General features: G+C 38.4%; 1 pseudogene; it reads right to left on the bottom strand.

The window, feature by feature from the left end:
* Positions 1–42092: 42092 nt before the first annotated feature.
* Positions 42093–76894, bottom strand: LOC149182380 (uncharacterized; annotated as a pseudogene).
* Between the last annotated feature and the right edge of the window lie 67285 nt (positions 76895–144179).

Raw genomic sequence — 144179 nt, forward strand, 5'->3', positions numbered from 1 at the left:
AACAAAAAATGGCAAAGGGTATGGAGGAATACTCTTTTTAGTGAAAGAAAAAGAAGGTTGTCACATTCCGTTAGTGAAAGAAGATACAAATAAACAATATTTATGGTTCAAGATAACAGAGAATGAGAACCACAGAATAATTGCAACATGTTATTTCACACCTCAAGTCTCAAAAAATTACAAAAATAAGGGGCTAGATAGCAAAGACCCATATGCAGCTTTAAAGAAAGATATTTTCATATATTCTCAGTAGGTAGAAGTTCTTTTAGTGGGATATTTCAATGCTAGAACAAAACAAGCTAGTATTTTTTGTTGCAAAGAGGATGAAAATCCTATCTGGCTCATTGAAGAGGAAAATCCCCAATGGTTGAGATGTTCAAAAGATGATAGTTAGAAATCATTTTGGAGAGGTTTTTCTCACGTTGTGCAGTTCTTTCAACTTAATTATCTGCAATGGTCTAGATAGATGGGAAAGGTTTGGGAAGTTCATTTGCAACACATACAATGGGGCAAGTGTTGTTGACTACGTTATTTGTTCATAAAACTTAATAAAAGGGATAGCTGAAGTTAAGATTGGGGACCATATGTGGGACTTAAAATCAGACCATAACCCAATTTATATCAAGCTATCTTGGTTAGAAGAAAGGCAACATAGGAGGAAAACGTAATGTTCTCGACAATCGATATCAAGGGGAAAAATTCTTATAACACAAGAAAATTGCGCTATCTTGAAAAAAATCTTGGAGAGATCAATTCAGAAGGGGAAGAGTGGTTCCCAAAGCCTCAATAGTCATGAGTTAAGAAATATAATTCAGAGTGCACTTGAGAAGTGAAAAAAGAGAAAAAAAATAGGAAATCTGAATCAATTTGTTTTCCTGTAAATGATTGGTTTGATGAGGAATGCAAAATGGCAAGGAAAACCTTGAAAAAGGCACGCGAGGAGAAGATGAATGTAAAGTTATATAAGCATATTTTAAAAAGGAAAAAAGATGAGTTCATGCAAACAAGGTGAGAAGTGTTAATTTATCTAGGCAAGAATAACCCAAAGCTTTTTTGGCGGGAACTTTAACCAAGGAAGAAGCAAATTGAAAATAATATTACAGCCAATCAATGGTTTGACTATGCAAGGCGACTTTATGAGAAAGAATCAGATGATGAGACTCCACCTAAGATCAAAACAACTACAAATATTTTCACATTCCACGAAGTGGAGACAGGGATTAAGAAATTGAAAATAGGAAAGGAAAAGGAATTAGTTGAAATTCAAGCAGAATATCTAAAGTGGGGAATGAACATTCTTGCACCGCACATCATGGAAATATTCAACAACGTCATTCAGCAAGGATTCCCAAGAGATTGGACAACTAGTCTAGCAATACCCCTTTTTAAAAGTAGAGACATTAACAATCCTTCCAACTATAGAACCATTATGATCAATCCTTTGTTTTCAAATCTCTTCAGCGACATGGTAGAAAATAGAATCACTAAGTGGGTGGAAGTAAAAGAAAAGAGGGCAAAAGGTGTAGAAATTCCCACTGTAGATCAACAGATTATGCAATATACTAAAACACAATACAAGATCTACTTCTACAACACTTTGCGGAAGCTTAATCGAATTGAGCAAGATCAAGAGAACACATATAATTGAGAATGAGAAATCAATCGCACATAACACAGAAGAAATAACCCGGGGAAAGCTCACAGACTGAATAGACATAGTATATGTGCTCCTTAAGCCCTCCAAGCCTCCTATTTCCTTGCACGGTTTTTCTTGGGGTCCAGTGAAGCCACATGTGTGAATTGGCCTCATCACACTCACTAAACCTGAAGAAGTAATTGTGCAATCCTCAAGGAAAGAATTCCTTCTGCATGCAAGGAATATTCACAATGGAATATTCTAGCAACTGATAGTACACTGCCCCTCCATCTGATCTCAACTGGGTCTTTGTCTGAACTGACATGCATGAGTTACTTATGAGAGAATACTCAGTTATCTGAAGTGCAGTAGTTACATGCATGTAAGCGTTAACTAACTAAACTTACATTAATTCAACAAACTGTTTGAATTAATCTAACTCGACTTGACTCAGTTAACTGAGCCAACTAATTACAACTCATCCTTATCTCTTTAACTGATGGATAAATTCTTCAATTAATGGAGAAACTGTTGCATGTCCCCACATAGAGTTCATGTTTGATTTTCCTTAACTAATTAACTCAAGATGAATTAATTAATTATTTTACAAACAACTGCTAAGATCAAATTTGAATTTTACTTCACTATTTTAGTTTAGGGATTGACTAAAATAGGAAGGTATCCCGAAATGCTATTTACAGAATGCTATTTTTAGCTCTTCCATTTTTCCATCCAATGTTGCTAAGATCGACACTGACTGAACTGCTATTTATAACAGTGTTATTTTTAGCAATTCTATTTTCAGCATTTTTTGTTGTTATTTTCAACACTCCTTCTCAACAAGAAAGGGATTATCAGTAACCCCAATCCTGTCTCTGTGGAACTCGAACTTGCATTTTGACAATGCCTTAGTCAAAATATCTGCATCATGTTCCTCGGTTGAAACATATAGCAACAACATGATCCTCTTGACCACACAGTCTTGAAGATGGTGATACCGGATATCAATGTGCTTGGACTTGTCATGAAAAACTGGATTCTTAGAGAGTTTGATACAACTCTAGTTATCGCAGTAGATCACTGTAGGATCCATCCTCTAACCAAACAATCCCACTAGAATCTTCCGCGTCCAAATGGCTTCACATGCAGCTTGACTAGCAGCCATGTATTCAACCTCTACTGAGCTAAGTGCAACTAATCTCTGTTTCCTACTGTACCAGGAAACTGCAGTTGAACCAAGGTTGAATATTCCTCCAGAAGTGCTCTTCCAGTCTGATGGACTCCCTGCCCAATCCGCATCTGTGAAGCCCTGAAGCTTCACTCCCTTTGTCCATCTGTACCACAATCCGAACTAAGATGTGCCTCTGAGGTATCTCAGCACATGCTTCACTACCTTCCAAAACAGCTTGGTAGGCTGAACCATAGCTTGACTCAGCTGGTTCACCGCAAAGCATAAGTCGAGTTGTGTGTTCACCAGATACATAAGTGAACCCACCAGCTGCCGATAAATAGTAGCAGCTACTACCTCACCTGAAGTAGCATCCTCCTTCCTCCAGTTCCCAGCTAGAGGAGTCTGCATGGGCTTGCACTTCTCCATGTGAAAGCGCCTGAGTATCTCATTGGCATACTTGCCTTGAGACACAAATACTTCCCCATCTTTCTGCCACACCTCCATGCCTAGAAAGTAGTGCATAAGGCCCATGTCCTTCATCTCGAACTCTCTTGCAAGGTCCTCCTTGCAAGACTGTATCAGCTGATCATCACCTGTCAAAATCAGATCATCGACATAAAGAATAATAATCAATGGTTTACCTTCTACCATGATGTGGTAAAGGTTCGCATCTGCTTCACTCTTGGTGAAGCCCAAACCGGTGAAATAGCTATCGATCCTAGTGTACCAAGCACGGGGTGCTTGCTTCAGCCCATATAGAGCCCTCTTGAGTCTGCACACATGCGACTCACGATCGAAGGTTTCGAAACCTTCTGGCTGCTCAATGTACACCTCCTCCTCAATCTTCCCATTGAGGAATGCTGTCTTCACATCCATCTGGTGGATCTTCCACCCCATCTAAGCTGATAGTGCTAATATCGATCTAATCAATGAGTACCTTGCTATGGGAGAAAAAGTCTCATCGTAGTCAATCCCCTTGACTTGTGAGAAAGCCTGGGCAACAAACCTTGCCTTATGTTTCTCAACACTGCAATCAGCTGCCTGCTTTACCTTGTAAAGCCATCTGGAACTAACTATTGACTTGCCCTGAGGCCTTGGGACAACATCCCACACACTATTCCAAATGATAGAGTCGTACTCCTCTACCATTGCATCAACCCAGACTGGTTGCTGCACTGCCTCCTCGAATGAAGAAGGTTTGGTATCTACACACTCCCCAACCAGGGCCATGTACCTAGTGTACCGCTCGGGTGACCTCCTTTGTCTGCGCTGAGAAGATGGTTGTCCCACATTCTCCTGCGCATCCAGCATCAACTTGTCAGCTTCCCTTGAGCGTTTTCGCCCATCTCTGGAAGTCTCAGCATGAGTGGATGTATCCACTCCCGGATCCTCTGCATGCGGCTGCTCCGCATCAATCTGAGGCTCCTCCTCCTTAGGAACTGAAGGTTCCTCATCTGCATGCAACTCGAGCTCCCTCTCAAGTGATAAGCGCATGGCTTTCTGCTCGTCGAACTTCAGATCCCTGCGTACCACTGTCCTCTAAGTGGAAGGCAGGTACACCTGATAGTTGTGGGGTGTATCCGTGTACCCCACAAGTATTCCCAACTTAGCTGTTGGGTCTAGCTTCTTCCTGGCATCTTTGGTCACATGACAGTAAATTGATGATCCAAAGATTCAGAAGTGACTTACATCAGGTCGCTTCCTGGAATAGGCCTCCATAGGTGTCTTCATTCCTAGTATACGGTGCGGGCTTCTGTTCTGCAAGTATATTGTTGTATTTCATGCCTCAGCCCACAAATGCAGTGGTAGGCTTTGGTCATGCAACATCGCTCGAGCTGCTCCCACAATCGATCTGTTCTTCCTTTTGGCCACCCCATTCTGCTGTGGGTTATGGGGTGTTGTCAATTCCCGTTTAATACCTTCTACAGAGCAGAAGTATTTAAACTGTTGGGAGACATACTCCCGACCATTTTCGCTACGCAAGGCTTTTATTTTCTTTCCAGATTCTTTCTCTGCCAAGGCTTAATCTCACAAAACCTCAAGAAGGTCTGATCCTTCTTTCGCATAAAGTAGATCTAGCATCTACGAGAAAAATCATCAATAAAAATAACATAGTACCTTTGTTTAGCGGTGGAGGCTGTAGAGAAAGGTCCACAAACATCTGAGTGAACTCGCTCCAGGATTGCTCCAGCTCTACTGTCTCAATCCGGAAAGGAAGATTTCGCATACTTACCCAAGGTACAACCTTTTCATGTAGTTGTCTGCTCAAGTTTTCCCTTGGGTAATCCGGTAGAAATCTGTTGCATGATCTTCAGGGCTCCATGGTGCAAGTGGCCCAGTCTTCTATGCCATAGCTTTCCAATATCTTGGCTCTGCACCATCTCATCTTTGGAATTCAAAGCAACACAGTCGTCTACCTCCAGCTTGTAGAGATTCTTGACTCGAATCCCTATTCGCTTTGTCTATCCAGTACCGATATGCCTCAGGAATACCTTTCCTTGACTAAAGACTACATCATAGCCTTTATCTTCTAGCATAGCGACAGACACAAGATTCTTCTTTAGACCTGGTACATACTTTACATCAATCAGGGTGAGGGGAGCTCCATGCTCCCTTTGAAACACAACCGTACCTTCACCTGAAACACGGTACTTTCCATCATCGCCCATCTCGATACGCATCTGGAGATCCTTCTCCTCCAAGGTACTGAAAAGATTTTTGTCACCTAACATGTGGAATGAAGCTCCACTGTCTAGGTACCACACACATCCCACCATGGATGAAACCATGCATGCAATAAGTGAGAAATCCATCTCAAACTATGAGGCCAGTGCCTCACCATCAGATCCCTTTGAGGAACCCTTCTTGGATTTCTTCTGTGGACAATTCGTAGCATAATGGCCCACTTCATGACAATGAAAGCATCGCACTTTCGATTTGTCAATCTTCTTCCCACCATGGGAAGAACCGGATTTGGAATGGGACACCTTCCCTTTCCCTTTCCTCGCCTTACTCACTAAGGCTAGATTTTCCTCATCATCTTGCTTCGATGAGGATCCATCTCTGGTGCTTCTTCTTATTTCCTCCTGCATCAGATTCGACCAAAGTCGTTCCCAATCTGGCAGTTTTTCTCTTCCATTAACTGAGTCTTGGTAGCTATGCCAGCTCTTAGGAAGACCGAGGAGTGCAAGACTCACCATGTCATCATCAGCGGTCATGATCCCTACACTTCCAAGTTCATCCCTGCAGGTGGTGAGCTTGTTTAGATATGTAGAGATCGTGTCGCCCTTTTCACACTTGATCTTACGAAGCTTGTGTTTCAGTGCCAGCTTCCTCTGATCGTTGTTGTTCTCATATAGAACTTTTAATGTTTTCCACATCAAAAACAGTGTCTCCTTCCCATGGAGGCTCGAGACAATGTGGTCTCGAACTCCCTCCAGGAGGATTCTCCTTGCTCTAGCCACACATTTCTTCCATTCCGCCAGTTGAGTAGCATCAGTCGACTTGGGGACTTCTTGATCAATGAAGTCCTTTAGACCGTTATCCTCTAATACTGCCTCCATGCGATCCTTCCAGGCTATATAATTCGAGCTGCCATCTAGGGCATACCTGAGTCTTAAACCACTGAACGCCATAGGTGAAATTGAGATGTGATAAGAACTCAATTTTTATATTCAGGAACCACAAACTTCGAACTTCGAACTTCTTGTATACAGTTCTTTGCCTTGATCACCTTTGCTCTGATACCATGTAGAAATTCCCACTGTAGATCAACAAATTATGCAATATACTAAAACACAATACAAGATCTACTTCTACAACACTTTGCGGAAGCTTAATCGAATTGAGCAAGATCAAGAGAACACATATAACTAAGAATGAGAAATCAATCACACATAGAACAAAAGAAATAACCTGGGGAAAACCTCAGCCTAAAACCTCAATCTCTGTATTATCATACAAGTGGAAATCTTGCTCAAGTTACAAAAAGAATTAGCTCTCAAGCTATCCTACTCCCTCTGCAATCAAACAATACAACTCACAGACTGAATAGACATAGTATATGTCCTCCTCAAGCCCTCCAAGCCTCCTATTTCCTTGCGCAGTTAACACAAGAAAATTGCGCTATCTTGAAAAAAATCTTGGAGAGATCAATTCAGAAGGGGAAGAGTGGTTCCCAAAGCCTCAATAGTCATGAGTTAAGAAATATAATTCAGAGTGCACTTGAGAAGTGAAAAAAGAGAAAAAAATAGGAAATCTGAATCAATTTGTTTTCCTGTAAATGATTGGTTTGATGAGGAATGCAAAATGGCAAGGAAAACCTTGAAAAAGGCATGCGAGGAGAAGATGAATGTAAAGTTATATAAGCATATTTTAAAAAGGAAAAAAGATGAGTTCATGCAAACAAGGTGAGAAGTGTTAATTTATCTAGGCAAGAATAACCCAAAGTTTTTTTGGCGGGAACTTTAACCAAGGAAGAAGCAAATTGAAAATAATATTACAGCCAATCAATGGTTTGACTATGCAAGGCGACTTTATGAGAAAGAATCAGATGATGAGACTCCACCTAAGATCAAAACAACTACAAATATTTTCACATTCCACGAAGTGGAGACAGGGATTAAGAAGTTGAAAATAGGAAAGGAAAAGGAATTAGTTGAAATTCAAGCAGAATATCTAAAGTGGGGAATGAACATTCTTGCACCGCACATCATGGAAATATTCAACAACGTCATTCAGCAAGGATTCCCAAGAGATTGGACAACTAGTCTAGCAATACCCCTTTTTAAAAGTAGAGACATTAACAATCCTTCCAACTATAGAACCATTATGATCAATCCTTTGTTTTCAAATCTCTTTAGCAACATGGTAGAAAATAGAATCACTAAGTGGGTGGAAGTAAAAGAAAAGAGGGCAAAAGGTGTAGAAATTCCCACTGTAGATCAACAGATTATGCAATATACTAAAAAACAATACAAGATCTACTTCTACAACACTTTGCGGAAGCTTAATCGAATTGAGCAAGATCAAGAGAACACATATAACTGAGAATGAGAAATCAATCGCACATAACACAGAAGAAATAACCCGGGGAAAGCTCACAGACTGAATAGACATAGTATATGTGCTCCTTAAGCCCTACAAGCCTCCTATTTCCTTGCACGGTTTTTCTTGGGGTCCAGTGAAGCCACATGTGTGAATTGGCCTCATCACACTCACTAAACCTGAAGAAGTAATTGCGCAATCCTCAAGGAAAGAATTCCTTCTGCATGCAAGGAATATTCACAATGGAATATTCTAGCAACTGATAGTACACTGCCCCTCCATCTAATCTCAACTGGGTCTCTGTCTGAACTGACATGCATGAGTTATTTATGAGAGAATACTCAGTTATCTGAAGTGCAGTAGTTACATGCATGCAAGCATTAACTAACTGAACTTACATTAATTCAACAAACTGTTTGAATTAATCTAACTGGACTTGACTCAGTTAACTGAGCCAACTAATTACAACTCATCCTTATCTCTTTAACTGATGGATAAATTCCTCAATTAATGGAGAAACTGTTGCATGTCCCCACATAGACTTCATGTTTAATTTTCCTTAACTAATTAACTCAAGATGAATTAATTAATTATTTTACAAACAACTGCTAAGATCAAATTCGAATTTTACTTCACTATTTTAGTTTAGGGACTGACTAAAATAGGAAGGTATCTCGAAATGCTATTTATAGAATGCTATTTTTAGCACTTCCATTTTTCCATCCATTGTTGCTAAGATCAACACTGGCTGAACTGCTATTTATAGCAGTGCTATTTTTAGCAATTCTATTTTTAGCATTTCTTGTTGCTATTTTCAACAAAAGGGCAAGCTGGTTTTAGGCTGAAACATTCTACAGTAGATCGTGGTATCACGTTGAGACACATTATTGAAAAGGTTTTTTTTTTTGGGGGGGGGGGGGGAGGAAGAAGAAGTGTTTTGTTGCTTTGTTGACTTCAAAAAGGCATTTGACACGGTCCCTAGAGATAAGTTGTGGAGTAGAATGGAAGAACTTGAAATTCCTTTGCATTATAGAGTCATTGTCCATAGGCTTTATGAAGAGGTGAAAGTAAAAATTAGAACTTCAACAGTCATTTCAGAAAGATTTAGAAGTGATATCAGAGTCAAGCAAGGTTTCCCTTTATCCCCTACTCTTTTTGGTTTATATATTGATAAATTGGAAGAGTGGCTAAATCTGCAAGGTGGGGATGGTGTTCGGTTGGGGAAGTTTGTGATAAAGCTTCTTTTATATGTTTATGACCTTGTATTGATTGCTAAATCGATCAAGGGATTGCAAATGCACCTATATGCCCTTGAGCATTTTTGTAAAGCAGTGGGGATGCAATTCAATACCAGCAAGACCAAAATAATGATTTTCTCAAATAGAAAGAAGTAGAGCCATCATACGTTCTTCTTTGAAGGCAACATTCTTGAAGAAGTAAATGAATACAAATACCTCGAGATTGATTTCAACAACAAGCTTAATTGGGAGGGCTGAAGAAAGAAGAGAAGTTTAGGAGGGTGGAAAGCATTATATGCTCTTCAAAACAGATGTAGAGAGGTAGAGTTATGGGATTGGAAAACGATTAAAGTGCTTTTTGGGCTCCTAGTTTGTCCAGTGATATTATATGGGTGTGAACTGTGGGCTAGCACCATCATTGTCTCAAAATGGAAACAAAGTGAGAAAATCCAAAAACGCTTGATCATGAGGAAGTTTAAAATAAAAAGTTTAGTTCCTTATGAGATAATGTTGAGTGAAATAGGAGAAAATCACATTGAAGCAATTGCTATGGTGTGTCTCATAAGGTACCTACAAAGAATTGAGAAAATGGGAGAAGCTAGATGGCCTAAAGTTATCTTCAATGAAGGAATGAGTGAAAGAAAGAAATCATGGATGAGACAAAACAACAACTGGATGCAAAAATTTAATATTTACCTCAATGCATTGTTAGGATATTCCGACACATAGGATATAGTTAAGTTCAACTTGGTCTAGTATAGAGTTAGGTAAAGTGTCTTTCTTTACCGTTGTACATTTTGTAACTTACAATCCGACGGTCACGATATGTAGTGATCCGACGGTTCACTCTCACCTCGGTATTACCGACACTTGATCCGTGGCTTGACACCCGATTGGTCCATGAGTTCTATTTAAAGTGCATGGAGGGTCATTGTTCGGGTAATCCGTGCATGAGAGAAGCTTATGTAAATTTTCATTCTTTGATTAATAAATTGCCTGTAGTACCCACGTTGGGACAGGCCGTGGACTGTTTCCCTCTTTGAGGGTTTTAACCACGTCAAAAATACTGGTGTATTGATCTGTGATCTGGTTGTGAGCGGTGTCCTTTTGGTATTCTTTCTGAGGAACTTACCCTGTAAATTCCTACATGGTATCGGAGCTATTTGAGGGTCGCGTCCGTTGGTGATCCAAATCTGAAGCCGGTAGAACTGCATGCGGCTGTCGTTTCCTAGATCTGTTGTTTCTGACTGCTTTCGGGCCGAGAGGACTGCTCTGTTGCGTTCGGAGCATCTGTTCCAGTGAGGAACCCATTTCGTTTCACGCGAAAAGGTTTCCGGTAGCCCTAGTTGCGTCATTTTTCAGATCGGGAGGTATACAGTGTTTTTGCAGTTTACTGTTATTTTCTCTCTGCTTATTTCGGTTTCGGTTTATTTAGCCTTTTTTTTAACTGGATCTATACCTTTCATTTCTGCGTATGCTCTTTGCCCTGCGACTCTGTGCGATCTGGGCAAATCAGAAACAGAAAGGAAGGATTTTTCTCATGCGTATGCTCTTTTCCCTGCACCTTAGTGTGATCTCGGAAAATCAGAAACATTGAGAAAAATATTTAGTTTTTCGGCTAAAGCTAACTTTGAGATTTTTTTTTAAAAAATATCTAGTTTTTTGGCTAAATCTAACTTCGAGCCGCAAGGTTCATTTTTCTTTGCATATTCGTGTTGGGTTTTGTGTTTTGTGTTTTGTAGGGAAAATGAGCTTTCTCAAGGCAAGCACGCAAACCAAGCCCCCCCCCCCTCTCTCTCTCTCTCTCTCTATCTCTCTCAAATTTTTTGTATAGATCAATTGGTTCAAAGCTATTTTAAGAGAGTAGAGGTCTTGGGTTCAAGTCTCCATTTTGTGGGGGCGGATTTTTTTTCATTCCCGCACATTCGCGCACTTTGTCGGCAACTTCAACAAATTTTTTTCAAAAAGCCATAACTTCTTCATCCGGAAGCCTTTTTCAGAGCCGTTTTTTTTTAAACCGCCTATTTTTTCAAGATCTATCCATTGGAACACTTACTTTCAGCATCTCCAGCTTCAGTTTTTAAAAAAAAAATGGAAAGTCCATGCCAAGTCATTCTTGACAGCACTAACTACTTCCAATGGGTAGCCTACATGGAAGATTTACTTAGAAGTAAAGGTCTCTTCAGAATAGCCACAGACCAAGAGAAGAAACCAAAAGATGAAGACAAAGCTGCAAAATGGGAAAATAGACAGGATCAAGCACGTGGTTTGATAGGGATGTCTATTTCTCCTGATCTTAGATTCCATATTGCAGAACTTGAGACTCCTCATGAAGCATTGGAAAAACTCGCTAAAGTTTTTGGGATTAAAAATGAAATTAGAGCCCATCAACTTGAAAATGAGTTGCTTACTTTGGATCCTAATAATTTTTCTTGCATTGAAGATTTCTTGTCCAAATTCAAGACCCTTAGATATCTCTTGGAAGGTGTTAAAGTTAAGAAAGAAGATGGTAACCTTATTTATTCCATCCTCACTAAGTTGGGACCAGCCTACTCTGTATTTGTTTCCACTTTCCATTCTACAAGGGAAGCTTTCATTTGTCAAGGAAAAGACTACAAGGCCCCTTCCTTTGACTCCTTTTGTGATTCCTTAATAAGAGAACAAGAAAAACTCTTACACCTTGGTCTTCTTAATCTTGGAAACTCTTCCATGAAAGCGTTAGCCGCCCAGCAGCAACCAAATTCAAAGAATCCTAAGAAGTCATATCCTAAAAAGAATGGTCCTCAGCCTCAAAATGAAAGATCATTTCAGCAAAATGATAAGACCAATAAAAACAAATGGAAGAAGACTGATAGACATTGTAACTTTTGTAATCGAGATGGCCACTTAGAATCTAAATGCTTTAAGAAGATGGAAGCCTTGGAAGCCGCAATGAAGAAACATAACATCCATGTGGAGCATACTTCCACTTCAACTTCCGGAATGGCACTTTTTGCATGTCGTTGTTAATCATCTCAGTCTGGTTATGCATTAAATGTATCTTCTTCTTCTCCTTCTCATGAGTGGCTCATTGATTCTGGAGCCTCTTATCACATGGCCAAAAACCAAGCCATGTTTTCTTCTTTAAATGATTGTAACACCAAAAATATATATGTTGGTGATGATAGATCTCTCAATGTTGTAGGGACTGGAACTGTTCATCTAGACAATGGTCAGTTTAATGATGTATTATGTGTTCCAACCTTATCCTGCAACCTTCTATCTGTATATCAGATAACTCATTCAGGTGAAGGTAAAATTGTTGAATTTTCACCTCATGATGTTGTAATCAAGGATCTAAGAGATCCTAAACAGATTCTAGCTACTGGTATTGCTGATGATTCCACAAGGTTGTATAAGTTTCACAACTTTGGGTCATCAAATCTTCCCTCAGTATTTGTTGCTCATAATGATGAAGTGAGCAAACTTTGGCTTGAGCGATTTGGTCACTTAAACTATCGCTCCCTTCAGCATCTATGTAAAGAAAATATGGTGACAGGTCTTCCTATGGTATCTTGCAGAGACGATGTTTGTTCCGGATGTGTACTCGAAAAACATCATCGGGACAGTTTTGACAAACGTGCCTCTTGGCACGCCTCAGCCCCTTTACAGCTTGTGCACAGTGATTTATGTGGTCCACTTCCTGTTGCTTCATTCTCTGGCTGCAAGTATTTCTTAACTTTCATTGATGATTTCTCCAGACGCACTTGGGTATACTTCTTAAAACTCAAGAGCGAAGTATTTAACACATTTTTGGCCTTCAAAGCCTTTGTTGAAAAACAATCTGGACATCAAATTCTTAAGCTAAGAACTGATAATGGTGGAGAATATGTTAAAAACACATTCATCAAATTTTGCACCGAAAATGGAATTCAAATGCAACATACTGTTCCATACACTCCACAACAAAATGGTGTAGCTGAAAGGAAAAATCGCACCTTAAAGGAAATGGCTAATTGTATGCTGCAATCTAAAGGACTCAGTCTTAGTTTTTGGGCCGAAGCAATTAATTGTGCAAATTATATAATCAATCGCACTCCTACTAAGGTTCTACATAATATCACTCCAGAAGAAGCTTGGAGTTCCATTAAACCAGATGTAAGTCACTCTCGTGTTTTTGGAAGTGAAGCATGGGCCCATATTCCAGATGAAAAGCATAAAGCTTTAGAACCTAAGAGTGAGAAATGTACTTTTGTTGGATATTCTGAAGATGTAAAAGGTTATAGACTTATTCCATTTAAGTCCAAAAATGTTATCATTAGAAGAGATGTAAAATTTGATGAAAATAAATCGGCCTACGAGCCTAGTCCGGCGGATGTGCCACCTCTTCCTATCTCTTCTACTTTTGAAAACATTTCTTCTTCAGATGATGAAAGTGAGGATGATAATCCTCCCCCACCTTCTCAGGATCCTCAACTTCCAAGATGGGTCCGTGCTACTCGGGATGCAGCAGGTGATCTTGCCGGTGATCCTACAGATCAGCGACGTACACGTTCTCAGTTTGAAAGAGCCTCTTCTTTACTGGCTCAAGCTCCAGTAAATCATGATCCTGACACTTTTGCAGAAGCTTCAGGCCATCCACATTGGGAAGCAGCTATGAATGAAGAATATCATTCATTGATGACAAATGATACATGGGATCTTGTTCCTCTACCAAAGGGACGCAAACTTGTTAGATGTAAATGGGTTTACAGAACCAAGTATGGACCAGATGGGAAAGTTGATAAACATAAAGCTCGTCTTGTTGCTAAGGGTTTTTCACAGGTTGAAGGCATTGACTACACTGAAACCTTCTCCCCTGTTGCCAAAATGAACTCTATCCGCCTTGTTCTTTCCCTTGCTGCCTCTTTAAAATGGGAAGTCCATCAGATGGATGTTAAATCTGCCTTCTTGCATGGGGACTTGCAGGAAGAAATCTATATGGAACAACCCATTGGCTTCATACAAACAGACTCCAGCCTTGTCTGTCGACTTAAGAAATCCCTTTATGGTCTCAAGCAAGCTCCTCGGGCTTGGTATGCCAAAATGGATAGCTTTCTTTTAGAATCTGGCTTTTCTAGGTGTCATTCTGACAATACTGTCTACACCAAGAAAGTGGGCAACTCTCTTATCATCCTTGTTCTTTATGTTGATGATCTTATCCTTACTGGTAGTGATCCCAACCTTATAAACCATGTGAAGTCTAGCCTTAAAAGGAAATTTGAAATGACAGACTTAGGACACTTACACTATTTTCTCGGTCTTCAAGTCTTGCAATCCAAGGAGGGTATTTCCCTTTCCCAGTCCAAGTATGCTTGTGATATTCTTCGTCATTTTCACATGGAAGACTGTAAGCCAGCCCCTTCTCCCTTTCAGTCTGGAGTCAAACTTTCAGTTTCTTGTACTTCTCCTGAAGTTGATGCTACCTTATACCGTCAACTTGTAGGAAAACTCTTGTATTTAACCCACACTCGTCCTGATCTTTCCTTTGTTGTTGGCCTTGTTGCTCGTTTTATGCAAAACCCCCGTGAAAGTCATTGGAAAGCAGCCAAACGAATACTTCGTTATGTTCGAGGTACAATACAATTTGGGATTCATTACAGTGCCAAAGCAGCTCCTCTATAAGTTGGTTTCACTGATTCTGATTGGGCTGGTGACCCTGATGATCGGAAGTCTACTGCCGGTTATGTCTTCACTCTTGGTTCAGGACCTATTACATGGGCTTGTAAGAAACAGGCTGCCATTTCTCTTTCATCAGCAGAAGCAGAGTATCGTGGTGCCGTGGAAGCTAGTAAGGAAGCCTTGTGGCTTCGTCAAATCCTATCAGAGTTTGGCTTTGAGCAGCAGCATCCAACCACACTTTGGTGTGATAATCAAAGTGCCATTCAGCTATGCAAAGATCCATTCCAGCATCAGCGCAGCAAACACATTGAACTACACATGCACTTCATCAGAAAGCTCATTCATGACCATGTTCTTGAAGTGCAATATTGTTCAACAGATGATCAGGTTGCGGACATCTTCACAAAGGCTCTCACAGAGGCGAAGTTCACTAAACTTCGATATATGCTTGGAGTTCAGGAAGTTGTCACTAAGGGGGGATAGGCTCTAGTGCCCCCTTCCTTCTCCTATTGTGTCATATTTGTAAATCCTTCAATCCTATCCCAAGTTGTTCTTAAGGGGGGATGTTAGGATATTCCGACACATAGGATATAGTTAAGTTCAACTTGGTCTAGTATAGAGTTAGGTATAGAGTTAGGTAAAGTGTCTTTCTTTACCGTTGTACATTTTGTAACTTACAATCCGACGGTCACGATATGTAGTGATCCGACAGTTCACTCTCACCTCGGTATTACCGACACTTGATCCGTGGCTTAACACCCGATTGGTCCATGAGTTCTATTTAAATCGCATGGAGGGTCATTGTTCGGGTAATCCGTGCATGAGAGAAGCTTATGTAAATTTTCATTCTTTGATTAATAAATTGCCTGTAGTACCCACATTGGGACAGGCCGTGGATTGTTTCCCTCTTTGAGGGTTTTAACCACGTCAAAAATACTGGTGTATTGATCTGTGATCTGGTTGTGAGCGGTGTCCTTTTGGTATTCTTTCTGAGGAACTTACCCTATAAATTCCTACATGCATGTCCTACAAATAGAAAGGAGTTAAAGAGTTTTGTTATGGAGAAGTTTTGTAAGCGTATATGGGGAAAGAGTTGGGTAGAAAAAAGAAGTACTATGTTCAGGAATTCAACCCCACTTGTGATCTCCAACAAAAAGAGTACATTGGAGCTAACATTCCATGGAGAGAATAGATTCTTATTGCTCAATTAAGAACTAATTCGCATCAACTAGGGTGAAAAACGGGTCGGTGGAAAAGACCTAAAGAATATTGGGAAGAACGGGTGTGTATTTTTTGCACTTATGGGGTAGTGGAATCGAAACATTTCATTTTGGAATGTAATGCTTTCAGAGACATCAGAGACAATTACAGTAGTATGTTAACACCGATTCCTTGGCATTGTCTTTTCAGTGAGGGGACTGTTAGAAGGTTGGGTCAGCTCATCATTAATTTGAGTAATAAAAGGATTGAATTACAAAAGGCGAAAAGTAGGGAAGCTGGTGGTCCCATAGACTATTTCTAGACTCATGGACGTTAAGATTTCATTTTCATTTTATGCTAAGCACAAGCATAAGAAGAGGACTAAATTCATAGCAGAAGAGGTAGACTACTAAGTGGGGTCGTGCATCACTGAAAATAAGTAGCCTTCCAATGGGAATTAAATTATCGGGGGTTGTATATGCCCACTGTTGGATTTTGGCATGCAATTATCCAACGGTGGGCATATACAACCTTGCTCATTTAATGCCCATTGGAAGTTGTATATTTGTTGTCATCGTGCATAGTAGATGAACTCGAGCATGCCATTTGGTTGGTGGGAGGCTTGAGGAGATGTTGAAAGGAAACATTTTTGTTAGTCACATGAACATTAGTGTACTGGCACACCAAACCAACACATGGTTCCAGCAGATGAACCATCATTGAATGAATGGAAGATTTTAATGACGTCCACGAGGCTAAACAACCTAAAAAAACCAAGAAAATAACAACCTTAACTCGTCTTCATATTTCCTCACCCCTTTAGTTGATGACGTAGAGCAGACCCTTGCCCACACTAAATCTGGACCGTGCGGCGGTGGTCAAGTGTGGACCCCCTCCCCTCCTCATTGATGTCATAGGGGAGGCCTGCCTGCACTCCATATTAGTCGTGGATTCGTTGGTTTGATTAGGGTAGTTGGAACAAGAGCCCCATGTAGGAGAGAAGCAATTGGTCACCAAAGTGTGGTTCAACCTAGGTTCAGGTGTTTCAAGGGTTGAACAAAGGATAGGGGGAGGGTTTCCATCCCTAGGATAGTTACCCATGGAACATTACATAATGATATTTAACTTTTCCAATAATTCACACAAAAATTATCGTCCCACACCTTTGTCTAATGTGTTGTGAATCCATTGAACACCCTTTATGAAACCTCCATAGTGTGATGTTAAAAATTTCTGCTAAATGCCATAAATATTCCCATATCTCGCCTCCCTTAAACCACACCCAACGCCTTTTTCAAAAGATTTTAAAGTTTACACACGAAGCTGCATTGGGATAGTTTGTGCTATGTGCATGACACTTACTAATTTCGAACATAGAATTTTTGAATCTAGGTTCTAATTTTGGGTACCACAATATATCAACATGTGCAATGTATGTTTAACTTTCCTTATATTGGTTGATCTCATGTTTTAAATCTGATTGACATCTAACCATTAGTAACATTGATCTTTGCTCAATCTAATTTTGCGTACCGAATATAATCTTAGTTTGTTTGAGCCTTTCCCATAGATATTTGACAGATCCTCAGGGCTTAGGGCAACACACATATTGTTATTATGTCATGGTAAGACACTTAAACACTTAAGAAATCTATCATTTTGCATGGTTTTTATGTAATAATAGTGACACTTAAAAAACTAATAATATTTATTTATGATGTTGTATATATGGTTTCTTTGGAAAATAATATATTTTAAGAAGCCCAGTTCACTCAAAATATTTTTTGGCTGAATTTAACATGAAGTTTAAGCTCCTTTGGGTTATGACTTTATTATAATTGGTAGTTGTGTAATTCTCCACTAGAATTAGTCATTTTTCATAAAAATATTATCGAAAATGGAAAAAACCAAGCAATACTTTTTATAGAAAAGGTTTGAAGAATGGAGGTAAAGGAAAATTATTAACATGGAGGAAAATCAAAGGAAGAGGAATAATTACTATCGTAGCATGGTTTAGAAAGAGATGGAACCTTGTTGCCATTAGTATGAGCCAAAAACTCTTGCAATGCTCTTTAATTTTCACAATTGTCCTCTCTTTATTTTTGATGCGGACATGAGAGCTGGTTTTATTTTTCTCTGCTGAGAGGTAGGTAAATACAACAGAGGTTCAACGCAGGTCACAGGTCGCGAAGGGACTAGACAACATAAGAGAAATGCCTTTTGAGGTAGCGAAAGGCGAAGAAACAGGGGGTGATGAGGTAGAAGGAGTAGTCGCAACGAAGATAGACTCGGAGTGAATCCCTACGGGACTCCTTGGAGAGGTTGGGGAATGGGTGGAAGCTTTGGAAGCTTGAGGCAGAGCGTAAGCGTGGGTAAGAACTAGACAAAACCTCAGTGACAGAGAAGGAATACCATTCAAATACTGAGGATTGTCGTGAAGAAGTTACCTTGTAGAGTAGTCGGTGTTTTGACTCCAGGAGAGAGTTGACATTGAGATAAAGATCAGGCATGAAGAAACAATGGGCATTGACGATGGGCAATGGAATACCAGAAGAATCTGCAGGTAGCATGGTGACAAATCAGGATCCAAAGGCAGGAATTACGTTGATGGACCTCATTACTTTGGATCTCGTGCCGACGGGCCGAAGCACAGGCGGGGCGGAAGTTGCTTTGCCTTCTTCCACTTTGGGAAAATCCAGACAGGCAGATCAAAAAACATGGAAAGTTGGTGGCTTCATTCCACAAATCCAAAGCGATAATGATCTAGCTGCCAAGGTTTTAATTCCTATCAAAAATAATATCTGTCTAGCCAAGCATAAGAAAAATCCTTTATCTTATTCCCAACTTGCAAGGAGTATTCATAAACTTGCTACAACAACTCATTAAAAAAGCTCCCAGAATCAGCTAGTACATCAAGTAAATGTTAAAAATGCTAAAAATGATAAGGAAATCTTAGGTTTTGTGGAAACAAATCATTTGGGTCAAATCAAAATTGCTTCAACAAACAAAACAAGAAAGTGGATTTGGGTAAATGTAAAGCAATATCAAGGCATTTTAAGGCGTAGGCTTGCTCGCCTTAAATGGGAACAAATGAGAAGAAAATGTATCCAGAGAAAGATAATAAATAAGAGCAACAAGAATAAATAAGAATAAATCATTTATAGTCCCACATCTACACCTCTTACTTGGTCATCAGATCTATATGTCCAAGAACTGATGAAGGCCAGGACAAGGTTGGAGATTTTGGAAGCCAAAGAACAGGAAAGGGACCGCAAAATTTCAGAGATCACAGTTGCAAACCGATGTCTAATGGAAGGTAATAGAATTTTAAAAGAACATGTAACAATGTTACAAGAGGCTCTAGAGACAGGAAAACAAGAATGGCAAAGCATGAAGACAGAGTGGAAAAACATGAAGACAGAATGGAAAAGCATGAAAGAATTAATAACAACAAACAGGGATGTGATAATTTCTAAACAAACTCAAGTAGATACACAAGTATCTCAGCAAACAGACATTTCCAAAGAGAAGGAAAAAAGGAACATTGGGAAAGATAGTCCAAAATAAATCAAAGCTAGAGCTGAAGACGTTAATGGTTACATAAGGATAGAGGAAGAAGAATATGCAAGTGCTCGTAGAGCACAGGAAATAGAACAAAAAGAAAGACAGGACAGGGAAACAAACTTTATTATCAGGGGAATAAGAGATTATGGGAAGAATGAAAGTACTCTCAATTTGACAAGAGACTTTCTGAAAGAGAAACTACATTGGAAAGGGAAAATTTTCCAAGCAAGGAGGGTTGGGAGGATATGTGAAGAGAGGCCTCAACCCATAAAAGTCACCATGGCAAGCATACAAGACAAACACCAAATTTTGGGAAAAAAGAAACTCTTGAAAGGCTCACACTTCTTCCTCGATGAAGATTTAACCAAAAAAAAAACAAGAGGAGAGAAGGGGTGAAGTGGAGAAAATTAGAGCAGCAAGAAATGAAGGGAATAGGGCATGGTTGTACAATGGTAAAGTTGTTATTGCAGTGTTTGGGCCTCCAGGAAAAATAGGGCAACAAGCTGGTAGTAAAGAAAAATCAGAGAATTCAATATTAGGGATGAAAACAACAAGAGAAACATGGATGAAAAGGGGTGAAGACTCAAATTTGAGTCTTATGTGCCAAACTGTGTAGCAGTCAAATCCTACCTAGGTCTACCTAAGTTTAGTTTGTCTGAATTGTAGAGGAGACCCTTGGAGGAGGGGACCCGGGTTAGGGCCTATTGCAGAAGGTAGAGACATAATTTGTCTCACAGAAACTCATGAGCACGATGGTTGCAAAACTCCTGTGTTTGACAGTTATTTGAAGTTGGCAGTTTGGAACAAGGTAGCAGAAAATGGCAAAGGGTATGGGGGAATACTAGTTTTAGTGAAAGAAAAAGGTCGTCACATTCAGTTAATTAAAGAAGATGCAAATAAACTATATTTATGGTTGAAAATATCAGATAATGGAAATCACATAAGAATTGCAACATGATATTTTGCCCCTCAAGTCTCAAAAACTTACAAAAATAAGGGGCTTGACAGCAAGGATTAGTATGTAGCTTTAAAACAAGTTCTTTTAGTGGGAGATTTCAATGCTAGAACATCAAATAATCAAGCTAGAACTCTTTGTTGCAAAGAGGATAACAATCTTATTTGGCTCATTGAAGAGGAGAATCCCCAATGGGTGAGGTGTTCAGAAGATGACAAAGTTAGCAATCATTTTGGAGAGCATTTGCTTACATTGTGTGGGGCTTTCAAATTAATTATTTGCAATGGTCTAGATAGATGGAAAAGGTCTGGGAACTTCACTTGCAACATATACAATGGGGCAAGTGTCATTAACTATGTGATGTGTTCACAAAGCTTGATAGAAAAGATAGATGAAGTTAATATTGGAGAGCATATTTGGGACTTAAAATCGGACCATAACCCAATTTATGTAAGGTTATCATGGTTAGAAGAAAGACATCATAGGAGGAAAACCCAATGCTCTCGACAATCACTATCAAGGGGCAAAATTCTTCTAACACAAGAAAATTGTACTATCTTCAAGACAATGTTAGAGAGATTAATTTAGAAGGAGAAAATTGGTTTCAAAAACTTCAACAGTCATGAGTTAGCAAATATAATTCAAATTTCACTTGAGAAGTGCAAAAGAGAAAAAAAATAGGAAATCAAAATCAAATTGTTTTCCTGTAAATGCTTGGTTTGATGAGGAATGAAAAAAGGCAAGGAGAACCTTGAAAAGGGCAAGAAAAGAGAAGATGAAAGTAAAGTTATATAAGCAGATAATAAAAAGGAAAGAAGATGAGTTCATGCAAACAAGGAGAGAAGAGTTAATATATTTGAGCAAGAATAATCCAAAGCTTTTCTAGCAGGAACTGCAACCAAAGAAGGAGATAATTGAAAATAACATTACAACCAATCAATGGTTTGAATATGTAAGGCAACTCTATGAGAAATAATTTGAGGCAGAGCCCCCCCAGGATCAACACAACTTCAAATCCCTTCATGTTACAGGAGGTGGAAAATGGAATTAAGAAGCTAAAAATAGGAAAGGCAAAGGACTTAGTTGAACTTTAAGCAAAATATCTAAAATGGGAAATGAACGCTATTGCACCACACATCATGGAAATATTCAACAACATCATTCAACAAGGATTCCCAAGAGACTGGACAACTAGCCTAGCAATACCCCTTTTTAAAAGTGGAGACATTAATAATCCATCCAACTATAGAATAATTATGATCAATCCTTTGTTTGCAAAGCTTTTCGGCAATATGGTAGAAAACAAAATTAGTAAGTGGGCAGAAGTAAAAGAAAAAAGGGCAAGAGGACAAGCGGGTTTTAGGCCAAAGAATTCTACAGTGGATCATGGTATCACATTGAGACACATTGTTGAAAAGGTTTAGGAGGACAAAGAAGAAGTATTTTTCTGCTTTGTTGACTTCAAAAAAGCATTTGACACAGTCCCTAGAGATAAGTTGTGGTGTAGAATGGAAGAACTTGAAATTTATGTGGATTATAGAGCCATTGTCCATAGACTTTATGAAGAGGTGAAAGTCAAGATTAGAACATCAATAGGTATTTCAGAAAGCTTTAGAAGTGACATTGGAGTCAAGCAAGGTTTCCCTTTATCCCCTACCCTTTTTGGTTTATATATTGATAGATTGGAAGAGTGGCTAAATCTGCAAGGTGGAGATGGCATTCGGTTGGGGGAGTTTGTGATAAAGCTTTTTTTATATGTTGATGATATTGTATTGATTTCTAAATCGGCCCATGGATTGCAAATGCACTTATATGCCCTTGAGCATTTTTTTAGAATGGTGGGGATGCAAGTCAATACTAGCAAGACCAAAATAATGATTTTCTCTAATAAAAGAAAGCAAAACCATCATACTTTCTTCTTTGATGACAGCATTCTTGAGGAAGTAAATGAGTACAAGTACCCCGGGATTGATTTAAAAAACAAACTCAATTGGGAGAACTGTAGAAAGAAGAGAATTTTGGTGGGGTGGAAAGCATTATATGCTCTTCAAAACAGATGTATATAGGTAGAGTTATGGGATTGGAAGATGATTAAAGTGCTTTTTTGACTCCTAGTTTGTCTAGTGATGTTATATGGGTGTGAATTGTGGGCTAGCATAACCCCCGTCTCAAAATGGAAACAAATTGAGAAAATCCAAAAACACTTAATCATGAGAAAGTTCAAAATAAAAAGTTCAGTGCCTTATAAGATAATGTTGAGTGAAATAGGAGCAACTCCCATTGAAGCAATTGCTATGGTGCGTCTCATAAGATATCTAAAAAGAATTGATCAAATTAGAGTAGGTAGGTGGTGTAATGTTATCTTCAATGAAGGTATTATTGAAAGAAAGAAAACATGGATGAAACAAAACTACACATGGATGCAAAAATGGAATATCTACCTCAATGCATGTACCATAAATAGCAAGGATCTAAAGCATTTTGTTATGGAAAAGTTTCGTAAAAAGGTATAGGGAAAAGAGTTGGGTAGAAAGAAGAAGTACTACATTGAGGAATTCAACCCTACGTGTGATCTACAACAAAAAGAGCTCATTGGAGCTAGCATTTCGTGGAGGGCAAAGGTTCTTATTGCTCAATTAAGGACCAACTCACTTCAACTTTAGTTTGAAACAGGATGGTGGAAAAGGCCTAAAGAAGCTTGGGAAGAACGGGTGTGTACATTTTGCACGTCTGGGGCAGTGGAATTCGAAACACATTTCATTTTGGAATGTGATGCATTCAAAGACATCGGAGAATGTTATGAGAACATGTTAGCATCAGTTTCTTGGTATTTTCCTATTGGCGAGGGGATTGTTGGAAGGTTGGGCCAGCCCATCATCAATTTGAATCAGAAAAGGATTGAATTGCAAAAAGTGAAAAATAGGGAACTAATGGTCTCATAGACTATTTTTAGTCTCATGGACCTTAAAATATCATTTCATTCTAGTTAGGAATTTTTTTATTCATATTTTTATGTTGTTTAATATCATTGCCTTTGATCTATACTCAGTTTTTTTTCAATTTGTACCAACATTTACAAATTGATCGTTTTTGTGCAGTTTGTTGTTGGTTATAACAATTTCTAATTGAAGTCAAACCTTTCTATGTTGTTTAGATCCACCACAGCTTTTGGTTTTATGTCCAGAAACATTTTAGATTAGTACACCACTCTCAACTTTCATTCCATGTTAAAAGTTAAATTTATCATACTCGCAGTTAGTACGCAACAAAACTATAAAGTGGAGCTCACAATCTATGTGCATGCTACACGCCACTGTCAATTCATAGTTCTAGCTTCCCAAAGGCATTGAACTTTACGTAAACATGTTTTAGTTATTCAACCCTTTGTTTTGGAAGCAGAGATGACATATCCCAGATTATACATGATTTCCACCACATAATACAGTAACATACCCTAGCTAGCACTAATTCGCTTTGTTTTCATATAAGAGAGAGAAACATTCCATGACACTCGAACTAGGGAACAAAATCAAATGGTGGTGAATTGTTCCAACAATTTTGGATTTAACCCTATCATCTTGAATCTCCAAAGAAACTGAGCTTAGTCATTTTTCATAAAAATATTATCGAAAATGGAAAAAATCAAGCAATACTTTTTTATAGAAAAGGTTTGAAGAACGGAGGTGAAGGAAAATGATTGACATGGAGGAAAATCAAAGGAAGAGGAATAACTACTATCGTAGCATGGTCCAGAAAGAGATGGAACCCTTGTGGCCATTAATATGACCCAAAAACTCTTACAATGCTCTTTAATTTTCACAATTGTCCTCTCTTGATTTTTGAAGTATTGTATATTCTAGTTAGGAATTTTTTATTCATGTTGTTATGTTTTTTAATATCATTACCTTTGATCTATGCTCAGTTTTTTTTCAATATGTACCAACATTTACAAATTGATCATTTTTGTGTAGTTTGTTGCTGGTTATAACAATTTTTAATTGAAGTCAAACGTTGCTACGTTGTTTAGATCCACCATAGCTTTTGGTTTTATGTCCATAAACATTTTGGATCAATACACCACTCTCAACTTTCATTCCATGTTAAAAGTTAAACCTATCATACTCACATTTAGTATGCAACAAAACTATAAAGTGGAGCTCGCAATCTTTGTGCATGCTACACACCACTGTCAATTCATAGTTCTAGCTTCCCAAAGGCATTGAACTTTATATAAACATGTTTTAGTTATTCAACCCTTTGTTTTGTAAGCGGAGATGACATATCCCATAATATATATTATTTCCACCACATAATACAGTAACATACCCTAGCTAGCACTAATTCGCTCTATTTTCAAAGAAGAGAGAGAAACATTCCATGACACTCGAACTAGGGAACAAAATCAAACAGTGGTGAATTATTCCAACAATTTTGGATTTAACCCTAACATCTTGAATCTCCAAAGAAACCAAGCTACAAAAGGAAAAAAGGAAGCAGGGGAAAAGTGTACAAAATAATTGGTGAAAGCATGTGAAAATTGGTGCAATATTACAACAGAGGGAACTTCAAGTACGGACCCCCCCTAGTTGTTGATGTAGGGGTAGAGCCCCCCTCCACGCTAATGTCATAGGGGGAGCCCCATCGCACTACATAGCAGCCATTTATTTTCTGGCTTAATCAGGTTCGTTGATTGAGGAACAGAGACCTGCGTCACCTCCAAGGTCCTTCGGGAGGTTGCTAGAAAGTAAGAAACAAGCACCTCTGAGAGGGGGCTAAGCCCGTGGACCAGTAATCCAGTAAATGTAGGACACATTGTTGTAGTGGGAGCTTGGGGACCTTTGTTCCTGTGAGGAGTAAAACAAAAGGAAGGGCAACATAAGGACCATTTCATCTCCAAAAAAGGGTTGCGACCACTAGAGCGCTCAAAGTTGCCTGGTCTAGTTACAAATGGTGAATTTGGGGAAGCGCGGCTATGATTGCCTGTCGATAAATTGAGGGTTTGGTTCAAGAGGTGCAATGGCACATTCTGTTTACTCTGCGTTGAGTATTTATCAAGGAATGTAGTATACCGAGGGGGGATATTATGGGGTATAGAGGGAGGTACCCAAGGGAATAATGTAATAATGTGATGGGCCATAGTTAATAAATAAAGTGGTTAACCCGCATAATGTAAGGGACCACAAGTAGTTAGGAATAATGTGATAAGCCCATTGTATTAGATGTATGGTATTGAGAGACCCATGGTATTGTATGTATGAAGCCTATATAGAGGCTAGAGACTCCTCATTATGGGATGTCAAGGATTATTGTATTGACAAGCATATGGCTTGTGGAGTGTTCTCCTTCCTTAAGGAGTAGTTGTATGGTGTTGCCCTACCTCAAGTGTTTTATCAATAAAGAAGAATTTTCATGTTATATTATTGGATTGATCTTGTTATTTCTTGGTATATTTTCCATTTTAATATATTTTCAGGTCAGATCTACTACAAGGAAGTTCGAGAGAATCTAGGTGGGTTGCGTCAAGCCATTGGATTTAAAACTAAATTTAAAGTGTTATTTCCATTAAAAAATGTATCAGAATTTAAAGCTTGGAAAACTTGGTTTGGACAAGACGTGTTCATGGATCGATAACTACCAAAGAGGTAGGTACTATGCTATTATGTAATTATCCAACTTGTTTGTTAAGAAGCAAGATGTGAAAGATTAATGTGCATTTACACTATTTTTATTATGTTGCAATGTATATGTAAAAAAAATAAAAAATCATGTAAACACAACCCCCCAATAACCCCAGAACCCAATCAAAGTTAGAAGGAGGTGGTCACTTTGGCGACCCAACTCCCAAAGTACAATTATGGGGATGAGGTCTAGAAATTTCGACTTTTTAAAACTTTCTCAAAACTTCAAATGGAAAACATTGTTGCATTCATCTCATCGAGATGATTCCAACGATATAAATTTCATCTCAATCAAACATGTTGACCACTCAAGTGTCAACTACCCCATGAGCAGAGCACATGTCAGAGCAGTTAGAAATTTTTCAGAAAGTCATCATCACCATGCAACTCCTAATCATTATGTTGTAATCCAAATTTTGCAGCCCTATGGGCCATTATGTAAAAATGATTCTAGTATGTTTATGAAGCCATGTAAAACATCTAGGTAGCCTAAGATTTTTGCTAGAGAGTTTCACTCTAGGGAGTTTTTTTTCCTCAGCTAATTATTTGTGTTTTTTAACACTTAATAATTAGTAGAGTTTTTCTCCCAAGCATACCCCAAAGCTAGAGTGGGGCTTGATGGTGAAGTTTTAGGTGAGTCCTAGTGTATAGAGTCTATGTAAATTATCATACTAGATCATGTTTAAAGTCTCACAGAATTTGGTTGTGTCTAGAGGTCATTTTTTAATTGTCAAAATTCCCCTTCTGAATGGGATTTCTATGTAATATTTCATGTAAATATGTAAAAAGTGTTGTATATAGAAGTTATAGGGGGTATGAATATTTAAAATTACACCTCAACTCCTAAAATTTCTATCTAGATGCACTTTGATGGATAAAATTATGTTTAAACCCCTCTAGAGTCTTTATTTTTATTTTCTGACAAAAAAGGCAATATAATTAGCCAAAAATTGGTCAAAAAATTAAAATGAGAGAAAATATAATTCTCTCCAAATAATTATAAATTTGATGAGGACTTTCCCAAAAAGGAATCAAATCAAGAAATGAGAAAAGTCTCATTTCCAAGGCAGGAAAATCCCACACGAAATTTATTAGGCCAGAAGAAAAATATTTTTTTCAAGGAAATTGAATCTTTGGTTCAAGTGGTTATTATTGAATGATAAAATTTCGAGGAAAATATTTTTGATTGTATTCCAGTGGCCCAAAACCACTCCAGAGTCAAAGAATGGTCCATCCAACTCATCTGTCTAGACAAACATATTTTTCCTCTGGACCTTTCCAACAACATCAAGGGTTTGATTTTTTCTGAGAAGGATCAGGTCAACTAGTTGTTTTTCCACTTGGAGGGTTCTAGCTCTCTCATTCTTCTATATATGGAAGTTCTAAGCTCCTCATTTATATCATGAAAAATCTTGAGATCTTGGCTAAGTGAAGTTATGCTACTTTTGTAATAATTTTCTAAGCAATAAAATAAAGTTTTTGGGGCAAAGCTATGGTGTTAAACTTCAGTTCGATGGTAATATATTTATGATCTATTGTTCTTCATGTTCTGCTAATGCTATATTTTGTTATTTCCATTATCTATTGAAGATTCATTGGTGTATAGTTATCTTATGTCGTTGTTTAGATTTTCGAGAAACACTTTAGATAGAGTAGATCTATCAGTGTTCGGTTAAACCCTTAGACTCCTCTTTCACTGTGCTATCTAACTCTCTGTGGATCTAACATATATTTTTCAAATGTATATAAATTAATCATGTTGATCAAATCTTGAATACTTGGGGACATTCTCGATTGAATTAACCAACTATTCAGGGCAAAGAAGTTGAAGAACCCATTATGGGATCATTTGAAGACTTATAATTTGAAGCAAGAAGCGGTTTTTCTTGCCATTTGCTCTAAATCAAAATTTGTCTATCTTTGAATCTCTCTCAATTTTAAGAGCTATTATTGAATATTTTGTTGTTTGAAGAGCTAATTAGCTAATCAAAGGGCGGAGGTGTCCTCATACCTTTTAGATTAGCCTTATAATTTTAATTTTGTAAATATTTTCTAATTTTTTTCCAACCCTTGTATATATATAAATCTTGTATATATTCGTGGGGTTTTTGTTGGATTTCTCTATAGGCTGAAGAGGGGACTTGGATTTTGGCTTGGATCTATTTGTGAATATTTTTGTAGGTTGATCCCATAAAATTTCAAAGAAAAATCACAATTATTTGAAGCCATTTTCTCTCGTGGTTTGGACGACTAGGGTTTTAAGTGGAATGAAATTTTTTGAGGCCTTCTACAAAGATTAAACCTTATCCTTGAGGTCGGAAGGGTTTAAAGGCCTTTTTTGCATTCAAATAGAATTTTATTAAAGGATTTCCACTCATATTTGTTTACAAAAATTCTCTTGAAGGCTTCGACTTGATGTTTGTTGTTTTTCATTCAATTTTTTTTTGTAAGGTCTCTAGCCTTGGAAGGCTCATCTCATCATCTATCAAGGGATTGATCAAATCTTTGTGGCTCAAAAAAGAATTATTGCAAAAATTTCTAAGGGGTCGTAGGCATTTTCCATCAATTTTTCTAGGTCGCAAACCTTCTTGGGATTTCTCTTTGCCTTCATTTTAAATATATTAACCCTTGTGTTTTCAGAGATAAACAAAGAATTTTGAAGGGGTTTTCATCATATTTTTTGGCCAAAAAAAATAAAATTGGAGGCTTGCTCTCATTTGCAATTTTTTTGGAGAAGCCTCATACATTTTGAATCTTTTTCCTCAACCTGAGAGCTCCAAAAGAAGGCCTCTCTTTACGTGGCATGAGAAATAATTTGGCGAGGAGGCTAGTGAAATTTTGGCGAAAATTCAAGCCTTGATCTTGAAGGAATAAATCATAAAATAAATAAATAAATAAATAAATTTCGAGTTAAATTCCGAGTTAGCCGTGAGCCTTTGGAGGCTTTCTCTCACCTAATCCGAGAGCATTTGGAAGACTGCAATCTACCATTGTTGAAGTCTATGAGCTAGTGGAAGGTTAGATCAATTAGTTTGAAGAAATTGTAATCAAAACCATAAGTGGATTGGTCTTGTATCGTAAGGAGAATTTGTTGTGAGATCCTATTCATTGTTGTAAATCTCCTTGATTTGAGGAGCCCTTTATCTCTGTCTAAAGGGCCTCTTCCTTTGTAATATAATAATAAAGATCTTGTTTCTTGATGGAACTTTGGATCTCAATCCCATGGCATCCCGCCTCCTTATTTAAAAGTGAGGGTTTCTCGTTTTTTCTTCTTTTAGTATTTAGATCTAACTTTCTAGTTTATCTCTCTTTCATTTCTAGTCTCATTGTATCTTAGATCTAATCTCTTAAGTTTCATTCACTAATTGGCTATTTGATCCATTGCATTTGAAATGGTTTGTGTCTTTGTTTAACTTGAAATTATAGTTTTAAAACAATATTTTTGTTCTTTGATTAGAAATTTCATTTGCCATCATCTACTTGTGCTTTCATCAAATAACTCTCACTTGTTTCCATTGTCTAATATAAGTGAAGAAAATCTTAAGAATCACTTTTTATTAAAGGCATTTTGAGATATTGCTCTAACATCCAAATTTGATTACATCTTTCTCTTTTCATTGAGTAATTTTAAATTTGCTTCATAAAATCATTGTTATAAGCTAATAATCTTGTGCTTTAAGTGATTATCATAAACCTGGATTATAACTGATTTGGCATTTTCATTTTTGAATTTGCATCCTAGATCTAGATTTTCATCCTTAAAATTTACCTCCAAGCATAAGCTTGTTTGATATAAAGTTTAGGACAACCTTCTTCACTATTCAATTTGAGGACCTTGACCCTTAAACAACGGTTAAAATGAGTGGCTTTGCAATTTTCTTGTGTCCGAATCCCTTGTAGGAATAAAGGCACTTGGGTTGCTAGAAGCCCTGGGTAGGTATCGTTAATGATGCTTTAGCCTCCTTCCCCAGCACTTGTCCCAACAACCTTGTTCTAAGACAAATTTTGATAAGTGAAGAGGAGAAATTCACCTTAGTTTAGGCATATAATTAAAATTAACCAACATCTTGCATCTCATGTTGATAGATATTGCATTCACTCATCTAACAATGTTATTTTGCATTTCAATTGATTATTGTAATTGGAATTGTGAGCTTATTTTATACTTGCAAGTGTTATATTGTTACATTTGTCAATTTCAAGCTTATTGTCTTTTGAATATCATCTTTACTTGATGTACAAGTTTTATTTTTCTTGCAAGCTTATCTCCTATTGCTCATATCTCTAATTGCTTTTAATCGCTTGATCCCTTGTACTATCCTTGTCTTGCAGCATTTCCTATCTTGTGACTTGAAGTCCCCTTTCCTTATTGTGTAAGTGATATATCTACATTTGAGAATTGTTATTAAGGCATTGGTCTCTCATTTTTTCATCTCACTAAGTGTCATATTAATCTAATTGAATCTATCTTTAACACTCACATTTATCATTAATAATCACACTTTCCAATTAATCTTAATTCAAGTTATCAATGAAGTAATTGTCTTGCCTTAAATCTCCTAGTCGTGTTGTTTCAACAAGGTTTCCTTTAGTTTCATCCTTTAGGGACTACCCCCCTTAGCTTACCTAGGAGAGAGCTTAAATAGAGTGAGTAGGGAATAGGTGACAACCCCTACTATGAGCGTTGCGCCTTAAAGATTATACCTTGTGGGGTTGGAAACTTTTCCCACACTTAGGTGTACATCTTAAGCGACAACACAAACTACGATCAATAGTTAAGGCCCTTATTGACCATTTTTAACCTTTCCATGTCACCTGACCTCCATGTGGCAACCACCAAGTGGCCCACATGGCAGATAACGTGTCTGCACCCCACCGTGGCGGACCCATGTGGCACTTGACGCACGACCACCATGGACAGGTCCACGTGGCAAGCACAAAACCCAAGGAGGATTGGGGTCAACCCTCCTTCCACCGGTGACGTGTTTTATTCTCAAAGTCAAGTATGATCCCCGTCCTTTGACCTAAGTCAGGGTCAGGTTGGTTCCTCCGGCCTAAAATGTATTAGGTCGGGGTCGGCCTGACCGTCGACCTCTCGATCTCAATTGACCTCCCGACCCCGACCGACCTCCGACCCGTGGTCGCGAAGTGCTAGGTAAGCCTATCATAGGTCGAGGCAAGACCCACCGGAGGTCTAGCCCTTTTGGCCGACCTCTCAACCTCCAACTTGGATAACCTGCTAACAAAAAAAAAAAAATTGAATTTTCCACTGTTTCCAGCTCTTTAACAAAGTTATATTTTTTCTAACTTTTCAAGCTTTCTAAGCACTGCTTCCATCACCTGATGGCCAACAAAATCATAAGAAAATTATGAACAAACTTAAGAAACAATCAATCATAAGCATGATAGTGAATCAATAGCATTTTCATCCAAAAGAAATACAAAGAGTTGTAACAACTCATTAATAGAACAAAAATACCTATTCTCTTGGCTCAACAACCCTATTAGATGAGAAAAGAAGTGAACCAAGCTAATCATCTCATGCATATCTAATCAATGAAATAATGTGACTACAAGGTATGGAAATAAGACCTCTTTCCGTTTAATTATGAATGAACCAATTATCATGCCACAAGTCTACTTAAACTTATACAACAATTCAGGCGTACAATCAATACAAGATTACCAATCACTCCACGATATCATTTAATACCACTGAACAATTACTTCAACTAGTGCAACCCAACACCATCATAGTGAAATAATCCCTGCATCCAAGATGTTAGTATTGGACCATGCATCTCATGAATTCATGCATTCATTCTCATATGGATTGTAATCAACAATTTATGCACTAAAAACATGCGAGTGCTGGTGAGAGTCCGTTATTTTCCATAAGAAAATATTTCCATGTTGGTTATTGCAAGAACATAATCATTAAAACCACATATTTTTCCAAAACCTTTAAAGTAGCGACAACAACACATTGGTCAATCATGTAGATAATGAAATCATAAACCATGACATCAATAACACGATTTCAGATCATATATATATATATATATATATATATATATATATATATATATATATATATATATATATATATATATATATATATATATATATATATATATATATTCCTTGTTTCATGAGAACATGAGAATTGTTTATCTTAAAAACTAATGGGCAACTGAGTCTGGGACAATGACTCTTCACATAACCATAGACAATTGCAGCCAAGTACCCACTTGCAGTTGTCAGCCCTGAGTCGAATTCCAAAGATTGAGGAATTTTCCGCTTTAGGTATTAAACACAACCGTTAGTTGAGCCAAAGACTCTAGAGATTCCTCCACCTCTAGCCAGCAATTGAGTTGCAATCCACCAAGGTGCACAAAGAGTCTATAGACTTGTTGTCTCCACCCTTTAGAACAGAACATTGTGGTTCCACCCAATTCAGGTATTCCAAAGCCCATAATAAAATCAACACATAGCAAGGAAACATCCAGAAATATTCTAGGAATAATTCCTCCACCCTAGCCCTCAGGGATTTTCTGAGAAACACCATCTCCACCCTCCTGGCCAACAAGAACTCGAGAGGCAATTAATTCCTCGCCTGGTGATTTATTATTGCTCCCTTGCCAACCAAAACATTATTCCTTTGATGTTTAGTCTTCTCTTGGCATTCGATTTTCCCCTTCTCCATAGTTGCCTACGCTCTTCTTCTTTTCCCAGATCTCCCTCTCTTTTCTTCTCTTGTTGTTCCAATTTCTCCCAACAGTTTGACTTCCTCCTCTCTGTTGTGTTGTCCCCCTAACTATTTGAATTCCTTCCTTAGTTGCCTTCTTTCCAGCAGTGCAATTTGCTCTTTCTCTTGCCTCCTTCTAACAGTAACTCCCGCCAACAAGATCTTGTCAACCAATGAAAAATGTGCCACCTGTCCAGTTGTCCCCAGGTTGTTTAAATGCATTTTTATTCACTGCAGTGAGTGGCCAACACATCTTACCAGTTGGAAGCTACCCACTATTCTTTTTAAATTTCATGTACATTAATATTATCCCCATCAAGTAGCTAACCTGGCCTTCGGAATTTGTGTTCCATTACTCAGCCCATTATTATTTCTCAAAATGTTTACATTGCATACAGAAGTGTAAATTAATTGGGAGTCATCTAACGAGGCGGAGGAATTGCCCGGACGGCCAAAAGTGGCCGGAATCTGGGCAAAAAAATTTCAAAAAATCTTGTAGACGCAGTGTTTGAATCGTGTTTTTAATGGTGGAAATGGATTCAGCACCATCAAAAACATTTAGGACACCTAAAATTTTGAAGTTTAACAACTATAACTTGGATTTACAAAAATCCTTGCCGAATTTTCTCTAAATATAACCAGAATTTCCATAACTTTCTGGGCAATTCCTCCGCCTCGTTAGACTATGCCAATTAATTGGGGTTATCACATTTTATAATTGAGTTTATTAATTATGGTGATATGTGTGGTTGCGTTTTTATTCTTTAAAATATAGAAAGGTATGAATAGTCTAAATTTAATAGTTTAAGAATAATTTTTTTCATATACACAATCTAATAGATAAAATCAAAAATTTCCAAATTATTTTCCAGTGTCAAAACTTATACAGTCTCTTTTAAACCTTCACCCTATCCTAGTGTTATAAATTATAAATATTACATAAATTAAATGGCCAATAAATTATCAATGTTTATCAACTATTTAATTTATATAATTATATTAATAAAATATATATTTTCATTAATTTACAAAATTAAAATTAAAATAATTTTAAATAATTCTTATCATTATTTAAATATTATATAATAAACTTTATATATCATTTTATCTTTTTACACATAAATTTAAAACTATTGAGATTGGCATGAACCCAAACTCAATTTAGTTAAAAAAAAAAAAACACGATCATAATAAAACAATACAACACAAAAGAATATGGGTGGTTGGGGCTTGTTGCACATGCCTTCTTTCGGCAGAGCTCTTCTGTGCAAATCCCTTCTCCGAGGCATTTATGGGAAATGTCAATGGAGCACATTCATTAACCAGCGATACCTCAAAGGAAAAAGCTTGATTTTTTGGTTTCGAAGGCGCTCTCTGGGTATCAGAAGAGGCTCCCCCATCTGGCAAAGTTTCAGAAAGATTCAGTCTCTTTTCTTTATGAATTTGAGATGGAATTTTGGCTCGGGATCTAGCATTTTCATCGGCATTGATTCGACGGTGCTCAATCTGGAATCGTCGATCCCCTCTGTCCTGATATCTTTTTTTCTCTCCAGGGGCTATTTCACATGGGATAAATTAATAAAATCATGGTTATCTCAGTCCCCCATTTGGAAGGATGCAGCGGAATTATCTATGCCCCTCTCTCTTCGTCCTCTATGGACATCTGCTATAAACTGTTTCACTTCAAAAGGCCTCACTCAATCGGGACCAAAGGATGCTCTTATCTGGTCTCTTCAGAACTCATCTCAGCCCATCGCCGTCAGAGACATCTATGCTGCAATCCTATCTGGCCACGCGCCCTCCTCCCCTATCTTTCCTCTTAAACTATGGAAGGCTACATGCCCGCTCAAAATGATCCTCTTCACATGGCTTATCTTCTCCAACAGGAACCTCACCTGGGACGTTCTACAAAGAAAAGGGTGGCAGGGCCCGGGCAGATGTCAGATGTGCCTTTCGGAAGCTGAATCCAACACGCACATGTTCTTCAACTGTGCCTCTTCATCAACCATCTGGTATGAATTATCTTTGATTTATGGCTTTCCTCATCAGGCCTTTTTTTCTGTACAGGATGCTTTCAACTGGTGGAGCGCGAAGAATCCTTCCTGGCGCACACTATTTATCCTCACCTGTTGGTTCCTATGGAAGTGGCGCAATACATGCATTTTTCAGAACATCAGGAGGCCCCTCGATTCCGTCCTCATCTCAATCACGGGCCATATGCCCACCTCAGATTAATCCATGGTCTGATCTGTTTTCTATACTTCGTCTTCTTGGTCCTCTTTCACACAATGCGGGTGTTTCTATAGGTTTTTGGCATGTTGTTCTGTCTAAGTGATTCAAGAGTTTCCAATAACAGTTTTTGATCCGTCCCCTGGATACGTAATATGTCCGCTTCCCCTTATGAAGCGCTCTGTTAAAGTTGATGATGGTCTACAGGCGTTTTAGTTTCACTCAGTCCGGCGATGGGTGGTTTGTCATTTTTGTTGTTTTTATCATGATTGGATGCAGGGGTTTATATGCTGCCGCAACAGCCAATCCTGCTGGTTTTGTTTTAGCTGTTTATCTCTGATTTTGATATGTAAACAGATCATTATATTTCCTGAATATAATATATTTTGATTTTTCGTCGAAAAAAAAAAAAAAAAAAAAAAAAAAAACAAAACAACACAAAAATATATAACCAAAAGAATATTAGAAAACAACCAAAAAAAATATTACAAAAGAATATTAGGAAACAAGTGAGATTATTATGAAGATTTTTGAAAACCAAATAACTCTTTGATATTAGGTAAGGGAGCTTGTTATGAATTATAATAAATAGATTTAGTGTATTTTTATAGTAGTATATTTAATAAAGGTAATAGTTATAATGTAATATAGTTTATATTTATATTTTTATTATTAATTAAATAAAAGTTGTGTGGATTGTAGAGAAAATTTTGCACATTGAAATTTTTTTTACAAAATTTTTCACATAGTGAAATAAGTAGAACACATAATTGAAATATTTAATGTTCATGAATGTTAATGATTTTCCGTGTTTTTTTTTGTTGACAACTACAAACTATTTACATTTTTCTTTATTGCAGAACTCTGCACAATGAGTTGAATATGAGTTAAATGTAGTTTTTAAGAACTAATTTTTCATAATGAGAGGGTTTAGTGTTGATGATTCCCGATTTTTTTAGACAATTAAAAACTTGTTTACATTTTTATTTATTTATTTTGACTTGTGCAACTCTGCACACCGAGTTAAACGCACTCTTTAAAAACCATTTTTCCATATCTATGTACAACCCTTATGTGCGTTTAATATTAATGATTCTCAATAAAAAAAAATTGTTGATGATTAAATAATATTTACATTTTTATTTATTTACTTTCACTTCTGCTAAAATGCGGAACTCCTCACAATGAAAAGTTCATTGTACAAAACTTCACACGCCTGAATTAAAATAGATTAATGACCACCTCAAAATTCTGTAAAACAAATAGGTTTGAAATTTTTGAAGGCCTCTTATATAATCATTCTTAATAAGAATATACGAAAAGGTAATGTTCAATTTTCATTTTATATTTCGGGTTTGTGAACAGAAGTCTTGTGGGGGAAGCTCAACCTTTAGTGGTATAGCGACTAATGCACAATGAAATACCACAAGAAAGAAGTTGTTGCTGAATTTTACGGAGTGTATTTTCACTATTTTTGCCTGGGAGGGATCTAAAGGCCGAAGGGTCAGCCAAGTAACCTCTTGACTCTAACCAAATTAACAATCTTACTCCATCAAATAGTCGTTGTCGGGCCAACAACAAAAACAAAATCGGGAGTATCTTTTCTAGGTCATAGGGAACATTGTTTGTTGGGACTATAGTCTATAGTGGAAAAAAAAATTTAGGATTGGTAAAAAAGACAAGTGAAAGTTGCTTTTATCAACTAAAGTAGGGAAGTGAGTTTGGGTTAATGTCAAACTGTGTCAGCGTATTTCAAGGCATTTCAAAGGGAAGACTAGCTTGCTTAAAATAAGAGCAAAAACGGTCTCAAAAGTAAAGTATTCGAGCTCTTCGTAATAAGCAATATTCAAACAAGTCCCTTTTGCAAGTACGGGTCAACAACAAGCCCAGAGGAAAAGTCATCCATGATTTTGTCTTCTATAACCCCACATCCACACCTCTCACCTGGTCATCTGATCTTTATGTGAATGAATTGTTAAGTGCAAAGAAGAGGTTGGAGGTTTTAGAAGCTAAAGTGCACGAAAGAGTCATAAAATTCATGTAATAATAGTTGAAAATCAGGGTTTAGCATAAAGCAATAAAGTTTTGAGGAGCAAGTGACATTGCTAGAGGAAGCCCTCTTGATAGGGAAGACAAAATGGAAATGCATGAAGACGAATGTGCAAAACATGAAGAAATTTGTAGTGAAAAGTACAAAGGTGGCAAATTCAAAACCATCCCAGGATAAAAGGAAAGCAGTTGCCCAAATAGACAACCATGAAGAGAAAGTCATGGAAAAAGAGAGAAGTTTCCACAAAAGTTTCCAAAACTAAACATGAAGAAATTTGTATGAAAAGTACAAAGGTGGCGAAACCATTCCAGGATAAAAGGAAAGCAGTTGCCCAAATAGACAACCATGAAGAGAAAGTCATGGAAAAAAAGAAAGAAGTTTCGACAAAAGTTTCCAAAACTGAGGCTCAAGCTATTAGCAATTTTGCTTCTAGGAAAAGAAAAATATTCAGATTAACAACATGCAATATAGAAAAAGAAGAATTACTAAAAAAAATAAAAGACAGTGGGAAAAATGAACGATTTTTTTGACCTTGCAAGGGACTGCTTAATTAGCTCAATTTTCCTTTATTAATTTAACACGTCAACTTGCGTTTGTCCCCTGGGATTGGGATCTACACATTTTAAATTCTTTAGAATTGACTAAAAAGGCAACACCCGAAGGCCACATTAACTCGTTGGGAAGGTTGCTTCGATGGCTGATAAACATGTGAAGAGAGCAACGTTAAGAATCCACCAAATGAACTCGGTGGGACGCAGGCGAACAAGAAGAATCCTTTGTTGGAGCAGGTTCGATTCCCACCGTGCCCATTAGCAATTGCCAGGCTGATACAATTAATTACATTGAAATTGTGCTCTAATAACAAAAGCTAATAATATATTCCCTGAGAAAAAATAAGAATGTCAATTCTCCACAAAAGCTAATAATATATCCCCTAAGAAACAATAAGAATGTCAATTCTCCGCAATGTGCAGAGTGCGGAGGTTTCATTGTGTTGAGGTGGCTCCGCACTGCTCCACACTCCACACAATGAAACTAAAGATACCATACAAAGTCTTCTAACTGTTTTACTGTTGCAAATCCGCTGGCGATTTCAGATGTTTTCTAGCCATTTCAAGTGAGTTGGGGCCATTTTGTCCTCCGAGCACTCTTCTACCATTGCAAGCCATGTTAGAGATCTAAATCTTGAGCAATACAATCTCCAGTCTGAAGATTTGTTTGCAGGTCAAATTCGGGATTGGGTTGTTGTGTCAAATTTTTGTAATTGCAGGAGTATAGCATCCTAGGGAGGGCTATCACACTCCAAAGGACAAAACCAGCGACGAGGTCCATAGTCAGGTTTTAGTGGGTAGACTCAATCAATCTCCTGCTTCCTAGGACAATAACAACATCAACATAGATGCTATTCCTCTTTTTATATGCTTCTCAGAATGTCAATTCTCCACAGTGCGGAGGTTTCATTGTGCAGAGCGAGAAGGTGGCTCTCCACAGAATGAAACCTCCGCACAATGAAACCAAAGATACCATACAAAGTCTTCTAATAGTTTTCTGGTTGTGAATCTACCGGCGATTTCACGTATTTTCTAGCCATTTCACGCGAATTGGGGCCCATTCTGTCCTCTAGGCACTCTTCTAACATTGTAGGCCATGTTAGAGATATGAAGCTCAGATTTAGTATCCCCATTTTCTCTTTGAACTAGAGATTCCTCTCTTCCGACAGAAGAAGCTTCTCCATTTTCTTGAACTACTCCTCTTGCGGTCTATGTTATGCATGGATTGTAATTATATCGACCACCATTTTCCCAATAAGCCAGTAACACAATTTTCTCTAGCCCAAAAGACCGCGAAAACTTTAAAATTATGAGGGTTACTCTAAAATAATAGGGCTCAGAACTCAGGTTTGATTCCATTTGTTTTTCATCATTTCGTGTGGAAGAGGGGCCGCCGATCTAATTCCACTGTTGTTGTACAACAAGGCTAAGAGTTTCCAACCTATAAGAGGATTTTGTTTGCGGTACTTAAAGAATATGGGTGTTGAAATTTCAGATGATTTCAATAATGGAAAACGCTAAAGAAGACTCAATTGTTGTTGTACAGCAAGGCTAAGAATTTCCAACCTATAAGAGGATTTTGTTTTGGGGTACTTAAAGAATATGGGTGTTGAAATTTTAGATGATTTCGATAATGGCAAACGCTAAAGAAGACGATTCTAGAGCGAGAGAGCATAGAGCGATTACACTCAACACAAATTTTACTTGATATTTTTATTGATCACAACATGTAAGAATATATAAGACACATATTATTGACTTCGACACAACCAGATCATCATTACAACTCACACATTGGAAACACGAACTTCTAGACTGACTCTTCGTAACTCCTAATGACAACTACACATGACATGTGAGCATTACTTCCAACACCCTCCCTTAATGCTTACATGGATAACATGAAAAACACATATTACAACAATAAATAAATCTTTGTCTCACTGGTCTTCATCAGCGCCCACATCCACTCTGGAATCTCGCAATCACTACTCTTTCGCCTCCACATCTTCAAGTTGTTACTTAACCTCCATTTAAAACGCAACCGCTTCTAACTATCGTTGATGAACTTTGCAGGATCGACAATATTGACAACTCAGTTTGTCAGGGCTTCCGCAATAAGAGGCATCAATTAATGAACCATCCTATGGACCAACCACCATTTGTCGGATATTTCACTTTCGGTTATCCGTCAGTTGATTGGATGGAGGTCTGGATACTGAATGTGCTCAAGAGTCGATCAAACAGCTTGACCTAATACAAGAATTTATGTTTTAGACATTGGGGCTTCCAATTTAAGAACCACCAACCCTTTTTATAACCAAAATTACTAACACACAAGAATTTGCGTTGCAGACACCGAGGCTTCCAGTTTAAGAACCATCAACCTTCTTTTTATAACGAAAATTAAAAAAAAAATAGTAAACTTCTTCAACTCACACCACAAACACACACAATACACTGCATATAAGATAAAATAGTAGATCGCTGCAAAAAAATCAATGTAGCAACCCATCTCATGTGCCTCATCTAACATTGACAACATCAGGGTCAAACCCATTCTTGAATGGTGGATCAGGGTTCAAACTAGGATACCCTTTTACAGTTGCAATTTGTTATCGATGGGCATAAAATTTGGGGTTGAACGAATTGATCATTTAACAGACATGTGACCTATAATCCCTACTTAATCTTATCATGAAAATTTTACTAAGGTTTAAATCACCTTAAAATATTGACTTATAATTATCAAGAAATATCGGTACATACCTACATTGGTGAAACTGTAAATTTAGTATTGATATAAATTTTGTTATTTTTCCCAATTTACCTCTCCAAATTTTTAATATTTTGAGAAGACAAAGTGCTCTCCAATTAATTACCAAATTATATATATTCATACCTCATCCTTTAAATGTCCTCTCATATTTACTTGGGAGAAGACATGGTCCTCTCCAATTAATTACCAATTTATATATTCATCTCTCATTCCCAAAATATTTACTTGGGAGAAGACATGGTCCTCTCTACCCAATTTTATATTCATATCACATCTCCAAAATGTCCTCTCATATTTACTTGGGAGAAGACATGGTCCTCTCCAATTAATTACCAATTTATATATTCATCTCTCATCCCCAAAATATTTACTTGGGAGAAGACATGGTCCTCTCCAATTAATTACCTAATTTTATATTCATATCACATCCCCAAATGTCCTCTCATGTTTACTTGGGAGAAGAGAAGTCAAATGTAAGGATGAGGGAGTAGTTATGACATTAATGAGAGGTGGTTGAGGTGGAGAGGAGAAGGGGGAGCATAAAAGGGGAAGGATGAGGGAAGGAGGGGGGATCCTTGGCTTGATTTTGGTATTGGTTTGGTTGTGGTTTTGGAGGATTTGTTTTGAGAGTAAGGTGGGGAAGAGAGAAGGGAGAGAAGGAGAGTATTGTTTATCTTGGACACACTACATCTGGTTGGACTTGGGCTCGGAGGGCTAGGGAACCTGTGGAGGTTTCCTGGGCTAGGAAATACTTCCTAGTTGGCTAGGAGGTAAATCCAGTCGGTAGTCAAGAGGAGCATCCCAGCAGGATCAGGAGCTCAGGGGCATCTCAACCAGGTTATCAAAACATGAATTCCTCTACTTATAGATTACTCATGTAAGTGATTGAAATGAAATGCTCACTATTTAATTATAGGAAATAAATTTTAATGGTAAGTTATCATTGACTAAATGTTTAGTTAGAAATAAATTAATTCACGTTTTATTGAATTTTGAAATTGAGAATTTTAGTTCTGTAGAGGACCCTTGGGTGGAGCCTTACATGGGGTATTAGAGCCAAGTTCAAAATCTAGACCCAAGACCCACTAGACACACATCTCTGCTAAATTTTTTTTTTTTAAGTATGTGAAATTGATTTCTCCACCTTACTCTCAGCTCTGCTTCCCCTATGTATTAGAAGGTGATTCATACTCCACCTATCTAATTGACTTGTCATAATCATCATAATAGAACAACAACACACGTGCTCTCACCAAGATTGAATATGGCCAGAAACAAAAGAATGCATGCTCATAAATTTTGGGGCTCAGTTTTAGGCACCATCTTCAACAAATGGCTTATGTACCCATTAGGATGCAATTTTCTTTCTAACGTTTCACCCATGAGTTTGCCTACTCTACATAAACCATATATTAGGGAGTCATAAGTTGATGCATTGGTGCACAATTTTTATCTTTATATTTTTTTTTGGGCATTATGTTGAAGAGATCACAAGCAAGTTCCATTTTACCTTCCTTGCAAAGGCCTTGGAGTAGCATGTTATAAATAAGAATGTCAGCGGCAAAGCATTGCTCCATCATATCTTCGATCTCACTTGCTCTAATTCCTCAGCTTCCACTTCCCGCCATTACAATCTTCCGTGGTAAAAGCTTCTTATATTCCTTGTGCGCTACACGCTCCTCATATACTTCTAATGCCGAAGCAGAGAAGCGTATTAAAACACTCTGTAAGACTAACAGACTTTCAGATGTCGTGGAAACCTTCAAGCATATGCTTGCAGCTAAATTTATTCTCAAACTCGTCACCTGCACTTTTCTATTAAGTAGCTTAGTCCAAGCGAATCGACATGAATTAGCATTGTCTCTTTACAAAATTATGATTGAATTAGAAATTGTCCCTGATCTTGTAACTTTAAGCACTGTCCTCAATTGTCACTGTAAAGCAGGCAGAATGGACTATGCATTCAAAGTGTTTGACGAAATGGAAGCATGTGGGTATGTTCGAAATGTTATAGTTTTCAATACCCTTATCAATTCTTCAGCTTCAGATGTAGGAACTACTTTAATTTGCACTCCTTTTCGTCCATACATTATCAATCGTATATGGAGAGGTACCTTGAATACATTGATTCTAACTAGACCACCCCAGAATATAGACAGTCCATTTAAACCATTGTCCACTGTATAGGATGTCCCTTTGTATGTATAAAATACTCCTTGATTTTCCCTAACAGCCGGCTCTGTGGTGCAAGCAAGGGAAAATGTTCAGTATGTACAACAGCTGCCTATCGATGATGAAGATGCACTCCAAGCGTGTCATACAACTTCCCTTCTCCATGAAATGCGTCAATCTAAATGGGACCAAGTGTGGTGTCGGGCACAACAGATTGGATAGGTTTGTATCTTCTTGTTGTTCTTGCTGTCGCTGCAACAAAATCCTTAAGTGCCATTGTTTTTAGTAAAGCATTGATGAATGCTGACTTCCCCACATTAACGGACCCCAGAACATAAACATTGTGCCCCTTTCTTTGTTGTTGAATTTCTGATACAACTCCAACAAACCCTGACAATGATTTTGAACTTGTCAAGTGAATAATAAGAACGCAGTTTAATGATCAAAGCTTTATCATGACGAATATGAGACAACTTTTCACGAAGTTTCTCAGCAGAAATGAATTGTTTTCCCCCAGAATAGCCCCCATGTCCACCAACAGCAGTGAGCATGTGTCCATGGGATAGCAGCTGACATCTTCCACATAGTACAGACCTCAACTAGTGATGTTTCTTTTTCAATTCGTCGGTCTCTGGGATTACATAACCAGGGCCATCAACCTCCATAGTTGCAAAGGTGCCCCACATCCATAACAGACAGGCTCCATAGACATCTCTGGTACCTTATTCTTCTTTTCTTTCTCTTCTCCTTTATATTGGAATGAGCAGAATCGTGCTTATCCAGAGCCTTTTCTAGAAATATCTGGCCCCTGCTCTTATCATAGGGCCCAAATCCAAGTCCACCTGCGTCCTCTTTTCTTCAAAACCTTATGTAATGACGGTCCCTTTACACCAATGTTTTCTAGGAATTTTACTGTGGGTCTCGACTTCTCTTCCCTCAAGCCAAGAAGCTGAGCATTGTAAATAGTTCTACCCAGGTCTTCTTTTCCCAACCCAAGCTTTAGCAGAAGCTGCACTTTTGATCCAAACTTCATTCTGTTTTTCAACAGTGTGGATTTCTTCGATAGATCTTGCCCATTAAGCTGGGATCCACTCCCAAACTTTTAAGTTGGGATACTGCTGGCCTGAAATCATGTTTCTTCCGAACCTTTGTTGGTTGTCTCCATGTAGGCATTCAAACACCTTGGATGGTGAGAATTCATGCTCCTTGAGCGCGGGAAACTGCAAAATGTGTGAGTTCTGTTAGGAAAAGAAACAGGCTCCGAGTGAACTTGTGTAAGGAAAGTGAATTGTTGTATGGAATGACAGTGAATGATAGGAGGAAGGAGTCCTTACACGATAGGGTATGCATCTAAATACATCACTGCACATTGTGAAGCTTTCTCATCGCTGCATCACCGTCAACAGGGTAAGAATCCTTGAGCTAAGGATCGATCCACGGTCTCAATCCTGCCCCTTTTCTAGTCTTTTTCTTGCTAACGTGGGTCCCTGAGGGGTATGTAGCTGAAAATTTTAATGCTTAGAAGGAAGTCCCTTAAACCTGCAATATATTTTGCTGTTTTATTCAGATATGTAACTAGTTTCCTTAAAACCAGCAAACTCAAAGTAAGTATTGCGACATAGATGTTCAAGTCAGCTCAGAATACAATAAATCCACTATAGTCTTCCTCGACTTCTGCAAGAATCAACAGAGAGCAACAAGATTTTGTGCTTGAAATTTACCAAAATTTAGCTTTATAATATATATATATATATATATTGCAAACAAACTTTATGTACTTGCAGATTTGATTTCCAACTTATGTTATATTCGTAATTGAGTAGTTAAAAATAAAATAAGAGATTCCCAATGGATACAAACACTGTGAATCACGTGTTAATTCTCATGATATTCACTATATCACCTCTACTCGTTGGGGGTCAATCCCCTCCATGTCACTCGGTAGAAGTCTTGGTTGTTCAGAAAAAAATGGAATAATTTTTAAGATAGTGAGCGATATTGCAAATATAATTTTAAAAGTGATTATATATTAAATTTATTATGATTTTCCTAGCATAATGGAATAGTGATTGTTAGTACAAGTTATTCTATAAATTTGAGGCATTAAGTTGTTTTAGGAATACTACTTAATGATGGTCATTTACTACTTATTATGGTGCACTCAAACATCCACTCTAATGAGATATACAATTTTATCCTCAAGTCTTCAATTTTCACGTATTTTTTCTTTTCTTTTCTGAGACTTTTAGGATCGGACCTCATTATTTAGGAGTTAGTTGTCCCACTTACTATTTTTTTGGGGGGAATGTAGAGGTTTTGGGTAAAATAAAAAATAAAAAATAAAAAAAAGAACACCCAACTCCATTGCATTGCACCAAACATAATTCTCTTTTCTTTTAGTAGATTTTAATACATTAAAGTTGTCAAAATATGAACAACAATAGATTGGTATGTTAGAATCACTTACAATATACAATATTATTATCTTAAAAGCATGTAGCACTAGCCATTCTATATAAATCAATTGGATAGTATACATCTAACAATTAATGCCAATATTGAGTTGATTGAGACAGCTAGGCATCCACTTAAAAACTAATCTAACATTGTTGATGGAATTTCAAAAGGACACCTAGTATAAATAATGTGATTAAAAATGGTAAGATAATGATTATGTGAATGCTCAAAATATACATAAGATGGATTTAGGATGATTGTTTAGGAATATCCAAAGATATTTGGGGGTGACTAGCAGTGCGTGGTAACACTTGCTTAGATAGCAATAGGAGAGGATTTAGTAGACCCATGGTTATCTTCTCAATATTAGAAATAGTCATTTACAAGCATGACGAAAGGAAAACTTGCACGTATCATTATGCAAAACATGTGTGAGCCGAGTAAGAATTGACCAGGCCCTAAGATGTGCTAATAAGTCTTACGTATCATACAGATATTTGAACAAATGGTGAGGACGCGAAGAAATCAAGGTCAAGGCGGGTCATCACAAGGACATCTTACAAATAACCCATTGCCTTCACCGAAGTTGACTCTCATCTTGAAATCCCTAGAGGCAATTAATGAGACTTTAAAAGGGCGCCAAACAAATGAAGTGGAATTGGAGCACCCTCCCTCGGGGTTAGGCAATCTCGAGGGATCAAGAGACTCTGATAGAGGACCTCCAATCCTCTAGGGAGCTCCAGAAGATTAAGTTCCCGGAGTTTGCAGGAGGTCATGCCAGCAAACGTGTAGAAGCCTGGTTAGAAGGAATGAGAAGGTGCTTCGCACTAAGGGATTACAATTCCAATTCAAAAGCTAAAATAGCAATATTCCAACTCAGAGATAGTGCTCTGAATTGGTGGGGTAACTTGGAGTGTCAACTACACCTCACTCTAGACATAGTTACTTGGTAATTATTTGAGGAGAGATTCAGGGGAAAGTACCTACCAGCATATTATGAAGAACAACATGTAGGAGCCTTCCATGCCCTGGTACAGGGAAATCGTATGGTGGAAGAATATGAAATTAGATTCATGGAATTGGTCAAGTATGTCTCCTACATGGATACTAACCAATGCCAAGCAGATTGTTTTATTTATGGATTGAACCCTAAGATTAGGGCAATGGTTCGGATGTGGAAACCATCCTCAGTTGCAGAGGTTGTGGAACAAGCTCGTTATATTGAAGAACACTTAGACTTAAAGGGTGAAAACAAAACCATTTTTCCACGCAAACCAAGGTTTATGGGGAAGGCCCCTCGTACCTTCCAAAGGAGAGGAAGTTTGAGACCACCACCATATGGAAAAAGGGTGGTACCCAGAGTACCGACAGTAGGGATTTCAATGGTTGCTATGCAGCTTCACCCGCAACTTCAAGGGTGTGTTCAAATCAAGGCCATACGCGAGGAGAAACAAGTAGGGGCAGGGGTCCCAAGGGAAGGAACTCTTTACAGAGAACTCCCCAACATTCGGTTCAAGGTCTACCGCGCATCACTTGTTGGGGATGCGGGGGACCTCATTACCAGCGTGACTACCCTGAGTTACAAGCTGGTAACAACCGGAGAGAAGGAAAAGCACCAATGGGGGGCAAGTAGCCACCATCGAATCTATGCCGCAGTTGATAACCAACAAGTTGAACATCAATCTGCCGTGGTAGAAACCTTAGGTATGATAAAAAAAGTAAAAGTTAAAATTTTGTTTGATTCTGGTGCTACAAATAGTTTCATTTCACCAGTTGCATTAGAAAAATGTGGGTTGGCAGCCTATGAGCACGATGACTTTAAGCAAGTTGAGATGGCTTCTGGGATAAAACAAGCAGTAGGACCTAGTGTTGACCAATGTCAAGTAAACCTCGGGGTGTGTATGACTAAGTTGAAGGCATACATCACAGCATTGGGGACGTATGATGTAATTATTGGAATGGACTGGCTAGAAGCTCATCGAGCTTTGGTAGACTGTTTCAAGAAGAAGGTGATTTGTTTAGATGATGAAGGTAGGCCAATTGAGATTTTTGGAATCAAGAGAGGAGTGTCGCTACGATTCATATCCATGATGAAGGTAAAATGTTGTCTCTGACAAGGTTGCAAGCTATATGTAGTCGAGGTTGTAAGTGACCAGAAAGGACCCTCCCTAGATCAACATCCAATTTTGTTAGAATTCAAGGATGTTTTTCCTAAGGAATTGTCTGGATTACCTCCTGTAAGGGAGATTGATTTCACAATCGACCTAAAACCTGGTGCAGAACCAATATCTAAGACACCCTATAGGATGACAACTCCAGAACTTTGTGAGTTGCAGATGCAATTAAAAGAGCTCTTAGACTTGGGATTTATCAGACCTAGTATTTCACCTTGGGGTGCACCAGTGATTTTTGTCAAGAAGAAGGATGGTTCCTTACAGCTATGCATAGATTATAGGGACTTGAATAGAGCCACAATAAAGAATAGGTACCCGATACCTCGAATAGATGACCTATTTGATCAAATGAAGGGAGCAACGATTTTCTCAAAGATCGATCTACGATCTGGATACCACCAATTGAGGATTAAGGAAGGGGACATCTCAAAAACTGCATTTCGAACTCGGTTTGGGCACTATGAGTTCGTAGTTGTTCCATTTGGTTTGACCAATGCACCAACAGTATTCATGAGCCTCATGAATGGTGTGTTCAGGAAGTATTTGGACCAATTTGTGCAAGTCTTTCTGGATGACATTCTTGTGTATTCCAAGAATGAAAAGGAGCATGAAAATCACCTAAGGGTTGTATTGACTTGCTTAAGGGAAAATCAATTGTATGGAAAATTGTCAAAATGTTCCTTCTTTCAAAAGAAAGTTCATTACCTTGGGCACATCATTTCAGGAGAAGGAATTTCAGTTGACCCGGAAAAGGTGAAGGCCATAATGGATTGGCCAGTACCGAAAAAGGTTTATGAGATACGTAGTTTTATGGGGCTAGCAGGGTATTATCGCAGGTTTGTGGAAGGGTTTTCAAGGATTGCAAAACCCATCACCACATTACAATGAAAGGGGGTCAGGTATGAATGGGCATATGAATGTGACACTGCATTCATAGAACTAAAGAGGTTACTAACTAGTGCACCGATCCTTCGAGTACTGGACATGGGAAAAGACTTCATTGTCTGCACCGATGCTTCGAAGCAAGGATTGGGTGCAGTATTGATGCAAGAAGGTGGAGTAATAGCTTACACATCTAGAAAATTGAAGAAACATGAAGATTTGTATGCTACCCATGACTTAGAATTAGCAGCAATGATGTTAGCCTTGAAACTGTGGAGACACTACCTCGTTGGGAGACGATTTGAGTTAAGAACAGATCATCAAAGCCTAAAGCATCTCTTCACTCAAAAGGATTTGAATACTAGACAAAGGCGATGGAGCAAATTCATGAGTGAGTATGATTTTGATATCTCATACATCAAGGGAAAGGAGAATGTGGTGGTAGATGCACTAAGCAGGAGACCACGAACTTTCTCCCTAGTAGCCTTAAAGGTAAATTTGAGGGAACGTGTGCTAGAGAAACTCTTTGAAGATAGTTGGTATCTAAAGGTTATCGCAGCACTCCAGAGTGGGAAGCAGATAGAACCAAAGTTTGAGGGATATGTCCTTGAACCAAATGGACTATTGAGATTTCAAGGGAGAATGTACATATCTAAGGAAGGGGGTATAAGAGGGACCATCCTCGAAGAGTCACATAGAGCACTCTATTGAGCACATCCTGGAGTAAATAAGATGTACGTGGACACAAAGAAACTCTTCTTCTGGACAAGCATGAAGCACGACATAGTCCAGTTTGTCGCCAGATGTCTTGAATGTCAATGAGTGAAGCCTGATCATCACCATCCAACAGGACTCCTACAACCTCATGACATCCCTATATCTAAATGGGAGGTAATTTCCATGGATTTTGTTGTGGGTTTGCCACTCACTTCACAGAGGCACAATGTTATATTGGTTATAGTTGATAAATTGACCAAAAGTGTCCATTTCATTCCAGTAAGAGACACATACGATGTTACTGATGTGGCACAAGTGTTTATAAGTGAATTTATTCGACTACACGGGTTACCCACAAAGATAATTTCTGATAGAGACTCTCGATTTACATCTAGGTTTTGGACAAGTTTGCAGTCATCACTAGGGACTCAGTTGAACCTGAGCACTGCATATCATCCAAAAACAGATGGGCAGACTTAAAGAGTAAATTAGGTTCTGGAAGACATGCTTAGGATGTCCGTCGTGGATAATCAGACTCAGTGGGAAAGCTACTTACCATTGGTAGAGTTTGCCTATAATAACAGTTACCACAGTTCAATCGGGATGCCTCCTTATCAAGCTCTATATGGAATGCCATGTAGGATGTCGTTGAGTTGGGAAAAGTTGGAGGACCGAGTAATAGTTGGCCCAGAATTAGTTCAAGAAATGGAGGAACAGGTAAAGCAGATTCGATAAAGGTTAAAGGAAGCACAAGATAGACAAAAGAGTTATGCTGATTCACATAGGATTGACCGCAGTTATGAAGTAGGGGACCAAGTTTTTATTCGTATCTGACCCAACAAAAGCACCATTCGGTTTGGGAAGGGACGAAATTGTCACCTCGGTTCGTAGGACCTTTTAGGATCAAGGAGAAGATTGGACCAGTTGCCTATCGTCTTGTACTGCCACCCCATTTGCATAAAACTCATGATGTTTTTCATGTATCTATTTTACGACATTATGTTTCTGATGAATCTCACAAACTGGATTGGAGGGAATTGCAGGTCTCAGACATGGGAACCATAGTGGTCGAACCATTACGCATATTGGATCGTAGGGTTTGACAGCTCAGACGTCGCACGGTGGACCAAGTTAAGGTCCAGTGGGACAAGTATAGCCCAGGATCTGCTACCTGGGAGGATGCAAAGACTATATGTCGTGACTACCCCTCACTTTTTGAGCATTTGTGATGTCCATTTTTTACTTAGACAGCTACCTATGCTAAAGTTCTATTTTGCGGTTCCATGTTATTTATTTATGAACATTATGTAATATTGATGCATTTGGTTGGACACGTGAAACTACTTATATAAATCATTTGATGGATTTGGTACTGATGATGGAAACGGTTGATGTATGGCCTAATGTATGACTCACTTAGTGATGAATTATCTAGTGCATGACTTATCAGAATTATTTTGTTTCATATAAGTGGATATGATTTAATTAATGAATGACTTAGTGAATTTATGATTTATTTCCAGTATGAACTGCAAGATTGACATGTGGATACTAGACTTAATAACATGATGATTAAAGATCACTTATATATCTTGTTGTTATATAAATGCATGAATGAGACCTAACCCACAGGTTGGAAAGAACTATATGATAGTCGAGATCTACTCTTCCATTAAGGGAAGGTCGAGACATCTCATGGGGAAAGGTATAATGTACATTGTTCTATTACATTTTGTATCTACTGGATATGCACTCTTATGACATGGGTAAAATGTGAATTACAGGTGACAAGACTAACTAACTGGATTATTCGATGACAAGTATCCAACCAGCGATGTAGTGTGTTACATATTAGGGTGTTGACCCTAGTTGTGTGGAGGGGTGGAGGTATTTCCCACCATGTAACCTCCAAACCTGGAATCGTGGGAGGGAAGTGGTGGACACGATCCCCTAGACGTGTGATGACGATTGCCAGTTGCCTGTTGGAGAAGTTAGGTCGATATAGTCGACGCTTCCGCCATATTGGTTTTATCAGTGGTTAGATTGGTATAGCCGATGCCACCGTATATAGCAGCAGAGGATGGATAGGGTGGGAACGGAAGTAGGTCGGAAAGGATAGGAGGATATAGATCAATTGGAGACTCTTGATGGAACACAATGTCATTGTCTGACTTATCAAATTTTACTACTATAACTCTCTCTATTTTGATATGCCTTATTTCCAAACTGCTTTGAACTCCTTGTACCTTTTACACTCTAACTTTGGGATGAAGTTTTCTGAAGTAGTGTATGTAATGCCTACTTAATATTATCATGAAAATTTTACTAGGGTTTAAATCACCTTAAAATATTGACTTATAATTATCAAGAAATATTGGTACACACGTACATTGGTGAAACTGTAAATTTAGTACCAATATAAATTTTGTTATTATTTCCAATTTACCTCCCCAAATTTTTAAAATTTGGAGAAGACATAGTCGTATCCAATTAATTACCAAATTATATATATATTCATACCTCATCCCCAAAATGTCCTCTCATATTTACTTGGGAGAAGACATGATCCTCTCCAATTAATTACCAATTTATATATTCATCTCTCATTCCCAAAATATTTACTTGGGAGAAGACATGGTCCTCTCCAATTAATTACCCAATTTTATATTCATATCACATCCCCAAAATGTCCTCTCATATTTAATTGGGAGAATACATGATCCTCTCTAGTTAATTACCAATTTATATATTCATCTCTCATCCCCAAAAGTATTACTTGGGAGAAGACATGGTCCTCTCCAATTAATTACCCAATTTTATATTCATATCACATCCCCAAATGTCCTCTCATGTTTACTTGGGAGAAGAGAAATCAAATGTAAGGATGAGGGAGTAGTTATGACATTAATGAGAGGTGGTTGAGGTGGAGAGGAGAAGGGGGAGCATAAAGGGGAAGGATGAGGGAAGGAGCGGGGATACTTGGCTTGATTTTGGTATTGGTTTGGTTGTGGTTTTGGAGGATTTGTTTTGAGAGTAAGGTGGGGAAGAGAGAAAGGAGAGAAGGAGAGTATTGTTTATCTTGGACACACTACATCTGGTTGGACTTGGGCTCGAAGGGCTAGGGAACCTGTGGAGGTTTCCTAGGCTAGGAAATACTTCCTAGTTGGCTGGGAGGTAAATCCAGTTAGTAGTCAAGAGGAGCATCCCAGCAGGATCAGGAGCTCAGGGGCATCTCAACCAGGCTATCAGAATAGGTATTCCTCTACTTATAGATTACTCATGTAAGTGATTGAAATGAAATGCTCACTATTTAATTGTAGGAAATAAATTTTAATGGTAAGTTATCATTGACTAAATGTTTAGTTAGAAATAAATTAATTCACATTTTATTGCATTTTGAAATTGAGAATTTTAGTTCTGTATAGGACCCTAGGGTGGAGCCTTACATGACCAGCAAATATTCCTCTCAGTTAACCGTAGTGGATTGTTAATTCACATTAATGACACAATTACACACAAACTCTAACACACCACACAGATGCTCTCAATGCGCAGGTCACTTAACACTCAGCTCCACCATGCAGCATTCAACTCCTTTGACACAACACCAAACATATTTGGAATTGTTTGCAGCTACGTAGAGAATTGCGTCTCCCTGGAAAGTGGGAAGAAGCCGAAAGAGACACGATATTTTTATTGATGTTCAGATATGATTTTCTCCCATGCTACGATAATAATTATTCACACACATATCTGAATTCTTGCATTTCACATCTCTTTCTCATCCGCATCGGCATAGGAGAAATTGTGTTGTCTAAGAAGAGATCCCTCTTGATATGACAACGAAGACGCGGTGTAGATGGATGGACGAATTTGGTTGATGGATCTGACGATGTTGGTCCTAGTCCTCCCTGTCTGTAGCTAGTAATAAGAGAAGCCATTGACCTATCAAATAATGCAAATCCTTTGCCGCAGAATGCAAATTATTGGGGCTCTGCAGGGTGGAAAATATTGCTTTTAGAAGGCACCCTTTTTGCGTAATAAAGAGAAACTCCAAACAATTCTAGAGGGTTCTTCACCGACAGAGAAGCGACTAAATCACAGTGGTCGGTTGATCCTTTGATACTTCACTCCTAACAACCCAGCTACAACTCTTTTCAATTGCAAAAATAAGGGTTCTGATCAAACAAGGGTTTGAACACTACACGCACATAAAAATCACTCACAGAGTAAACAATATCCTACTCTAATCTGTTAGGAAACCAGCTCACAAAAAGATAAAAATATAGATCAACGCCTTAGAATTCAGCCTCTTCGAGGGGGCAACCTCCTTTACATTACACAAATGAACAATTCTTGGATGATACAAATGACAAAACCTCCTTTCTATATATATGAGTCTAAGGGGTCACAATATAACCAAGCCGACCTAACAATAATAATATAAACACACAAAATCAACAATAGTGGGATTCTATGGGGCACAATAATAACAATATGGGGACAATAGGGGCACAACAACAACAATAAGGGATACAATGACAATAGTAATGGGGGAATCACTAGTATTATAGGGACCTAACATTCCCTTCTCCTTCAAAAAAGTGTTGTCCTCAACGCTTGAGTAGTTATGGGTGCTTCTGTATAAAATTCTCATCCTCCCATGTGGAATCTTCAATGGGTAAGTTCTTCCACTTAATGAGATACTTTGAAATTGATTGATTTCATAGTTGTCGAGTTCTTGTTTCTTTGACTGCTTCAGGTTCCAATATGATTTTTCCTTCCTCATCAAGTTATGGAAATATTGTTTGAACTGGAATCTTATCACCTATAACCTTCTTTAAGCATGAAACATGGAGAACTGGGTGCACTCGGGAAGTTGCAGGAAGTTCCAATTTGTATGCCATAGTACCTATCTTTTGCAACACCTTGTACGGACCATAATACTTTGGTGATAATTTATTATCCTTCTTAGCTTGCTTGAGTGACATTTGTTTATATAGTTGTAGCCGTAGGAATATCCAATCACCTACATCAAAACTTCTTTCGCTGCGATGTTGATCTGCCTGTTGTTTCATTCTATTCTGCGCCAAGGTAAAGTTATCCTTTAAGAGTTGGAGAACTTGTTATTGATGCTCGATGTGATCTTCCACTGCTTTAACCTTAGAATTTTCTCTTAAATATGATGTGATGGATGGTGGATGATATCCATAAAGTGCCATAAATGGGGTCATTTTAGTTGCAGTATGGAAGGAAGTGTTATACCACCATTCAGCCAGAGGCAACCATTTTGACCCATTGTGTCTGTTTATCAGATACAAAGCAACGAAGATATCCTTCCAAACATTTGTTTACTGTCTCAGTTTTCCCATCAGATTGAGGATGATAAGATGAGCTATGAGCCAATCCTTGTACCATAACGAATCATTTTTCTAGCTAAATGTATAAGATGTAATGGGATTTTGTTGTATCTTTTGAATGAGTGCCCACACTTCCTCGTCATTCTTCCATTCATCCCTTGCTTCATTTATCCAATATGGTTGGATAATAGAAATGGCGCAAAGAAATGCTTCCACATCCTCATCTTTTCTTGAGAGTGCATCTGCCACAACATTAAGCTCTGATAACAATGTTAGGAAACCAGCTCACAAAAAGATAAAAAGATAGATCAACGCCTTAGAATTCAGCCTCTTCGAGGGGGCAACCTCCTTTACATTACACAAATGAATTCTTGGATGATACAAATGACAAAACCTCCTTTCTATATATAAGAGTCTAAGGGGTCACAATATAACGCGGCCGACCTAACGATAGAAATATAAAGGCACAAAAATAACAATAGTGGGATTCTATGGGGCACAATAATAACAATATGGGGACAATAGGGGCACAACAATAACAATAAGGGATACAATAACAATAGTAATGGGGGAGTCACTAGTATTATAGGGACCTAACATAATCTATTTACAAAGCAATAAAATTTAAGGCTCTCTCACATCTTCTTGACCCTCCTGTGAAGGAGTCAAGCCAAAATAGGCTCTGATACCATGTTAGCAAAATAGAAGAGAGAGCATATATTGATTACACACAACACAAATCTCACTTGATAATTTTATTGATCACCACATGTACAAATATATAAGACATGTATCACTGACTTCGACACAACTAGATCATCATTACAACTCACACATTGGAAACAAGAACTTCTAGAATGACTCCTCATAACTCCTAATGACAACTACACATGGCATGGAAGCATTACTTCCAACAGTTTTGCATCATTTCGTGTGGAAGAGGGGTTGTCTATCTAATTCAATTGTTTTTGTACAACAAGGATAAGAATTTCCAACCTATAAGAGGATTTTGTTTAGGGTTACTTAAAGAATATGGGTGTTGAAATTTTGGGATCTAATCATATGAAAGTTCAGATGATTTCAATAATGGAAAACACTAAAGAAGACAATCCTATTGAGCAGGCATCTCGTAATCTCAGTCTTGATATTTTCTCTGTTCAAATCTCTGATGGAGTACCTTTGGATTTCAATTGGTTGGCCACCTTAAATGATTTTATGTGATTTGCAGATAACATGAAGGGGAGCTTGAATGACTTCTTCAAAATATAATGGGCTCTGACAACAATGCCAAACATGTTGCAATTAATGCTTCTCAAGAGAGCCATAGATTGTCGACACCTATTATTGCCTCTGAGAAGATACACAATCCTGTTGAGACTGATCGCGCCCTTTGTTCTCTGCATGGTGGTCTCAGTTGACTGCTTGGCCGACACCGACACATTCACGGGCAAGGGATTATTTTAGGCGTTGTCTGCCGAGATCACAAATTCATCTGAACCACACATTTTTGGTTGGAATCAGATAAAAAAAAATCAAAAAATAGAATGATGGAATGTTTAAATAGTTTTCTTATGTTGAAAATAGATTCAACACCATAAAAAACCTAGGGCGCCCAAAATGCTGAAGTTTGACAGTGGTAACCCAAATTTCAAAAATTTATACTAGATTTTGTTAATAATCTTACCAAAATTTCTATTATTTTCCAGGCTAATTTGTGGGTTTATGTTAACACCAATACTCATGTATCGTTGCTCCAAATAGGTGTCCCGCAATAGTGTGGTCGACATGTCAGGTGCAAGAGTGGCAATAATTCCCCTCGTGGAACGGCTGGATACATTTTTGCTCGGAGTATCAACTATATTACCGATGATCTATTATCGGAGTTGAAGTTTTAACTTCGATTATGGATAACGCTCACATTCAGGGTTAGAATTTGACGGGAAAAATGTATGTCACAGGGCATTTGGCTGTGTTTGATGTTGAACAAATTTCACATAAATATCTTCCCTGATGTGTTCTGAAATTTACAAAATGTATTTTTGATGGGTTATTATTTTCTGAAAACGTTCTTAATATTGTATATCAAGTTGTGTTTCATTTGGACTGGGGCTTGTCATGGTGTCACATACATCCATTTATTTACCAAGTATGGAGTAAGACTGCGAGTAGGAAGACATCAATGATGCTTGTCCTTGGGCCTGTCTCGTCTACTAAAGCCATTGAATATTTATTTACAGGGTATGGGGTTTCATGTATTGTACGATATGTTAGTTGGTCAATAACTCAAGAGCGATGGTAAGGCATCAACTCGAGATCTTCACAAGTGGTTTGAGATCGAAGCAAGTGGTATCCTTACTTGTTTGAACATGTTCTTAGGCTTTCTCATCTAAGGTTGTGCCATTTCTCTTCAACTTGCTTGGCTAGCTGATCAGAGGGAATGAATCACGGAAGTAGTTGTATCTATATAAATTGGTTGTGGGAGGTTTGTGTGACCATAAGTGAGGTGGTGGGGATTATCATGCAGAAATAGCTCATGTTTGGTTGCTTGGCATGTGCTCGATTGTGGTACTGAGATCAAATATCCCCACGCCTCAACACAAAGGTACCATTCAAGATTACAAGGAGAGCAAGGTTTCTTGTTAAAAAAAATTGTTATTAGTTTTTATTTATTTACAATTATAAAATTATTACATTGGTTTTTTTTGGTTTGAGGATATAATTTTTTTATTGTTTAAAGAATATTTCATAATATGACCAATTAAATCGTCTTCATGAACCAAATCACTATATCTATTATTAAATAACAAATAAATATTATAATTTATAAATTGAATGGTAAATATGTAGACTTAATTTGTGAAAAAAATGAACTTTTTCAATTTATTTATACAAATATGAAATTTATTTCTTATCAAATAACAAATAGAATCATAATTTAGGAAATGGATATGAAGGAAGAGTGGATATGTGAATTTTCTTGTGAAAAGAATATTTATATAGAGAAAAATAACTACATACACTACCAAAAAAAAATGAAGTGAGTACCTAAGTTTTCTCCGTCAAATTCACCATGTGAGTTATTTTCCATCGGCCATTTTGTATTAAAGAATAGAGTGGTGAATTTAGTTGTATAAAATATTGTTTTATGTTGAGTAGAAAAGAATGATAGTGGATGATTTTAAACTAGTATATGTTATTAAACAGAGTAAAGACAATCTATACACTATATAATGGTTTGTTGTAGATCAAATGTTGTTAATGTTTTTGGAAGAGAACGAAAAATATTGTCTTCACCAAAAGACATGATAACAAGATACATATTAGCTAAGCATGTAATAAGAGACAACACATCATTGTATTATCGTTATTACTTATGCATGTGAGGAGGTAGCTCAAAGAAAGAAAAAACAAACATATTTTTTTGTTTTTTTGGTAATTAGGTTGAACCTAGGTTGGGGTTACTTAGTAGTGACATCCATCATCAATCGGTCCTCACCCTCCCCATGAGGTTCGCACCAAAAACCTAGTAAAAATTAAACCTCAACTAAAATGTATGATGGAAATTGATTTGACACATTAAATTGGAGAATTTATGATCTTCAACTAATGTATCAATGGAAATACTATCAGTGAAATTGACTGATTTATTTCCAAATCATGCTTGAATGTGTCGACCTCTCTAATACTCTAAAAAAAATGCATAGGGCAACTTACAGTGAATCCACACCGAGAGTATCGGATTATGTATGGGACGTGTAATTAAAGAATCGCGTGTATACCAAACTTCCTGTGCCTTGTAAAATCAAGGCCTCCTCCATCGATTTGTGGTACGCTAAAATCATTGCACTCCATGTGAGCTTACTTGTTTGGTTGCGCAACCTTGGAGGCAGTCTCCTCTGTCTCAACATAGCCTTAATACCTTCCTGGTTGGATGGAGGCCATTAAACCATTCAAAAATGTACTTAGTTTGCTTTGCGTTAACGTTAGTCGGTTTTAATCAATTTTACATTTTTTATTTTGAAAATTTTACTATGCAATAAAATTCCAAAACAAAATTTTGTGAAAATTATGCAGAGTGTTAACCCCAATGGGTTTTAATCAATTTTACATTTTCTATTTTGAAAATCTTACTATGCAACAAAATTTCAAATCAAAATTTAAATGAGGAAACCCTGCCACTCCAATGTCTCAATAGAGTTCCACAAAATTCCATAATGTTGGCCCACTTCGCAACCTTTACAAAATGGCTAGTGGAAAATAATTCACAGGCTGATGAATTTGCTAGAGAAAACTTAGGTACTCACTTCATTTTTATTTTTTTGGGTAGTGTATGTAGTTATTTTTCACCAACCTCTGAGTTATTTTCCAAGGGTCACTATCATTATACAAGAAATCATTATATAATATAATGATTGCTTTTACTTTGTTTTATGACATATTTTAGTGTAAAATTATACACTATAATTTTGTTATACTCTGCCTCAAAGCGATTTTTAATTTAAAATCAATTAGTCATTTTTCTTATTTGTTTTAAGTTTTAAGTTTAAAGAAGTGTGGGAGGAAAGAGTATGTATTTTTTGTTCTTCCGGAAAAGTGGAAACAGAAAAGCATTTCATTTTAGAATGTAAGGCCTTCAATACAACAGGAAAATTATGCAGATATAGAAAAACATTTAATTTTAGAATGTGAGGCCTTCACAGACAACAGGAAAGTTATGGAGATATTCTTGTAGCTAGCTCTTGGGATAATCTATTGAGTTAAGGGTTTGTGGAGAAGTTGTGAGCGTTTATTGTGAGACTTCACAGGAAATATAGAAAAACATTTAATTTTAGAATGTGAGGCCTTCAAAAACAACAGGAAATTTATGGAGATATTCTTGTAGCTAGCTCTTGGGATAATCTATTGAGTTAAGGGTTTGTGGAGAAGTTGTGAGCGTTTATTGTGAGACTTCACAGGAAAAGGGCTGAATACAAGAAACAAATGGAGAAGCAATCTCTCCCATAGGCTATTTTTAGCCTCGTGGATGGTAAAATAATTTCATTTCATTTCATATATCAAGATTGCCAAAGTAGGCCCCATTGAATGGTCTTTGCTACTAAGAACTCTATATAATTTTTTGAACAAGACTTACAATCATGTACTTTTAATCTTTAACAATTAATTTTAATCTTAATTTGATTTTGAATTTCGTTATTTCTAAATTTTGATATTAAATATATATGTTAGAAGATAACATATATTATCATTATTAATTATAAAAGAATAATAAGATTTAGGATTCAATAAATCATTTGTGTCTTATGGGCATTTCTGTTTTTATTGATTTTTTATGCTAAATATGTGAAAAATTTAATATAATTATATTATTGAAAAATATTTTTTTATTCAAAATTTTATTGGTAAAAAGTTTATATCAAAACATTATTTTTAAAAGGCAAAATTTTAAACATAATGTTTCTTGACAAGAAATATAAAAATCTAAAAAATAAAAATAAAAATATTTAATGAATAAAAAAAATCCAAATTCTAACACTACTCACAATAAATAATGGCTTTCATTCTCTCCCAAAAACGTTCCACCACCTTTCTAGATATGAAAAATAAAATAAAAAATGTGTGGCAGTGTGAGTGCGATTTCGTTTATATAGGAAGATGGATTTGTATTACACTGAAATTGAGTAACGCTGCTTATTAGTCCCTGCCTGGGACTAATAGCGATCGATCGATCGTTGACCTACCATTACTTGATACTTTGACCGGTTTTTTTCGGTGTTTTCGCATTTTAACCTAAGTTTGATGCTCCCAATTTTATTCAACAAAATTTTACCCAAAGTTTTTGGTTCGGCAAACAATTAAGGTCTTATTGCAGCCTTCACGTTGCTCGATGCAAAAATATTGAGGCAATCTTATGTTATCCAAAGTACGCTGTGGTAGGCTGTGGATGCAAAGTTTGCAATATCATCTTATCCTAAGTTCTTTCTGGGGCCTGTTCCACGTTAATCCAACACCTAATTTAGACATTTGTTCATAGAGATATTTGCATGTTGACCACCTGTCGGAGCCCGTGTTTACCACCCAAGCTTACACAGCATATGGAACCCTGTCAAAGCTTATATCACAAGCAGAAAACCCTGCGAGGAGCCTTTCACCTCTGTGTACTCGTCTCTGGTGAGTTCTTTTGATCTACACCGAAGCACCTGCACCACAAAAGACAAGGCAAGCGAGGTAAGCAACACGAGAACCAGTACAAATATGAAAAAAATTGCAACTTGTGCCATAGACCACCACGAATATTTCAGGTTTGCCAAAGGGTTCTATAGTTCATGTTTCCAGTCTTTCGACATCACAAGGGTTTCTTTTATGTTTTATGTAGTATGACCGCATCATGCCCATTTGTTAATATTGAGGCTTACAATGAGAACACCAGCCGACAGGCCCAAATTGGTAATTCTGTTTTCTGTAACAAGGGTTAATATTGCGTATGTTTGTTTGGGAATTAATCCCTCTTTCTGGTCACAGAGTGATAATTTAATGACTTTTTCTTTGTAATGGCTCTTGATGTAGGTAAAGTTTATCCAAGGTTCGATACGTACCAAGCGGTCTCTGGCTATCCGATTTTGCAAGCTAAGGATTTTGGGGCTGCCTACTGTTTTACAATTTCATGTTGTTCCTAATTTTCCTATCTTCCTACTGCGAATTCCACGACAATAATTTGACTTCGCTTGATTTCAATAACCTTTAAAGGTATAATCTGACCTTACGGTTGTCTCTTATAACCTGTGATTCACTTTATGACTATTATGTTTTCGATTGACCACTAACTCTGAGCTATGCACTGATGTTCAGCATTGGTTAGTGTTCTTTGGGAAGGAATAACTTCTACAAAATCTGTCATTGAGGGTTTCTTTTCTATCTCATGACTTTTATTCCTCGAATGCTAGGTTCTCAAGAGACTATTTTTCTTTTTCTTTTTGAGGGTTTTGTAACCATGACCAAAACCTAGTTCATGGGTTGTCGAATTGTTAGGGTTTCATACTATTAAAAGTTTGTTTCTTTCTGTTTTTTCGCATTGTTCTGTCGAAAATAATTTTAAATAAATTGTTGTTATATAACTTTTAACTTCGATCCTGTGGCCATTAAGGCCAAGGGTTCCATTTAACAGTATATGTGATTTTGTTCATACTGTGTAACATGACTTGGTATATTGTATATTAGTTGTGAGCATACATTGAATTCTTGTTTTTTTTTGTGAAGAAAAAGAGTTATTTCTGCTACAGATTCTCATGACATTCTACAGTTTTTACCGCGACTGATATTTTAATTTGATTGAATAGAGTATTGTTTAACCCTCAACTATATTATATGTTTGCGTGCTGCAATATTGAATTGAGAATTTTGTTCTTTCCCCATTAGCAGGTGTATTAATTATTAGGAAAATTTATCTGATATAATGACAAAAATCTACAATCTTTTAAAAAAAAATCATAAATTTTGTTTCGAAAATCCTAATATTCGAAAATCCGCAATCTCTGAACAATTTTCAGATATTAAATAATAAAAATCCACACTCTTAGAGCAATTTTCATTGCCGCAATGTTCGGAAAAAAGGAGAAAAGAAAATTATTATACCTGGTCTTTCTCGAGATGTTTCTTGAGGGGCAGAAGCTGTCCGCCTGTTCTTTATGGGGGAAGACCAGTCCGAGGTGAAAATATTCTCAAACTTTAGCATCGTACTTCTCTTCACTCGCCGAACTGTCTCAACAGCGTTTCATCACTGTGATCATCTTCCGACAGACCGGCCTCGCCCACTTCCTCCACTATTTTTTTTAATCGGACAAACTCTGCAAAATCAGAACCCTAATCGAGGATAAAGATGCAGCCTCCACGGGGTGATCACCTCTTTTTTTGGGGGGGAATAGAGCAGTAGCAATATTTTCACGTTGTAACTCTGCTGATTTTCAGAACGGCCGAATCAGGGGTTATCTCATACCGTAGGTGCTCTTTCTGCCTCCTTTATCTTTGGCTGAAATAACACAGAGCTCAGTGCATGCACAAAATTGGGTCAACGTGGCTTTTCCCTACACGTGGGATTAAACTAATCTCACGTCCATCAGCCGAATGATTTTGCAGCCAACACCAGAGAGAAATCAAAACCCAGCAACAATGGAGTCTCAACCGTGGGTGCCTATCGAACCCAACAAGTGCCGGAGTTTCAAAACAAAATAGAAAACGAAGATTCTTGGCACTCCCTCCCAAATGGACTCATATTCCACTTATCAATTTTCTTGGCTTCCCTGAGTTTGCAAGTGTAATCCATGTGTAATCCATGCAGACTGGTGGGTTCTGTTCGCTTTTGTGGGCGTGCACGTGTAATGTCGTGGTTATCATATTGGCACATTCCAGGGCATGATTTGGCTTTATGGTATTTTAATAAATGGCTTTGAGTTCTACAACGCACGCCTGTGGCGTCGTCGGGCAAAGGAACATATAATGCACTAAATTGAATGGCATTATTGTTTTCTCCGCTAAATATTTCTTACGGCCACACAACATAATTTAATATAAATTTTGATCCAAGGAAAAAGCGGTCCCACAAAAAGCTTTAAATTAATTTAAATGTGTGGAGTTAGTAAACCCATATTTAGCGAACTTTATATCCTCTTAGTGTAACAATTTAAATTTAATCTTGAACAACTAAATTTAACCTTGGTAAAAATTTGTGAATCGTGACATAAATGTTTTCTCTGCGAAATAACAACATAATTTACTAAATTAAACTTGGTAAAAAATTGTGAATCGTGACATAAATGTTTTCTCTGCTAAATAACAACATAATTTACTAAAAATTTTAATCTGGATTTCAGCAAGGAAAAATGTTGCCCCACAAAAAGATTTAGATTAATTTAAATGTGTGGAGTTAGTGACAGTTGGAAATTGAGCTTATTTAAAGCCCTTCCCAAAAGCAAACAAGCATTGCAGCGATTTCATCTCAGCTTCTTTAACATTGTGGTTTTGGTTTGGCTTGGCTTGTTTGACGTTCTTCATTAGTAATGTAACGCAAAGAGGAGTTGAGGAATCAACTCACTAACGCTCCTCTCAAAACGAATTTGAAATTAAAACTCACTGTGATACAGCGTCCACATGAATTGATGTCAGCTAGCTTCTTTGCCAAAAGCACGAGAAATAGTACACAAATCAAAAAAGAACATTCCCTTACGGCAGGGACTACCGGCTGCATGCAGCACTTGTTACATAAGCATCAATGTCAGTAAATCTGCATATTACACCTAGCTTATTAGGGTGCATGTGTATATACCCACATCGAATCATGCCAAACTCAACATCGGTCGGAAGTAGCACGTATTATCGCCTACGTTAAACAATTGAAACCTATGTGAATGTCCGAATTGGTTCTCCACGTGGATTTATAGCCACAGTCTAGAGTGCCAGGAAGAACACCCACGAGGTGTGGCTGAATTTTCAGAGAATGCACATTAGCGTTCTCAACAAGGTCATCGACACCACCAACGCGTTGATTCTCCGAACCTGACTGGGTTCTGTCAGCAACCCACCTGGTTCTCCATTAAATCGATTATTATAAACTATGGTCTGGTCCAAAACGTTTTTTATCCAATGCATAGACTCGTTTAGAGTGATGGATTTCTGCGTATGTCAAGCTTTTGTCAAAACGTGAATTAAAAATATCAATGTAAGTTTTGGCCATTCAACGGGTAGACTCGTTCAAAACGATGGATTGTATTAAATATGCCACTACAAAAGTCATTTATTTTCTTTATACATCATGTATTCTCAAAAAACTCTAGAGGTTTGTGGTTCAAACATATTTGCCGGATATTGTATATATTTCACAAAATATAATTTGCCATGTACATATAAAAAACAAAAGTCAAAAACATAGATAAGTTGTGCCAAGAGAGTATAAGTCCCATATAAACCAAAACCAAAAATGATGTAACAGTTCCACAATATATACAGAAAATATTAGTCTATTAGAAAAAGGAGTAGAGTTCAGCTCCATGGGAGAATGATGGTGTTCTCAGCAATGATGGTGTTGTGCTCTAGAAGATGAAAACGTATCATACTAGCAGCAGTGGTGAGTCCCTTCTTAGACATAGCGCCTGCCATGGTGTTTCTTTCTCTGTGGATATGTTGGAAAGAAATTATCTGAAATGATTGTTTAAGATGTTCAATATCACTGAGCCAGCCCACCAGATGAGGATGGGAAATGGAGATAGATTCGTTCATACCATTGATTAGATAGATTCATTCATACCATTGACAAGAGCTTGTGAATCACCAAAAATATGGATAGTCTGAATGACTAATTGTTTTTCAAACCACAATAGTCCCCATAAAGCTATGATTTCAGCACACATGTTGGTTCCATTGCCACCATACGAGTATAACTTGTATTGTTGTTTATTGTTCATACGCAACCACGCACCACAACCACATGCTCGAGCTTGTGTTGGTCCGTCGAAATATCCTATAGGGAAAATTATATATGGAGGGATGTCTCTATAACTCATGTCATTTACCTTTGTTTGCTTTTCCTCCTGTGACTCCATTCAATTGATAATATTTGAGACAATTATGCCAGTGCAAGTGTCATGCCATCAAAGATAATGGCGTTTCTAGCCTTCCACAGTTCCCAAAATGCAAAAAATGGAATAGCTTGTTGCCTTATACATCTCCTACTCCACCAAAGCAAACATTGTTCCATTGAGATGTGGTTCAGGAGAGGGAAAGAAAAAAAATTGAGATCCAATCCCATACTTGGACTGTTATCGGGCACTCCAATAGCAGATGTTGGTTTGTTCTTGTAGAGGTAATGCAGAGGGTGCATCGTCCTGGTCGATTTATACCTCTCTTCTTCAGATTTTCCCCAAGTCAGCGATTTGTCTTTCCAAACCAGCCAAATATATATGACAATCTTGTTAGGTACCTGTTACTTCCAGAACTTCCTGAACCATCATTTTTCTTGTAGATTTAATAAGATGCATAAGATGTATAGATATGTGTCCGCCACTGCTATCGAACCCTTGTGAAACAGGTCATCCCACCCGATGTGGTCTCCGCTTTCTGATTTTCGTATGCCTGATCTCTTTAATGTAGTGGTATATTGTTCCCATGCATTTGTAGGAGGGCCAATCAATCCAATATCTAACACTTTTTTCCAGATAGGAAATTTGTGAGTCCACGTTCTTATGGCATGTGCCAAATAAAAATGCCCTTGGTATTTAATTTGAACATGATGCCTTCAGATAAGTCCATATCCACGTCAACACCCATAATCCTATTTCTTCCAATGATGATGTTATTTTCTAAGCCAAATGACCAGCATATGCGCTTAAAGAACCAGTATTTGATTTTGTTAGAACCGATCCATATGAGTGAGTTAGTGTTTTTTCCAATGGGTCCATCTCTTATCCAATCCTCCGCCTTCAAGTCTCCCAAATATTTTGTCTGAATGATATCGCTCCATAGACTCTCGCTAAAGAGTGCACACCATAAAGACTTAATGAGAAGTGCCCACCCAAAATTTTGTATGTTTAGGATCCCCCAACCTCCATATTGCTTTGGAATCGTGATCCTCTCCCACCTAGTTAGATGATATTTGTGATGTTCTCCAAAGCTTGCCCATATGAAATTTGCCATAATGCTGTGAATTTTGTTGATGATAGCAGCGGGAAGACAAAATAAATGTGCCCATTATACTACTAGTTATTGCAATACAGACTATGCCAATGTGACTTTGCCACACAAAGAGAGATCGCGGTGCGCCCATCCAAAGAGTTTGTTGCAGAATTTGTCCACTATCCATAACCAGTGATTATTTTTGTAATTATTTGGTTTAATTTTGAAACCCATGTATGTCAATCCATCACAAATAGGTTGTGAGGCCACACCAAAAATATTGGCAATGTATTTAATATCCTCATGATTCCCACCTACATATAAGAGAATAGACATTCCCTCATTTATCATGAGGCTTGAAGCCACACCAAATCTGCAGAAAATGTGGTGAAGTGCAATCCATTGTGTTCTAGATAACATCCAAAAAGTCATAATATCGTCTACGAAGAAGTTGTGTGATACTTCAATACCTCTACCCAAAATTAAACATATGAAAAGGTTCTCAGTTATGGAAGCTCTAATCTTGTGGCTAAGTCCATCCCTGACAAGTATAAATAGGAGGGGCGATAGTGAACATCCCTAGCATAAACCCCTTCCAGCTCCAAAAAATTTAGAGGGATAACCATTTATGATAACCGCATATTGTACGGTGGTCACACAAGCAATGATCCATTCTATGTTGTACATATCCAGTCCAATCCTAGAAAGAATGATACATAGAAAGGCCTAGTCTACGCAGTCATACACTTTTTGCAGGTTCACTTTCATAACAATAGCCTCGAGTCTCTTCATGTGGATGGAGTGGAAACATTCTTTTGCTATCACAACTGCATCATGGATCAATTTGTAATGGAGAAAGCCATATTGTTCCTTGGAGATGTGTGTAGAGAGGGTCAACTTAAGTCATTCCACAATCATCTTTGAAATCAGTTTGTATGTCATATTACACAATGAGATGGGCATGTGATCCTTAAAAGTGTCCAACTTAGATTTCTTTGGAATGAGGGCAATGTAAGTGGAGTTGATGACGCCCGGCATGTAGCCCTGAATCTAGGAGGCTTCAGTCACATGTAATAATTTCATACCCACCAGATCAAAAAAATGTAGAAAGAATTCTACAGTCCATCCATCTGGCCTAGGACACTTATCTTTAGCAAAAGATTTGAGGACCCTGTGAATCTCATCTAAATTAATGGGCCTATATAAGAATTGATTTTGTGTCTGATCAAACATAGAAGGGTAGCCATCTGAACCCAAAATTTGGTCCTCAATCTGAGATCCCTCTTGGGCCCAATAGAAAGATTTAAAATATAAGACAACTTCCCTCTGGATGTCTGAAGTATTGTGCACTAAGTTACCATTTGTGCCCCGAATGTGCCAGATGGTGTTGATGTTCCTCCTATGATTAGCATATATGTGGAAAAATTTAGTATTTTTTCCCCTTCTTTAAGCCACAGTGCCCTACTCTTCAAACGCCAAGTGACTTCTTGAGTATGTAAAATCTTCCTTTTTTTATCCTCCAGTTCCTTCATTTTATTTATGAGAGAAAGTGAAGAGTTCCCTTTGTCCATAATCTTACCGAGTCTCACAGATTCCGCCATGATATTTTGTAATTCCCAGCACATAGATTTTTACTTGGTTCGCTCCCACATTCGAACCTTCAATTTCAGGGCCCTCAGTTTTTTATGAATGGAAAGCATGGGGGAAGTATGAGGCGTCAACTGTGTCAAGGACCAGGTGGAATGTATTAAAGCAATGAACTTGTTGTCCTCTAGCCAGATCCTGTTGAATTTAAAAGGAATTCCCAATCTCACCTCCTCGGATTTCCATCGTAATATGATGGGAAGATTATCTGAGACACAAATCTTTAGAACCTTTGTGTAAATGAAACCTAATTGTTCTAAAATATTTTCGTGGACCAGGAAACGATCTAGTCTTTTTCCAATGTGATGTTCTCTTGCCCTACCATTGTGCCATGTGGGCAACATATGGGAGGGCATAATATCCATCAAGTTGTTTTCAAAAAAAATTGTTGTAATCTGTCTACTAAAGGGTCCATTCTGCATTGTGAACCCCAACATTCTTCCCTAGACAGGGGAGCATTGAAATCTCCAGCAATTATAAGTGAACCTATCTTTAATAAATCACAAGCATCCAACCGGTCCAAAAGTTTGCTTGGTCCCTGTAAGGGGCATATAAATTAAGAAAATGGATACGATCTGCAAGACCAAGAAAATGTCATGTTAGGAAAATATATGCAAAGCATTTGTAAGTGCGCATAGATGCCCAGTGTGGATTCCATAAACCCGTTGAGCCACCAGATAGACCCTGTTAGTCAACTACTGCCATGTGCCAGTCTGGGAGCATATTTCTAAAATAATCAAGGACCGTGTGTGAGGTCGTCATGGTTTCTTGTAAAATAATGACATAAGGACAAACTTAGGAGAAGAGATTCATGAGGGAAAGAAATTTGTGCGAGTTCGCCATACCCCGCGGGTTTAGGGAAAGACACATCGCCATGGGTCATGGTAGGCGGGCGCATCTGCTCTAAGGACCCAAGGGTCAAATGATGTCCTGATGGGAATATCTAACAGTTCAAAAGATTCCGGGAAATAGATAGGTTTAATTTTAGGGTGTCCATGAAAATGTCTACTACCCTGAACCCCCCAGTGCCTGACCGTTATATTGAGGACGGAATTTGGGCTAATGGATGGAGAGGGGATGGTCGAGCCCCAATGGATGGGAAGAGCAGTTAGGTCGAGAGTGGGGTTTGCAAATAGGAATTCAATGTCACTGCCCACCGAATTTCTAGGGGAAGTTATAAGCGAGTGAGAATTGAAGGGGGTAAGGGATGACAAATGTCGGGGGTATGAGGTGATATCTCCAAAGGGCCTAATTGGGGGAACCGTCGGAGTGGTCTAGAAACGTAGGGGGCACAAGTGGTGCACCTTGAGGGGCAGTAGTGTCGGGATATATATTGGATGGTGAAGAGTAGAGGGGAAGATGAGACGGAGATGGATCCAAACGAGGGGGAGTTAGAGAAACAATTGGAGGACTTGAGTCGGTCGCACCATGGGGAAGGGAGGATAAGGGAGAAGGTGAGGAAGAGGAACGACAACGATTAATATTCAAATGAGGACATATGATCAGAAATAGGAACATTACCCGGTTGTGAGGCTACTCATACATTCTTGTGTTTCCAACCTATTCCACCATTTCCACGACCGCACCCACCTAACACCCTCCACCCTACTAATCCGTCAAAGACATCGAGCCATAAGATGTCCTGTATGATGAAAAATGAGGTAGCAGAATGAAATACTCTAGTTTTCCAGCATTTGGCGAATGTGAATTTGTTCACATGCTAAGTCAATATGCGTCGAAAGACCCCCTCAGAAACACAGTTCGACCAGGATGCATGCCACCCTTTTATCCCTTGCCCCTAAACATTGTGGGTCGACATATATGTATTTCCCTATAGGGTTTCCATTTTCGGTCAAGACTCTTATGGTCCAAATCTCGATAGGAAACCCGGGTAGTTTTACCCAAATCATTTTGTTCTTCGGTGTGTCTCCGAGGGGATTGAAGTCGATATACCATGGGTGAAGCGAGAGAAAGCTTCGTCCCTGGACCTAGGGGGTTTTGAGAATCTTCTCCAAGTCTTCTTGATGCAAAAAAATGTTTTTACACAATTTCATGAGGCCACTGATAATGGGAGTGTAACCAAAAAGTGTTTTCCGTCGAGCAAAAACCCAATCCCACATCTCCTTTTCGTGTAAATATGAGAAAACCCAGTGTCCCACAAGTGCACGCTTATGTAAACTAGTTACACAATCCAGTAGAACATCGTATCCAAAGCTCAAGAGTTTCATCTGAGGAGTCCCGATAGATTTGTTTTGGTGGTTCTCTTTTGCAAACAGGTTGGAGACGGAGGTCTACCCACGGCATTATAGTTTTGCATGGCCCGCATGTGGCAGATGGTCATCAAGAGGAAAACCTTGTAGTGGAGCTCAAGGCCACGTGGCATGCCACCCATACACTTTGGAGTGTTCAATTTATACAAGTGTAGCTCGAATGAAGGCCTCATGATCTGATGTGTCTAATTTAAATACGTATGAAAGTCCATAATCCCGATGGCATGAAATTTGGAGAAAGGCGTCGAGCTCAGCAATGATTTAAATAAAGTATCTTGCGCCCGAGGTAGACCAGTTGTGTGACATACTACTATCCAAAAAAGGGGGTAAGTAAGATCTTCCAAGGAAATGCAGGGGGCTTGTTGTGTGATTAATTGAGGACATCACGCAAATAGTCCTCGAGGTGTGTCCCGCAGAACCTCATATTCCATCAATGTTACTAAAAATGAGCAAAATACCCATGAAATAAGGACCAGACACCTCCCCGACGTCACTTCCAAAATCCCAATTAGGAAAAAATGAATGTTGTCAGTGAAAGAAGGTCGTTTACACCTAAGATTTAAGTCAACGCCAGCATCGAGAGCATGAAGTTAATACGGTGATCCAAAACATATCCGATCTTGGACCTGCCACCATAAATTTCAAGTATAAACACCCCGATCAGCTAGCCTCGAGCAATAAATTCAGATGAATTTGAAATTTCCCAGAGACGGAAGTAGAAATAATGCATCCGGCAAGTCGTCGGAGAAATTCTGCCACCCCAGAAACCATGGAAGCCTCGGGCCAGTGTATCAGGAAGATTCCCTAGCAGGTTGATGACGAAGAGATCCAGTCACCCTTCACAACAACAACAGCGACCCAGACAAATCCACCATCTATTACAGCACTGAAAACCAAAGTTCTTACAAGGTCGACAAATATTGGAAGAGATGATCCACTTCTGCCATAGAAGAGAATAATTTGTCGTTTCCAGACATGCCCCAGGATCCGGAACCGTTCCAGGGAAAAAGACCTTAATAAGATCTGTCCAAATGGGCATTTGTCCTCCTACAATGAAAATGCAAATGGTCGACAACATTGCAGTATAAAATGATAAGGGCACAAACGAAAATGATGGGGTTATCATGTCAGCATTTAGAGCAGCAAAAAGCGCCAACAATTCTAGTCCAAAGTGGAGAAAGTTCCAGACGGAAAAAACTATAGTCCCAGACCCACATGCGACAGAAATGGGCGGGAGAAACACAAAGCCATAAAGTGTCTGATAAAGTAAAAAACTACAGAATATCAAGGTGCAAAACGAATGTATTGTTTTGTTTTTTTTTTTTAATTTAGTATAATTGATAACTGGTGAGATTATCCTGAACAGATTCAGGATCAAATTTAATTGGCTGCCACTATAAACTTAGGTTAGGTGCAACAGCCTGCAAGCCGCACAATAGCAGGAAACTTATGCTTCAATAAGAGCCGAGACGTCCGCTATGGGACCGCTTATTCTTCTAGCCAAGACACAACAAGTCATATATACTCAATAAGATTTAAACCCTCATTTCGTGGGTTTCACCAGTCTAAAAAAGCCATATAGGACAAACGACAAGATTATGAAAGGGATGGATAGAAAAAATGAGAGATTATGAAAGGGATGGATAGAAAAAATGAGATCTCAAGTACATAAGATATCCAACCAGACCCGCACACTTGTTATATATAGAAATATACAGTTGGAGGTGGATATAAAAAGAGTACTTGAAAACTTGCAATATTCTTCAAAGAACATAGTCCCACATCCCCTCAAAAAACTACAGCTCCTCAGCAACCTGGTGCCGCAGCTCCACAGCATCGCCGCACTCCCCCTCAACTCCAGCTCCTCAGCAACCCGGTGCCTCAGCTCCACAGCGTCTCCGCACTCCCCCTCAACTCCAGCTCCACAGCATCACCCGAAGAAAGTATTCCTTTGGTAATTCTTCAACTTGCAATTCCTGAAATCTTGCAATCCTCTTTGAAGAACACAGTCCCACAACCCCTCAAAAAACCACAGCTCCTCAGCAACCCTGTAGCTCAGCTCCATAGCGTTGTAGCACTCAAAATTGAACTGTCGCACGGTGCAGCATTGTCAATCCTAAAATAGCCATAGATCTAATCCAAAAGGAAAAAAATTGATTTCTCTTTTGCATTGTTGACATCGGATAATGATAAATTTAGATAGTTTGCCAATTGAAATCCGACATGATTGAAAATAACCAACTCTTGCCACCTGGCCTTGTCGTAGCCTTGACAAGCATTTGAATTTTGTGCGCAACAGGAAGGATTTCAAGTGGTTATCCCTGTCAGAAAAATTCATTGTCTTTACCGGAGTTGTTTATAATGCGATTTTTTTGGAGATTCTCGTGACGGAATTCGGCGGAAGAAATTGAGGTTAAATCTTGATTTGTTGCAGTTAAAATGGTTTTTTAACTGCATATTTGGATTCAGCACCCTGGAAAACCTCTGGGACGCTTTCATTGTGCAGAAACTAGCTATCAAACTTGCGATTCCAATAAATGCATGCTGGATTTCGACCGGAAAAACCGGCCGAAAAAACTTTCAAAAAGTCATGTTATAGACAACTGCGTCTTTACCACCCTCGTAGAAAAGGATCCAAACAATATAGTGCAAATGGTTAAAGGTAAATTCAACAGTCAACTACATTGACCGCATTTGGTTAATAATGGTTTTACGTTTAAGATTTGGGAGTGAATTTCGAATTATTTCTTCTATTCCAGAAGCACTGACAACAACGTGAGGAGGTAATTGGCCTATCTATCATGTGGAACTAGTAACCCCATTGATGATTGCTCACATTGCGATCATTATTGGAATCGCATCATAAAACGTCTCACAACCACGAAACACAAAATCACACGTAGTGGTATTGTCTAACTGCTGCATTTACAATAGCCAATTTTGTCCATTACTTTCATAGAAAGGTGTTGTGTAGTGAATCTAATGTTTTGTTTATTCTAGGATTGGAATCCATGAATGTGGCTAAAGGCAGTTGATAAAGGCAGTTGCAAATTTAATAGGAAACATACAAATAGTGTTGGATGACACTATAATAATGATGATGATAATAATGATGACAATTTGTATGGCCATACTCCATGAGTCTTTGTGCGGAGATTTCACTTTCTGGAGGAAGCTTCCTCCACACAATGGAACATAATAATATTAATGTCCCCTTCGCCTACATAAAGGACTTGCAACCATGTTAGTTATGGATTCATTGGGCAAAGAAGTAGCGTAACAATGTCAGTATTGATGAAATGACCGCTCACAAAATTATTATTATTATTTTGTTTAAATCAATTGTCAAGCATTGATAAATACTTAAAATAAAATGCTCTACATCACTAGAATTATTGATGAGGCTCATCAATAGATAAATTATATGGGACTTAATGCCACTCTCTAGCTTAGAATCATAGATTAGCTACTAAAATTATTTATGTTTTTCTTAATTTGCAAGTCTTTGAATGATTGGTTAGTTTTTCTTCCATTAGTTGGAGAAGTAGATCAGTGTTACAGTAGTGAAATAAAAGACTTTAGAAAATCTTGTGACAGTGGCCTCATCCTCATCTCCCTCATGGGATCATGGTTTGAGGGCCCCACTCTCACAGCCCCAAAAACAAAGTTATCTTTTGGTTATTACATAGCTTAGGGTTTCTTGTTGAGTAGGTCATTGTTCATGATTTCTTAGAAGCACTTGAAATTGTCATTTTGGTTTCTTAAGTTTGTTGTAGATTAGAAAGCATTCCATTCCATAGATTTGATCCACTAGCCATCAATAAATCAGTTTCTCAAATTCAACTCATATTTTCCACATTTACATAAAGTTGTGCATAAATGAAGAAATGAATATGTGTTGTTGCAAGAGTTATTGATCTGTAGGGAGAAATCATTCCAACAGCCTCATCTAAGTCTTCTCCACCTCTCGCCAAACCTTACCAACCACCAATTTGGATTTCTATTTTGTAGCCGCCATGATCAAATCCAACCATCCTAAATAGTTGGGTTGATCCTTGGGTAATGTGCACCTTCCCCATACCTTATTCCACCATCATACAGTTTCCCAGCACTTCCTTTCACCTTCCCTACCTTCCTACAACTTTCAGCTAAGTTTCATGTAGTAAACCAGGACATCCTATAGTAACTACAAGAAATCTTGTAGCAACTACAAGAAACCTTGTAGCAACCTGTTTTATATTGTTTTGGACATAAATAATGATCAAAGCCTAGGGTAGCCCTTCAACTTGACCTCCATACACCTCAATGCCATTTTTGGCCAATTTTCCCATACCTTCCTCCCCTGCAAAAGATCAGCTTGATTAGTTTAACATTTACATTTCTAAATTGAAGACCAAAAGACTCTTTTTTGCAATATTTAGTTAATGCATGCATACATCAATCTTAGCAATGTTAGGATCGTTTCCATGCCTACTTAGTCTAGATAACCAGATGATAGAATGCAAGGTTAAATTAAGTTTGTTCTGCAAGTAATGTGTGTTAATTCCCAGCTAGGTGATTTCATGTCATTTTCGTAGCACTTTCTATTCAACACTTTCATTTCCTTAACATAGACAAGCATTTACTGTCTACATTAAAGATAGCTTTACATTCACTGTTAGTAGTCAGCCTCCTTCTAGTCAATAGAAGACTAGTTTGAAAAACCCTAGTGGTCTATCGCCCCAGTTGAGAAGTGACAAGAGTAGATTGTTGCATCTGTTGTGCATATAGCATTGTCACCTCCAAGTTTGTACGAACCCCGAGTTAACCTAATAAGGGTCTAACTTAGAGGAAATGGGAATATCTTATAAAATATATTATTTTAAGGTTATTGAGGTTCTTAGGGTTATATTCAATTAAATTTTTAATTGTTAATATTAATGAGTAAACTAAATATTATTACAGTTAAATAGTAATTAAATTAACATTGTTTATTAAGGGCTCACTCTATTAAACAATTAATCAATTATTATTATTTTAAGGTTATTAAGGGACTAAGAGAAATTCTAAATGGTTAAATGAAAATTTAGTAATAAGGTTTATCATCCTTTAAAAATCTTTTAATAAAATAACATGTTAATAATGTTGATTACATAAGGCTTAAAGAGATTCTTACTATCCTTATAGATGGTTATCTAATCATAATAGGAGAACAATAGAAAGGTTAAATAGAACTAAAATCCAAGAGCAGAGACAGGATGAGGGATAATCAAGGTCAACAGACAAGAGAAGAACATTGAATAAGAGGCAGGGGCAGGGCAGGAGCAGGGGAGGGCGGGGTTGGCTAGGATGAAAGGACAGGGATCTGACATCTACTAATATTCCATCTGTCATCTCTATTGAGATTCTTAGGCCTTTTTCAATTTCTATGGCCTCCCTAAACTTTCAGTGATGAAAGGGGCAATCTTGGCAAAACACGGGCCTATTCAATGCATACCTGATGTTTAGTTTTTTCTGCATGTTCTGTCAGGGCAGAAGACCGGGTCCTCCCATGTTTATCTGTTGAGTGTCCATGAATCCTTTGATTAATAGAGCGTCCAGTCTCACCAACGTAGGGGGTCCCACAAGAACATGGAATAACATAAACACCTTTCATCTCCTTGGGGTCGATGGGGTCTTTAACAGATCCAAGAGAGCTACAGATGGTGTTAAGGGGTCTAAATGAAGAGGACACTTTATGTTTCTTAAGGATTCTTGCAATTTTATCAGTATTCCCTTGGATGAATGGGAGATGAACACCTGGGACCTTATCCTTAGGGTCTTTCTTGACCTTGGGACACTGGCTGGCTTTAAGGAAAGCTACCAGACCTTGGTGTCTACTGTAACCATTATAAAAAAAAACATTAAGGAGGTGGGCTTTCTCCTTCTCAAGGTTCTTCCCATTTGAAATTCTCAGTGCACGAGTCGCTAGCGTGTTGAGAACACCCAACTTTTGAGCAGGGAAATGATGGGAACTGGCATGAAGATACTGCTCAGTATGAGTTTTCTTCCTAAACACTTGGTGGGAGAAAGAACCGTCATCATTTTTTGAAATGAGAACATCCAGGAAAGGCAAACAACCATCAACTTCTTGCTCCATGGTGAACTTAATATAGGGGGATTGATTGTTGAGATGTTGGAAAAAGAGATCCAACTCCTCCTGGCCATGAGACCAGATAACATCAGTGTCGTCAACAAATATTTTCCAAAGATTGGGCAAGAGTCGCGCTGAGGCTAATGCCCTGGATTCAAAGTCTTCCATAAAAATATTAGCAACAACCGGTGACAGGGGCGAGCCCATGGCCACCCCACAGGTATGTTCATAGAATTCACCTTCGAAGCTGAAGAAAGTGGACGTGAGACAAATCTCGACTAAATGAGTGGTATCAGGATTGGTTAGGCGGTTGATGACCTCAATGGCCTCCTTTATAGGAATGCACGTGTAAAGGGAGACCACATCGAAACTCACAAGAATGTCATCAGGGTCGATTTTTATGCCCTTAAGCTCATTAACAAAAGACGAAGAGTCTTTAACGAATGACTCTGTGAGTCCCACAAGGGGTTTAAACTTCGAGGCCAGGTATTTAGCAAGGAGGTAGGTTGGACCTCCTATGGTATTGACAATAGGCCTGAGGGGAGCCCCTTCCTTGTGAATTTTTGGAAGCCCATAAATTCTTGGAGTGATGGGGCTACTCTCAATTAGCTTATGGCAAAAAGAACCCACCGTGCTACTAGATTTAATAGCTAGAGCGACCGTTCTGGAGATCTTTTTTAAGGGATTCTTGTTCAGCTTTTTATAGCTACCACTTTTACATAGATGATCCAACATCTTCTGGCGATAATCATCTTTATTAAGGATGACAACAACCCCTCCTTTGTCAGCTTTAAGAACCATGATTTCCTTGTTCTGGTTCAAGGATTTCAGGGCTTCGAATTCAGCCTTACTAATATTGCTTCTAGGGGGCTTTGCCTTCCTTAGGAAAACAACGCAGTCTTGCGTAATAGTGTCCTTAATATTGTCAGGTAAGCACTTAATCCCGGACTCAATGTCGCACATGATGTCTTCCACCGGGATCTTCTTTGGAGTAAGTGCAAAATTTAAACCTTTCTCAAAAAGGCTAAAGACAGAGGGGGGAAAGGAAAATTTAGAGAGATTAACGACTTTATTATTCTGAGAAAAATGATTATTATTATTATTATTATTATTATGTTCCATTAACACATTATTGTTTGTAGTGATGTTGTAAGTATTGTTATTACTAATATTATTATTCTTAAAAGAAAAATCTAAATCATTTAACTGAATAGAATTATAATTACCAGATTTATTAAACCTACTGTCCGAATTAGATGAGGGCAGAACAAAGCAGGCTTCTGAACGTTGGTTGGGAGGACGCTGGTTGGGAGAACTGGAGGAGGCTAGACCGGTCTTAAGACAATGCTACGGATGCTGGATGAGAGAGCCTACATCATTATACTGCGGAGACAGAACAGAGATAAGAGTTGTGAGGACACCCTTATCCGCAGTCAAAAGATCTTGTGGGGAGGACCGCACTGATTCAACGAGAAGGTATGGTTTGTTAAGTTGAACAGAAGAGGAGTGCTCCATATTTTGACCAGATCCGCAGGGTGGGCTATGAGCAGAGGGAGAACGAAGGTTAAATGCAGACCCTAAATTGGAGGAACGACTAGCAGGAAGGCTGACGTACGAGATTAATGACTGGTCATTGATTTCTGCGGAGGCTATCATCAGAGGAGGGGAAGTGCAGGGTGAGGAACGAAGCTTATGGATATTGGTTGGATCTAAATGTGAAGGAGTCGTGCGTGGGGATTCAACTAAGTGAGAGAGCTGAACAGGGTCAAAAGCAGGAGTCAAAGAGGAAGGGGTAGGCGATGAGATATCTGGGGATCCAGCCGTTACCTTTGAACCCACTAGCATAACTGGATGCGTCAGGGAGCTGTCAGCACTAGAATGATGGTTAACCCATGACCTCAGAGCAGAGAGCTGGTTAATAAAAATACGGCTGGGGGACGACTTTCCCAAGGGAAAAGGAGGATCACCATGTGTCGAGGATTTCTCGGACAGCTTCTGAAACTTCATAGTCTGCTTCTGTTTCCAAAGTTCCTCCATCCGCAGCAATTTGAGAGCAGAACAAGCATAAACTCTGGCCCATAGGGAGGAGGACATAATGCCGGAAAGTTCAAGATGCAAAGTGAGAATACTCCAAGAAAGATGATCCAGAACCCTTCTAACCCTGCAAATTTCTGATCGCAGCAAAGCTAGACTAGCTTTCAGAAAGACACGATGGTTCCTAGGAATGTTGAGGCGATGATTAATCAGGGCAAAAACTGGGATGATAGAGGAATCTCTGCATCTCTTAAGGAACATCAAATCTGACTTCAACTTCGAAACCTGCAAGCATGCCCGTTCAAATTGATGAACCTTAGTTGCAGTGGCCCTTCCGTGCGGGGATGTAATTATTGAGTCGAGGCTTTTGTGATCCATATCAATGTTGAGAAGATTTTTCGGCGAAATCACATCATGATATATTTGTCGACGCGTTTCGAACCAACAAGTGTGGTTCATTGTCAGGACAAGTTGAAGAATCAGACTAAGGCAACAAATTAAGTAGAGAGAGCAGACCATCCAAGGGCTATATTGGACCACGAATGACTATATTTGACCATGAAATGGCTAAGTTTGACCAGGAAATTGTACTTGGACCGAGGGATATGGATAGGGAAAGTTAGTTTGGTTAATTTTATTATTAAATTTAATAGTTTATAATAAATCAAGAAGGTTCACTTAATTGGTAAGTTAGAGTAAATTTAATTTAACCATTCTTTGACTTTTTCTATTAAGTTTGAAGCCTCTTTAATTATATTATATTACTGATTAACTAAATCTTAGTTTTAACTCCATATAATTAAGGAGTATAAAATAATATATATATATTATTAATGTTAAAGTTGTATAAATTTAAATTAATCTTATTAATAATAAAGGAATTAATAAGAAAGATTAAAAAATTAACCTAATAAGGGTCTAACTTAGAGGAAAGGGGAATATCTTATAAAATATATTATTTTAAGGTTTTTTTTAGAGAAAAAAAAGCAGAAATGCATTATATTAAGACAATATAAAAGCCATCATAAGATACATAATGGTGGCATATGAAGCCACTTCCAGGATGTTTGAGAAAGCATCTGTGGGCAGATGATCAAAACAGTCTCAAAAAGCAGGCAGCATGTGGACATATTCCATCACATTTGAAGCAGTATTAAAACAAGTCTCAAAAAGCAGGCAGCATGGGACATATTCCATCACATTTAAAGCAGTATTAGGGGTATACATATTCGGAGTGCCTTATTGAAAGACAACAACATCGATTTTCAAAAAGCAGAAATCATTGAGATTCTTGAGGTTATTGAGGTTCTTAGGGTTATATTCAATTAAATTTTTAATTGTTAATATTAATGAGAGTAAACTATATATTATTACAGTTAAATATTAATTAAATTAACATTGTTTATTAAGGGCTCACTGTACTAAACAATTAAACAATTATTATTATTTTAAGGTTATTAAGGGACTAAGAGAAATTCTAAATGGTTAAATGAAAATTTATCAATAAAGTTTATCATCCTTTAAAAATATTTTAATAAAATAACATGTTAATAATGTTGATTACCTAAGGCCTAAAGAGATTCTTACTATCCTTATATATGGTTATCTAATCATAATAGGAGAACAGTAGAAAGGTTAAATAGAACTAAAATCCAAGAGCAGAGACAGGATGAGGGATAATCAAGGTCAAAAGACAAGAGAAGAACACAGAATAAGGGGCGGGGGCAGGGCAGGAGCGGGGGAGGGCGGGGTTGGCTAGGATGAAAGGGCAGGGATCCAACATCTGCTAATCTTCCATCCGTCATCTCTATTGAGATTCTTAGGCCTTTTTTCAATTTCTATGGCCTCCCTAAACTTTCGGTGATGAAAGGGGGCAATCTTGGCAATAACATGGGCCTCTTCAATGCATACGTGATGTTTAGTTTTTTCCGCATGTTCTGCCAGGGTAGAAGACCGGTTCCTCCCATGTTTAATGTCTGCTGAGTGTTCATGAATCCTTTGATTAATAGAGCGTCCAATCTCACCAACGTAGGGGGTCCCACAAGAATAGGGAATAACATAAACACCTTTCATCTCTTTGGGGTCGATGGGGTCTTTAACAAATCTAAGAGAGCTACGGATGGTGTTAAGGGGTCTAAATGAAGAGGACACTTTATGTTTCTTAAGGATTCTTGCAATTTTATCATAACTTTCCCTATCCATATCCCTCAGTCCAAGTACAGTTTCCTAGTCAAACTTAGCCGTTTCATGGTCAATTATAGTCGTTCCTGGTCCAATATAGTCCTTGGATGATCTGCTCTCTCTATTTAATTTTCCACCTTAGTCTGATTCTTCAACTTGTCCTGACGATGAACCACACTTGTTGGTTCGAAACGTGTCGACAAATATATCATGATGTGATTTCGCCGAAAAATCTTCTCAAAATTCATAATTGTTGTATATTGAGAGACATGATTGTGTTCATTCTCATGCACTTTGGATTTCATTGAGAATAGAGAGCTTCTATTTAACTAGATTTATTATTGATGTCTTCTCAAGTTTCTCCTTACGTCTAATACGTCTATGTTTTTCATAATTATTAATCCCAAGTCATAATTCCATATAAACTTAATTAGGTTGAAGAACTCAATGCTAGAGAAAGACTCTCTAGCCCATATAATTAACAAAGAAACTTTAGGCATGTTTCCCCAAGAGATTGGAGCTTGTTTTGAGACACTTCACCTAAGAATCCCTATATATTGTCCAACCAAGGAAATTCCAAAGGATATTGTTAGGCCCCTATACTACTAGTGTAACCCCTTATTGTTATTAGTACAACCCACTTATTATATTGATGTACCCATGTAGTGCCCATATTGTTACTATTGTGCCACATAGAAGCCCACTATTGTTACTGTTGTGCCCTACAATATTATTGTTATGTAGGCTTTGATTGTATTGGGACCACTTAGACTCCTATATATAAAAGGAGGTATTTTCATTTGTATCATCCAAGAATTGTTCATTTATGTAATGTAAAGGAGGTTGCCCCCTCGAAGAGGCTGAATTCTAAGGCGTTGATCTTTCTTTTCTATCTTTTCTTGAGCTGGTTTCATAACATTTGGTATCAGAGCTTTGGATTCTAGGGTTTCGCTGCTCCAAACAGGTCATCGTGGAATTTTCGGTATAACTTTTTTTCTGTGACGTTTCAGAATTCGCAAAAAAACCCCATTTGAGAAGAAATCGCGCTAAACCTTGGGTCTGAATTTCAGAGCTTTTCGCGTGATATTTTCGGAGATATGATCTGAGGAAGTTGGTCTTTTTGTAGACTCCTGAATTACACTCAAAACAGGTGACCTGGGGAAAATCGTCATAACTTTCTTTCTGAGCATCGGATTGAAATTTCGTAAGAAGGTACAGAAAGAGGACGGACTGTAGTTTTATTTTATATATTTTTCAGAGTCAAAGGTGGAAACAGTGACACGTGGAACTTCGTACAAGTTCGCTCTTCTGAACTAGTCTATAATCAGGTCACTGCGGGAGATTGTGCATAACTCTTTCTTGGAGAATTCAATTTGGATCAGACTAGTGGCATTGGAAAGAGGACATAGAAGGCTACTACAGGTCAAAATTTCAGAACTGGATGATTCGAAATTACAGAGATACATCAGATTCAATATCAGGCTTCTACAAAGAAAAAAAAGGTGTGTAGTTTTTTTTTAAATTTTTGCATAAGCTTGGTTTGAAGGAATTCAAAGGACATAGTAAAGCATTATTATCGGTAACTGATGCCCCGAGGAAAGAAAATGCAAACACCTAGTAAGGAACCTGAAAGCTCTAGCATGACTCATGAAGAAGAGGAAGAAATGCTACATGATATATCAAAATTACAAGAACAAGTGCAACAAATGTCACGCTCACAAAAGCTAACAGATGCTAAGATAAGTGGCGTGGAATCTAAGATAAAGGGCATGGAAGCTAATATGGATGGCATGGAAGCTAAGGTGAATGGAATGAACGGTAAAATTGATGGCATGGATGATAAGATGGAAGAATTGAAGATAAATATGAATAAGTTGCTACAAGAAATGGTCACTAAGGGTGAAAGAAATGTTAATCATGATTCCATAGACTCTAATGTTGGATCGAAGGTCACCATGTAAAGGAAACTCATGATGAGAACAAAAGAAATGTTAATCATGATTCCATAGACTCTAATGTTGGATCGAAGACTCACCATGTTCCAAAAATCGATATGAGGAAGTTTGATGGCAAGGATCCTGCCACATGGATATTACAGATGGAGCAATTCTTCGATCTCAATAATGTGCAAAACACACAAAAGGTACGTATGGCAACTGTATATTTGGAACCAAATCAGTTTGTATGGTATCAATGGCTTTTTTCTCGTAAAAAATTTATCACTTGGGCAATTTTTACGGAAGAATTGATAGCACATTATGAGGATACAAAAAGCAACACTTTTTTTAGCCAATTGATAAGTCTCAAACAAAAGGGTTCAATAATGGAGCACATTGAGGAGTTCCAAAAATTGAACATAAGGGTAAAAGATATTCCAGAGGAGCATAGGATTGATGTGTTCATAGGGTCTTTAAAGGATAATATCCAACATGATGTTCGCCTTTGGGAACCTGATTCATTAGAGAAGGCATTCAGGTTAGCAAGAAAAATGGAAAGCAAAATTATGGCAACTAGGAAGCATACCACTCACAACTATAAAGACGGAAGTGTTGTTGCCCCTAGTCTTCCACAACCTACAAGGTTGACACCACAACAATTGGAAGAAAAAGAGCAAAAGGGCTTTGTTACAATTGTGATAGCAAATACACAAAAGGTCATAAGTGTGCTGAGAAGAAATTATTCTACATAGATTGTGAAGAGGAAGAAGAAAAGGAGCAAGAAAGGTCAAAAGAAGAGGATATACTCCAGGAACAAAGCCTAGATGAAGAACAAATAAATCCGACCATATCTTGTAATGCATTGGCTGGAATTACCACTCCTCAAACCATCAAGATAGAAGGACAAATCAAGAAGAAAAAGGTAATAGTGTTGATTGATTCAGGAAGCACCCACAATTTTATTCATTGTAGGGTAGCAAAAGAATTGAATTGCTTCCTATATCCAGCACCAGAGTGTCAAGTGATGATTGCAAATGGAGGAACAATAAATTGCTCTGGAAAGTGCCATAATATCAAGCTATCCATGGGAGAATATGTATTGACTAGCCCAATGCTTTCCATTCCAATGGGAGGTGCTGATGTTGTACTAGGAGTCCAATGGCTACAATCCTTGGGTACAATAGCTTTTAATTTTCAAGAACTTTTCATCAAATTTTCTACGGAAGGAAAGGAAGTTGAATTAAGGGGTATTGCAGGGAAACCAGGAAAGATAATCAGCTCTAATGGCATGACAAAGCTTCTAAAAAAGGAGCAAAGAGGTGTAATTGCACAATTATGTTCGCTAGATGTTTCCACATTGGAATCATCTATTTCTCCAGATCTCCAAAAAGTCCTGGACAATCATTCCAAGGTATTTGAGACTCCCAAAGGTCTCCCACCTATGCGTGATCATGATCATGCTATTCATCTGATTCCAGGAAGTGTTCCTCCAAACATCAGGCCGTACAGATATCCCTATGTCCAAAAAAGTGAAATTGAACGTATGGTTGCAGAAATGCTAGAGGCTGGTATAATTCAACCGAGTCAAAGTTCTTTCTCTGCTCCAGTAGTATTGGTGCACAAGAAGGATGGATCATGGCGCATGTGTCCAGATTATAGGGAGCTCAACAAGCTCACTATTAAAGATAAGTTCCCCATTCCTGTCATTGATGAATTACTGGATGAATTGCATGGATCAATTTACTTCACCAAGTTGGATCTTCGTTCAGGATATCATCAAATCAGAATGAAGATTGAAGACATTCCGAAAACGGCATTTAGAACTCATGAGGGTCATTATGAATTTTTGGTCATGCCTTTTGGCCTTACCAATGCACCTTCAACATTTCAAGGTTTGATGAATTCAATTTTCAAACCATTCCTTAGAAAATTTGTGTTAGTATTTTTTGATGATATACTAATCTACAGCAAGTCTTGGAAGGATCATGTTGAACATGTTGACAGGGTGCTACAACTATTGGAGGAGAAACAATTATATGCCAAAAGATCCAAATGTTTCTTTTGGAGTCCAGGAGGTGGAATATTTGGGTCATATTGTATCTCATGAAGGAGTTAAGGTAGACCCTAGCAAAATTAAAGCCATTAAGGAATGGAAAATCCCCACATCCATAAAGCATCTGCGAGGATTTCTTGGGTTGACAGGGTATTATCGCAAGTTTGTTAAGAATTATGGGAGAATAGCAGCACCTCTAACAACATTATTGAAGAAAGATGCATTTTCATGGACTCCGGAAGCAACAAAGGCCTTTGAACATCTTAAAGAGGCAATGTGCCAAGCACCGGTCTTAGCTACACCGGACTTCACAAAAACCTTTATTGTGGAATGTGATGCTTCAGGAAATGGAATTGGTGCTGTTCTAATGCAAGATGAAAGACCCATTGCTTTTGAAAGTCGTCCAATCAAGGGAAAGTTTTTAAGAAAAGCTATTTATGAGAAGGAAATGTTGGCAATACTCCATGCACTTAAGAAATGGCGACCCTACCTAATGGGAAGACACTTCAAGGTAAAAACGGATCATGATAGCCTTAAATACTTTTTAGAACAAAGATTATCCTCTGAAGAGCAACAAAAGTGGGTCACAAAGATGTTGGGTTATGACTTTGAAATCATCTACAAAAAAGGGAAGCAAAATGTGGTGGCAGATGCACTCTCAAGAAAGGATGAGGATGTGGAAGCATTGTTGTGCGCCATTTCTATTATCCAACCAGATTGGATAAATGAAGCAAGGGAGGAATGGAAGAATGACGAAGAAGTGTGGGCACTTATTCGAAAGCTACAACAAGATTCCAGTACGTCTGATACATTTAGCTGGAAAAATGATTCGTTATGGTACAAAGATCGCTTATACCTCTGTAAGAATTCCCAGCTAAAACAAAAGATTCTTATGGAATTGCACACTTCTCCCTTAGGAGGGCACTCAGGATTTTTAAAAACTTACCACAGGGTTAAGAAGGAATTTTTTTGGGATGGCCTTAAATCAGATATTCAAAAGTTTGTGGCAGAATGTTTGGTTTGCCAACAAAATAAAGTTGAAACAATTAAGACACCAGGTCTATTACAACCTTTATCCATTCCAAGCCAACGTTGGGAGGAGGTTTCAATGGATTTTATCACAGGTTTACCCAAGTCTGAGGGAAAGAGTGTCATCATGGTGGTAGTTGACAGACTTACCAAGTATGCACACTTTTGTGCATTATCACATCCATTTAAAGCCAGTACAGTTTCTACTGCATTTATGGAAACAATTCAAAAGCTACATGGAAACCCAAAGATTATTGTAAGTGACAGAGATCCCATTTTCACTGGAAATTTTTGGACAGAATTATTTTCTCGTCTTGGTACTCAGTTAGCTCATAGCTCATCTTATCTCAATCTGATGGGCAAACTGAGATAGTAAACGAATGTTTGGAAGGATATCTTCGTTGCTTTGTATCTGATAAACAGACACAATGGGTCAAATGGTTGCCTCTGGCTGAATGGTGGTATAACACTTCCTTCATACAGCAACAAAAATGACCCCATTTATGGCACTTTATGGGTATCAACCACCATCCATCACATCATATTTAAGAGAAAATTCTAAGGTTCGGGCAGTGGAACATCACATCGAACATCAACAACAAGTCCTCCAACTCTTAAAGGATAACCTTGTGTTGGCACAGAATAGAATGAAACAACAGGCAGATCAACATCGCAGTGAAAGAAGTTTTGATGTAGGTGATTGGGTATTCCTACGGCTACAACCATATAAGCAAATGTCCCTCAAGCAAGCTAAGAAGGATAATAAATTATCACCAAAGTATTATGGTCCGTACAAGGTGTTGCAAAAGATTGGTACTATGGCATACAAATTGGAGCTTCCTGCAGCTTCTCGATTGCACCCAGTTTTCCATGTTTCATGCTTAAAGAAGGTTATAGGCGACAATCTCCCAGTTCAAACAATATTGCCAGAACTTGACGAGGAAGGAAAAATTATATTGGAACCGGAAGCAGTTATAGAAACAAGAACTCGAAAACTACGAAATCGATCAATTTCAGAGTACCTTATCAAGTGGAAGAACTTATCCGCTGAAGATTCCACATGGGAGGATGAGAATTTTATGCAGAAATATCCAGAACTACTCAAGCATTGAGGACAATGCTTTTTGAAGGAGAGGGGCATGTTAGGCCCCTATACTACTAGTGTAACCCCTTATTGTTATTAGTACAACCCACTTATTATATTGATGTACCCATGTAGTGCCCATATTGTTACTATTGTGCCACATAGAAGCCCACTATTGTTACTGTTGTGCCCTACAATATTATTGTTATGTAGGCTTTGATTGTATTGGGACCACTTAGACTCCTATATATAAAAGGAGGTATTTTCATTTGTATCATCCAAGAATTGTTCATTTATGTAATGTAAAGGAGGTTGCCCCCTCGAAGAGGCTGAATTCTAAGGCGTTGATCTTTCTTTTTTATCTTTTCTTGAGCTGGTTTCATAACAGATATATAGACAAAGATAAACAACATGTGAAATACAACACTTGAGACAAACAAATCAAAAGCCAAAAATCACCTTCCCTTGACTAAATTCAAGATGATGACACTAATATCAGGATACATATTGTAGATGATAGAAACTTAGACCAAGAACCTTAACCAAATTTCATTGAATATCTCTCAAATCTAGAATAAAATAACTAGAATTCCAAACAAGTGGCCCAAATGCTAAGATAATCCTAACCTAGAAATTTGAGGTTTCCCCTTAAATCCAAAACATAGATGAAATAGACACCAAATATTGACTACACCATTATCACACAATGTTGATGGTTAACTTTGCAATGACATTCAAGAGGCAGAGTTATGATTATGGCTTGCATTGTTGGAGAGGTAGGAGGTTATCCTTATGAGTCTGATCCCTTTGTGAGAAGTTTGATATGCTTGGTGTTCAATCATGTGAGAGTTAGTGCATGCTTGACATGTCCTTTCACCCTGCACCTAATTTTAACCAACACGATGATGATGTTATTAATGCCTTACAACTTAACCCCACAAAGTATGGAGTCTAGATACATACCCCTAAATTTGTAAATGGATTCATGAAATTCCTTTACAACAATTAAAGAAAATATGGGTTCCACTGGTAGCTTGATAAGTTTCCAAGCTTCATCCAGTCCTTGAACTTTAGAGGTCACAAGTTTAAAGCCCACTAGTAGCTATCACAAGTTCCTTGTGTATCACTTACGTGCATGTGGTTATAGGCCAACTATGATGGAGCTCCAATTGGGTTACAGATACAAAATAATGCCCCCCCTCCACCCCCCACCAAAGTGGTAGCAAACTAGAAATTATGATTGCACAAAGGAAATGGACCAAAGTAATTGTGGAGGTTGAATCTTTGTTTGAAAAGATAAAAAATAAAAATTATTGAAGAAAATATTATTGGTGGATTTTCAATATTCAATAATGTGACTTGATATGCTAAATAATTCCACTTTACAACAGAAGTTGTCTCCGTACTGATTTTATTTCAATATTTGAACTCAATTGTATCATTAAGACGTTTGTCCTATGTTTAAGAAGGTTATGCATGGTGTTAAGAAGGTTTGTCTTGTATGTTAAGGAGGTCATCCCAACATTGAGAAGGTTAAGCCTCAAAAGTTCGTTAGATCACTTTGATATTCATAAAAAGATTGTCATGACATTTTGGATTTCAATTACACCATTTATAAGGTCTTAAAAAAGTCATATGTTATATTAAAAAATGAGTTGGGTGTACATGCCAAAGATTACAAAAGAAAACACAGATTTTCCCTACTCGTATAGGTAATCACCATGGTTTCCACTCAAGAGTATTTCTATGTTCTTGAAATATAGTTATCTATGTTAAAAATTGGATAACCAAATATTATAAGTGGCAACCTTCGTTGGGGAGAAATGACTAAATTACCCAATGAAAAATTAATTATGTGATGATGCATTTTTATGCCCTTATATTAGTGTGCAAGGTAATTGATAAATCTATAGAATGTAACTTAGGACATATGTGATTTGTTTGAAATAATCTTTGTGTCTAGGTCATGAAATAAATATAACTTAGAAAAAGTCATACAAAATGAAGCCAACAACTAATCATTACTAGCAAATTCTTGACTTCATAATCTTCTCATTCATTTTGGACTAACTCTTAGGTTCACCTAATTGAATAGTCCTTGGAAGATTCTCTTTATATATTAGTGCTACATTATTTGAGCCACATGTCTCATCTACATAACCATAAAATATTTTATTGAAACATTATAGTATCTACTTTAAAAACTCCCATTATTATTGACTTTAATTTAATAGTTAATAAAGATCTCAAGATATATTCCATCTCGTTCTCCTACTACACATCTATTAAGACTTAACTTGTCAAAATATCACTTTAATTAATTACTCATAATCATATACAATACATAAACCATCGAGTACCTAAGCACTTATTTTTTAATCCAAGAACGTCTCACACTAAGTTAGTTTTATTGTGGCAAGATGTTAATTTGGAAACTCAGTTACAAATTCCAATCATGGGACTATATTACTCTTTTCGAGAGGACCAATGTTGACTTTTGAAACACTTGATTTGGACAGGGAAAGTGTATTTTTGAAGTAAATCCCTCATGTGCACATAAAGATAGGTCAACCCAAAAGGAAATTGAGCACCCTTGGAAGCTTATAAATACAAGTCAAGTGACCCTCATTTGGACATCATCATCAAACATCTTCTTTTTCTCTCTCTTCATTGGATTGCTTCGCGCAGGTCTGAAGTTTGGTTCATACAGGTCCGAAATTGCAGGGTTTGAAGCTCGCACGTGTGATTAGGGTTTTTGATTCTCAGTCGCAAGGTTTCCACACGCATTTTTTTATTGTAACTGCATGCACACATGCTTATTTGTACGTTTGGATCATTCCAACTGCATGCACGTACACTCTCTCCATGCGATTAGAAACTAGGCTTTTAGTTTTACAGTTGATTGCAGTTGACCGTAGACTGGAATGTTATCTCTAATCAGTACTGTTGTTGGACTCATACTTTGGATATTGTTTGATTTTTCTCAATAGTTTTGTATTGGCTCATTGTATTCTTTGCTGGACGTTTTATGGGTTTTTCCCTAATTATTGACTAAAATTTGGTGTCCCTTGTTGATGTGTTGATTGTCTCCTATTATCATTGCATTTATTGTTCTATCTTCAATTACTATTGATGATTGGAAATGTTATTGATTAATGAAAAATTGTTAATTGAAGAATTGAATTGGGCTAAAATAATTGAAATAACATAGAACTATGTGAAAATTAACATGGTATCAGAGCTAAGGTTAAGGACAAGCCCAAAGGAGATATGTAATGTTCCAAAAGGAAATTTTATAGTGATAACAAATACATGCAACACAATTCAGCACAAAACTTTTACACCACACATCAGGAAACTAGAAATGCTCCAAACACGCCAAAAAGAGCCACTTTTATTATATAAATCCATGGGGGTACAATGTGAAATAGAAAGTGTGCACCTAGGCTTGCACAAGGCAAGCTACAAGCCCCAGGTGGATGAACTATCAATGCCCAACTGCTGCAGGAGTTCCCCAATGAAAATATGCGTTGGCCCTTGTAATTTTGCACTGTTGTCTATGTTGAGATCCTTGTTTGACCCCTCAAAACTGCCTAGAAATTTCTGCCAAATTATTTATGGAATCCTTGTCAAAAACCCAGAAAGGTTTTTCTCTAGTTTTGACGCTCCAAAATTGACCCCAAAATACTTGGCCCTCCTCCACAGGCAGAAAATGAGAACTGTAACAGATGTTGAGTTTGTTGCACCACAAAGACTTGGAAAATTCCCCACAATCCCCTCCAATTCAACTCCAAACAACCCCAACTCCTCAAACCCCTTCACAAGCCACCCCACAAGTTGCCTCAACAAAGGACTATGCAGTCCTTGGATAGAACGATGCAACCCCACCTCCAGGAATCCAAATGGTTATTGTGTGATGCTTTTGACCCCTACAAATCTCCCTCCTTTTCTTGGAAATTGGTCAAAGAGTGCCCCAACAACAATACAACCCCTCACTCTAGCTCTTCACTCCTACAATCACTACATGGTTCACTAAAATGCATCCCAACTAGCTCAGAATTTGTGTTTCCTACATGGTATTCCTTCCAACTCCAAAAAGTCTCATGAGATAGCCTTCCTAGGGTGGCACTCAAAGTCCACCGAAGAAAGGTTGAGTTTCCTCCTTGGGAAACTCTTGTGCTAAACAACACTTATGACTCTGCTAAACAGCTAGAGCAACAATCGATTATCAAATTATCAAAAGGCCCCAAATGATGTTGCTTCCCTTCTATTTATAATTTGTTACTTCCTTCCTTCATGTGGGTCCCCACACTAGGAAAATCGAACTCTCTCCTTAGCCATACGATTTTCCTCAACTAGGGAGTGCGTATTTCTTGGAGAAGTGGCCCCGTCATTCCACTAAGTGATTAATTTTGGACCCCTTGTCCTAAGTGATTTTCCCTCCAACTAGCTTAGGCCTAAAATTGACAAAATTGAAAAAGATCAAATTCTTCTTAACAAAATTATTTAGGAAGGGACATTACAGTCCTCCCATCCCAAATGTTGCTTGTCCCCAAGCAGCTGTAAAGCTGCGTGCTACAAAATCTACTCACTCTCCCAAGTGGCATCCTCCTCTCGCAAATCCTTCCACTTAGCAAAGTGCTCCTTGATGACCTTGTTCCTCGGCTTCCTTTCTCGTGTCTCTAGTATGGTCTCTGGTGTCAGTACTAAGTGCCCCTCATCATCCAGCGGAGGCAAATCAGTGGTTATTGTAACCTATTGCCCCAATGTCTTTTTCAGGAAAGACACATGAAATACGTTGTGTATCTGAATCTGTAGGTAGCTCCAGCTCATAAGCTACTTCCCCGACCCTCCTGGTCACCCTGTATGGCCCATAGAAGCATGGCTTGATCTTCTCTGCCCCTTTTGACTTAAGTGAAGACTGTCGATAAGGCTGCAAGCGAAGGTAGACCATTTCCCCCACCTCAAACTATCTCTCCACCCTGTGCCTATCAACATACACCTTTTGTTGATTCTGAGCTACCTGCAAGTTTTTCTTGAGAACCCATAGAATCTCTTGGCTCTCTTGAATCCAATCCTTTGCCCCTGGGGCCCTGCTATCTCCAAATATCATGTAAGAAAAAGTAAATGTGGCATATCCATATAGTGCTCAGAAAGGGGACATACCGATCAACATGTGTTAAGTGATTTTGTAGCATAACTTTCCTAGATGAAGCCACCTCACCCACACTCTCGCTTGCCGTGTTACATAGTTGCGCATGTACTCTTCTAGCCACTTGTTTACTATCTCATTTTTCCCACTAGTCTGCGGGTGGTAGTTGGTGCTAGGTGTAAGCTTCGTCCCCACCAATCGAAACAAATTCTACCAGAAATCCCGCATGAATCGGTTTTCCCTGTTACTAACGATGGTCTTGGGGAGACCACATAGACAAAAGACCTCCCGAAAGAACAACTCAGACACCTAAGAAGCTAAATATCTCGATGAGATGGTGAAAACTGAGCAACCCTTTTCAATCTGTTGACCACAACGTAAATACAATCTCACCCCTGTGCAGTTGGAAGCCCCGTGAAGTCCATGGACACATTCTCCCACTTCCTCTATAGAATAGAGAGCGGATGTAGTAAATTTGCATGATGTGAAAGCTCCACCTTGTTCCTTTGTCAGTCTACACACTCTTGCACGTGCCTCAATGCATCTCCCTTGAGTCCCTGCCATGAGAACCTCTCCCTAATGGCATGATATGTCTTGAGGAACCCAAGGTGTCCTGCTAAAGGGGAATCATGAGTTGTCTGCATAATCTTCCCCTTGAGTTGAGATCTTGGCACCAATTATATTCTGTCCTAGTAGTAAATCACGTCATCCATCACACAAAACTTGTCATCCATGTGTGTGCCATCCAATATCTCACAAGCCTGACTGTGTTTGGAGTACTCCACCAAAAGTTGTGCCTTCCAATCATGATTAACATCCATCAAAGATAGTATTGCGAGCTTTAGGAAAGTGCATTTTCTACTATGTTGTGCTTTCCCTTAACGTACCCAATCTTAAAGTCACAGGCCTGCATTTTTCTCACCCACTTCTGCTACCTCTCCTGCAATTATTGTTGCTCCAAGAAAAATTAAAGATTGTTGTGATGAGTCTTCACCTTGAACTAGTTTCCCACCAGATATTGCCTGAACTTTGCTAGCGCATGCATTACATCCAACATCTCTTTGTCATAAACGAAGTACAACTGCTCGTGGAGTAGCAGCTTCTGCTCTCGAATGCAATAGGATGGCCTCCCTATGTCAACACAACCCCAATTCCCTCACCAGAAGCCTCATACTCCAATATAAATGGTCATGTGAAAGTCAACAAATCCAAAACATGACAGTTGATCATAACCTTCTTGAGGTGCTCAAAGGCCTCATGTGCCACCTTCGTCCACTCAAAAGCCCCCCTTTTTTAAATCAGTAAGGGGTGTTGCAAGCTGTGAGAATCCTCTCACGAACCTCCTATAGCAAGTACAAATTCCCAAGAACCCTCTTAACTCCGTCACATTCTTGGGTGTTTGCCAATCCAAAATGGCCCCGATCTTCTCCTGGTGTACCTTCACTCCTTCCTCCCCAATCACATGCCCAATGTACAACATCTTTGTCCCAAATTCACATTTGGACATATTCGCATACATCTATTACTCCTCTAATATGTGAAGTAATACCTCCAAGTGTTGGAGGTTCTCCTCCCAAGTCCGACTATAGATGAGTATGTCGTCAAAGAAGGCAAGGAAAAAGTGTCGCAACTGCCCATGAAACATGTGGTTCATACAAGACTGGAATGTAGCTAGAGTGTTAGTTAGCCCAAAGGGAATCACCAAGAACTCAAAGTTTCTGTAATGGAAAAGAAAGGCAGTCTTAGGGATGTCCTACTCCCTCACCTAGATCTGGTGATATCCCGAGCACAAATCTATCTTAGAGAAGTATTTCACTCCTCTAAGCTCGTCCATCAACTCATGAATACATAGAATAGGGTATCAGTTCTTCAATGTCATCTTAATTTGGGACATGTAGTCAATGCACATGCATAGTGTCCCATCATTCTTCTTCACTAGCACCACAGAAGAAGTGAAGGGACTCGAACTAGGCTTGATGTGCCCCAACCTCAACAGCTCCTAAACAGCCCTCTCTATTTCATCCTGATAGGTTTTGGGGTGCATATACAGAGTAGTGATGATTGCATGCACCCCCTCCTCCAACTCAATAGTGTGTTCAAACCCACGATCTGGTGGTCTTCCTGGTGGAATCTACCCTAAAACCCCCTTATGCCTCTCCAACAAAGCTAATATGTCTGGATGCACAGGCCTTGTTGGAGCCCCTGTCTCTAAGCTCCTCAACTCCACTGCCCACTCTATATCCCCATATCATATATTTTCCTCCATCCTGTGAGTGGAAATTGTCTTGGGTGGATAAGAGTGCATCCTCCTCAACATTACCAGCTTCCCATCTGGGCCTGTAAAGTCCATCTCTAACTTCTTCCAATTAGTGGTGACCCTCCCTAGGTGAGTATAACCATTGAAAACCCAACACTATGTTGGTGTCTGGAACATCAACCAGGAAGAAATGATCAGTGATTGCATAGTTCCCCATCATCACAGTCAAACCAGGGACATACTTCATGCACTGCATGGTTCGGTATCCTAGCACCAACACGAAGAACCCCTCTAAAGTCTTTGTTTTGATGACCCTACACTCCACCATCTAGACATCGATGAAGTTGTGGGTGGCCCCACTGCCTACCAAGATTCATACTCGTCGCCCCTGCACAGCCCCCTTGATCATGAGAGTCAACTACTTCGGGACTCCCCAAAGTGAAGAAACAACTCCCCCTGATGGGGAAATGATCATCCTCTAGGTGGCGGGGGTGGTGGTGCTCCCCTTGATGATGGTCCTCCCTCATCTTCCTGATGTACTCTTGCCTCGAACTCATCATCTGGCTCACTGTCTGAGTATACCTCGATGTAGTGCGCCTTTCCCTTAGCGCACTTGCGCTCAAGTGCCCAAGGCTCTTGGCACGTGAAGCAAAATTTCCTCCTCCTAAGGTATCTCTGGGTCTCCTCACCCATCTAACCACGTCTCACATCCCTTTGTAGTGGTCTGGTGTCCCAGTTCCCTTGTGGGGCAGTGGGTCTAGTGGGGACAAAAGCTCGATTCTTCGGCACTGTGTCAATCATGTCTCGGGTCCTGAAGATAACATCCGTCAATGATATAGGCTTGTAAGCCCTCACCCAACCACGTAGTAGCTCAGCAAGCCCCTCCAGAAATAACATGATCAACCGAGCCTCTGAGATGTCAGTCACCATCATGACCAATCTCTGAAACTCTGTAACATAGGCCTTTGCGCTGCCAGTGTTCCTCAATTGGGAAAACTCCCTAAAATGTAACTTCAGGTCCTTCCTCTCAAACCTCTCCAACAGCCTCCAGGTGAATTATGTGTAAGAAGTGACGTGTATATGTCCCAACGTGATCAACCCATGGTACCACCACTCCTAGGCATCTCCCTCCAAGTGAAGAGTAGCAAACCGATAGCATCGGTCTCCCGTATGGGATTCAGGTGGAATTATGTGTCTAGCTTTTCAACCCAAGCCCTAACTAAATTCTTAGCCGACCCATCAAAGTTACGGAGTGTGACCTTCCCCGTTATCTTATGTACCTCTTGGTTAGATATCCCCCCCTATAATATGCACCATTCCCAGTGGGACGTATCTCCTTGAGGTGTATATACTCCCCAAAGGACATCCCCTGCTTAATCCAGGCATCCAATGCCTCATACTCATTAATACTGGATGCAACTAAATTGACCAAGTCTACAACCGGGTCTGGCTCCCTCTCCAACTATGGTTCTTCCACAAAGTGAGGCATAGTGGGACGCCCAGCGTGCCTACATTGAGGATGTGTGGGGGCTGTTAGGTACGACTTCCCCCTCTTGTTGTGGAGTCTACATCATCGTGTGGATCCCCCTCGAGCCTCCCATTCATTTGCAACCCCATCACCTACCGCATCATGTTCATCATGAGTTGTCCTTGCCTCAACATCTGTTGATTGGTTCTCAACAGTTCCTCTAAAACCATGTTTTGGCCCACTTGCTTGGGCTACTCATCTTTTCCTTGGTTGTCCATTTGACCTCTGATATTTTCCACTTCATTGTCTGAAAATGGATCTGGACCTTCTTCTCTACCTCAACCCCTGCATCTGTTTCTACCATAACCCCTTTTGAAAACAAACCCTTGATACCTTGGTGGAATTACCTGCTCGTGTTCCCCATGCTGGCCAGGAACATGCTCTGATACCATTGTAATGTTCCTAATGGAAATTTTACAATGATAACAAATACATGCAACACAATTCAACACAAAAAATTCACACCACAAATCAGGAAACCAAAAATGCTCCAAACACGCCAAAAATAGTAAATTTTATTATATAAATATGTCGGGGTACACTGTGAATCAGAAACTGTGCACTTGGGCTTGCATAAGGCAAGCTACAAGTCTGAGGTGGATGAACAATCGATGCCCAACTACCGCGGGAGATCCCCAACGAAAATTTGTGTTGGCCCTTGTAATTATGCACTGTTGGATATGTTGAGACCCCTGTTTGACCCCTCAAAACTGCCCAGAAAATTTTGCCAAATTATTTTTGGAACCCTTGTCCAAAACCGAGAAAAACCAGAAAGGGTTTTCTCTATTTTTGACGCTCCAAAATTGACCCCAAAATACTTGGCCCTCTTCCACAGGAAAAAAATGAAAATTGTAACATATGTTGAGTTTGTTGCACCATAAAGGCCTAAAAAATTCCCCATAATCCCCTCAAATCCAACTCCAAACAACGCCATCTCCTCAAACCCCTTCACAATCCACCCCATAAGTTGCCTCAACAAAGGACTGCACAGTCCTTGGAAAGAATGATGCAGACCCACCTCTAGGAATTTGAATGGATGTTTTGTGATGCTTTCTGCATTTGTAAATCTCCCTCATTTGCCTGAAAACTAGTCAAAGAGTGCCCCAGCAAAAATACAACCTCTCACTCTAGCTCTTCACTCCTCCAATCACTGCGTGGCTCCCTGAACTGTGTCCCAACTAGCTCAGAATTTGCGTTGCCTGCGTGGTTTTCCTTCCAAATCCAAAAAGGATGATAAGATAACCTTCCTAGGGTGGCACTCGAAGTCCACCGAAGAAAGGTTGAGTTTCCTCCCTAGGAAACTCTTGTGCTAAACAACATTTGTGACTCTACTAAACATTTAGAGCAACAATCAATTATCAAATGATTAAAAGGCCCCAATTGATGTTGCTTCCCTCCTATTTATAATTTGTTTCTCTGTTGGGTCCCTATAATACTAGTGATTACCCCATTATTATTGTAGTTATACCCCTTATTTATATTGTTGTGCCCCTATTACCCCCATATTGTTATTTCTGTGCCCCCATAGAATCCCTCTATTGTTATTTTTGTGGCTTTATATTATTATTGTTAGGTCGGCTGGATTATATTGTGACTCCTTAGACTCCTATATATAGAAAGGAGGTTTTGTCATTTGAATCATCCAAGAATTGTTCATTTATGTAATGTAAAGGAGGTTGCCCCCTCGAAGAGGCTGAATTCTAAGGCGTTGATCTATCTTTTCTTGAGTTGGTTTCATAACATTTGGTATCAGAGCTTTGGATTCTAGGGTTTCGCTGCTCCAAACAGGTTATCGTGGCATTTTCGCTATAACTTTTTTTTTCTGTGACGTTTCAGAAGTCGCAAAAAAAAACCCATTTGAGAAGAAATCGCGTTGAACCTTGGGTCCGAATTTCAGAGCTTTTCGCGCGATATTTGCGGAGATATGATATGAGGAAGTTGGTCTTTTTGCAGACTCCTGAATTACATTCAAAACAGGTGACCTGGGGAAAGTTGTCATAACTTTCTCTCTGGGGATCAGATTGAAATTTCGTAAGAAGGTAAGGAAAGATGTAGAAACTAAGATGGATGGTCTAAAGAAGGTGTAGAAGCTAAGATGGATGGCATGGAAGCTAAGGTGAATGGCATGGACAATAAAATTGATGGCATGGATGATAAGATGGAAGAATTGAAGATAAATATGAATAAGTTGCTACAAGAAATGGTCACTAAGGGTGAAAGGGTACTAAAGGAAACTCATGATGAGAACAAAAGAAATGTTAATCATGATTCCATAGACTCTAATGTTGGATCAAAGACTCACCATGTTCCAAAAATCGATATGAGGAAGTTTGATGGCAAGGATCCCGCCACATGGATATTACAGATGGAGCAATTCTTCGATCTCAATAATGTGCAAAACGCACAAAAGGTACGTATGGCAACTGTATATTTGGAACCAAATCAGTTTGTATGGTATCAATGGCTTTTTCTCGTAAAAAATTTATCACTTGGGCAATTTTTACGGAAGAATTGATAGCACATTATGAGGATACAAAAAGCAACACTTTTTTTAGCCAATTGATAAGTCTCAAACAAAAGGGTTCAATAATGGAGCACATTGAGGAGTTCCAAAAATTGAACATAAGGGTAAAAGATATTCCAGAGGAGCATAGGATTGATGTGTTCATAGGGTCTTTAAAGGATAATATCCAACATGATGTTCGCCTTTGGGAACCTGATTCATTAGAGAAGGCATTCAGGTTAGCAAGAAAAATGGAAAGCAAAATTATGGCAACTAGGAAGCATACCACTCACAACTATAAAGACGGAAGTTTTGTTGCCCCTAGTCTTCCACAACCTACAAGGTTGACACCACAACAATTGGAAGAAAAAGAGCAAAAGGGCTTTGTTACAATTGTGATAGCAAATACACAAAAGGTCATAAGTGTGCTGAGAAGAAATTATTCTACATAGATTGTGAAGAGGAAGAAGAAAAGGAGCAAGAAAGGTCAAAAGAAGAGGATATACTCCAGGAACAAAGCCTAGATGAAGAACAAATAAATCCGACCATATCTTGTAATGCATTGGCGGGAATTACCACTCCTCAAACCATCAAGATAGAAGGACAAATCAAGAAGAAAAAGGTAATAGTGTTGATTGATTCAGGAAGCACCCACAATTTTATTCATTGTAGGGTAGCAAAAGAATTGAATTGCTTCCTATATCCAGCACCAGAGTGTCAAGTGATGATTGCAAATGGAGGAACAATAAATTGCTCTGGAAAGTGCCATAATATCAAGCTATCCATGGGAGAATATGTATTGACTAGCCCAATGCTTTCCATTCCAATGGGAGGTGCTGATGTTGTACTAGGAGTCCAATGGCTACAATCCTTGGGTACAATAGCTTTTAATTTTCAAGAACTTTTCATCAAATTTTCTACGGAAGGAAAGGAAGTTGAATTAAGGGGTATTGCAGGGAAACCAGGAAAGATAATCAGCTCTAATGGCATGACAAAGCTTCTAAAAAAGGAGCAAAGAGGTGTAATTGCACAATTATGTTCGCTAGATGTTTCCACATTGGAATCATCTATTTCTCCAGATCTCCAAAAAGTCCTGGACAATCATTCCAAGGTATTTGAGACTCCCAAAGGTCTCCCACCTATGCGTGATCATGATCATGCTATTCATCTGATTCCAGGAAGTGTTCCTCCAAACATCAGGCCGTACAGATATCCCTATGTCCAAAAAAGTGAAATTGAACGTATGGTTGCAGAAATGCTAGAGGCTGGTATAATTCAACCGAGTCAAAGTTCTTTCTCAGCTCCAGTAGTATTGGTGCACAAGAAGGATGGATCATGGCGCATGTGTCCAGATTATAGGGAGCTCAACAAGCTCACTATTAAAGATAAGTTCCCCATTCCTGTCATTGATGAATTACTGGATGAATTGCATGGATCAATTTACTTCACCAAGTTGGATCTTCGTTCAGGATATCATCAAATCAGAATGAAGATTGAAGACATTCCGAAAACGGCATTTAGAACTCATGAGGGTCATTATGAATTTTTGGTCATGCCTTTTGGCCTTACCAATGCACCTTCAACATTTCAAGGTTTGATGAATTCAATTTTCAAACCATTCCTTAGAAAATTTGTGTTAGTATTTTTTGATGATATACTAATCTACAGCAAGTCTTGGAAGGATCATGTTGAACATGTTGACAGGGTACTAACTATTGGAGGAGAAACAATTATATGCAAAAAGATCCAAATGTTTCTTTGGAGTCCAGGAGGTGGAATATTTGGGTCATATTGTATCTCATGAAGGAGTTAAGGTAGACCCTAGCAAAATTAAAGCCATTAAGGAATGGAAAATCCCCACATCCATAAAGCATCTGCGAGGATTTCTTGGGTTGACAGGGTATTATCGCAAGTTTGTTAAGAATTATGGGAGAATAGCAGCACCTCTAACAACATTATTGAAGAAAGATTCATTTTCATGGACTCCAGAAGCAACAAAGGCCTTTGAACATCTTAAAGAGGCAATGTGCCAAGCACCGGTCTTAGCTACACCGGACTTCACAAAAACCTTTATTGTGGAATGTGATGCTTCAGGAAATGGAATTGGTGTTGTTCTAATGCAAGATGAAAGACCCATTGCTTTTGAAAGTCGTCCAATCAAGGGAAAGTTTTTAAGCAAAGCTATTTATGAGAAGGAAATGTTGGCAATACTCCATGCACTTAAGAAATGGCGACCCTACCTAATGGGAAGACACTTCAAGGTAAAAACGGATCATGATAGCCTTAAATACTTTTTAGAACAAAGATTATCCTCTGAAGAGCAACAAAAGTGGGTCACAAAGATGTTGGGTTATGACTTTGAAATCATCTACAAAAAAGGGAAGCAAAATGTGGTGGCAGATGCACTCTCAAGAAAGGATGAGGATGTGGAAGCATTGTTGTGTGCCATTTCTATTATCCAACCAGATTGGATAAATGAAGCAAGGGAGGAATGGAAGAATGACGAAGAAGTGTGGGCACTTATTCAAAAGCTACAACAAGATTCCAGTACTTCTGATACATTTAGCTGGCAAAATGATTCGTTATGGTACAAAGATCGCTTATACCTCTGTAAGAATTCCCAGCTAAAACAAAAGATTCTTATGGAATTGCACACTTCTCCCTTAGGAGGGCACTCAGGATTTTTAAAAACTTACCACAGGGTTAAGAAGGATTTTTTTTGGGATGGCCTTAAATCAGATATTCAAAAGTTTGTGGCGGAATGTTTGGTTTGCCAACAAAATAAAGTTGAAACAATTAAGACACCGGGTCTATTACAACCTTTATCCATTCCAAGCCAACGTTGGGAGGAGGTTTCAATGGATTTTATCACAGGTTTACCCAAGTCTGAGGGAAAGAGTGTCATCATGGTGGTAGTTGACAGACTTACCAAGTATGCACACTTTTGTGCATTATCACATCCATTTAAAGCCAGTACAGTTTCTACTGCATTTATGGAAACAGTTCAAAAGCTACATGGAAACCCAAAGATTATTGTAAGTGACAGAGATCCCATTTTCACTGGAAATTTTTGGACAGAATTATTTTCTTGTTTTGGTACTCAGTTAGCTCATAGCTCATCTTATCATCCTCAATCTGATGGGAAAACTGAGATAGTAAACAAATGTTTGGAAGGATATCTTCGTTGCTTTGTATCTGATAAACAAACACAATGGGTCAAATGGTTGCCTCTGGCTGAATGGTGGTATAACACTTCCTTCCATACAGCAACAAAAATGACCCCATTTATGGCACTTTATGGGTATCAAACACCATCCATCACATCATATTTAAGAGAAAATTCTAAGGTTCAGGCAGTGGAACATCACATCGAACATCAACAACAAGTCCTCCAACTCTTAAAGGATAACCTCGTGTTGGCACAAAATAGAATGAAACAACAGGCAGATCAACATCGCAGTGAAAAAAGTTTTGATGTAGGTGATTGGGTATTCCTACGGCTACAACCATATAAGCAAATGTCCCTAAAGCAAGCTAAGAAGGATAATAAATTATCACCAAAGTATTATGGTTCGTACAAGGTGTTGCAAAAGATTGGTACTATGGCATACAAATTGGAGCTTCCTGCAGCTTCTCGATTGCACCCAGTTTTCCATGTTTCATGTTTAAAGAAGGTTATAGGTGACAAGCTCCCAATTCAAACAATATTTCCAGAACTTGACGAGGAAGGAAAAATTATATTGGAACCGAAAGCAGTCACAGAAACAAGAACTCGACAGCTACGAAATCGATCAATTTCAGAGTATCTTATCAAGTGGAAGAACTTATCCACTGAAGATTCCACATGGGAGGATGAGAATTTTATGCAGAAGTATCCAGAACTACTCAAGCGTTGAGGACAACACTTTTTTGAAGGAGAGGGGCATGTTGGGTCCCTATAATACTAGTGATTACCCCATTACTATTGTATTTATACCCCTTATTTATATTGTTGTGCCCCTATTACCCCCATATTGTTATTTCTGTGCCCCATAGAATCCCTCTATTGTTATTTTTGTGGCTTTATATTATTATTGTTAGGTCGGCTGGATTATATTGTGACTCCTTAGACTCCTATATATAGAAAGGAGGTTTTGTCATTTGAATCATCCAAGAATTGTTCATTTATGTAATGTAAAGGAGGTTGCCCCCTCGAAGAGGCTGAATTCTAAGGCATTGATCTATCTTTTCTATCTTTTATTGAGTTGGTTTCATAACATTCTCCCTTCCTTCATGTGGGCCCCCACACTAAGCAAATCGAACTCCCTCCTTAGACATATGATTTTCCCCAACTAGGGAGTGTGTATTTATTGGAGACATGGCCCCCACATTCCACTAAGTGATTAATTTCGCCCCCCTTGTCCCAAGTGCTTTTCCCTCCAACTAATTTAGGCCCAAAATTGATAAAAGTGACAAGAATTGAAATCTTCTTAACAAAATTATTTAGGAATGGACATTGTAAAAGAATAATTGAAGCTATCATCTTTGGAAAGTTGAAGGAGCCTATCTAATTCAATATGTCTTCCTCTTACTTCAAGGAAAATGAGAAATTGGGTGAGTCATTTAAGTTTGTTGCATGGAAAATCAGGTTGGAAATCATATCAAAGGACAATGATGTTTTGGATTACATTCAAGGAAAGGTAACTGAGCCTTTGGAGAATGCTTCCATTGATGCCAAGAAAAAGTACAAGAAAGGTGAGTTAAAAAAAAATGTAGCTAATGGTTTACAAGATCATTTACTAGCTTACGTTGGAAATTTGAAGAAATATAAAGAAATGTATGATAAGCTAGTTGGCCTGTATGAAGTCAATAATTTGAATGAAATCATCTCCATGGAAAATCAACTCAAAGATATGAAAATGGATAAGGGAGAGTTTTTGCAATCCTACATTATGAGGATATCTCGTCTTAGAGATCAACTGCAAAGAGTTGGGGGAATTGTGCCTAACAGGGACCTGGTGGCGGTAACCCTTAGAGGTTTCCCTCCAATTTGGGAAACCTACATTACCACTATAAGCAATAACAATAGCTTCCCATCATTTGATGAGCTCGTTGGAAAAGGTACTCAAGAATAATTAAGGATGATCTCAAGAGGCATGTTACAAAAGCATGAAGAAGAAGAGCCTGTTGCTTTCATCACTCATAATAAGAAGAAAAAATGAAAAGGACGTCCATCAAGTTCAAGAAAGCCTCCTCTTCGAAATTCAAATAGAAGGAATGGAAGGGATGAATAATTATTACGCATTTGAATGCTACAATTATCACATGAAAGGTCATTATGCTCGAGATTGCCCCGAGAAGAAGAAGAGATGATTGAAGGAATAATCGTAATAGAGGAGATGAAAGAAGAAGAAGAGATGCTCTAAGTGATCATGAAGAAGATCACCACCCTAAAAAAATTCAAGATTTACCAGGTATGAAAGTAATGTTGCTAATTAATCTGAATATATTCTTATTTATGCTCTTTCTAGTTCTTCTCCTCTGGACACTTGGGAGATTTGGTTGGTTGATAGTGGGGCATCTCATCGTTTCTCTGGGTATAAAGTTCTCTCTAATTTTGTAGAGAGGGAGTCATGTTTGAAGATTATTCTTGGAGAGAACTCCGCTCATCCCGTTAAAGGTTTTGGTTCTATTAAATTTCTTTTGGATTTTGGGGAATCAATTTTGTTGCATGATGTGATGTATGTGCCAGGGTTGAAGAAGAATTTGGTATCAATATCTACATTGGAAGATAAAGGAATGAGGGTTGCTTTCATCAAAGGAAAAGTACTTACTTGGCCTGTTGGATCCTTTATGAGAGATGCTTTCACATTGGAATCACGATTTTAAGGACTCTATAGAGTCATTGGAAGACCTATTCTAGCGATGGTCCATGACACTAATGATCTGAGCAAGCTATGGCAATGAATATTGGCCCATTTACATTATCATGCTCTTCCGAAATTGAAGAAAATGGTCTCTGGAATTCTCAATGTTCAAACCCAACATGATGGAGTATGTCCTAGATGTGTCGGTGGAAAGAAGACAAGGGGACCATTTCCCTCTAGTGAGAACATGATGAAAGACATCCTCCATCCCATTCATTCTGACATATGTGGTATGATGCCTATACATTCACTTGGTTGTCATCTCTACGATATGACCTTCATCGATGATTTCTCAAGGAAGACATGGGTATATTACTTGAAGCACAATTATGAATCCTTAGAAATGTTCAAGGAGTTCAAATATTTGGTCGAAAATCAAATAGAGAAGTAAATTAAGATCGTCGGGCCTAACAAAGGTGGGGAGTACATTTGTAACCACCCCTCCCACATTTACCCAATTTCACTGACCTACTAGGGAAAACATGAGATGAAGAGTTACTATGACATGACCCAGCCTCCAAGCTCCAGTTATGGAAGTGGAGCTGACAAACCAACAACTCACAACATCCCTCAAGGCTATTGGACACTCAGGGGCCAAAGGAACACCCTAGGTGACCAAACCCTGAGTTGAGGTTCTTTTCCACTTACCTAGACCCCCAACTGCATGTAGTACAAGGCATGGGTGCAGTTATAGGCCTCCAAATGCATGCACAACACTGCCTCCATGCGGTTATAGACCAAAATCTCCAGTTCAGAGGGTGCAGTACCGACATCTGAGCTACCTTTTCTGGGCCAACCCCGAGACGACTGCCCAAAACTGCCTGTAACTTCTCAGAATGATAAATGACATAATGACAAATATTTTCATACAAAACTTGAATAAGAACTAACCCAGGACATCCCTAATCCATAACAGACATTTCGTCAAACACATGGAAAACATGTAAGCTAAAGTCATGAATGCATATCTTATCATAATAGTCTTAGATTCACCTGATAATCACTAATAAGGATGTATGCCCTCTCCACATAGCTACAAAAACACTTATTAGTCCATAAATTTATCAACCAATTAATAACTACAAAATTCATGACAAGAGCCATAGATAATACACATCATATAACTAGCATATAACCATAAAATAACCAACATAGAAACCATCGCAACTCAACCATAATATCACGAACATAATCGCTACAACTGCTCATGGATCACAATAAGAAAATGTATCATATTAAGTTATGAAAATTCTAACCAAGTCAGGGACTTCCACATACCACCCAATCATAGATTGGGTTGAACCAAACCTCTCTTTCATCTAATCACCCCCTGAGCCATATTCCAAGCATAATGTGGGATCTCATGGAATAACCAAAACCAAACCAAACTAGGCCTTTCAGAGGACAAACCACCTCAACCCTTAACCACCGTGATTCCACCTCCATGGTTGGACATCACTAGCACTAACCAAATCGATCTCTACCCAAGATATCTAGTGCTCCAGGAACTAGTAACTCAACCCACATCCTTCCAAGGCTCTAGATTGCTTGTCAAACCCGACTCCAGGGACTAGTAACTCAACACACAAAGGGCTCCAAAGTGTTTTTCCCAACCCAGGATCGAGGACTAGTAGCTCAACCCAAGTTGTTCCAAGGCTTCCAGAGTGTTTGTTCCAACCCACAACCATAAGACACCTTAGTACCAATCATACAAACAACAAGTGGAACAACCCATACCACCATGGTTATCCAGGAAATGGAAAGGCTAGGCTAAAACTACTATCAATCCAGGCAAATCTCCATGCCAATGAAAACACATAACCCCAAAAATCACATGCATATATTGCGCATCCATAAATCAACAACGAAATCACACATGCAACCTATTACTTGCAAACGAATCCAACTGTAGTTGTTGATCCAACTATTACCTTGCGCTTTCCTTTTCCTTCTTTCTCTAAATCCAATGTATGCCAAAGTGCTCCAAGAATGCTCCAAGAATACTATAAGTGTGCAAGAGTATGAGAGAATGAGAGAACAGAAGAGAGCTAAACCCAAAAACTGCCAAAAGGCTATCAACTGATCCTCACAAGCCTTTTTATCATTGAGACCTCTATTTTCTTCAATTTCCTACATTTTTTCTTCAATTTCCTTCTCATTCAAATCAGTATCTCTTCACCTTCATTTTCCTTCATTTTTCCTTCAATTTCATTCTCATGCAAATCTATGTCTCTTCACCTTCATTTTCTCCTATTTTCCTTTATTTCGTAAATAAAATGCAAATTATTGCCACTTTGTCTTTGCCAATTTCCATAGCCATTAATTAATCACAAGTGATACCCATCGCTATGTTTTGTCCAACATTCAACTTGGACTATGTGTCCCATGACCTTGGTCTTATTTTTATTTATACAGAAAATCAACCAAGGGTTGTTACAACATTTCAAATGAGTTCATTGATTTTTGCAAGAAGGAAGGTATCAGGAAGGAGATGATTATGCGCTATAATCCTGAACAAAATGAAGTAGTTGAAAGAAATAACAGGTATATTGTGGAAGCTTCCCGTGCCATGCTCCATGATCAAAGTTGTCGAAGTTTCTTTGGGGAGAAGCAATGAATGTTGTAGTATATATTCAAAATATGGTTCCTCATCAAGCATTAGACAACAATACAACAAATAATTATTCACATATGTTAAGCTTGATGTTGGTCATCTCTGTATATTTGGCTACCCTGTATATTTCCATGTGTCGAATGACAAGAGAAACAAGCTGGAAGCCACAATAAGAAAAGGTACATTTGTTGGATATTGTGAAGATTATAAATCATTTAGAATATATATTCCTAGTCAAAGGAAGGTTGAAATTAGTATGGATGTAACGTTTGATGAAGATGTTTCCCTTGGAAAAGCAAGCGACCTTCCTTCACCTCCTTCTCATGAAAAGAAGAATGATGATATGGATATTCTAGAAGGTCCTTCCGTGCCTGAATCTGAGAGAGACATTGTCGATGATCCCATGGAGACCATGGACCCTTTGCATCCTCCTTCACGCCAGAAGATCATTTAGAGAAAGCAAGAATCCATGCAGGTAGTAGGGATATGTTGTAGATATGAGCAACATGATTTAAGTTGAGCCTCACACCTCTGAAGAAGTTGTGAATGAACAAGTTTAGAAGGATGATATGGTTGGAGAATATGAATCAATTATGAAGAATGATGTCTGGATGTTGTGGCGAGATTGAAGAAAAAATTTGTGGTAACTTCAAAATGGTTATTCAAGATCAAACACAGATTCGATGGAAGTATTGAGAACTACAAAGCAAGGTTCATGGCTCGAGGATTCTCTCAGAAAGAGGGAGAAGATTATGATGATATATTTGCACCTGTGGCTCGATATACAACCATTCGTTCGATAGTTTCCCTTGCTACAAGTTAAGGATGGACCCCGTTATCACTCCAAAATTTCTTTTAAGTTGTCAGAAAAAAGAAATGGTAGAGGTAACCACAAACCACTTTTGGAGATTAGGACCTAGCCTTCCTAATCTCAGAGAGGGCTCTCTCCTTATGATTTAACTTTGTTTTAATTAATTAATTTTAGGCTAGTTATGGTTGCACTTGGGTTTTGATTTGAATTTGGGTGGTTGGATCACTTACTTAGATGAAATGGGTTGTCTTTTACCATTGGGCTATGGGGTCAAATGTCAGACAAATAAGACTGGATTAAGTTCTAAAAAAACTGACTACAAGGAAAGAAAGAGGAGTTACTACAGATCTCAAAGGCTTGATAGTGAAATGGTTTCCAATCATATCGAGGGAGCAATTAAGGGTTCCCTAGGTCGGATCATGAAGATAAGCGAAAGAGGTCAACAGGGATGGGAGAGCAATTAAGGGTTCTCAAATCCGGGTATCAGAGGAAAACATATAAATGACTAACTGTACAAAACAGAGTGTACTTAAACAAATTCTGAGTTAAATTTCCAGTTAATTCGTTCAAATTTAGATAACAATTAAGTTTATGAAACACATAAGAAGGTAACAAAATTAGACAAAGATGATACTTCACAGCAATAGCTCATCTCATGAATCCTCTAGTGCAATATTTTTATTACTTGCTCTAGTCTGTTAACTAGAAAATTAGTACAATCACCTTTGGGTTTAAGATCAAAATAATTCTACAAATGTATAGCAATCCACACTCAATACTTCGAATTATGAAGTATTTATACAAAAAGAATTTACAAAATATCTCAAATTGCATTGAGAACTAATCTCGAAAAAGGAAATATCTTCATACAAGAAGATAGAGATAGATATTGAACTGTTGTTTGTTGTCCCTGTTATTTAGGTTTTGTTGTCTTTTAGTCTATGATCTTTTGCCCTTTAAGCTGGTTGGTTGTTTGGTCTTCACGCTGGATGTCATATTTACTTATGACCTTTCATCTAATACACTTTAATCTGTTTGTCTTTCAACTATATTTCTTTATCTTTCTCCTCTGTTTAGTCTTTTACTATGAATGCTCTGTCACCTACTTTTACTTTTACTTTTCACTGTAAATCTTACTCACTCTTTCATGCTTCTGTGTTTTTAGTAAAAATGATTTTTACTATGTAGAATACAAAATGTTTCTTGGAGAGTAGTTTGTAAGAATGTTTTGCTGTGCTGATGAAAAATTATTTAATCTCTGTTTTAACATTTACTGTGTAAATTGTTTCCTTCTGCTTTGTGATAATTGTCTTTTCCTTCTGGATAAAGGCTTTTGAATACATTTTCCTTGCGAATCTTGGAGTAAACAAGTTTTGGAACTAGTATCAAAATTGTTTATCCAAGCTCCTGTTCTGCTAATCACCTGCAAAATAAAACAATTTGTTAATAAAATCTAGGTCTGAGAGGAGGTGACCAAAGGCTGTATTTGAATTGGGAAGAACTATGGACAGAGTCCGGAGCATGTTCAGGAGGTAATCCATGGTGAAATCCAGTCGCAGAGGCTCAGGGTGGTGTAAATGACTAAGGCATATTTCAGTGAAAAAACGAGGGTCTTTGGCGTTTTAATGGGTAACGGCTATAATTGGCGCGGAATTTCATAATATGAACAGTGGATGGTTTCGGCCTACACGGGGAGGCGGTTTCGGAGGCCATCGCACCATTTTTGGCAGTGGGGTGGTATTTCCTTGAGAGCACGCGAGTTCACCCAGTGCTGCCATGTAGCCAAAAGGGGCACGAGCAAAACCACGAATCTTGCGTGCTCTCGGGCTAGTAAAGGTCGGACGTTGGGAGCGCGCGATATGGATGCGTGTCGTTGGATATAGCGGTGCAAGATCTAACAGTTATTGCGCGGCAGAGTTGCACGGAGGGCAATCAAGCAAAGATTAGCGGGGACTGGGGGATAATTACACTTAACCATAATTAATTAACGAACAAGGAGAGGTTAAAAATATAACGAGCGGGTTTTAATACAGTGGGATAGGGTTAAAAGTAGTTGGGTTTGTTAACCGCACCACGAGGGTGGGTTAAAAAGGTTTTTATATCGGGAAAATGGTGATATGGCGGAGTTATCTTTATAAAGCGGGGTGAAACAAAACTTAGGATATAACGGGTTTTATGGGTTAAAAGGGTTTTGTCGAGAAATGTATGAATGGCGGAGTTAATAAAGTAATGCAGGGGGGGATTTAAACTTAGGACAAGGGGGTTTTATGGGTTTTTTGTGCGAAATAGGGAAATTAATAAGGGGAAAATGATTTTTTCAAAGGGGAATGGGTTTCACACTAGGGAAAAGGGGTTTTTGGGTAGGGGAATGAGTTTGGAGGGTAATTTGCTAGGGAAATGTGTGAAACCAAGGGGTAAGGGCCAAAATGAAGGGAAAAAGGGTATTTTAACAAGAAATGATGGGATAATGGGGAAATTAGTAAGTATGTAGTGGGGGTGAAATGAAATGAGGGGAAGTTAATTAAATTAGCTTGTGAACATCCTTTCACTTTCATAACTGCTCTTGCACACTAAAACATAGGATTAAGCATGATAAATGTGCTTATGCTCCAATCAACTTTGTACTTCTGCAACCTTTCTTCTACTTACCCTAACATTTTTTCTTCACTTTATTGGGTGCATTTAAGCTAGCAGACCCTTTCTTTCATTTTTCTTTGAAAAGTAAACTATCTAATTCTAACCTTATATCTTCTAGTGGCTCAGATTAAGCTTATGAGCACATTTTATTTCTCTACCTAACTACTAATCTGCCAAGATTAAACAGTTTGGCTAGATCTTTATTCTCTATCTATAAACATGAAATTTAAAACATGAACTAGTCAAGATTAAACAGTTTGACTATCATGGGTTGTGGCATTTATGACAAGCTGCACACAACCATTATTTTGTACAATAAAGTAAAAAGCAGTGGCACTTAGACTTACACACTTTCATGATCTGTTTTTGTTTGGGGTTCATATTTTTTGAATTTTTTGATCTTTTCTTATTCTTTTTGTCCTTTGATATTTCTTTTAGGACATACCCTCTTTACATTTTTTAATTTTTAATATGGAAAACATTTTGCAGAAAGCAAAAGTATGTACAATATTACCAGACTAACCATAGACAATTCAAAATTATGAATCCTATTATTATAGGATCCTAATAGTAGCTCCACATGGGGATGACATTTCTTGGTGAAATGTCAAGAACTTTAAGATCATTAGCCTTTGAATTGTGACTGCAGTTACCCTGTAAATTGTTCTTCTGTGATTTCTGCCTTATTCATACTTATGATGGTGAAACCTTCAAAGCTCAAGGCCTTCTCTTCGGGCTTCAACTTCAATAGATCACTATCCAATCCAATCTAAACTCTGCAATGTTATGTACAACGATCAAAGTAAAATGAACTATTGTTAATCAGTGGAAAAGCAATGCTTGAGCATTCTACCATTGACAGGTCCTCCTAGTAGATCTGATCCATCTATCTCTCTCAAGAAAAAATCATTGTTACCTCTGTACCCATAAATGACATAAGGCCCTTTCCATAAGAAGTCAAATTTTCCATGTTTACCTTTGTCTTCTCTTCTTGAATCCCACTTAAGAACTTTATCACCTATGTAAAAATCATCAGCTTTAGTGTTTTTATCAAATACCTTTTTTATTTTGTCCTAGATTACTTGTGATTTTACATATACTTCTTATCTGGTCTGCTGCAAGTGTATGGTCTAATTTATCCTTCTCAGGATATCATTTGGTCCCACCTATAATTCTTGGATGATCTTCATCACTGGCACTCCCAAAGATGATGGAAAAACAGCATCCATCCCATACACTAACTGATAGGGAGATGTGCCAATGGACTTCTTGGTAGTTAGTCTGTCTGCCCATAAGGCATTGACCAACTTTTTGTTCCATGTCTTTTTGTTGTCTTCCAGTAATTTCTTAATGATATTGACCAGGCTTTTGTTAGAGGATTATGCAAGTCCATTACCTTGAGGGTAATAGGCAGTGGAGTGGCCAAGGGTGATGTGGTATTTGTTACAGAAATCTACCATTTTCTTGGATTTAAAGGCAGTTGCATTATCAGTAATGAGCTTTTGGGGGCATCCAAATCTTGACAGGATATTATTTTCTAGGAAGGAGATAATGATAGTGTCTGTGGCTTGTCTAGAAGGGATGGCTTCTATCCATTTGGTAAAATAATCAGTGGCTGTCAAAATCCACTTATGCTAGGCTAAGGAGGCTAGGTGTATTTCTCCAATGAAGTCTAACCCCCATTGTTGAAATGGCATTTCTATGGAGATTGGTTTAAGAGGCAAGGGTAAAAGTTTTCTCTTTCCCTCAAATATATGGCACTTATGACAGGAGGTCACATGTTTTTTAACATCTACAAAAAGAGTGGGCTAGTAAAAACCAGCCCTCAAAATTTTGTCAGCAGTAGTCTTCCAATACAAGTGTCCTCCACAATCCCCTGCATGAAATTCTTGCATAATTTTATCAGCTTCATGTTTCAGTAAACAGTTCAAAAGAATACCACTAATGTCTTTCCAAAACAAAGCATTATTTATGATACAATGCTTTAATGATTTCATTTTCAAAAATCTAGCTTTAGTTCTTGTTAAACCAGGAGGAGCTTGTAAGTTCAATAATACAAATATGATATTTTCATACCAAGGTGAATTTGTAAAAGGTTCACTGATCTGTGGAGTCGCCATCTCTTCCTGATCATCAAGGGCACCAATGAAATTAATATTTAGGACCTGACAGTTCGATTCAGCCATGAGTTTGGCTAAATGTGAAAAAATGTCCTTAACTACTGAATTTGAAACATAAGCAATAATGTGAGAATACAAAATATAGACTTTGAAATCTTTGATAGCCTTTACTAAAGCTAATGCTTGTTTCTCCATAATGTTGTATTTGAGTGTGGCATCTCTTAAGGATTTACTGAAAAATTCAATTGGTTGTTCATATCCTTGGTCATTCTTTTGCAGCAAGATTGTTGCAATGGTGTGTTCTGAAGCAAAAGAAAAAATAATAAAGTCTTTCTAAAAATCATGACTTACAAGGACTGGAGTCTTGGTTGGGGCTTCCTTGATGGCTTCAAAGGACTGTTTGGCCTCCACTGTCCATTTAAGTGTGGAATCTTTTCTTAACATGTTATTTAGTTCTCTAATCAATTCTGCTAAATTTTAAATGAATCTCCTAAGAAAATTAATTTTGCTTAAAAATCACTGCAATTATCAGATGTTTCTAGGATGGGTGATGATTAACATGGCCTCTATTCTAATTCCCTCTTTGGATATGATATGTCCCAACAACTTTCCTTCTTCTAGATCAAAGAGTGTCTTTTTGGGATTTAAAGAAATCCCAAATTTTCTGCATTTGATGAAAACTCTTCTCAAGTGATCTAGGTGTTCATTGTTAGATTTAGAAAAGACTGTGATGTCATCTTGGTATACCACTAAGAAATCATGGATATCCTTGGCAAAAGCTATATCCATAGCTCTTTGAAATGTTGCTCCTGCATTCATTAATCCAAAAGGCATCTTCAAATACATGAAGGTACCCCAAGGAGTAGTAAATGCAGTTTTGGCTTGGTCCTCTGGTTGAACTAAGATCTGGTTATATCCAGAAAATCCATCAAGTAAAGAGATTCTGGATGAGCCTACTACCCTCTGAAGGATATGGTCCATTTTTGGTAGAGGATAGTTGTCTTTTAATGAGACCTTGTTTAAATTTCTGAAATCAACACAAAGTCTGATTTCTCCAGTTTTCTTCCTAGTAGTGACTAAGTTTGAAATCCAATATGAATATCTAATGGGAGCTATGATTTGGGCATCATACATTCTTTTAACTTCTTTCTCAATAGATGGCATAAGAACTAGATTAATTCTCCTAAGTTTCTGTTTAAAAGGCTTATGATCCTCTTTGAGAGGTATTTTGTGTTGAATTATGCTGGTGTCATAAGACTTCAAGTCTTCATAACTCCATGCAAATACATCTTGGAACTCTTTAAACATATTTATGTATTTTACCTTTTCCTCTGGAGGTAAGGTTTTTGATATTTTAATGAGTTTAGGTTTTTCTTCAGTTCCTATGTTACATTCTTCTATATCTGCTCTCAAAGGTTCCATTTTCGGTTTCCTAGCTACATCATTGGAATCAAACAAATGTTCTAAGGGGACCAATCCATTAAGCAAAAAATTATTTTTAAGATTAATAATTTCAGGATCATCATTCATTATTTCCTCTATTTCTACATTTTCTAAGTTATCTACTTCTAATCTAGTGAAATTAGTAGGTTTACCTATTTCTAAAATATTTACATCTATGTCACTATCTATGTTATTATCTACTGTATAGTCTGTATCTATTTTACAATTCTGAAACTCACCTTTAGCATTCATGAATTCATAAATCTAAGAATCTTGGGAGAAAATCTGCCAATACTTCAAATTGTCTAGAATAACAGGCCTATGTCTCACTTCTGCAGTGTACTGATGATTGGGTTGGAAGGGCAATTTGCAGGTACTAGCAAAAGTGGCAAGATTGTGGGCTTGCATATTTTGTTTTCTAGGAATGGAAGCAAAGTTTTTTTCCAGGAGGTATTTAATCAAATCTAGGGCAGTCTCTCTATATTGACTCAGTCTAGGATTGTTTACATAGTGTTCACCATTAATCTGTTTAATAATTAATTATGAGTCTCCAAGTATAGAAACTCTCTTGGCTCCAAGTTTTCTAACCATTTGTAATCCTAAGATCAAAGATTCATACTCTGCCATGTTATTGGTACACTTGAAGTTCAACCTGAATTCATGTCCCTCAGAATGATTATTCTCCGTATTATGGATCCACACTCTTGCACCAGCCCCTAATCTATTCACAGATCCATCAAAATCTAGATGCCATAGGGACTCATGAAAAATGTTTTCACTGTCAGCAGTTTTATATTTCAGTTCTTCAGATATGATTTCCTTTTTGTCATGGTCTGAATTGTGAAAGATGAAAGAGTCCATATTACAATGCATGGAGTATATTGGGAAGTTTTGTGGTTTTTCTGCACTACTCACCATGTATTTCATCAAGGTCTCTCTATACAATTTCCTTTGTTGGCCAAAAACAGATATGGTGGCATAAGACATATCTAACTGCAAGGATCCTTGCAATTTTGCTCCCCATGAGCGAGATAGCAGCATTCCATATTTGGGTGGGATGTCTGCAACTACTATGTCCATCATAATACTCTTTTTTGGGCACTGGACTAGAGTTACACATAAATCCTTGATCAAACCAAGGCATTTAACTTGGCTAGAGTCAAAGGAAAACAAGTCCTTATATGGTCTGGTAATGTCTAGGTTTAGTCTCTCCATGATTGTTGTTGGCATCAAATTATGGGATGCCCCTGAGTCTAACATAGCATTATGTAATATTTTGTCATGAATGTTCGGGCTAATGTAGAAAGGAGGGGCTTCCCCTTGTTGATGAATACCATTGGCCTTAGGGTCAAACAATAATTCAAGTTGATCATCATTCAAATTGACATCATCTTCTCCCTCTCCTATATTTAAAGTTTCAGTCATCTGTGATCTATAGGATTCATTCTTTACTAGTTCGGTCAAAGGAACTGGTATCTTTAATTTTGTTATTTCAGTTTTGATGTTGAAAGGGAGCTGAGCTTTGTTTGTTTGGATGATATTTTCCTTAACAAATGCAGTCTATGTGTTTTTATCTTGTTTCTCAGTACTAAGCAATTCAGTCTATGTTTCAGTTGTTTTGCTTTGATTACTCCTATTTGGAATGTTTTGAGTGATTGTTTCAGTTTGAGTTTCAGTGGAGGTTATATTTACAATTTTTGGGGTAGAAGTCTCTGGTGTTCCCCTAGGAAGGATTTGTAAAATTTTAGTGACATGATCTTCTATTATCTTTTTAGTTTGGGTCTGGATTGATCTTTTAGTGGGAGCTTCATTTTTATTTTTACTTCTTAAGCTATATTGTTTGTGAACCTCATATACAACTGACTCATAACCCTATTTAAAGTCAAATGACTCACCAGATTCTAATTGCAATTGTTGCAACATGTACAACTCCTGTTCTTCTTGAGTAAGAAGAACAACATCTTCATTGTTGATTCCTAATAAGTATATCTGGGTGTCATCCTCTTCTTCATGGCTCTCTGAACCCTCAACATAGTTCTCCTAGAAGGGAGGCCTAATCTGCTGATCTGGTATAACATTCTTTCCAGTGTTAGGATTCTTCCTAAAGTTGGGGTTTCTTATTGGGGGTGGTTGTTGATACTCCCATTGAGTTTTCCTTTCCATATTTTCTAATCTGTCCATTATTCTCTCTACACACTTTGCTAAATTATCTATTTTTCCATCAAAAGTGGAAGTTTCCTCTTTAATTACAACTCCCTTTTCATTTTTCATTATGACTTTCTTGGCTAATAGGTTGGCCTCTACACTAATATCATTACTTTGCAATTTTTTCAATGTTTCAGGGTTTCTTTCCCTTAATTGGTATGACATGTCATTGTCAAAACCATCAGGTAATATTGGGATATTGACGGAGCGGGAGCCTGGAGCAGCCTGTGCAAGAGGAACCAGATAGCAAGAGCTTGGTGCAGCCTTCGAGGCCGATACGAGGAAGCCCGGGAGTGCGTAAAGAGACACAGCCATCCACAAGTTTGCACGAAGCTTCAGAGTCATGGCCCCAAGAGGGGGCTGCGAAAAGGAAACTCCCTTGCCACCTGAGCTAGCTGCATTTCGAAATCTGGTTGCAGCATGCAATAAATGGCCAGCAACCGAAAACCAACAGAAGTTTGTAAAAAAAATGGAATCCATCCCCACAGTTTCTCTGTCGACTGAAGAACCCTGTAAAGCGGCATTAAACCTAGCAGAACGAGGGCTTATTGGCCAGTTCACAGGCTTATGTTCCTCGCCTAAAGCGATAGAACCCTGGGTGAAAAGGAACTGGCGTTCATTTGTCAAAGAAGGAATAAAAAGCCATTTCGTCGGAAAAGGCTTATTTGTATTCGTATTTGAAGTAGCAGAAGACAGGAACCTCGTATTTAGAAACGGTCCATATTTCATGGGGCCTCAGGGTCTCTATCTGAATCAATGGACTCCAAAATTCGACTCGACTCAAGATGTGCCCTCGGCCATTCTGGTCTGGGTGCGACTGCCCCACCTACCTCTGCACTACTGGATTCCTAAATCCTTAGAAACCATAGGCAATAAGCTAGGCAAATACATCAATCGAGTAGAAAGAAGATACCAGTACTCCTGTGCGAGAATTTGTGTAGAAGTAGACCTGGAGGAAGGCCTCCCCAAAGCCATTAAACTCACGGTGGTTGACTGGACACACATAAAAGTCCTAGACTATGAGCAACTCCCATTTAAATGTCGGCACTACCATGGCTATGGGCATTTTGCCAAGCATTGCAAAAGGAAATCAAAGGATGGAGCTGAGAAGGATAAAGGAGATCAATGGACTCAGGTTCAAAAATCAGGGCCAACTAAGCAAAGCAACAGGAATAAAGGGAGATTCGTATCCACTGGGAAGGTTGCTCCTCCCAAAACCCAAGCAGAAGGAAGCTTAGTCCCTCCAATAGCAGACATATCAACAAACCCCTTTGATATACTCAGCACACCAGAAAAACTCCAAGACCTAGCAGATAAAGAGGATGAACAGTAGGCAAATAACACGGAAGAAAACAAAAGGCAGGAGGAATAAGTCCAAATCGCATCCCCAAAATGTGCCTCTAGCTCCCCAACCTACGCAGATATGACAAGAAAGAAGACCCCTGAGATATCGGGATCCTCGGAAGATGAAACATCTGAGAGGCCCTTGAAAAGAGTGGGGAGGAAATCTCACAAAGAGGCTAGAGAAGAAGAAGCATAGAAACAAAAAATGCAAGGCAACTAGGCCACTATAGAGATGTCTATCGACGGAAATACTAGAACCAGGTCTCCCAAGGGAGGTGTTTCCCCAACCCCTACCAGTAAATAATGCAATTAGTCTCTTGGAATTGTAGAGGATTGGAGAACCCATCAAACGCTGAAGTATTCAAGAGCCTATTAAAATCAGAACTTCCCGAGATCCTCATGCTCCAAGAGACTAAAATAGAAGGTGAAGCCCTTCTGGAACTCAGCAAAGAAAAATGGAAAACAAAAGCTGGAAAAGCGGTAAGTGCTAGAGGTACATGTAGTGGGTTAGCCACTCTCTGGGAGTCTGACAAATTCCTGCTTGAGAGCTCCTTTCAGACGCAACACTAGATTTACACCGAACTCCGACACCTATCAAGTAAGATAAACATTACTCTCTTTAATCTCTATGTACTTGTCCTTTATGCAGAAAAGGAACAATGTTGGCAAACTCTGACTGATTTTTTGGAAGCATACTCCCTCAATAATATAATTATTGCCGGAGACTTCAATCTAATCCTAGACCCAAAGGAAAAAAGAGGAGGAACCAGTAGCAGGGATCACTTCCTTCCCTTAGTGGAAAACCTAATTCAATAATGGGATTTAATGGATTTCAAGCCAAAAAAAGGACTATACACATGGACTAATAACAGAATAAGGGAGGAGCATATCTCAGCCAGGCTGGATAGATTCCTTCTTCAGAGTTCCTTCCTCTCCAAGAAGATGATCATCTCCACAAAAATTCTGCCAAAGTGGAACTCAGACCATAAACCCATCCTCCTTCTGCTGGAAGAAGAAGAAAACCTAGGACCAATCCCCTTTTGGTTCTGCCCTCTATGGGCAAACAGGGAAGGGTTTTTGGATACAGTGAATAAGGCATGGTCCATCCATGTTCTTGGATCACCCAGCTATGTTTGGGAGCAAAAGATAAAAGCCACCAAAACAGCCCTGAAGCAATGGATAAAAAAGCCCACAGTCTCTCCCACTACCCAATGAAAATAGAGCACAAAGTAGCTATTGGATCTCCAAATGGGCCTGGAGACTCAAGACATAACCAAAGCAGAAATTCATAGTGAGAAAGAACACCAAATCAGCACCCTCCGAACATTTAGAGAAGAGGAAGAATATTTGAGGCTCAAGTCACGCAATCTCTGGCTTGCGTCTGGAGACAAAAATATAGCCTTCTTCCACAAGAAAATTCGAACCCGCCTCTCTAGAAACCACATTGCTAAGATCACCTCGCCAGAAGGGACTGTTCTTAAAGGCACAACTCTAATAAAAGAGGTGGAAACCTCTCATTTTAAGTAGTTGTTCAAAGAAAAAGGTGCAGAGGATGATGAGGAAGCTCACGACTTCCTCAAGCACGTTCCAAGGATGGTTAACGAGGAGGACAATGCAACTCTCCTAAAGCCATTCACTGAAGAAGAAATTAGCAATGTCATATGGAAGATGGAACCAAACAAAGCCCCAGGACGTGATGGATTCTCAATACACTTCTATAGACTCTGTTGGGACATCATCAAGGCTGATTTGTGCCGAATGATCAAAGGATTCCTACGAAAAGCCAAGTGGGATGAAGCACAAACTCCACCTTCCTAGCACTAATTCCCAAAGAAGCCAACCAGGAGACATTCGACAGATTCAGACCAATCTCACTTTGCAATGTGTCCTACAAAATACTCACCAAGTTATTTGTTAATAAAATAAAGCCTCTGCTAGACAAACTCATCTCTCCCAATCAAGGAGGGCTTATCAAAGGCAGGCATATCCTAGACAATGTGATACTGATGCAGGAAATCATCCATTCTGGCCATCAACGCAAAGAGCAAGGTATGCTCATCAAACTGGACATGGCGAATGCCTTCGGTAGAGTAAGACATTCATTCCTTTTCCAAGTTCTTTCTACATTTGGTTTCAACTCTAAATTTGTAAAAATGATTAAAGCATGCATTGGAGAACCTTGGATAGCCCCTCTAGTAAATGGTAGGCCGGAAAACTACTTCAAAGCTTCAAGGGGAATTAGGCAAGGCTGTCCTTTGTCCCCCTTCCTATATATTATGATGGCAGACTCTCTAAGCCAAAAGCTCACAGATGAGAAGCTCAACAAGACTCTTCCTGGCATTAGGGTGATAACCGGAACAAACCCAATCAATCATGCCTTGTTCGTCGATCACTCTATCCTTATGGGAGGAGGCTCCATTAAAATAGCAAGAGCCTTCAGTCGAGTAATCCAAAGCTTCTGCAGAGTCTCCAGAGCTATGGTCAACAAGAGAAAAAGTGCAGTGTACGGCTGGGCGGTAGACCAACAATCTATACTTAGGATTTCCCAAGCGTTGGGCTTCACTGGACATGCCTCTTGGGAAAAATTCAAGTATCTTGGCCTACCTTTAACCTTGGGTTCCATTAAGACCCCTCATTGGATGGAAATTATCAGCAAAATTAAGGTTAAAATGACTACTTGGGGCGGATAGTGGCTTACCTCAACCGGGAAGCTCACTTTGGTCAAGTCAGTTCTCTCATCCCTTCCTATCAACCAGGCTTCTTCCTTTTGGCTGCAAAGATGATCACCAAACAGTTGTCAAAGTTGATTCGAAATTTTCTTTGGCAAGGAGGAAAGGGGAACCAAAAAAAATTCCATATAGTAAGATGGGACATAGTGAAAAGGCCAATATTCAAAGGTGGACTTCAGGTAATAAGTCTTGTGTTGGCCAATCTGGCAATGGGAGGGAAGATCCCCTGGAAAATATTCTCAAACCAAAGAAACTATGTAAGTCAAGTTCTAATTAAAAATATATGCACAGACTCTCAATAAAGAATATGGAAGAAGGAGCTTCCCACAAAGGAACCACGTTGTGGAAGTTGTGCAGCCAAGGCTGGAAATTCTTCAAAGAACAGCTCTATAGAATTCCAGAAAATGGGAAAAGAATTACACTGTGGGATGACAAGATCATGGGACTCCATCCCCTAAATCTTGCTCCAGAAATAGCAGATTTGCGTAACTGGATCATCCAAAAAGGTATCCACAAACTTGCTAACATATGCACATGGGATTCAGCAGGGAACTGGAGTAACAGGGCCCTCCATCACCCCCCTGAATGGATGCTCCCTCAACTCCATCGATTATCAGCTAAACTCATTGGTCTGGCTCCTGTGCATCTCCATTCGAGGGACAAGTGAGGTTGGGGGAAGTCCGAAGCTTACTCAGCTCGGCTGGGTTTTGCATCCCTTCAAGAACAACAACATCATATCCATACTACAAAGCTTTGGCAGCATGTTTGGGACCCATTTGGTCTCCCAAAAATCAACTTCTTCTGCTGGATTCTCATGCACAGAAGGACCCTCACTGGGGATAACTTAGAGAAAAGAGGAATCATGGGTCCACACAGATGCCTTCTCTACTGCAAGGATCAGGAAACTATCAATCAACAGTCTTCAATGGTTAGTCATTTTGCAACTTGGAAAGAACATTATGATCACTCTTTGAATAGCAACTCAACATGGACTAAAATCTGGAATGCAATACCAAAATATATCTATTGTGGAATTTGGTTGGCTAGGAATGAAGCCATCTTCAACAACAAACTCCAATCCACCAACACAGTGGCTGCCAAGGCCAAAGCTTGCTGCTGGAAACCTTTGAAAATAGACCTCGTAAGCCAAACAAATCCCTTCTCCCTGAAGAGCTCAGCTGGCTAGGTGAATCCTTGAGACGGGCCAGCATCAAGAAGAATACCTTCTTGTCTAGACATAACCCAGAGTGGCGTCTCCGGATCTCTGAGGCGGAATTTAAAAAATGGTGGAAAAATCAAGGCAAAGTCATGGTTTTCTTTGATGGAGCCTCCAAAGGAAACCTAGGGATATCAGGGGCAAGAGGAACAATTTACTCCACAAATGGACAAAAATAATACAACTTTAGTTTGGGCCTAGGTTAGAGCACCAACAACCACGTTGAGATCCTCGGACTACTCAAAGCGTGTTAGCTGGCACAGAGGAACAAAGGGCAAAACCTTCAAATCTTCGAGGATTCTAAAATCTTGATTAAAATCCTTAACACGGGCGACCAACTCAATAGCTCTGCTCTAAATAATACCCTTGAAAGAATAAGAAAGATGGCTCAAAACTTCACATCCTGCTCATTCTACCATGTCCTGCCAGCTCTAAACAAGGAAGCTGATATAATGGCTAACAAAGGATGTATTCTAGCTCAAGGTATGCTGGTAAAGAATGGCGAAGAACCTAAAAGGCACCAAATTCCTTAATAGACAAGGAGAGTTGATCAAGGACAGAGTTCTGCAAAACAAAGGCTGGCACTGATAGACTTTCATTGTCGAGAAAGAGTGGGCCACTCCTCGACAGGCTATAGGTTTTCACATGGGCCATCAGTTTTTGGGTGTTTTAACAGGGCGCAGAATAGTGTTCAATCAAAGAATGATTTGGAAGGAAGCGATGCATAGGATCTGGGCGGGGGATGATCCGACGGTCATCGTGCGCTAGAAAAGGTGGGGTGTTAAAGTCGCAGGGAGTGGTAAGTGGTTTACATTGCACCACTTCTGGCTGTAGGGAAATATTTCATGAATCGGATGCCATGTACCTTAGGGCCCAACACGTGGCTGGTCAAAACCGTCCATATCGCGCGGTCCTGTGGTGTTAAGTGTCAGACAATGAGGGACGCGATAAGCGTCGGATCTGGGCGAGGGAAGATCTGATGATTATCGTGCATTGTACATGGTAGGGTATTATCCTTGTTGTGGGGTCGGGTATGGAGGTGGGATCAGGTTAAGGATCGGACAGCGAGGGACGCGAAAAGCGTCAGATCTGGACAAGGTTGATCTAACGGTCATCGCGCATTGCAAAAGGAGGGGTGTTAACTACGCTAGGAGTGGTAAGCAGTTTTCATCGCACTGCTCTTGGTTGTTGGGCAGTTTTCTATGAAATGGATGCGATTCCACTTAGTGGATAACGCGTGGCAGGACAAAACCACCCATATCGCGTGCTCCTAAGGTGTTAAGGGTTGGACAGAGAGGGACGCGATAAGTGTCGGATCTGGATGGAGGAAGATCTGATGGTAATCACGAGTTGAACATGGCTGGGTTTTAACCTTGAAGTGGGGTCAGGTACGGATGAGAGCCTTGGTATATCGGAGGTGGGGACAAGTTATATATTAATACAGTTTAATATATGCGGGTTTTGTATAATTTGGACCGTGGATTAAAGTTTATTCGGGAATTAGCTTAACCCAGGAAAGTACCAAAGCAACAAAAAAAAAGAGGAAATGTAAGACAGGACTCTAAGACGCCAAAAGCATAGCAAGGATCTCTCAGCCATGCCAAATGCGTAAAAGCAACAGCTAATCTCTGATACAAAAGCCAGAATATGAGGACTCTATAGAACCATAATTCTCTCAATTGACTGTAATCGAGGTTGTTTGGCATGCCCAACCTCTTCTTATAAATAAAATTCAACCGTTTCTGTTAAAAAAAAACATCAAAGAATTTGATTAATGCTAGGTCAGGCGGAGGCTTAATATTAGCAGGGATTGCATTGTAGATGTTATTGAACGTAATACAATAATCTTGAACTGACTCATTAGGAGCTCTTCTAATGTTATCATATTCAAAAAGTATTTGCAGAGGGTTTTTCTTTCTCTCCTATCTATCAATGAATAATCTATGAAAAGAAGCTAAGTCTGCAATATGGTGTGTAGGTAAATCTTTGAACCATTTCTTAACATCCCCAATTAATGTTTGGACAAACAACCTCATTTGGACATCTGATTCATCTATCTCATGCAATTCAAAAAAGTCAGTCATTTTGTTCACATGCTATTGGGCAGTGTACTGACCAGTAGCATCAAACAAAAAGATATTCTTGGGGCATGGCATGGAGTTGTGCAGGTAAAACCAGAGGTGCATATCGGTCTACCATGGCTTGGATTCTGACTTGAATAGGGGGTAAAGTGTGGTAGTTGAGGAAGGGCTTGAACTGGATGGAGATGAACTAGATGATGGTGAGGATGGTTGATGAATAACTGGTTTAGGGGAATGGACTGTGGTGGTTACTATAGGTGAGGTAGTGGTAAATGAAGGTGTATTTACAGTGATTGAAGATTGTGCAGAAATTTTAGAGGCAGCAGCAGTAAGGGCAGCTAGTTCAACAGATTGTTGAAGGTAAGCATCATCTATATGGCTTATCAATGTAGAGGTCAAAGCTTCTAACTTGTCAAAAGTCTCCAAGACAAATTTATCTAAATCTGGATGGATAATCACCCTTTTTGATTCAATGAGTTGAACAAACTCAAGGTCTAACACTGTTTCATGGATTGCATTCTCAAATTTAGTTCTAAATAACGAGAGGTCAAATGACAAATCAAAAGGGATTTCCTCTAAAGTTGACAACTCCTCAGGGAGTGAGTTTTCTTTGACTAACTGGCTACTACTTGCCTGAGTTTCTATGTTTTTTTTGTTTTCTTAAAATTCTCTCTGGGTCATCAACTATAGTAGCAGGGTTTGGATCTGGATTTGCCCTGGTATAGTGAGTCTTCTTAGGAGCCAGAATTCTAACTTTTTTAACTGTTTTTTATGAACTTTTCCAAAAACAACTTCGGAAAATGACCTTAAGGGACTTAAGATTAAATTTAAGGTTTCCTTAAAGTTTAATTAGACTGAGGATAGAAGTCTCCAGTATGGTCGCCAATGATGTTATCACTCCAAAATTTCTTCTAAGTTGTCAGAAAAAAATAAAAATAAATAAATAAATAAATAAATTAAAATTAAAATTAAAATTAAAAAATAAAATAAAAATTAAAAAAAATAAAAATAAATAAATAAATAAAATAAAAATAAATAAATAAATAAAAATAAAAAATGATAGAGATAATGACAAACCACTTTTGGAGATCAGGACCTAGGCTTCCTAATCCCAAAGAGGGCTCTCTCTTTATCATTTAACTTTGTTTTAGTTAACTAATTTTAGGCTAGTTATGGTTGCACTTGGGTTTTGATTTGCATTTGGGTGGTGGGATCACTTACTTAGATGAAAAGGGTTGTCTTTTACCATTGGGCTATGGGGTCAAATGTCAGACAAACAAGACTGGATTAAGTTCTAAAAAAAGTGTCTACAGGGCAAGATAGAGGAGTTACTACAAATCTCAAAGCCTTGATGGTGAAATGGTTTCCAACCGGATCCAAGGAGCAATTAAGGGTTCCCTAGGCCGGATCATGAAGATAAGTGAAAGAGGTCAACTGGGATGGGAGAGCAATTAAGGGTTCTCAAATACGAGTATCAGAGGAAAACATATAAATGACTAACTGTGCAAAACAGAGTGTACTTAAACAAATTCTGAGTTAAATTTCCAGTTAATTCATTCAAATTTAGATAACTATTAAGTTTATAAAACACATAAGAAGGTAACAAAATCAGACAAAGAAGATACTTCATTGCAATAGCTCATCTCATGAATCCTCTAGTGTAATCTTTTTATTACTTGCTCCAGTCTGTTGACTTGAAAATTGGTACAATCACCCTTGGGTTTAAGATCAAAATAACTCTACAAATGTATAGCAATCCACACTCAATACTTCGAATTATGAAGTATTTATACAAAAAGAATTTACAAAATATATCAAACTACATTGAGAACTAATCTAGGAAAAGGAAATATCTTCATGCAAGAAGATAGAGACAGCTATTGAACTGATGTTTGTTGTCCCTATTATTTATGTTTTGTTGTCTTTTAGTCTATGATCTTTTGCCCTTTAAGTTGGTTGGTTGTTTGGTCTTCACGCTGGATGTCATATTTACTTATGACCTTTCACCTGATACACTTTCATCTGTTTGTCTTTCAACTGTATTTCTTTATCTATCTCCTATGTTTAGTCTTTTACTATGAATGCTCTGTCACCTGCTTTTGCTTTTACTTTTTATGTGTTTTAGTAAAAATGATTTTTACTATGTAGAATACAAAATGTTTCTTGGAGAGTAGTTTGTAAGAATGTTTTGTTGTGCTGGTGAAAAATGATTTAATCTCTATTTTAACATTTACTGTGTAAATTGTTTCCTTCTGCTCTGTGATAATTGTCTTTTCTTTCTGGATAAAGGCTTTTGAATACATTTTCCTTGCGAATCTTGGAGTAAATAAGTTTTGGAACTAGTATCAAAATTGTTTATCCAAGCTCCTGTTATGCTAATCACATGCAAAATAAAACAATTCGTTAATAAAATCCAGGTCTGAGAGGAAGTGAGTGAAGGTTGTATTTGAATTGGGAAGAATTGTGGACAGAATCCGGAGCATGTTCGGGAGATAATCCATGGAAATCCGATTGTAGAGGCTCAGGGTGGCGTAAATGGCTAAGGTATCTTTCAGTGAAAAACGAGCGAAAAGAGTGAAAATAAGGGTCTTCAGCGTTTTAACAGGTAACGGTTAGAATTGGCGCGAAATTTCATAATATGAACAGTGGATGGTTTCGACCTACACGGGGAGGCGGTTTCAGAGGCCATCACATCGCTTTTGGCAGTGGGGTGGTATTTCCTTGTGAGCACGCGAGTTCACCCAAAGCTGCCACGTAGCTAAAGGGGCCCGAGCAAAACCACGAATCTCACGTGCTCTCGGGCTAGTAAAGGTCAAACGTCGGGAGCGTGCAATATGGATGCACGCCATTGGATTTGGGGATGCAAGATCTAATAGCTATCGCGCGGTGGAGTTGCACGGAGGGCAATCAGGCGGAGATTAGCAAGGCCCGGGGGATAATTACACATAACTGTAATTAATTAACGAACAAGGCAGGGTTAAAATATAACGAGCGGGTTTTAATATAGTGGAACCGGGGTTAAAAAGTAGCTCGATTTGTTAACCGCACCATGGGGGTGGGTTAAAAAGGTTTTTATATCGAGAACATGGTGATATGGCAGAGTTATCTTTATAAAGTGGCGTGAAACAAATCTTAGGATATAAGAGGTTTTATGGGTTAAAAGGGTTTTGTCGGGAAATGTATGAATGGCGGAGTTAATAAAGTAATGCGGGGGGGGGGCAATTTAAACTTAGGACAAAGGGGGTTTTATGGGTTTTTTGTGTGAAATAGGGAAATTAATAAGGGGAAAATGTTTTTTTCAAAGGGGAATGGGTTTCACACTAGGGAAAAGGGGTTTTTGGGTAGGGGAATGATTTTTTAGGGTAATTTGCTAGGGAAATGTGTGAAACCAAGGGGTAAGGACCAAAATGAAGGGGAAAAGGGTATTTTAACAAGCAATGATGAGATAATGGGGAAATTAGTAAGTATGTAGTGCGGGATGAAATGAAATGAGGGGAAGTTAATTAAATTAGCTTGTGGTCATCCTTTCACTTTCATAACTGCTCCTGCACACTAAAACATAGGATTAAGCATGATAAATGTGCTTATGATCCAATCAACTTTGTACTTCTACAACCTTTCTTCTACTTACCCTTTACTTACCCTAACATTTTTTCTTCACTTTATTGGGTGCATTTAAGCTAGCAGACCCTTTCTTTCATTTTTCTTTTGAAAAGTAAACTATCTAATTCTAACCTTATATCTTCCAATGGCTCATATTAAGCTTATGAGCACATTTTATTTCTCTACCTAACTATTGATCTGCCAAGATTAAACAGTTTGGCTAGATCTTTATTCTCTATCTATAAACATGAAATTTAAAACATGAACTAGTCAAGATTAAACAGTTTGACTATCATGGGTTGTGGCATTTATGACAAGCTGCACACAACCATTATTTTGTACAATAAATTAAAAAGCAGTGGCACTTAGACTTGCACACTTTCATGATCTGTTTTTGTTTGGGGTTCATATTTTTTGACTTTTTTGATCTTTTCTTATTCTTTTTGTCCTTTGATATTTCTTTTAGGACATACCCTCTTTACTTTTTTTAATTTTTAATATGGAAAAATTTTTGCAGAAAGCAAAAGTATGTACAATATTTTCAGACTAACCATAGACAATTCAAAATTATGAATCCTATTATTATAGGACCCTGACAGACCCTTCATCAGATGGACATGGAGACAACATTCCTTCATGGCATGTTACAAGAAGAAATTTATGGTGAGTAGCCATAGGGATTTGAAGTAGAGGACTGAAAGACACATTTTTGTAGGTTGAAGAAGGAATTATATGATTTCAAGTAAGCCCCTAGAGCATGGTACGCCTGTATATATAGTTACTTGGTGAAGTTGGGATTCGCAAGAAGCAATTTTGATCCCAACCTCTACTTCAAAGTAGTCCAAGGTATGCCATTGATTTTGGTTTTATGTCAATGATATATTCTTGACATGCAGTGAGCCCTAATGATCGAGTGTAAGAGGGAGCTAGCCTCTGAATTTGATATGAAGGACCTTGGACTCATGCAGTACTTTCTAGGCCTTGAGGTGTGGAAAAAGCTTAGTGAGATTTTCCTTTCACAAGGAAAATATGTCATGAAGTTGTTGGAGAGATTTGGAATGACAAAATGTAGGTTCTTGCCCACATCGATGGAAATTAATTTCAAGAAGCTATGTGGAGAAGTGGCAAGACCCGATTTGACCAATCCATCCAAACATAGACAGTTGATTGGGGATCTGATGTTCTTGGTGAACACTCGTCTGAATATATGTTATGCAGTGAACACATTGAGTCAATTCATGGCCGTGCCTATCCATGCACATTGGATTGTAGCCAAACACATTTTGAGATACTTGCATGGGATGATCACCCTTGGTTTGAGATACTCTACTAGAGATGTTCAACTTCATGGATATACCGATGTTGACTAGGAAGGAAATGTTGTTGACCAGAATAACACTTCTGGATGTATTTTTAGTCTTGGACACCATGATATCTTAGATGAGCAAGAAACAAAAGTCCATAGCTTTACGTATTGCCGAGGCAGAGTACATTACGCTAACATGGCTAGTTGCGAAGTAGTTTGGTTGAGGAAGCTCTTTGTTGAGCTATTTGAACATGCTCTAGACACTACAATGATATTTGTAACAACAAGAGTGGGATTTGATTGGCATAGATTCTTGTGTTTCATGACAAGTCCAGGCACATAAAGATAAGATATCATTACATTCGAGACATGGTGCAAAGAGGAGACATTGGACTCCATCATATATTGAGAGATAAGAATATAACATATATTCTCACCAAGGATTTACCGAAAGGGAATTTCTTGGCCTTTAGAGAGAATCTTGGACTGATGGATGTAACTCCTCCTGATAAGGGGCATCGCTAATCAAGAACATTGAGCATAACTCGCCCCCCTTGGTTGAGCTCCCTAAGGAGGGAATGAAGCATTGAGAGTTCCTGGGGTTGAGGGATCACTAGACAATAAGATTTCTCTGTTATATGTCACCCATAGGGTGTGCATGATCCTTGTCTATTTTGACAAGTTGGGTATCTGACCCTATCTTGGTCTAGCAAAGTATACCCCAGTTGGCATCATACCCACAAGCGAGGTTTGTTGGGATTGTCCCTCCCCGTCTAGCCAACAGGTTGAGGAGGCTTTGTGGTGTGTGATCCTTACCTTGGTAAATCAGGTATCTCACCTAAGCTCGGATTATGATGCAGGTGTTCTACCACATGACTATCGAGGGTCATTGTTGGGAAGATCGACAGATAATAAGATGGATGTGATCCTTACCTCTTATATAGCAAGTGGTATCTCACCCATTGATTGCATAAAGAGATGGTTATGATCCTTTCTTGGTAAGTTGTATCTCACCTATTGTTTGATGAGATGAATTGAGGTGAGAGTGTCCCGTAGGACCTTCCTCATTGTTTAGAGAGGGTGGTAGCTAAAGCTCCCTTGTAATTCTTCTTCTTTAGATTTGAGAATGTTCCATCAGATAGAGTTGAGCAGAGATGGGACATGATATGATGACAAAATACTTATGATGATTACATGGTGCAATTGGAATTTCTCCCTAGTTGAGAGGGAGTGTTAATTTAGCAGTTTAGTGACAAATTCCAATCATGGGACTAGATTCCTCATTTCGAGAGGACATTTTTTTACTTTTGAAGCACTTGATTTGGACAAGGGAAAGTGTATTTTTGAAGTGAAGCCCTCATGTGCACAAAAGACAGTTTGACCCTAAAAGGAAATTGGACACCCTTGTAAGCTTATAAATACAAGTCAAGTGACCCTCATTTGGACATCATCAAAAGCATCTTCTTCTTCTCTCTCTTCATTGGATTGGTTTGCATAGGTTTGAAGTTTGGTTCATGGAGTTGGATTTGTACAAGTCCGAAATTGCAGGGTTCAAAGCTCGCACGTGTGATTAGGGTTTTTTATTCTCAACCGCAAGGTTGCCACAGGGATTTTTCGGTTGTAACCGCACGCACACAAACCTATCCGTGCGGTTGGAGCGTTTCAATCGCACACACATATTTTATCTCTTATCAGTACTGTTGCTGGACTCATATTTTGGATATTGTTTGATTTTGTTGGATAGTTTTGTATTCACTCATTGTACTCTCTGCCGAACATTTTATGACAATCTAATAAAAGAAGAATTTCAAAGGGTTTTCCTTATTCGTTGACCAAAATTTGGTGTCTCTTGTTGATGTGTTGATTGTCTCCTATTGTCATTGCATTTATTGTTCTATCTTCAATTATTGTTAATGATTGGAAATATTATTGATTGATGAAAATTTGCTAATTGAATAATTGAATTGCTCTAAAGTAATTGAAATAACATAGAACAGCATGAAAATTAACACGAGAGATACACGAGAGATGTTATACAACCTAGTATGGGGGTGATGTTAAGATGTAATGTAAGTATGTTAACATTTTTTAAATGTCAAAAAACATATACATAGAAAACAAATTTGTCGGCTTCACATGTTTTATTTAATCAATATTCAAACTAAAACAAATATAAAATATAAAATGCAAGATGCAAAATGCAATGTAATGTAGAATGTAAAACATAATTGCACTCTCCAACTCAGTATGGTAGGATGTTGTAATGTAATGTCCTGTAAAGATTTAACTTGGTTAAAATAAAATAAAATAATCCTATGTTAAAATAAAAATTCTACATTAATTTTTTATTACTATTATTTTTTGTTGGGTAGTTAAGATAGACTTGACTTGGCAGGTGGTTTTTGAGCTCCAGGTTTATGAGAACCCATGGTATTTATGTGGAATATAACCTTTTTAAAGGGGGAATTAAACCAACCTAGATCCATCTTAACTCTGTATCTACCAAGTGTCGAGGGGGATCAAATCTCTTTGCATCTCAAGAGATTTGATCCTTCTTGGTGCTTGGTAAATTTGGAGTTAAGATGGATCTAGGCTAGTTTAATTCCCCCCTTTAAATAGGTTATATTCCACATAAATACCATGGGTTCTCATAAACTTGGAGCTCAAAATCACCTGTGACCAAGTCAAGTTTATCTTAATTACCAAACAAAAATTAATTAAAAAAATTTATTAATGTAGAATTTTTATTTTAACGTAAGGTTATTTTTATTTTATTTTATTTTGACCATGTTAAATCTTTATAGGACATTACATTACAACATCTCTACCAACTCAACAGTGAGTTGGTAGAGATGTTGTAATGTAATGTCCTCTAAAGATTTAACTTATTCAAAATAAAATAAAAGTAAAGTAAAAATAACCTTATGTTAAAATAAAAAATCTACAATAAATTTTATTTATTTATTCATTTTTGTTGGGTAGTTAAGATAAACTTGACTTAGTCAAGTTACAACTGGTCATTTGGTAGAGATGTTGTAATGTAATGTCATGTAATGATTTAACTTGGTCAAAATAAAATAAAATAACCCTATGTTAAAATGAAAACTCTACATTAATATTTTTTTTTATTAATTTTTGTTGGGTAGTTAAGATAAACTTGAGCTCCAGGTTTATGAGAACCATGGTATTGATGTGGAATATAACCTATTTAAATGGGGGAATTAAACCAACCTAGATCCATCTTAACTTTGTATCTACCAAGTTCCGAGAGGAATCAAATATCTTTGCATTTCAAGAGATTTGATCCTTCTCGGTGCTTGGTAAATTTTGAGTTAAGATGGATCTAGGCTGGTGTAAATTGTAAAATGTAATTGTGCCGAGAGGCGCTCTCCAACCCGATATAGTGGAGATGTAATATAATGTAATGTTCTGTATATATTTTGACTTAGTAAAAATGAAAATAAAAGTAAAAATAACCCTATGTTAAAATATAAACAACTTAAAATTAAAATAATAATAATAATAAAATCTTCATTATTATTATTATTTTTATAAATTTCTATTGGACAATTAATTTAAACTTAACTTGGTCAAGTTACTAATAGTTTTTTAGCTCCAAGTTTATGAGAGCCCATGGTATTCATGTGGAATATAACCCTATTTAAGTTGGGAAATTAAACTAGCCTATATCCATCTTAACTTCAGGTCTACCAAGTGTTACACGTCATTTTGTCACATTAGGCAAATGACCATTGGTGTGGATCTCTCGCTATCCACAAATGTGTCCCGGAGCATTCCCTTGCAATTTTTTAATCTAAATCATCCCATGGTACAAAACCTTGTTTTTGGCTACCTGCGCAATTCCCTAGATGATTTCTACGCATACACAAAGAAGACCATTAATATCTGCGCATAAGTACACACTATCTTACACTATGACCTGCGAACATGACTTGAAGTACGTAAAAATAAAAAGTGAAGGCTAGAAGCATTGTTGGTAGCATCTATCCCAGCCAACAAGCTTCAAATGGGTTCCTATTCAGTATTGATCTCTCCTATCATGGAGTAACTCCCCTTCCTTTGTGGAACCTCAATCCCACTAATAGTGGATCTCATCCCTTGGAGAATGGATCCAAAACTTCCCATTCTTGACCTATAAAGCTACTACAGGTTTTTGAACTGAGGGAGGATTCTTGGAACTAGGTTTATGCTATTGATATTAGGTTAGAAGGATTTTATTGCAAGGGAGAGGGTTGGAGATTGTAGAAGGGATTTGCATCATCAATTCTATATGATTGTAAGGATTTTCTCCAGTTTTATGAATATAAGAAATTGTTCTTTCTTAGTTACATCTTCATTGATTTAATTTGTAGGTTTCCTTGATCACCTACATAGGTTTTGGTTGCATAATTGATCAGTTTATATATAAAATTGGTTAATTAGTCCATTTATCTCCCTGATTATATGTTGTATGCTTTGATCTCTTATTTGTCTCTGTCTTTGCAGATCTCTTTTAGGACATGATGGAGAAGATGTTGGGAACGACGAGAGGGCATAAAAGAGCATTTGGTTGAAAGCGTAGAGGGACTTCATCAATCATTTTGTTAAATCAGTAAGAGGCATCTATCATTCTATTTGCTTTTAGTCAACCAGAATCTAGAGAAAGGTAACGATTCTTGTTTGTTTGTTACTAGGGTTCTTTGAAATCTAGGGAGATCGCTTTTGTCTGTAAGAGGGATTTGTCCACATAACAAATTGGTGACCATACTGGGGATTCGTTCCAATCTCCATTAGTTTTACTTGTTTGACCTTTTCAACCTGATGCACAAGCCTACATTGAGTGTCCGAAAATTTTAGAAATTTGGATTTTGGACTGGAGTTGATTTATTTTTATTTTTCTCAATTTCCCCATTGTGCGCACTTTTCCTTTAGGTACAATGCACACTTCTGCACATTTTCCTTTGAGTAACAGAGTGTATTCGCATTTGTTTATTCCAGAGCCTGCACACATGCCTAAAACTTCTGAACAATTCACTAATTTCCTCTTCAAATCCAAACTTTTTGTTTTTTCTTGTTGTTTTACACCTATTTGAACCTTCTGCGAGTGTTTTTCGGTTTGACTGAATGTTAATTTGAGTTTTGATTGTGATTGGTCTTGTTTTTGAAAATCAGGGTTGAGTCTTGTTTCATAAATGGTTGACCTATCAAAAGAGAGATTTGTCGGTCCTATTGAATTGAGTGTCTATATTTCTTCTGTCGATTATATCAGGTTGTAAGTCCAGTTTGCTCTTTTGCAAAAGTTTATTTTGAATATCAAAGTGAATGATTTACAAGATTAGGTTTTGTTTATGAAAATGCTTCTTATGCCTATTCTGAAATTAAAATTCATTTTTTTTTCTATTTGCTGAAGTGTTCATGAATTGAATTAGTCATTGCAAGCAAAGTTATAACATTCAATTAGGGAGAATTCATTTTTAGTGATTATTGGTTTCTTGTTGCATTGTTCAAATTTCTTAGTAATTGTATGAAAACATAAATTTATTGTTTGCTGGTGTTATTGGGCAAAGTGAAAATTTGAAATTGTTTTCAATATTGCGGTGATTTGCAATTAGATATTTTCATTTTAGGAAAAGGGTTATAGTGGGGTTTAGAGTTTTTATTTATGTTTCAATTGAAAAAGTGAAAGGCTATTTCCTTACTTTAAATAGATTTTCATTGAAACAAAAGGATCATATCATCATTTTTTATTGCATTAGGGTTGGGTCAAGTCATAATTTCATCAAGTTTCACATACATTACCTTTGCGTAACAACAACTATTAAAATCAATGCTAATTAAAATCAATCTAGAAATTTTGTATTCCCAGGGCTCTTTTCCACCTACAATAGATTAAGTTGTAGGGCTTTGGAATAAGAAAGTGAGTAAACTTTCTAAAGCTACAAACAAACACTAGAATCTTTTGATAGGGAGATAAATCCAATTATTTCAATTTTTCTCTGGGAAGCTCCTCTTACAAAGGAGTCAAGCACGAGATAATATCAGACTTGGTGAAGTGATCGTACCCACTTCATTGGCTATGGTACAGTGATTTACACCTATTACAACAGTGATGAAACATACTTGGGTTCACTTGAAAGTAAACCTCCAATTAACCACGTTGAGGAGCTTTCAAGGGGATTGAGCTTTGTTATTCTTCCCTTGTGTATACGTCTGATCAACGACTTCCCCCCCAAGTAGAATTGTTGTAGTTGGTAACCTCAGCGACCATAATCCTTGGGTTATTACCCGAGGTCATAGCAAAGGGAAGGTCTTGTTGTACCTGGAATAGATGTTGAACATACTCACTTGGACTTTTTGGAGAGTAATCTTCGCTCGAGATGGAATAAGTGAAGTTACTTGCACCAGGTTGTTTCATTAAGCAGGTTGTCAGTGTAACTCGCTGCACTTGCTCTATCTACAACCACTTTTTACTTTGATTTATGCGACATTGGACTTCATTACCAACTAGTGGTTTCATTGTGAAAACCCGGTTTGCATGGTTTGAATCCTTAGATTTTTTAGCGTGTGTTAATTAGTTGTTTTTACTTTTAGAGACCTTAGGATTAGATTGTGAATATTGTATGATTTTGTGAAAAAAATCGTCCTGGTTGAATCACAAGGGCAGTCGAGTAGAATGCGAGGTCAACCTCCTAAATATACACCAAGTCACTTGGAAAATATAAAAACTGAAGGTCAAAGTGAACAATATCAAAAGCCTTAGAAGAACCTGAAACATCAACATTTTTACAATCTGAGATTGTAGAAACCGAAGTGAATCCAATGCAAGAAATCGAATCAGGTTTTGGTTTACTCTGGTCCAGAGATTACCAAAGCGGTTCACACTGAATCTAACATTGGTGAAGTTTCATATACTTAACTAACTGAACTAGAGGTAGAACATCTCGAGTCTAAATTTTCTCAACATGAACCAGCTTTGGTTGTTATAACTCCTACTCCTGAGCCACAGTCACCTTGAAGGAAGCTGATAGTTAGGACTGAATTACCTCCTCGGTTAATTAGCATTGAAGATGTTAACTAAGAAACAAAGACACGTCATTCTCCATTTACCGATACTGAAACTTTTGACCCAAGAGTTCCTTTCTCTCCTTTCTGACTTGACCCTTGGTATTCTACAACTTTGAGTTTTTTAGGTCATAATTTGTCACTGTCGCGAATTCCTTTTTATTCAACAAAAAGAACTATGTCAGAAATTCCTATTGGGATTCAACCCATTGATTCATCTATGTTTACCAACTCCTCGTAATCACTATTGTATGGTGGTCCATATCCTTCTGGATACCAGTCACTTAGTGGGACCTTTTCAGGAGCGACCTCTTCTCCCTAACCTTCTACTTGGTCATCTAGTTCATCTACATCTACTGTTCTGAGCATGATTTCCATGTCTGAAGCGCTTACAACATCAGACCAACAAATTCACATGGTTTATGGTAATTCAAATAACTCTGATTGGTGTTTATTACCAGCTTGGGGTGTAGCCATTGTTGTCACTCACTGCATTGTGGGTTTCAAATGGTTAAAGTTACCCAAGAGCAGTGAATTTTGGAGCCAGTTTCCCAGACAACAGAAGATATTAGAGATGAATCAGACCCTCCCCATTGCATAGTGCTCATAAAGGGCTTTGTAACATTATATGGAAGTCCAAAAATGGACTCCTCAAGTAGAAGATAAAGAATTTTGAAGGTCTACCTTGGAAAATCCCAGCAAACCAAGAAAATGGCTAAGTATGGAGGGTAAATCACAATCATAGGTCGAGGGCCGCGGCCACAGTGAATTGTGCATCCTGCATTATTGGCACACCAGCAGATCCAGGGGCTGACACTTTAAAAGAACTTGTAGGGGCCGATTTTGCGATATAGGGTGAAATCGTCGGGGGAGGTCCGAAAAGGTTAACAAAGGAAATGCTTAACAAAACAGGTGCGGGCCACCCCCCTTCTCTCTCCTCCACGTGGCGCAATCCCGCATCCCGCCTCCCGACGACCCCGCAATCCCGCAACTCGACATATCAACGGATTGACGGGTTCTAAACTTAAAAGACCTTGCGGGGCCGATCTTGCGATATTATGTGAAATCATCAGGAAAGGGCCGAAAAGGTTAACAAAGGAAATGAGGAACTAAATAGGAGTGATATGCCCCGTTCTCTCTCCTCCACGTGGCATCGACGATCAGTAAATGACAAAGGTTGTTGTTCCAAATGGTTGAAAATCGTCGATATTGCAATATAGAGCAAAATCGTCGGGGAGGGTTGAAAACCAAATACAAAGGAAAAGCACGATAGAACAGGGTCGGGAAGGACTTTTTCTCTCTCCTCCAGGGGGGCCACATGGCAGCATGTGATTGGTTCTCGGATTTGACATGGTAGCTGACGTCATTAGTGATGTGGCGATACGGAAGCTGATGTGGCAGGCGGACACATGTCACTTGTTTTCGGTGTTTTTAGGGGTCCTATGGGACCATTTCCAGGTGACACGTGTCACCACTCACAGGGTGACATGTGGAAAAGATGACGTCATCCCGCATATCGGTGATCGCAACTGCTTAATAGAAAAACTTAAGGGAAAGTGTATTCAACACCGGATGCTGGATTGTTATTATGATAAGAAAAAGGCCCTCTCGGATGCGATGTCCCATAGTCTACATTTCATGAAGTTTTTGCTTCCAGGACATCAGCCGATGTGGGGTAAGGGGTTATTAAAGGCATTTCAAGTAACAAAGGAAAAGTCCCCCCTTGCGACAATTGAAAGCCTTAGCACCCAAAGGGCTAAGCACTCGGTTCAAGCCCCCGATCACATGAAAGAAGAAGCAGAAAGGGGTTGTATTCACAAGGGCTTAAAGGGCAGTCGGGCTTGCTTGTTTCACAGTGTTCCTGTGTTAAAAGGCCAACATTCGAAAGACTCCTGGGTACTCCATGAAACACGACACCAGACTTTTCAGGGCACCAATTTTATCTAACAGAAAGTTAAAAGGGTGTATGAGTTGGCAGTTGTTTCAGAGGTTGTTAAAGACTGAGAGTGACCCGGAAATGACTGAGAGAGGATTAACCATGACTTAGTAGGAACATGCCAAGACCAATGGCTAGCAAAGAAGAGTGGCATGAAGATATTTCCATAAACCATCATTTCAGTTGCGATGGATTAATTCCATTTTGTTGTTTTGATCATTGTATTGTTATTCTATTTTGCTTTCAAGAAAGGAATCTCCCTGCTGTAATAGTTAGAGTATTTACGTTGAGATAACCATCCATACAGATAACTATAAATTTCCACCTAAATATATTTATGTAACTGATTTTCTTGCCCTCCGTCTCCTTATAAAAGGGAGGAAGAAACATTGAACAATGGTTATGAATTATAGGAAAAAATTGTATGTGCTTCTGAAGTTGTATGCATTGTAGATCTACATATTTCTGAATATGAATGAAACAGTGGTGATTCCCATGTTCGAGTATTACAGTATGTTATTTCTTTGTTAAAATTCCATTATGTTCGCACTTCCTCTCTAATTTCAAGCAATTGTAGTTGCCATAAATATCTCTTATATTCTTACAGATTCATTGGTGTTAACTAGTTAATACATATGTCTGTGTGCAAGTCTGAGATTACATATTTAAATGTGCACTTCCTGAAATCATACCATTCACTATTCTTACATCCACCTGTCTATCTTTAGCTCAAATAAGTATAGAACTCTTGATGTTTCAAGCTCTATGTGATGAGTTAGTATTCTGCTTCTCTTCTTTCATTATTCTGCAAAATCTGATTAAACTATAATTCCTTGATTTCTCGACCTCCACTTATTTTTCCATTATTCTTGTGAGTTGTATATGTGAAAGGATACCAAAAATAATGAATTATATCGTTGGATGAAGGAACCAACCCATTTTTGTTATGCGTATATTTGTATATTTGTAATTATTGTGTGTAGAATATGCATATGATTCCTCCATTTCTTGAGGATCATATAAGACACATAAAATTTAGATGTGCTCAGGTATTGGTCTTGTAAGCAATCCAAGGCTGTCTCTCGGAGCGAAAACATCTTTTGGCATCGTCACTGGGGAGCTTATTGAAGGATTTTTGTCCTGAGATACGACAAATTGAACACCCTTCATTTAGGTGAGTGAAGTCTGTTCTGGTTGCATTCATATCACCTTGGCGACTCCACACCCCCTCATTATCATTCATAACCTTAGATTTTAAAAGGCCTCATACTCGCTCAGATACATCCCAAAAGAAAGCCCCATTTGTATCTAATCCAGAAAATTTAATGTCCAAGAAAGTCGGGAAAGAGAAAACTCCCCCTGCTTGTACTACCATCTCATCAGCCTTTGCCACCTCTACCTCCAATTCTCAACCCATTGTTGCTCACTACTCAGGACTTACTCTTAAGGCCCTGACATACCCTGCTTCTCCTCCAACCACTGTGGTCTTGACCCCAGTTCCTCAAGCAAATTTTAATCCCCCTCCACCAATCCAGATGGCTCTTCTGGGATTTTTTCTAAATAAGTATGCACCTCTTAATTTACCTCAGCCTTTGAGTGCAATGCCCCAGAACCACCTAAAGCAACTGCCTAGGTTCAATGGGGAAGATGATAACACGGATCAGAGTCAAATTGAAGCCTTCAGTTCTTTTTCTCACATCCTAGATGTGGATCAGCTGGATGTGGTCATGAGACTTTTTGTACAAAGTCTTGAGGGAGAAGCTAGAAAGTGGTTCAAAGACTTACCCAATGCCTCCATCGCTACCTGGGAGGAGCTGGAAAATGATTTCACCCATAAATGGGGAGAAAAGAGGAGTCATGATTACATACTCACTGAGTTTAACTCCCTAAGAAAAAAGCCGAAGGAGGATACTTCAGAATTAGTCAAAAGATACAATAAGCAGTACAATAACCTGCCTGCTGACATAAATCCTCCTCCAACTACGGCTCGTGTGATTTTCCCGGGAGATTTTGAGTCTGACGTTGGTTTTTCCCTGAGAGAGAGGAAGTCTCTCACTCTAGAACAACTTTAGACTGATGCTCTTGAAGTGGAAGCCAATCTGGTCTCAGCAGGAAATTCAAGGGTAAAGCAAGAAACTACTGAACCCAAAAGAGGGAAAGAGGAGGCATCCTCCTCTGGTCAAGATAGAGAATCATCAGACCCAAAGGTGGACAAGCTGTACAAACTCGTCAGTAGTTTAACACAAAAGGTTGGAAATCTTGAAATTGAGAACAAGAACCTTTCCAGACAGAACACTCAAGTCAACAATCGGGGCTATAACCCTCAATATAGAAGGCCTCCACTGCAACTACTTCCAAGGGAAAGAAAGGAACAACTTGATCAGATCCCCCATCCATTATACTTGGAAGATGGTCCCGATGAACAATCATCGGATACACAAGAGATGCAAGGAAATATGTATTCTGCTTTTACCGAAGAAGAATATGAGAATATGGCTCGCCAAGAGGCCAACCATGATAGAGAAGAAACAACAGATGAGGAAGATAGGGATTATTATTGCAAATAGTTTGCAGAGTTCATGCAAGCACAACCACAACGTAAGTATGATCTAAGATCTTCAAAGAAGAGGACGAGAGAACCAGAACAACAAGGGGAAGCTGCTCCCCAAGTTGTTCCCCCAGTACTGAATAAAGGGAAGGGTAAGCTGAATCCTGACCCTTCCAAGATAAAAGTCTCCTCTAATGAGGAAAGAACTAGTTTAGAGGGACATATACAAAAATAGACACCTATTTTGTTGAAAGCTACCAGTGGCAAGGTAGAAGGAACAAAGCCAGGAGGTATAGAAAAAGTCCAACCTGCATTCAATCTCCAAAAGGAGCTTGAGAAGGTAAAAATTCATGTTCCCTTGACTGAGCTCTTGAAGCAGCCTATTTATAAAGCTCAAGTCTCTCAATTTATGTATCCCTCTATCTCAACACCAACCCATGATAGTTTAAACCTCCAGGAGGAGAGGATAATGGTCATTTTTGGCCTGCATGTGGAAGAGTTGGATCCTTCTACCATACCTTTTTATGTGACTTTAGTGATCCATGACCTTTTTTTGCATAATTGCATGCTAGATTCAGGAGCCTCACACAATCTCATGCCATTATCAGTAATGGAACAATTGGGCTTGGCAATCACTAGACCATACAATGATTTGTACTCCGTTGACTCCAAGACAGTCAAATTCTTAGGCATAAAGGATCTGGTAGTAAACTTGGATCAGATCCCAGTGAAAAGTGTGGTAATGGATATAGTGGTGGCTGATATACCTCCTCGTTTTGGAATGCTCTTATCCAGATGTTGGGGTTCAAAGGTAGGTGGTTCTATCAAGTTGGATCTGACTTATGCCACCATTCCCACTTTTGGAGGTGAGCAAAGAAGGTTGTACAGAGAATCCCAGTTTGTGAAAATCGTGACCCCAGCTAAAGGCTAAGAGAACTCCCCAGTGCATGGGAAATATAGCGACATCTCCTGTCTGTTCCTAGAAGAGGATGAGACCTTTCTAGAGGAAACATCAATACACCTAACAGGGCAGTCAAAGCACTTGCAACCAAGTGAAAATAAAATATGGAAATTATACTTCGATGGAGAAAACTCAAAAGATGGAAATGGAGCTAGAATATTGTTGGTATCTCCGGAGGGCAGCCTGATACCCCTCTCGTTCAAATTGGAGTTTGAAGTGACCAATAATGTGGCGGAATACGAAGCATTGATCCTTGGGATACAAACAACAAAAAAGATGAATATTGAATGCCTTACAGTCTACGGAGATTCTGAGTTGGTCGTAAGGCAAATTCGATATCAATGTCAAGCCAAACACCCCAGACTGAGGATGTACTGAAATAAGTGTGGGACTTAATCAATAATTTCTTCCTGGCCTTTAACATCCAGTTACTACCCAGGGAAGAAAAAATGATGGCTGACCCTCTTGCAGTAGTTGCAAGCACTTTCAGGCCCCCACAGAATCCACTCCTCAGAAATGAGATAGAAGTCAGACACGGACCTTCAATACCTGATAATGTTAACATTGACAGGTATTCGAAGATGATGAGCAGGTCAAAAGATCCATAGAAGTCGTTGGGGAGTTTGCCCACTCCACCATCGATCAAGAAGAAGAAGAAGCAGAACAAGAAGCCACTAAGTGGAAATACATAGTGACTAGGAAAAAAATTGCAACTAAAAGGGAACACCATCCCTCGTGGACTTGTTCCACTTGAAAGACTTTTCAATAAAGATGACATAGCGTCTAAACAAATGGCCCCAGAGAAGGATGAGCAAGTAGAGGACTGCAACATCGGATCAGAGGAGGAACCCCAGATGATCAGGTTGTCCAAAGGAATCCCCTTGCAATACAAACAAAGGTATTTAGATCTATTCAAAACTTACAAAGATGTATTTGCTTGGTCTTATGATGATTTGAAATTGTTTGATACAAATTATTCAACATAAAATTCCTTTGAAGGGTGGGATAAATCCATGCAAACAAAACTCAGACAAATAAACCCTGCCTTACTCCCCTCCATTGAAAAGGAGGTAAGGAAGCTGTTGCAGGCCAAGATCATAGTCCCTCTAAGATACTTTGAGTGGGTAGCTAATCTGATCCTTGTTCATAAAAAGAACGGAGAGATAAGGCTATGTGTCGACTTCCAGAATTTAAACATGGCATCTCTAAAAGATAACTACCCTTTGCCCAAGATGGATAATATATTGTAGAAGGTAGTGGGTGCAACCATAATTTCCACTATGGATGGATTCTCAGGATATAACCAAGTAGCGGTCCACCCTGAAGACCAGAAAAAAGACTTCTTTCACCACCCGTTGGGAACCTTCATGTACGCCCGCATGCCATTTGGGTTGATAAATGCAAGGGCCACTTTTTAGAGAGCTATGGACATAGCTTTCATGGGCGAGCAAGATAAATTTGTGGTAGTCTACTTAGACGACATCACAATCTTCTCTAAGACTAATGAAGAGCATATCCTCCATTTAAAGCTCACTTTCGAGAAGTGTAGAAGGTATGACCTCTCTTTGAATCCGAAGAAATCTCAGTTCGCCCTGAGTGAGGGAAAGTTGATTGGACACATAGTGGCCCAGAAAGGAGTAAAGATTGATCCAAAATGAGTCAAAGCCATCAGCCTTATTCCTTTGCCCAGAAACAAGAAAAAAGTCCAAGCCTTTTTGGGGAGGATAAATTTCTTAAGGCGATTCATACCCAACTATGTTGAGATAGTTAAAGGTATCACAGACATGCTCAAGAAGGAGAATGAAGTTAAGTGGAGCTTTGTCCCCCGTGATTCTTTCACTAGGATCAAAGAAGCTTTGGTTGAGGCTCTAGTGCTAGTCAACCCTGATTATTCAATGCCTTTCTACATCTTTTCTTTCACCTCTCCACATACCATTGTTGTTGTACTGTTACAGAAAAATAAAGAAGGTTATGAGCAGCCCATTGCCTTTTTCAGTCAGGTCCTAAGGGATGTTGATCTGAAGTATAATATACTGGAGAAACATGCCTATGCACTGGTCAAGGCACTGAAATCATTCCGCATGTATGTGCTACAATCAAGAATCACAACGTTTGTCCCAACGACTGCAGTCAAGGATATTCTGGTGCAGGGAGACAGCGAAGGAAAGAGGGGCAGATGGATAGCTAAAATACAAGAATATGAGCTAGAAATAAAGACTATCAAGCTCATCAAAGGTCAGGGGTTGGCCAAGATCTTATCTGAATCCAAGTGCTAAGCCTGATCACAGAGGTGGGCAAACCACAGGATGAACAAAGCAAAATCAAAACGGCTGAGCATAAGATCTATTTCAAATATGAGGGATCACCTAGGTATAAGAACATTGTTCATTACCTCTTATTTATAAGATGCCAGTTGGGACTGGATAGATCTAAATACTGGAGTCTGAGATTGTAGGCACAAAAATAAATTATATCTAATGGACTGCTCTATTGGAAGGACTCGGTGGGGTATTGCTATTATGTGTGGTTGAGGGAGAAACCCATGAAGTGATTGAGGTTTTCCATGGAGGAGTTTGTGGTGGAAACTACAGTTGGAAGACAACAACACATAAAATCCTTAAAACAAGATTCTAATGGCCCACGTTGTTTGGAGATGTTTATTCTCAGGTCAGGTCATGCCAAAAATTCTAATTGTTTATTGAAAGGCAGAAGTTTGCTTTTATCCCTCTGATTCCTGTGCACGTAGAGGAGCCTTTTAGACAATGGGGATTGGACTTCATTGGAGAAATAAACCCACCTTCTAGTGGCCAACACAAATGGATCTTAACAGCCACTGACTATTTCACCAAGTGGGTAGAGGCTATCCCAACCAGGAATGCTACTGATTAAGTGGTGATAGAATTCATGGAGGAGAACATATTGTCCCGTTTCGGTTGTCCTTTTAAAATTATCACTGATAATGCACAGTTCTTCAAATCTTCCAAGTTCACCAACTTTTGCCACAAATTCAACATCATTATTGGACACTCCACTACATACTACCCTCAAGGGAATGGCCTGGATGAGTCTTCTAATAAAACTGTGGTGAGAGTTCTAAAGAAGACCATCACTAAAAATCAAAGGAACTGGGACTCTCAACTAGAGTTTGCTCTGTGGGCTAATCGTGTCACTCCCAAAAGATCCACTGGGAAATAACTCTTTGAGCTAGTATATGACAAGGCTATTGTTTTCCCTATCTAATTAGAAATGTCAGTAGCTAGGTTGCTACAAGAAGCCGAGGAAGAACCAAGTGCCTTGACTAGAAGAATGAATCAGCTAGTGGAGATCCACAAGAATAGAGGGAAAGTGGGGGCCAAATTGTCAAACTACCAACAAAGGATGAAATCTTTGTTTGACAAGAAGGCTAAGGACAAACCTCTTTAGCAAGGAGATTTAGTTCTCAGATGCGATGTTAGGCGAGAAGACAAAGGAAAACATGGGAAGTTTGATTCACTATGGTTCGACCCTTTCAAGATTGCAGAAGAAAGGGAAAACAACACTTACATGCTTGAAAAATTGGATGGTGAACTGCTGGAACTGCCTGTAAATGGTCAGTTTCTAAAATTTTATTTTCAAAATTAGAGATATCTATCTCTTGCTCATTGTAAATATCCAGTGTGTATGTTGAAATTGTTATTCAAAATTTTCAGTTTATTTTTAGAAAAGTCCTTTTCACATAATTATATTTTGTTTAAGAATAACTCCATGCTTAATGGAAGGAAAGACTATTGGTCTACAGGTCCTCAACACCTTGCCAACAAGGCATTGTCCCCAGTTGGAGCCAATGTTGTCACTCACTGCATTATGGGTTTCAAATGGTCAAAGTTTCCCAAGAGAAGTGAAGTTTGGAGCCACTTTCCCATGCCACAGAAGATCTTAGAGGTGAATCAGACCCTCCCCATTGCGTAGTGCTTAGAAATGGCTTTCCA

This window comes from Pinus tabuliformis, chromosome 3_2 (genome assembly GCF_031772625.1).
Source record: "Pinus tabuliformis cultivar Carrire ecotype Pingquan chromosome 3_2, CPIR1, whole genome shotgun sequence".
Lineage (NCBI taxonomy): Eukaryota > Viridiplantae > Streptophyta > Pinopsida > Pinales > Pinaceae > Pinus > Pinus tabuliformis.